Source organism: Ictidomys tridecemlineatus, chromosome 10 (assembly GCF_052094955.1).
Source record: "Ictidomys tridecemlineatus isolate mIctTri1 chromosome 10, mIctTri1.hap1, whole genome shotgun sequence".
Lineage (NCBI taxonomy): Eukaryota > Metazoa > Chordata > Mammalia > Rodentia > Sciuridae > Ictidomys > Ictidomys tridecemlineatus.
In genome coordinates, this window is record NC_135486.1 from 118,238,924 (window position 1) to 118,377,782 (window position 138,859).

The 138,859-nt window shown below is 52.4% G+C and overlaps 4 protein-coding genes and 2 long non-coding RNA genes across 13 annotated transcripts; 3 read left to right on the plus strand and 3 right to left on the minus strand.

The window, feature by feature from the left end:
• Positions 1–6,480: 6,480 nt before the first annotated feature.
• On the minus strand, positions 6,481–18,030 carry LOC106144976 (uncharacterized). Of its 4 annotated transcripts, none has more exons than XR_002484302.3 (4): positions 17,820–18,030; positions 17,115–17,278; positions 11,307–11,368; positions 6,481–10,254 (listed from the first exon to the last, which is right to left on the minus strand). It is a non-coding gene; the product is annotated as an uncharacterized LOC106144976 (long non-coding RNA). The 4 variants fall into 4 exon arrangements; XR_005730987.2 differs by having other exon boundaries at positions 17,115–17,404; XR_005730988.2 differs by lacking the exon at positions 17,820–18,030 and having other exon boundaries at positions 6,481–7,454; positions 9,778–10,254; positions 17,115–17,711.
• A 146-nt stretch (positions 18,031–18,176) lies between these two features.
• Limk1 (LIM domain kinase 1) lies at positions 18,177–42,535 on the plus strand. Of its 2 annotated transcripts, XM_078023914.1 has the most exons (16): positions 18,177–18,410; positions 20,023–20,119; positions 28,133–28,271; positions 28,567–28,676; positions 29,741–29,947; positions 33,050–33,155; positions 33,254–33,420; positions 34,237–34,420; positions 35,015–35,101; positions 35,346–35,477; positions 37,489–37,548; positions 37,738–37,803; positions 38,570–38,726; positions 40,690–40,745; positions 40,987–41,144; positions 41,235–42,535. In XM_078023914.1, the coding sequence occupies exons 1-16, from the start codon at positions 18,356–18,358 to the stop codon at positions 41,395–41,397; spliced, it is 1,944 nt and encodes a 647-aa protein (XP_077880040.1). In that variant the 5' UTR covers positions 18,177–18,355; the 3' UTR covers positions 41,398–42,535. The 2 variants fall into 2 exon arrangements, with proteins under 2 accessions (XP_077880040.1, XP_077880041.1); XM_078023915.1 differs by lacking the exons at positions 18,177–18,410; positions 20,023–20,119 and adding an exon at positions 25,087–25,496.
• Positions 42,536–53,512: 10,977 nt separating this feature from the next.
• Positions 53,513–59,396, minus strand: LOC120887670 (uncharacterized). The gene is made up of 2 exons (XR_005730996.2): positions 58,780–59,396; positions 53,513–58,679 (listed from the first exon to the last, which is right to left on the minus strand). It is a non-coding gene; the product is annotated as an uncharacterized LOC120887670 (long non-coding RNA).
• A 71-nt stretch (positions 59,397–59,467) lies between these two features.
• On the plus strand, positions 59,468–83,177 carry Eif4h (eukaryotic translation initiation factor 4H). Of its 2 annotated transcripts, XM_078023916.1 has the most exons (7): positions 59,468–59,626; positions 75,066–75,253; positions 76,776–76,840; positions 76,927–77,023; positions 77,320–77,379; positions 80,938–81,075; positions 81,318–83,177. In XM_078023916.1, exons 1-7 carry the CDS (start codon positions 59,568–59,570, stop codon positions 81,455–81,457), a joined length of 747 nt encoding a protein of 248 aa, XP_077880042.1. In that variant the 5' UTR covers positions 59,468–59,567; the 3' UTR covers positions 81,458–83,177. The 2 variants fall into 2 exon arrangements, with proteins under 2 accessions (XP_077880042.1, XP_077880044.1); XM_078023918.1 differs by lacking the exon at positions 77,320–77,379.
• Positions 83,178–85,587: 2,410 nt separating this feature from the next.
• On the plus strand, positions 85,588–96,787 carry Lat2 (linker for activation of T cells family member 2). Of its 3 annotated transcripts, XM_021728591.3 has the most exons (13): positions 85,592–85,751; positions 88,758–88,876; positions 89,208–89,247; positions 91,321–91,364; positions 91,459–91,519; positions 91,739–91,776; positions 92,015–92,050; positions 92,120–92,150; positions 92,560–92,615; positions 93,302–93,364; positions 93,631–93,723; positions 94,099–94,222; positions 95,920–96,787. In XM_021728591.3, the coding sequence occupies exons 2-12, from the start codon at positions 88,783–88,785 to the stop codon at positions 94,203–94,205; spliced, it is 663 nt and encodes a 220-aa protein (XP_021584266.2). In that variant the 5' UTR covers positions 85,592–85,751; positions 88,758–88,782; the 3' UTR covers positions 94,206–94,222; positions 95,920–96,787. The 3 variants fall into 3 exon arrangements, with proteins under 3 accessions (XP_077880046.1, XP_021584266.2, XP_021584267.2); XM_078023920.1 differs by having other exon boundaries at positions 85,588–85,751; positions 92,015–92,150; XM_021728592.3 differs by lacking the exon at positions 92,015–92,050.
• Positions 96,788–98,340: 1,553 nt separating this feature from the next.
• Positions 98,341–115,108, minus strand: Rfc2 (replication factor C subunit 2). The gene is made up of 11 exons (XM_078023919.1): positions 114,941–115,108; positions 112,695–112,764; positions 110,417–110,458; positions 110,075–110,181; positions 107,545–107,646; positions 105,603–105,703; positions 101,804–101,961; positions 101,647–101,712; positions 101,233–101,313; positions 100,136–100,249; positions 98,341–98,667 (listed from the first exon to the last, which is right to left on the minus strand). The coding sequence occupies exons 1-11, from the start codon at positions 115,045–115,047 to the stop codon at positions 98,557–98,559; spliced, it is 1,059 nt and encodes a 352-aa protein (XP_077880045.1). The 5' UTR covers positions 115,048–115,108; the 3' UTR covers positions 98,341–98,556.
• Between the last annotated feature and the right edge of the window lie 23,751 nt (positions 115,109–138,859).

Consider the following 138,859-nt stretch of genomic DNA (forward strand, 5'->3'; position numbering starts at 1 on the left):
CCGGTGGGGAACCTGGAACTGCCCCTGGTGTGTGGGGAGGCTTCTGGGCCCTCCATCCCTCTTCAAGGTGGGCTTGTCCTTTGGCAATGGAAGCCTCTCTGCAGGGAGGCAGGGCCTGGACAGCCTCTTCCACAGAGGTGGGTTCACCCACTGGCCACATCTTCCCCTGCACTTGTCCCAGAGGCACAAGTCCCCAAGGACAGGTCTTGGTGGGTGGCCTCTGGAGCCTGCAGATGGAGGGTGGATGAAACAAAGCTGACCCCTCTGACTAGACCCAAGCCTTGAACTTCGCAAACAGCCACAGAGAGAGAGGAATGGCCGACCTGAGCACACTCAGAAAGGGGCTGAGGATCCCCTGCCTTCCATCTCCCCAGGGAAGACCCCCCCCCACTCCTGAGGGCCCACGGAGGCACCACTTCTCTTCATTTTGCAGCGTGAGAACTGACGCCCTGAAGCTGGATGGTCCCAGCAGCTCGGGGGCTGAGGCAGGAGGCTCCCAGGGCCCAGGCCAGCTCTGCAACTCAGCAAGACTCTGTCTCAAAATTTTTTAAAAAAGGACTGAGAATGTAGCTTAGTGGTAAAGCACCCCTGGGTTCAATCCCCAGTTCAAAGGAGAGAGAAAGGAGGGAGAAAGAAAGAAGAAGAAAAGAAGAAATGACACCCACAGGTGGCAGGAGGACACGCAGCACCATCCTTAGGTGACCCACTTCCACACTCCATCCTGCTCCCCTAGGAGCTCTGAATCCCCGGGGCCCAGGAATGTGCTCCCCTGGAGGCCACATACGCCCTGCTCTGGGGGTCAGATTCTAGAATTCTCTCCCCAAACCACTGAGCCCACTTCCGGGACCCACATGGCCTCCTGCAGCCTGTGCTGTGGGCAGACCCTTGTCAATGAGAAGAGTGACCCAGGAGCTCCTTCGGGGATGGAGATGGCACTCTCCCTGCAGCAGGAAGGCTGTGCCTCTGCAAGCAAGGACCCTCACGGGGTGGAAAGAGTGGCCTTGCTCAGGACAGTAAAGGGCAAAAGAATACAGTGGGAGGCTGAGACAGGAGGATCGCAAGTTCAAGGCCAGCCTTAGCAATGGTGAGGGGCTAAGCAATTCAGTGAAGCCCTATCTCTAAATAAAATACAAAATAGGGCTGGGGATGGGGCTCTGTGGTTGTCTGCCCCTGAGTTCAATCCCCAGTAACCCCCAAAAGAAAAAAGAATAGAGTGGGGAGGAGTTGGGGGGCCAGACAGCCAGAGAACCTGGAGGGAGAGGCAGAGCTGAGGACATCTGGAGGATGGGTCAGGAGGCTGGGACGGTTGTGGTACTTATTGTGGTCCAGGGTAACTGTCCAGTGACAGGGACTCAGCCTTCCCAAGAGTCTGGCAAAGTTGACCGGACACCGCTCATTCATTTCCCCATTCAAGGAGAAAGACCTTCTCCGGGTGCCTCCACAGCCCGCTGGCTTGGGAAAGTTGGCAAGACTCGGTCCCCACCTCTGGGGCCCCTGGCTTGGGCTCTCATCACTCATGGTTTTAGATGTCACCTGTGCACTGGCAACCCCAAACTGACGTCTCCTGCACGGGCTTCTCCCCCGAGCCCAGGACTTGCACACCCGAGGTCAATTCCAACCTCGCCATCTGGAAGTATTAGAGATAGAGATGTGACCTAGCAGGGCTCTTCCTGTCCACCAAAGCTGTCCCCTCCTCGCCTTCTCTACCTCAGGGAATGACTGCAGCTCAGGTGGACCCGGGAGCCACCTCTCTCAGGTTTTCCTGCCTCGCTCTCTGCAGCAGTTCCACCAATGAATTCTTTTTTTTTTAATATTTTATTTTATTTTATTAGTTCTCGGCAGACACAACATCTTCGTTGGTATGTGGTGCTGAGGCTCGAACCCAGGCCGCACGCATGCCAGGCGAGCGCGCTACCGCCTGAGCCATATTCCCAGCCCCCACCAATGAATTCTGAAGCATGACTTCCAGAATAGACCCAGGGTGGTCCACCTCTCCCCACCTGCAGGGTGAGGCCCTGGCCCACCAGCCTCTCAGCCTGGGTTCCGGAAACAGCCTCCGGGTCCTTCCCAGTTCTCCTTCAGCCTTCTCTCTCCTGCAGCCCAAACGACCCTTTAAAACGCAAGTTGGTGAAGGCCATGACCCTGCGCAAGCTACTTCAGTGGCTCCCACCTCCCCCAGAGCACAAGCCAGAGGCTGTTCAATGGCCAGGGAACCCCTCCCTTGGTTGCAATGGCTCCCTCTCCTGCTCCAGAACTTAAATGACACCTTATCAGAAGGTCCCTCCCTGGCCCCTCTCCCCCACCCCCAGGGATTGAACCCAGGGGCACTTAACCACTGAGCCCCAGCCCCAGCCCTTTTTATTTTCTACATAGATGCAGGGTCTTGCTGAGTTGCTTAGGACCTCAGTAATTTGCTGAGGCTGGCTTTGAACTTTCGATCCTCCTGCCTCAGCCTCCTGAGCTGCTAGGATTACAGGCATGCGCCACCATACCTGACAGGATGGATGGGTACTGTTTTAAGAACAAAATAGATGAAATTCCTGCCTTTATTAGTTAGAAGTTCTGGCAGGAAGATATGAAGGACTGCTCCAGGCTGGTAATGACCCCAAAGACATTCAGGTCCTATCCTCAGAACTCATGAACGCCTCTGTTTCCTAGAGCTGCCCGTAACCGGACAGCGAGGGACTTAACTAACAGGACTGCAACTTCTCTCCATTCTGGAGGCCGGGGCTCTGGGATCCACTGCTGGGAAAGACCTGTTCTATGAACTCTCCTCTTGTGGACTTCACACGGCCATCTTCTCCCTGCACCGTTGCCTGCCTTCCTTCTGTGCCTAACTGTGTTCTAATCTTTTCCCCGAAGGACTGTGAGTTCAAAGGATTCAAGGATTTTGAGGACTGCGAATTTCCAGGATTTCGATTGAGAATTCGAGGATTTCGAGGATTATATAATCACACTCTGAGCCACCGGAGCACAGATTTCAACATACGGGTTCTGGGGAAACAATTGAGCTAGTAACTGTTGCCATATATGGGGAAAGGGTCTTCGCAAATGAACTTGAGTTAAAGATCCTGGTGTGTCCCAAATGCCATGCGAGTGTCCCTATAAGAAGCTGGAAGGACTGCAGGCCAACAAATGGGAAAAATCTTAATATAATAAGTAAATTCCTGCAAACACACAACCCACCAAGACTGAATCATGAGGAAATAGGCCATCTGAACAGATCAATAATGAGTAAGAAGTTGAATCTGTAACAAGAATTCCAACAAAGAAAAGCCTAAGACCAGATGGCTTCCCTGGAGAATTTTGCCAGACATTTAGAGAATTAACACCAGCCCTCCCAAAAGCCTTCCAAACAATTAAAGAGGAGGGAACACTTCCAATTTCATCCTATGAGGCCAGCAGGACTCTAATATCAAAACCAGACAAAAGACACAAGAAAAGAACTACAGACCAACATCCTGGATGAATACTGATGCAAAAACCCTCAACAAAACTCTGGCAAACTAGATACAATAGTATATTAAAAGATCATAGGCACCTAGACACAGTGGCACACACCAGCAACTCAGGAGGCTAAAGCAGGAGATGGCAAGTTGGAGGCCAGCCTCAGCAACTTAACAAGGCCCTAAGCAACTTAGCAAGATCCTGTCTCAAAATTTTTTAAAAAAGGGGAGAGTTGGGGGCCGGGCACAGGGGTGCACGCCTGTAATCCCAGCAGCTTGGGAGACTGAGACAGGAGAATCGTGAGTTCAGAGCCAGCCTCAGCAAAAGTGAGGTATTAAGCAACTTGGTGAGACCCTGTCTCTAAATAAAATAAAAAACAGGGCTGGGGGGTGTGGCTCAGTGGTAAAGTACCCCTGGGTTGAATCCCTCGTACAAAAAAAGTAGAGGTTTTCCTGTTCACAAGACAACATACTCATGGGCTGGGGATGTGGCTCAAGCGGTAGCGCGCTCGCCTGGCATGCGTGCGGCCTGGGTTCGATCCTCAGCACCACATACAAACAAAGATGTTGTGTCCTCCGATAATTAAAAAATAAATATTAAAAAATTCAAAAAAAAAAAGACAACATACTCCTACATGTAGAAAACCCTAAAGATTAAACACACACACACACACACACTCACACACACACACACACACTCACACACACACACAAAAAGTTGTTTCTATGTACCAACAAGTGACAATATGCAAAAGAAATTGAGAAAATAATTCCATTTATAACACATTTGCATCAAAAAGGAATAAACCTAATCAAGGAGGTGGAAGACTTGTCCACTGGCCCCTACAAAACATTGCAGAAGAAATTAAAGATGACACAAAGAAATAAAAAGACATCCCATGCTCATTGAGTGGAAGACTTAATATGAAGACGTCCATAGACCCAAAGTGATCCACGTCTTCCACCCAATCCCTAGCAAAAGCTCAAGAACAGTTTGTGCAGAAACAGAAAATTTTATCCTCACATTCACATGGACTCTCAAGGTGCCCCAGAGGACCCACACATTCAGAAAAAGAAGAAAGTTGGAAGACTCACACTTCCCGATATCAAACAGAAATTACAGAGTTACAATGATCAAAACAGTTTGGGGGCATAAAGTCAGACACATCATCTCATGGGCTAGAACAGAAAGCCCCAAAGTAAGCCCTTGAATATACAGTTACTCGATCTTCGACCATTTAACAAATGGGGCAGAATCTTCAAGAAAATTATGTGGGGAAACCAGATACCCACCTGCAAAAGAATGATGTTAGAGCCTTATCTCGAGCAATATAGATGAACTCAAGACTAAAGACCTAAATGTAAGACCTCAAACTATGAAAATTCTATACAAAACAGTAGGAAAGCTTTACATCATCAGATTTGGTCATGATTTCTTCAATGTGACACTAAAAGCCCAGGCAAAGAGAGAAAAAATAAACAAAGGGGAATAATCAAACTCTTGTGTATCAAGAACACAGTCATCAAAGTGATAACCTACAGAATGGGAGAAAATATTTGCAAATGATGCACCTGAGAAGGGAGAAATATGCAGCATTCATAAAGAACTCCAACAGGCAAGAGTGGTGACACTCTCCTGTGATCTCAGCTCCTCAGGAGGCTGAGACAAGAAGATTGCAAGTCTGAGGCCAGACTGGGTAACTTTGTAACACCTTGTCTCCAAGTATTTTTTTAAAGGGGTTGAGGGCATAATTAAATGGAGTATTTCCCTAGCATGTGTGAAGCCCTGGATTCAATCTACAGTGCAGAAAGAAAAAAGAAAAAAAAAACTCTGACAACAACAAGAGCAAAAAATCAAATAACCCAATTTACAAATGAGAACAGACTTGAAGAGTTATTTCTCCAAAGATGACCTGCAAGTGGCCAGCAAGCATATGAAAAGATGCTCACCTCAGGAGCATGTCTTACACTCATGAGGATAGCTGTTATCCAGGAAGGAGGAGGAACAGAAGGAAATTCACGAAGGAGTGCCCATGAGGACATGGAGAAATCGAAACCTTCTGCACTGGTGGTAGGAATGGGAAGTGGAGCGACTGCCAAGAACAATAGCGTGGCACTTCTTTAAAAAATAAAATGGAGTCCAAGCATGGTGGTGCACGCCTGTAATCCCAGTGGCTCGGGAGGCTGAGGCAGGAGGATCACGAGTTCAATGCCAGCCTCAGCAACTTAGTGAGTCCCTAGACGGCTTAGTGAGACCTAGACAGCTTAGTGTCTTAAAGTAAAAATTGTAAAGCGCTGGGCTGGGGTTGTGCTCAGAGGTAGACCGATGGCCAAGCACATGTGAGGCACTGTGTTCGATCCTCAGCACCATATAAAAATAAAACATATTGTGTCCACCTATAACTAAAAAAAATAATAATAAATATTTTTTTAAAAAAGTAAAGGGCTGGGGATATGGCTCAGTGGTTAAGGGCCCCTGGGTTCAATCCCCAGTACCAATAAAATAAAATGAATGGAAAATATAAAATGAAGCTAACTATGTCATCCAGCAAGTCCTCCTCTGGGTCTATAGCCAAAGGTGTGAATTCAGGGTCTCAAAGAGATATGTGCATAACTACGTTCCTAGCAGCACTGTTCACAATAGCCAAGAGGCAGAAGCAACCCAAGGGTTCGTGGAGGAATAAATGGATAGACGACACAAACTGCACGCATGTGCACACGCACACAGAACGGTATTCAGCTTTGAAAAGGAAAGAAGCCGTGTCACCTACTGCAACACAAAGGAACCCTAAGGACCTGACGGTAAGTTAGATAAGCCAGTCACCCACAAAAACAAGTACTGTGTGACCCTACCATTGTGAGGTTTCTCAAATCAAATTCACAGAGTCAGAGAGTCAGACAGTGGTCACTGGGGCTGGGAAGGGCAGGGGCAATGGGAGTTTCATGGGTAAAGTTTCAGGTTTACAAGATGATACAATCCTGGAGATTGGCTTCACAGCAGTGTGATACGGCGAGTGCAACTCCAGGGCAGATGTAGGAAAGGTCAAGATGGTAAATTTTATTCAGTGTGTTTTTCTATTGGTTTGTTGGGGATTTGGTTTGGTTTGGTTTTTTACTCAATTGAAAAAAGAAAAAAAAAATAAAAACAGCAACAGCTAGAACAGACCAGAACAGTTTCTCCTCTGGAGACTCCAGAAAAGTGTGGACTTCAGGGCCTCCAGAACCGTAATGAAATAGCGGTGGCTGTCAGTCTCCCAGTTTGGGTGATTTGCCACAAGAGCCACCAGAAACTAATATGTGAATAAATGATCAGCTCTAAGGCCAGGTGAATCAGCAGCAGGAGGACAAAAACCCAGGGAAGGAAGGTGTCCTGAGGTCCCAGGCTCAGGACAATGGAGGAGCTGAGAGGTGCCCTGTGGTGTTAATGAAAGTGACCAAGAGGAGGAGAAATTAGGATGAAGTAGCCAGGGCGTAGGTCCCATAAAAGCCAAAGTAAGGACTCTGGGTTTAGAGAGACAAAAAGGGTCACCTCAGACCAGCATGCTCAGAGGCTGTGCTGGTAACAGGGAGCAGGGATGTGACTTAGGGGCTCGTGGCCCTAAACGCCCAGCTGGTATCCTGGATAGATGTTGTACGTGGAGGCAAAGGACATGCTGAGGGACTAGATAGAGGGGGTGGGGACAAGATGGGAGGCCTCAAAAACAGGTGCCTGCTTTCAAAGTTGGCCTGCATGACTGGGTGACCTTGGCACCCTTTCCTGAGATGAGAAGCACCTGGGGAGGAGATGATCTGGGGGCAAATTAAGAGCTCTGACTTGGGCATGCTAAGGTGCCCACTTAGCATCCAAGCTGAGATGCCAGGTGGACACATGGGCCCCTGGGACTGCAGTTCAAGAAGAGGTCTGGAGCCAGCTGCAGTGGTGCACACCTGTAAGCCCAGCTACTAGGGAGGCTGAGGCAAGAGGATCCATCACATGTTGGAGGCCAGCCTGGACAACTCAGTGAGACCCTGTCTCAAAATAAAAAATAAAAAAGGACGGGAGATGGCTCAGTGGTAGAGCATCTCTGGGTTCAATCCCTAGTACCAATTAAAAAGAAAAAAGGCCAAGACAGTCACTGAGTCTCCCATCTGGACAAGGTCACCCAGCAAAAGTAAGGAGGGGGCAGACTGGGATGGGCAGCAGGGATCCCACAATGCCATCTGTCTTGGCTAAGACAGCTCAGGCTTTGTCCCCTGCTCTCAGCAACAGTCTTGGGCTCATTTTGTGGCTGTGGCCGTGTCCCCAAGGAGGCTCTTGCTTGTCACCAACTTTTGTTCAGCCAGGCACCAATTTGGCAAGCTTAGACCCATCCTAAATGCTGACCTGGAATAGGCAAACTTTTTCCATGGGACTCTCAACCCCTCATCTAGAAAACATTGATCATGAAGCCATAAGTAAAATATCTTTGAGTAAACACCAAGTACATATTTGCCACTTGGATAGCTTAAAATAAGCCCCCAGTTCCCTTATGTTGACTGCATCCCTGTCATGAGCCCTCTCCTCCAGGTGTCCTCTCCAAGCCCCTTCACCCCCGCCTGGTACCTGCTGCCACCCACTACAGCTGTGCCAGCCCTCGTTGGTCTCCCTCAACCCTGCCCGGTCCATTGTAAACATCCCCTTTATTAAACAAGGTCCCCACAGAGCTCCAGGGAGCCTGCAGTTCCAGCTACTACTGGAGAGACTGAGGCAGGAGGATCACTTGAGCCCAGGAGTTCAGGGCCAGCCTGGGGAACATAGTGAGACCTTGTCTCTAAACTCAACCAATCAATGCCAGGCACAGTGGCACACACCTGTAATCCCAGTGACTTGGAAACCTAAGGCACGAGGATCGCAAGCTCAAGGACAGCCCCAGCAGTTTAGAAGGACCCTAAGCAACTTAGCAAGACCTGGTCTCAAAATGAAAAATCAAAAGGGCTAGGGAGGGGCTGGGGTTGTGGCTCAGTGGTAGAGCACTTGCCTAGCATGTGTGAGGCCCTGGGCTCGATCCTCAGCACTACATAAAAATAAATAAATAAAATGAAGGTATTGTGTCCATCCACAATGAAAAAAAAAATTAAAAAGAAACAAAGGGCTAGGGATATGGCTCAGTGTTAAGCTCCCCCTGGGTTCAATCCCCAGTTCCAAAATTTTTTTAAATACATAAATAAAATAAACAAGGTCCCACTAAGTGTGCTCTCTGTTTCCTGCTAGGGCCTGAGATAAATACCACAGGAAAGCAATGAGCAAGCCAAAGGTTGCAGGGCAGCCTCTGAGGTCCTTCATGTTTCCTTGTGACATTTCACTGTGAGTGTCCAGGGACCATCTGACCAAAAGATACGGTGAAGGCATCAGCATCCACCTAAATGTTAATTACTAGAAAACAAGAATCTAATCTTCTTCCCTGTCCATACGATTGTTTACACCCAGAGGGGAGCATCTCCTACTTTGCTGGCCACTGGCCCAAGAGCTGCCTAGATCTGTCTGCACAAATGTGACAGAAGCTAGCTCCGCCTCTATCCTCACTTGGCCCAGTTTACAGCTTCCTGCGCAGCGGGCTTAAGCAAGCGGGTGTGTCTAGGGGAGACAGGGTTGCCCCCATGAAGGTCAACATTCTAGAACTGTCCGACTCTGGGCAGCGTACAACACCCTTCCAGTGCTGGACTAGACAGCGGAATTTCTTTGGTCACTTGACTCAACCAAAACCTTATTCAACTGGGCCTCCTCCTGGACCCTGAGCAGAGCCTCTCCAGGTCCCCCCTGAAAGACCCCTGAAGACCCCGACTGCTCGAAGTATGAAAGTGAGGGAGCACTGGGTGGTCCACAGATGGGTTTACTCAGTGCATGCTACAGGAGAGGCGGAGGCGTCTGCAGCAGCGGTGTGTTCTGGGGACTTCCATAGCTCCTAAGGGAACTGTGTAAGGTCACAATTGTCAGTCCCCTAATGGGCTCCTGGGCTGGTGATAGTCCTTTGGCAGGCTCTTTTGGTGGGCTCTTCCTCCTAATCAGGAAGAACCCCAAAACCTAGAGCCCTAGGTGCAACTGCCATTGTTGGGCGGTTCAATCCCCTGTTGTACGCTGCCCTGACCTGACTCCATGCCTAACATTCCTCCCTTTTTGGTTTATTAAAAGGAAATGGGCACCAAGTCCTCTGGCTACTTCTTGCTGAGTCAGGGGCATCCTGGGGTAGGAGGAAGGGTGTTGGGGACAGAGGGCTGGACAGGAAAGTTCATAAGGCAGTGGGTGATAATTAGCAAAATCAGCAGATACCTGCCTAAGCTGGCAATTTCAGGGTGTCGGGGGTCTATAAAGTACCTTGTCACCGTAGTTCTTTGAGGGCCTGTTCCCAGCCAGACGCGATGAGGGGGTCAGGGAGCAGCCATGCATCTTCGTGCATCGCCTGCCTGGCTGGGGATCCCAGTGTCATTCCTCTCCTCCATAGATGACACAGGCCACAATTACAAAGAGAAGGGTGTAGATAAGCACTTTGCAAGATCATGAGGATAGACTGAGAACCATGGGAGATATCTATCAACCCCGTTACAAGCAGTAGGATCCAGAGGCCGTGGCCGCTGATGAATCCCGGGTGGCACAGCAGAGGCCGCGGACTGGAGGTGCCGTAGGTTGAAGTGAAGAGCCTCGGGGCAGCGAGAAGTTGGAGGGTGCATGATAATTTACAGCATTGAGAAGTCCCTGGGATAGGTCAGCCTCTCTTGGGAGTAGTTGGTAATGCCTAAGAAGGAGCTGGTTGAAATCTGGCTAGAGATTGTTGAGATCTGAGAGATGATACACCTGAGGATGCAAGGAATGACAGGTAAGATGGCAAAAAAGGCAGCGAGGGACCCCAGCAAGGGTAACGGCCAAGGAAGCCGACTCTCCATGGGCTCCATGCCTTCCGGACAAAGAACTGTCCTCGCTTTTCCCTGAGGTCTTTGATGACTTGCTTTAGCTTGTGCAGGCTGTGGTCTGTCTCCCCAGCCTGGCTGACATAATCACAGCCCTCCTCACCCTGGAACACACCTGTGCCTCCCTTTCCAGCTGTTATAAGGTCTAAGACCCTTCTATTTTGGAGGACGACCTCTGCCAAGGAGGAGCGTTGGGCCTGGAGGGAGTGGGTGGCGCTGAGGGAGGCCTCTGCTGTTTGTGTGAGTTTGTCCCCAAGGTCTTCCAGCTCCTGAGAGAAGGATTGAGTAATGACCAATGCCCCCCATGGCTACCCCTGAAGCACTGTGGAAGCCACAAGGCTGACTCCCGCCAGGACAGCTGCTCTCCTGTGGTGATGACTCGCAGGAGATGTAAGGATGTCCTCAGCCTCTGCCCAGGTGCATAGGGTGAGGCTGGGGATAAGGATGATGGGTAACAGGCCCTGGCGTGGTCGGGGAGACGCAGGAGAACAGGTAGGATCTGCAGAGGAAAAGCGCAGGAGGAGGCAGAGGGACGTTGGCGTTGAGGGTGTTGTGGGTTCCCGGGGGCAGGATGAGGAAGTAGTTGCCCAACAGGTGGTGATGTTAATGAACAGGAGAAGAGGGGTGTAGGGTGGGAGACATGGGGCTGTTGGTGGCTGGGCAGGACCAAGCGGAGGGGGTGGCATTAATAGCAATAGGAGCCAGTAGGGGTCGCCAGAGAGGCACACTGAAAGCAGGAAGAGAAATTGGAAGTAGAATAGTTGAGCAGGAGCTGGAGGGAGAGTGTTCATATCCTATTCCATGAGAAGGTAGGGAGTGGTTTAAGGATTTGTGCTGTGACTTGGTGTGGATTTGGTGGCATTGAGACGTTGTAGGCCCCCTTGTGAGGAGGAGTCAGTAATAATCTTTTTTATGATGATTTTCCCTCTGCCACTGTACCTGTTGGGGTTGTAGAAGCCTGCGGCTGCTATCCTGGATTGCCAAGAGGAGGGATCGGGAAACTGAAACATAACATGGAAAGGACCATGTTACTGGTTGACTGTAGGCACCCGGCCTGATTCCCCAGTGGGATTTCCCCATGGTGGGATGGGACCAATGATACCCAGAGTTCCAGGAAGGGCAGCCCTCCCAGCCCAAGCGACCCTTGCAGCCGTCATTGTGCTGGTCCTCCTCAAAGCATAAGAACTTAGCATAGCTGGCCAAACCATGGCCACATTGATGGGCACAAGTGAGACTGCATCGAAGGAGAGGGTGATGGAGGGGTAGCTAGCTAATGGGCAGGAGGACTGATTGAGTAGACGGGTTTCCTGACCGTGGTTAAACTATCAAACTTGAAAAGTATACATGCCTGGTGGGGTACTGCAAGAGTCGGGGGCAAGCCCCGGAAGAGGGAGGAGGAAAATGTGTAAGAGGTTCATGAGTGAGGCTAGCGTGATGTCTGGGAGATGTGGAGCTTAAGAGGCCTATCAGGGTGGAGGTGAGAGGTATAAGGAGGTAGTGCAAGCGAGGTGTTTGAGTGTTGTTCCTCCTTGGCGGGGCCGGGAGTCAGCTTTAGTTGGGAGATGTGAGTTCAAGGGGACAGCGTAGCTGATCCTTCCAAGAGTCTGACCACTGTGGGGGTAGATAGGACAACTTATAAGGGTCCTTTCCATTTTGGGGAAAGGTCTGTTCTTGGGAAAGGGGGCATAATAGACCAAGTGCCTGAGGTTAAAGGGAAGGTCGGGGAAGGATCGGATGCATCAGGCAACAGGAGGTCTTGGTGTTTCCAACTCTCAGAGCTGATGAAGGAGAAAAGGGGAAAGGGAAAAGTTTTCAGCCAGGTGCAGGGAGAGGGGGTGAGGCCAGGAGGCAGAACCGGGCATCCATAGAGGACCTAGAAGGGTGAGAGTTGTGGGGGTTTCTTTGAAAGGACTCTAATGCGGAATAAGGCCATGGGAAGGAGCTTGACCCATTCACAGTGAACTTCAAGGGAAAGTTTGGCTAGAATCTCTTAAGAGTCCTATTGGAACGTTCAACCTTACCGGACGATCGTGGATGGTAAGGGAGGTGGAAGATCCAGGGTACACTTAGGGCTGCTGTGATTTGTTGTGTGATCCAAGACATAAATTCGGGGTCCATTGTCCGATTGAAAGGACATGGGTACCCCGAATCTTGGTATAATCTCAGTTAATAGGAGGTGGGCCAGAGTGGAGGCTAGTTTGTGGGGAATGCCTCGACCTAGCCTGAGAAGGTGTCAACAAAGACCAGAAGGTACTTATAACACCTCACCACAGGCATGTGCATAAAGTCAACCTTCCAGTCAGCTCTGGGGATGTGGCCTCGAGCTTGATGAGTAGGAAAGGTTCCTGGTTTTAGGGGGAGTTGTGGGTTGACTTGATGGCAGACTTGACAAGCAGTGGTGGTGTCTTTAATGACCTATTAGTTGAAGACAGGGTAAAAAAAGTGGAGAGAAAAGTCTGTAGGGTCAGGGGTTGGGGTGGAAGATTGAGCGTAGGTAGTGGATTGTTTCTGTCTCTAGCAGAGAAGTATGAACAGTGTGTGGCTGGGATACCAGGAGGCAAGTGGCCGAGGTATCCGAAGAGAGCGCAGCTTGCCTGGCCGCTGCATCTGCTCGATTATTTCCCATGGTCATGAAGCTGGCATCAGACTGGTGTGACCGACAGTGGACGATGCCAATCTTGGTAGGGAGCAAGAATGCCTCTAGTAACTGAGAGATCAATTATGAATTGACTATTGAAGACCCTTTGGTGGTGAGGAGTCTCCTTTCCTTCCATGTGGCTGCATGTGATAGGAGGTTATGGAAAACATACTTGGAATCAGTGTATAGGGTCAGGATGCATCTGCAGCCAGCTGAAAGGCGCGGGTGACCGTGATTGATTCCGCCTGCTGATTGGTGGTATTTGGGGGAAGGGGTTTGACCTCTATGGTTCGGTCTAAGGATACTATTACATATCTGGCCAGTTGGCGTCCATCCACAAGGAAGGAACCGCCATCTGAGAACCAGGTGTGGGTAGAGTTCTCGAGGGGGCCCTCAGAGAGATGAGTAGGGCATGAAGGATCTGTTCCAAGACCTGTCTGCAGTTGTGTAAGGGAGGGGCAGCTGAAATGGGGAGCAAGGAGGCAAGGTTTAGAGGCGCGCAAGCCTGGAAGGAGGTAGAGGTGTCCTGTATGAAAGTCACCAAGAGGGGAAGGATGCGGCAAGGCAGGAGAGTCTGGAGTCCCTTGTATGTTAGGAGTTCTTTGAGATGATGGGGACTGGCAATCCTTACAGGTGCTCCAGAGGTTAACTTTGTAGCTTCCAGGAGCAAGATATAGGCCGCTGCCAGGACGTGGAGACATGGCGCCCACCCCCACACAGTAGGGTCTGTTTAGACAGATAAGTCACAGGGGCAAACCAGGGGCCTACGTTTGACCCAACACCCCCAGGGCTAGACCCCGGTTCTCATGGCAGTACAGAAGGAATGGTCTTTGAAGCTCAGGCAGTTGCAGCGCTGGGGCTTGCAAAAACTTGCTGGAGTTTTTGGAAAGGCTGGACGAGGTCTCCTGTAGGGACCAGGGAGGAGAAAGACTTGACAAGGTCATATAGGGGTTTCGCTAGAAGAGAAAAGTTGGGAATCCACACTCTAAAGTATCCTGCCAGCCCCAGGAATGAAGGGGTTTCCTCTGTGGTGCTGGGAGTCTGTAATTGCTTGATATAAGCCTTGTGGTTGTTGGTGGTAGCCTTGGAGCGGTGGACAGGAGCACGCCCAAGTAGGTAACCTGGGCCTTTGAAAGTTGGACTTTAGCAGGAGAGACCTGGTAGCCCCTTTCAGCTAGGAAATTGAGAAGTGAGGTGTCATTCTGTGATTATTCCAGGGAGGGACTGCAGAGGAGTAGGTCATCTACATATTGCAGTAATCGGGATTGTGAGAGGGACAGGTCATCTAGATCAGTGGCCAAAATATACGGGGGCTGTCCCAAAATCCCTGGGTTAAGTCCGTCCAGGTCAGTTTACGAGACCGGCGTAACTCAGGATCTGTCCAGGTGAAAGCAAAGAGGTCCTGAGATGTGGGGCCAAGGGAATAGAGAAGTGAGTTGATATCTATCACTGAGAAGTGAGTTGAGGAAGGAGGTATAGAGGACAGGATGGTATATGGGTTTGGAACCAAGGAGTATACGGGTTGGACAGCCTCATTGATCAGCCGGAGATCTTGAACTAAACGAAAGGTGCCATTAGGTTTTTTAACTGCCAGGATGGGAGTGTTGAAAGGCGAGTGGGTGGGTCTGAGGAAGCCCTTGGTTAAGAGATCTTGAATGATGGGCTGTAGGCCTATCAGGCTGGCAGAGGGAAACGGGTATTGGGGTTGACATGGATAGGCATCTGGATGTTTTAAAGTAATAACAACGGGGAGCAGTATGCAAGTGATGGGGTTGTGGTGTCCATACCCTGGGGTTGACTTTGTCTGGGGGAAAGGGAAGGAGGGGAGTTCCTCTGTTGGAGGCAACATGAGTAGTGAGAGAATGTAGGAGACTGACTTGTCAAGATTGAAGGTGATAGATGTCTCAAATTTGGAGAGGATGTCTCGCTCTAGCAGGAGAACTGGGCATTGGGCCATAACCAAGAATTGGTGGGAGAATATGACTCTGAGGAATGAGCAGGAGATTAGGGCAGTGATCCTAGGCAACAACAGAGGTGGGGCCACCCAAACTCCATCAGAACAACAACAGAGGTGGGGCCACCCAAACTCCATCAGAACAGAGAATGAGGCTCCAGTGTCAAGGAGGAATGAAATGGGCCCCCCTACTAACAACAGAGGTGGGGCCACCCAAACTCCATCAGAACAGAGAATGAGGCTCCAGTGTCTAGGAGGAATGAAATGGGGCATCTGTCTATGGTAAGTGTGACCCTGGGCTCCTGTGTGGTGATGGCCATCGGGGAAGGAAACCTAGAGCCCATCAGTCTTCCACCACCAGTCCCAGAAGGTCATGCCCAGGGCTGTGGGCATGTCTACGGCCCAATGACCAGGACACTGGAACTTTGGGCAGGGTTTGGTAGGAACCCTTGGGTTAGGACAAGCCCTGGCCCAGTGGCCATCCCTTCCACATTTGAAGCATGGCCCTGGTGGGCTGCATGGAGGTCCTTTAGAGGATGAAGTTGGGGGGAAGATGCCCAAATGGCCTGAGCCAGCATCTGGGATTTGTGGGGTTTGGCCTTTTCCTCCTTATTATGGCAGACCTTGAAGGCCAGGGGTGAGAGGCCCCCTTTCCAACCTCTTTAGTTTGGCCTTTATGTTGGGGTAGCTTTGGGGGAAGAAATGGGTCATTAGGAGCTGTCTCCCATCAGGGGTTTCGGGGTCTAAATTAGCATATTGTTGGAGGGCCTTAGCCAGCCTACCTAAGAAAGTGGAGGGGTTCTCATTTTTGTCTTGAATGATCTCTTGGAGCTTTTCAAAGTTAACTACCTTCTGAGTTGCCCATCTGAGTCCGGCAACTAGGCAGGTGGAAAATTGGTCCCTCAGGGCTAATCCTGCGGCAGTATTGTAGTCCCAATTAGGGTCCTGGTCAGGGACTGCCTGAGCACCTAGTGGGTGAGCCTGGGTGGTTTGATGAACCTCATCAGCTTAATTACGGGCTTCCTCCCAGACCCGTCTGTGCTCCTCTGGGAGAAGAGCATTGGCCAGGATGGTGGAAATGTCGTGAAAAGTGAGGTTAAAGCCTGAAGAAGGTATTCAAATTCCTCAATGTATGAGGAGGGGTTGGAAGTGTATGAGCCCAGGCACTTCTCAATTTGGGAGAGGTCTGCCATAGAGAAGGGAACATGAGCCCTCACAATGCCTTCAGCACCCGCCACTTCTGGGGGGGGGGCGTGGCGATAGTACACGAAGAAAGGTGAATTTTAGAACAGGTTTTAGGGGGACTAAAAGGGGGCTGGGAAGCTCTGGGGGTGATGCCAGGGGAGCTGAGGGCTGTGGGGTAGGAGGATTGGGCATGGTTGGGAAGCAAGGCAGAGGCAGGGGTTGGGAGGCCTGCCGGTGAGGAGGTGGCTCATCTGCAGGGTCAAAGTTGGAAGGACAGGAGGAGAGATCCTTGCATGGCTTAATGGTGAGAAGAAGGTAGTGTGGTTTGCAGGGGGTGCATAGGTTAGGGTTTTGGTAGAGAAGAGTGAAAGCTTCAACATAAGGGATCTCTGTCCATTTCCTTATGTGCTCACGGTGATTGAAGAGGTCACATAAAGGAGGATCCAGCGACCCTGATGGGGCCACTTATTTTGGTTATCTAGTTGGTACTTTGGGTAATCTTGTATGCAATATTTGATAAGGCACTTATGTTTAATAGGCTACGAGTGGACCGATTATTCAATAGACACCTAACTGGGGGAGTCCACCGGCAGGGAGCTGAAATTCCCCATGACAGGCAGATGATTCAGACAAAGCGTCCCTTAACGAACAATTGCCTGGAGAGAGAAATCAGTTTTTGATGTGGTCGTCACCAGATCACAATACCGATTGGACTCCAAGGAGCCGAGGGACCGCAGGTCACCCAATATCAGAGTTTATGGGAAAGTCAGACCTGGGCCGAGGCATAAGGGGAGATCCTAACCCGTACTAGTAGAATCCGGAGGATTGCTCCAGGGTCGCTGTGACCATAAAGGCCTAGGCAGAGTGAATTCTCCTCCCACAGGTGGTCAGAGGAGCCGAGAGATGATCAATGGTCAGTTTCCCCTGAGGGTACACCTGCTGGTGAGCAACGGAGAAGGGGAAAACTTACCAATGGATGACCGATGTTGGATATGGGTCCGGCGACCAAGGAAATGGACTGGGGATGACCTGGGACGAGTGGGGGGTGAATCCAGATTGGGGTCCTCACCTAGTGAAGGTGAGGGAATCCCAATCCTAGTCACGGCACCAACGAGAGACCTCTGAAGACTCCCACTGCTCGAAATATGAAAGTGAGGGAGCACACCGGGTAGTTCAGAGATGGGCTTACTCAGTGCAGGCTACAGGAGAGGCGGAGGAGTCTGCAGCAGCAGGGGTATGTTCTAGGGACTTCCATAGCCCCTAAGGGAAATGTGCGATGTCACAATTGTCAGTCCCCTATTGGGCTCCTGGGCCGGGGACTGTCCTTTGGTGGGCTCTTCCTCCTAATCAGGAAGAAGTACCCCAAAGCCTAGAGCCCTAGGGGCGACCGCCATTGTTGGGCGGTGGCCCGACCCTGACCTGACCTGACTCGGTGCCCAACACCCCCAGCCCTGGGAAAGGACGACAGTGAGCCTGGCAGAGAGGCGTTCTTTTCCCAGATCCTGCGCGTTCGTTCGCACTCTGGGACGCCTGGGACAGCCGTGAGTCTTCGCCTTCCCGCCCCCCACCCCCGGCCTGCCCCCACTGCAGGGCTCAGGGGAGAGGGAGAGGACCCAGCTGGCGCCCCTCCCCAAGGTGACCTCCGCGTCCTCAAGGTCCACTAGGCCTCCATCACCTTCGGCCTGGCCTCTAGGTGGCTTGGGTCAGAAGGGCTCCCAGTGGCGAAGCAGAGGCGTCTACACGTCCCTGGTCACCGCACTAGAGCGCGCTGCACAGCTAGCCGCGCCCAGCAGCGAGCTGTCGCCCTCCTGGGGAAAGATGAATGGAAGGAAGAACGGCGGAGGCGGCCGAGCGGGCGGGGCGCGGCGGCGGGGCGGGGCGCGCAGGCTGCGGCCGCAGGGGGCGGGGCCGGAGCGGGGCGGGACCAGCTTGGGGGCGGGGCCGCGCAGGGCATATCCAGCCGCGGCGCGCGCCCCGCCCTGCCGCAGCCCGCAGGCCCCGCCCCGCCCCGCCCCTCCGCGCGCTCCCCCGGCCGCCGCTGCGCGGAGCCGGTGCTCCAGCCGGTGTCCGAGAGGCGGCGGCGGCGCCGCTAGCCCCGAGCTCCAGGCCCGGCCCGCGCTCCCCGCCTCCGCCTCCCCGGGCCGGCGGCGGGCGAGCTCGCGGGCCCGGCCGCCCCGTCCCGGCCCGCCGGCCCCGCCCCCCGCCGAGTGCATGAGGTTGACGCTACTTTGTTGCACCTGGAGGGAAGAACGTATGGGAGAGGAAGGTGCGCGGGGCGCGGGCGCGGGCGGGCGCGGGCCTGGCTGCTGGCTGAGCCGCGGGCGCGGGAGGGGGCGGCCGGGCCGCCGCGGGGGCCGGGTCTGCCGCGAGGCCGCGCCCCTGCCTCCCGGGGATGAGCTCGCCCTTCCCCAGCCCGCAGGCCCCTCCCTGCCGCCTCCCACCCGCTTCCCCGCTCGCCCGGGTGGGCTGCTCTCCCGCCGGCGCTGGCGGAGCGCCCCTCCTCCCTTTCATCCCGGCGGTGCCCCTTCCCGGCGGCCCGCCATCCCGGCACTGCCCACCCGGCGCCGGCCTCCGTCCGCGTGCTCCGTTCACCCTGAGCCACCGCTTATCCGGAGTCGAACCCGGCCTAGGGAATAAAGAGCGGCTGGAGGAGCCGCAGCCCCGGGTTCCAGTCGCCACCCCGCGCGGCCGGGTTCCGTGACCTTGAGCCAGGCGCCAATACCCTGGACCTCAGTTTCCCAGTGTGTCCAGTTGGGGACCAGGCGGTCAGTCCCCGGTACTTGTGATTGGGAGCTGGACGGGCAGAGAGGGAATTTGCTTCTTGAGAACCGGTGGCTGTATACTGCCACTGCGGGACCCCTCCCCCTCCCCCTGCACCAAACCAGGTGCCTACCATTATCTTGGCTGGGGGAGTGACTGCCTTCTAGCTTCTCTTTAGCCCTTTCCCCTTTGCTGAACCCAAGGGCTAGGGCTGCACAACAATTAGGGTTCAAAGACCCCCAAGAATCCCAGTCCCACGGAGTCGGGGGTCTCCTTCTCTGGGTTTCCTTTGCTGACTCCTCACATAGATCCATTCAGTTGCAAGCTGGGTCCTAATGGGCCAGCTCCATTCTCCCCTGGGGTTTCCACCAGTCTTTATCCAGGCCAGTGAGCACCTGCCTGGAGCACAGGGACACCTCACTATTGCACCTTCCTTAGGTCCCTGGGTACTCAAAAGAAGTAAGTCATTGCTTTGGAGCCTGATTGTAAGATAGGGCAAGCCTTGCCCTCTCCAGAGCTCAGTCTCCCCATCTGTACAATGGGAAGAGGCAAACCTGGATGTCTTATAGGGTCTGCTAGCTCCAGGGCCCTGGGATGACTAAGCATACCAAGTGGCTGGCTCTGCAGCCCCAGCCCCTTGTCAAGTCAGGGCATGGCTAAGCTTCAGTTAGAGCCAGCACCTCTGGGCTTCCTGCTTGTCCCCTCCCAGCGTAGGATGCGCCAATCCAGTCCTGTCCAGTTGCTGCCCTTTGAAGGGCCTCTAAGCAATTTTTCCTGGGCTGTCAAGGGAGGAAAGGGACAAGATTGTCACCCTCCACCTTATTTCCAAACCCCACTGCTTTCTCCTGAACCTGAGTTAAAGAATGTTGTTGCTGGACAGTGGACATCCGATCCTCCTCCTCAGTTTACAGATAGGGGTGCTAAGACCCAGAGAGGCTTAGTAGCTCAGCAAGACTCAGACCACTGTCCTTTCTCTTCTCGCTTGTCACAAGGACTGCTTAGCCTGGGTGCTGTGCCCTGGGATTTGTGCACATTCGCATGAGGTCAGCAGGGCAGGCTGGGCCTGTGCCAAGCTGCACCTCTGGAGAATGGTTCCTGACTCCCTTTCCTCCCTGCAGGAAGTGAGTTGCCCGTGTGTGCGAGCTGCGGCCAGAGGATCTATGACGGCCAGTACCTCCAGGCCCTGAACGCTGACTGGCACGCAGACTGCTTCAGGTAGGGTGGGGTTCTTGCCCTGGACAAGGCCTGCAGACACCTGGTACTCTTCCTGTGCTGTCCTAGGTGCCACATAGTGAGTCCTTGGCCTCAGTGTCCTTCTGTAAAATGAAGCGTTTTGACTAGAAGATCTCTAAAGAACTTCCAGTTTTGTCATTTCAGACCCCTAAGGAGAGGGTGGGAAGACCTGCTAGTGCAGTTGTGTCCCCCCCATCTACAGGGTGTAGGTTCCAGGACCCCCACAGATACAAATCCTTTTTATAAAATGGCAGAGTATTTGCAGTCTAACCTATGCATATGTGTGCATTGGTGTGTGTTGTTGATGGGGTCTTGCTGTGCTGCCCATGCTCGCCTCTAGTTCATGGACCTAAATGATCCTCCTACCTCAGCCCCCCAAGTAGCTGGAACTCCAGCCAGGCATGCGCCACCATGCCTGACTTCAACAGTATACTTTAAATCATCTTTAGATGACTTCTGATACCTAATAGAGCATAAATGCTGTGTAATTAATTGTTATACCATGTTGTTTAAGGATTAAAGACAAGAAGGAAATCTCTACATGTGCAGTACAGATGCAATTTTATTTTCCTGAAGATTTTCAATCCAACGCTGTTTGAATCCACAGTGTGGAACCCGTGGGGTACAGAGAGCTGATAGTATCACCAGGCCTGCTGGTCCCTGGGTGGGGGAGGAGGGGAGGGCAGTGTGTCCTGCCACTGCTTCAGGGGAGGGAGAGGACAGGACAGGCCTTAAGGGGAGTTGAGCCACCGTCACTGTGCCCCAGCTGGTTGTCAAGATGCATAGCCCAGTGAGACCAGCCCTGGCCTCCAGACAGATGGGCGGTGGGGGCAGGGCTGTGTCAGAGGACAAAGCAGCACATGGCAGCCCAAAGGTGCCCTAGTGACCCAGTAGGATCATCCTGAGCAGCCAGGTGCAGAGGACTGCTGAGATTTAGCTATGGAGCCACAGCAGAAGTCTCTAAGGATGTGCGAATCCTGGGTGGAAAAGCATCATGCAGAGGGACTCTAGGCGGGGATCTGGCACCAACTGCAAATCAGAGATCAGGAGAAGCACTGTCAAGGGAGGGAGGTGCAGCCACATCAGAGCATCATGGCCAGGGGCTTATTTTAGGTTTCTTTTAATTTTGAAGAATAGGTCATAGGACATGGTGACGCATACCTGTACCCCTGTAATCCCAGTGACTCAGGACGCTCAGGCAGGAGGATAGAAAGTTAAAGGTCAGACTCAACAACTTAGCAAGGCCCTAAGCAAAAATGGTGATACCCTGTCTCAAAATAAAAAGTCAGAAGAGCTGGGGATGTGTTTCAGTGGTTAAACGCTCCTGGGTTCAATTTCTGGTACCCCACCCACCCTCAAAAAAGAATAAGCCTAGACTAGTATAGGCGTAGGTGGCCTTTAATCCCATAATCCCAGCTATTCAGGAGGCTGAGGCAGGAGGATCCCAAGTTCAAGGCCAGCCTGGGCAATTTAGTGAGACCATATCTCAAAATAAAATAAAAAGGGCTGTGGCTGCAGGTCAGTGGTAGAACACTTTCCTAGCACTCATGAAGCCCCAGGCTCAATCCCCAGTACCACCAAAAAAAGAAGTAGTCATCTTAACATTTTCTTGCATTGAGCAAGGACCACGTGCTGTTCTTAGTACTACGCATTGTTAGACATTGTGTCGTTTCCATTCTGCCAGAAGAAAATTGGGACACAGAGAAGTTAATTCTCTTGCCTAAAGTCACACAGCCAGTGAAGAGAACATCCAGTGTCCACTCTGGTGGTAAGGCCAAGAGAAAGGCAGGCGGTATCCCCTGGGTTCCCTATCAGGTCTCAGAAGGAGGCCCTACACGGGGAGTGGGGCAGTGCGGAGAGCAGGAACAGCCATTTTGGTAGCAACACTCTGAGTCCAGGGATGGCTTGAGGAGACTGAATTGAGTGATTTGGGAAGGGTACCGAGTACTGTGACTGGGACCTTTGAAGGGGACCAGCAGACCACTGGGGAGGGGCATGGGCAGACATGCTGCTGAAGAATGCCGACCTACTGGACAGATGGTAGCAACTTGGCAGGGAAGGAACCGTAACTAAAGTTCGAGCTCTGTGCTCATACACCTGGCCTAGGATAAGGACAGATAGTAGAGAAGAGTTCAGATACAATATTTGCAAGTACAGATCGAGTGTCCTTAATCAAAAAAGCTCCAAAATCGGAAATGTGAGCACTGACATGGTGTGGAAAGTTCCATCACGGCTGACCTCGCAGGTCAGGTCGGAGTCAGAGCATATTCCCGCTATACATTGTGCGGTGACCTTTAGGCTCTGCGTGAGGGGATGGGAAACACAAGTGAAGGCTGTGTTTAGACTTGGGTCCTATCCCCAAGAGGCCTCATTAGGTATATGCAAGTATCCAAAATCCAAACAAATTCAAAACCTGAAACAATTCTGGTCCCCCTCATTTCAGATCAGGGAGACTCCACCTGGACTTGTGGTATTAGCCACCCTTTATCAAGCACGCTTTAATTTTCCTCCCTCACTGTTGACCACATGAAGTACCAGATCTGCCCCGTTTGTGTGGAGGGTTAGCGGGAGCTAGCACCTTGCTCCCGTGAGCTGCCAGAGCTGGAGCGCACCTGTGCCAGCTCCCTCCGCGTCCCTAGAGCTGGAGCAGGGATGGCCGGTGGGGTGGGGGAGGGCTGATGAGTGGCAGGTCTGTGGTTTTCTAACCTGTGTCCTGGGAGTGGGTGGTCCCAGGATGCTCATGATAGTTCCTGACCATGCTGAGTTGGAGATAGGAAGGCCAGAAGGAATGGGCCCCTCGGAGCCGGTGCCGAGACGTGGATGGCTTTGCAGGGGCCAAGAGGTATCAAGGGAAGACCTTGGGGGCCCCTGAGCCTGGGATGGGAGGGAAGGTGGAGTCCTGGAGATGTGAGGGAGGCCAGGTGCAGCCCCAGTGCCGCAGGAGGGAAGCAGAGAGGCGAGGCACGTGGTGCCTGGCTTTGGAGCAATCTCCCTGCATCACCAGGAGAGGTGTGAGACCCGGCCAGGGACCATGGGGAGGGGCATATTCAGGTTGTCCCTGATGTGGAGGGACACAGGGTCCCACAGTGGGGGAGGGTCCACAGAAAGAGCCACGGTGTAGAAGCATTCCTGGCCCAGTGGTGGGTTTCTCCCAACCGCCAAAGTGAAGGGGTGAGGCCAGGTGTGTCCTCACCCATGATGGAAAGTAGCTCAGGAGTCACTGCTTGCCCAGGCACATGACTGACAGGCAGCCAGAACAGCTCTGAGCAGGATCCCTAAGGCTCTGGACCCTGCTAGGTTTCCCTCTGGAAGTGTCACAGTGCTGTGATCCCATAAGTGACATTGAGACCTTTGTTCCAGGGCCCCTGTCCCCTAAGCTGCTCAGTCAATAAGCTGTGACAGCCCTGCAGCCCCCAGCCAGCTCCTCTGTGACTGTGATTGCCATACCCCACCTTCCAGGACTCCTCTGCAGTGCCTTTCCAAGTGGTACCCCTGGGTCCAAGCCAGTCACTCACCAATGGTGACAGAGCCCCTGCTCTTTAATGGCCCCCCCAGCAGCCTGTGAAGTGCGTGCTGTCTGTTGAAGCAGCTTGACAGATGAGGAGCAGGCCCAGAGCTCAGCTGTGTGCTCAGGGACTCCCTGGGAGCAGGCCAGAGTCCAGACTCAACCCGGGTGGCCTGGCTGCAGAGCCTGCCCTGTCCCTCCCAGAGCACAGGTCCCTGCCTTAGTAGGTGAGCCAGGCCCTAGACAGATGATGTCAGGTGCTGCGGAGTGGTTTAGGTGGAGCGTCAAAGGAAGCAAGGGAGCAGCCTTGGGGATCCCGGAACCCACAGAGGACTGCATGCAGAAGTCTGTGGTGGGTGCCGTGTGCTTGGCACATCGGGCATCAGCCGAGATCCTGTATGCTGGAGTGCAGTCAGCGATGCCTAGGGGATGTTTTGGGGGAAGCCTGTCAAAGGGGCCATTGGCCCTGCATCTTATTTGAACCCCATGGCCTGTGCCCTTGAGTGCACTGAAGTCCCAGGTCCCCTCAGGTGGGACAGCAGGGCTACATGAGAAGAGTGTCACACCCTCTGAGCAGTGGGAGGCTTGCTGCAGACCTGGCACTAGGACTGGGCTGTGTGGCACCTGTGCTTGCCCCTTTGTCTCTTCTGATGGGCCCACCCCAGGAGATGTATGGCCAGGCCTAGTAGTCCAGGCTTCCCTTTGGCCCAGCTATTGCTTCTGTGCACAGCCAGCAGCCAGCGGAAGCCTCCAGTGCGGGAGCCCTCAGGCTACTGTGGCTCAAGATCTCCCTGGAGGCTAGGTTGGCTGGCGAGGAGGGGTGAGTGCATCTGGCCATGGGTTGGCTGGGGTGCAGACTCTCCTTCAGGGAACCTTCTGTGCAGGGACAAACTGTCCATGGGAAGTTGACTTCTGCTCCCTTGGGGGCAGCACCGGAAGAGACAGCTGCTTTTGAGCTTGTCCCTGTCACCAGAGAGGCGCAAGCCCTCAGTACCTTTGTCTAGACAGAGGCCAAGGAGGATACAAGCTACCTTTCTCCAGATGTGCAGGAATAAAGGCAGAATGGTCAGGTCAGAGCCTAGATCCCTCCCTCTTCAACCACTGCCTAGACTCAGAGCCTATATCCCTCCCCCTTTTCCCCACTGCCTGGGGTCAGCCTAGATCCCTCCCTCTTCACCCCACTATCTGGGGTCAGAGCCTAGATCCCTCCCCCTTCACCCCCACTTCCGGGGGTCAGAGCATAGATCCCTCCTCTTCACCCCACTGCCTAGTCTCAGAACCTAGATCCCTCCCTCTTTGCCCCACTGCTTGGGGTCAGAGCCTAGATCCCTCCCCCTTCACCCCCACTTCCTGGGGTCAGAGCCTAGATCCCTCCCCCTTCACCCCCACTTCCTGGGGTCAGAGCCTAGATCCCTCCCCCTTCACCCCCATTGCTTGGGGTCAGAGCCTAGATCCCTCCCTTTTCACCTCACTGCCTGGGGTCAGAGCCTAGATCCCTCCCCTTTAACCCCCACTTCCTGGGGTCAGAGCCTAGATCATCCGTCTTCACCCTACTTCCTGGGGTCAAAACCTAGAACCCTCCTTCTTCACCTATACCAAAGCTTAAGCAGAAGGCACTTCAGCTGCTTCCTGTTGCAGTCTCAGACCAAGACCTTCACACCACACTGTGGTATCCTCCCCATGTGGTGTGGCCACGCTGGCCCCTCCCTCTGCAGCCTCCAATCCTGAGCCCCTGGAGCAGGATAGGGAAGCTCTGGGCTGGCTGCCCTGCACTCCTGCAGGCCTCCAGAGCCCCTGCCAAAGGATGCTGTTGGCCTCGGTCCTGAGAAGACGCCGCTTCCTCAGAGGGGCTAAGTAAGTGGAAAGACCCTTCCCACCTAGTTCTGTCCCAGGCTCCTGGCAGAGGTAACCGTGGGCAGACCCACCTGGGCCAGCGTGGGGCAGAACTGAAACTCCCTGGTCATGGCTGGCCGCCATGTGGGGAACAGGCAGCTCCCAGAGCTTTTGGCCCTTTGGGTACAGTCTCCCCAGGAGGCTGGCCTCCAGCCATCCTTCTGCCCTGGTGTCCGTCCCCTGGAGGAACACCCTCAATACCTGTCCCTGCAGTTTTTTGCTGTCTCCTAGTCCAGCCTCTTCACTGCAGGGCACCTCCCATGTCCCTGCCTCTCCTCTCCTGCCCTAGCCTGGCACTGCTCCCGATGTCAGGGAAGGAACTCCACAGTGGGGCCAAGGCACAAGTCTCTGCAGGAGTTCTCTCACTGGCCCTGCCCCAGCTCCATAAGCCATCAGTACCTGCCCTGCTTCACTTGACACTTGAGGTCTCCTGTGAGGACAGGTAGCCTGTGCCCCCTCTGCCTGCCTTTTCTGGCTCCTGGCTGGATGTGGGCCTGAGGGGCAAGGGGCTGGACAGGAGCTGGGCTCTCCGGTACCTTCCACCCACAGAGGTCTTCGGGGCGCAGAGTGCTGCTGCTGAGCTAGCACATGAGCCGTGGTCTGGCCCAGGAAGCAGGCAGAGGGGGCTCTGGATGTTAGGGGGTAGGGACCCCAGAAGGGCTGGTGTCCTCTTGGACAGCTTGCGGCTGCCCAGCCTGGGACCCTAGAGAACTAGCTGGTGCAGGCGGAGGGGTGGGCCCAAGAGGGCTGCTGGTGCCTGGTGCGGCTGCTTGGGGACCACCCGGGAGGGGAGCCCTGGTGCACTCGCAGAGCCCTTGGGAAGGTGATGAGCAAGCCACCAGTCATCAGCAGAGGAGCTTCCAGGCAGGCGGGCGGAGGAGAGCAGCCACTCTCGGGAGGCGGGCAGCTCAGAGTCCCCACCCACGGAGAGGCCCTGCTTCCTACAGCCAGCCCCAGGGAGCCGGGGGAGGCTCCTGTGACGGTCCTGTGACCAAAGTCTGGAGTGGTCAGTGGAAAGGCAGGAAGCGAGTCACGGATGACCGGCGGGGGCTTTCCCTTGGGGACAGGAACTGCCACCCCTGCACAGACCACTAGTTAGGTTGGACCGTGGGAGGCGCGGCTCTGCCCCCATCTCCAGACTCCGCCCCTGCCTCTGGTGTCCTGGTTGTGGTCCTGGAGGGTGGGCAGTGGCCTTCCGTCATGGCTTCTATCCTGCACCCTTCTGCCGTCACCCCCAGAGCTAATGCGTCAGGTCCCCTTTCTGGGAGCATCCCCACCCACGTGCTTCTGAACCCTGACATTTTGTGCTTCCCCCACCCCTCCCTGCAGACTGCCAGACAGTGGGGAACTAGCTGGGTCCTCTTAAAGGGACAGTGTTTCACTGGCTATCTCAGGGCTCACCTCCTGGGATCACTGGCCACGTGGGGAAAGGACTGTCCCTCCCAGGCCCAAGCCCTCCACTCTCCTGGATTATTACCCTGCAGAGCATGGGTCCCCCTGTCCATATGTGACCCAGCAGCAGAGCTGGCCGGATCCCCTGGCCTGTTCCCTTTTGGGTGGGCACTCTGGCCACACATACCCATGCACAGCAGGAGTCTGGACGCACTCTCCTGGAGCCAGTGGGACTGTGCTCTGCAGGTCCCTGGGGGAGCTTGCTGCTGGCTCAGCGGGGCCACTGGTCCCCCCCCAACCCGGGTGCTTGGGCAGGAAGAAGCCAAGTGTGTAGATCTAGCTCCCGCACCGTGGCCAGCACCCAGAGACAGGAGCTCCCCTTCTCTCCACCTACCCCTCACCCACCCACCCTCAGGGTTTCCATGCTAGTCCTGGTGACCAGGCAGGGGACTCTGGCCCTGACCACCCAGTGTACCTGGGCATCCCACTGTAGTGTGACCACTTTTCTGAGGAAAGGCAGGGAGACTGGCGCTGAGGTACTGAACTGGCCCGAGCACCCTTCTGACCAGCAGCACCTGTGGGGCACTGGGCTCTGGGAAGCCAGGAGATCCTTTGTCTGGAGTGGCAGGTCCCAGCTGGTCTACATGAGCCAGGTCCCTGCCTGGATCTTGGTGAGACCCCAGGCAGCATGGCCCCCTGCACTCCGCCTCTTCTCTAAGTTGAGGTGACACCCCTGCCTCATGGTGCCTGGAAGGGTAAGAGGAGTTGAACCAAAGGAGCCGAGATGCTAGTGCTCTGCAAGCCTCCGGCGCTGAGGGCCAGGTAGGGCAGGGAGGAGCCCACTGGTCCATCCCCACGTCCTCCACCTGGCTGGCGACCAAGAACAAGTCACCTTCCTTGTGGACCCTCCTCTTTGCATGACAAAGCCTAGATGAGAAGTGTCCCTTACCCCTCCAGCCAGCTGCCAGGCCTGGCCCTGTGTGCAAGACTGTGTGGCTGTGCAGGCTGTGCACTGCGTGAGGTGTGGAGGAGGAGCTCAAGGGGGACCACATCATGTCTGCCAAGCCCTGTGTCAAGCATGGGCTGCTTCTGTCCAGAGGACACATATTTTGCTATTCTTCCAGAAGCTCCTGCCACTGGCTAGGCCCAGGTGTGTGGGAAGCAGGGCGCCGGCGCTGGTGACTCAACCCACCCTCTCCCCACAGGTGTTGTGAATGCGGCGCCTCCCTCTCGCACCAGTACTACGAGAAGGATGGGCAGCTCTTCTGCAAGAAGGACTACTGGGCCCGCTACGGCGAGTCCTGCCACGGGTGCTCGGAGCACATCACCAAAGGGCTGGTCATGGTGAGCACCCTGCGCACGCCCCCCGCCCCTCTGTGCCACCCGCTGCGCCTGGAGCCTCGCTGCTCCAGCTCTCCCATCATCTCCTTTTTTTCCTCTCGCTGCTTCTCTGAGCCCCTCGTGCTTGCTAAGCCTGACTGCTGTGTCCCTCAGCCCCTATCTGTGTGGCCCACACTGTGCTCGAGTCCCTGCGATGTGCTCAGGGCTGCCCTTCTGAGAAGAGGCCACATGGAGAGAGCGGAGGGGGCCGGAGGCTGGGTCCAGCGGCTCAGCTGGGTTGTCCCCACCCTTCCGCCAGGTGGCTGGGGAGCTGAAGTACCACCCTGAGTGCTTCATCTGCCTCACGTGTGGGACCTTCATCGGCGACGGGGACACCTACACGTTGGTGGAGCACTCCAAGCTGTACTGGTGAGTGTCCCGGCCCCTCTCTGCACCCGGGGCCCCGCATCACGGGCTGCCAGGACGCTGGCTTTCCACACCTGGGCCTGTCTTTCTATGTGGCCAGGTTTGAGGGGGCAAGTCCCCCCAGAAATGCCTGAGACAGCAGCCACAGGAGAGAGGTCCCACCCTCTCGTGGTCTGCAGTCACCAGGAGTGGCCCAGACCTCAAAAGCTAAGGACAGTCCCTAGCGAGACTGCCCTCCCCTCAGGCACCATCTGAACATCCAGGGGTCCCTGGGCACTTGCGCCTCTGTCCATCTGGCTCCAAATGCAGGACCCCGCAACCCCGTCAAGCTGGATGGTTTGATGAAAGACGTGGTGCCCTGGAAGGCGCGAGGCGCAGGGCTCCAGTTTTATCACGAGGGCTGTAACTGGGACCTTAGCACACAAGGCACCTCCCCGAAACCTGGTGCTCGCTGCCAAGGCTTCACAGGGCATCAGCATCCAGGGATCTTACTGGGCTTCATTCCTCCCTCGTGATTGGTTGGCCACATCATTAAGCTCAGTCTCCAGCCCCTCCTTGAAAGCAGGCTGGCTGGAAGCCCCAGCCCTTCTGTCCCCCAGTTGGTAGGCCCTTCCAGTGACCAGCCCCAGCTCTGAGTCTTCTCATTAGCATAAACTCCAGCATAAAGTGTGAGGGGCCATAGATAACAGTTCACTCCTGTTCAGGGAGTGAGAGTCTCTCCCAGGAAGCAGGGACAAAGACCAGACAGATTCCTTCTCAGCAACAGCGATAAAGCTGCATTAGAGAACAGCAGGCCTTCCCCCAGACCTCCTGCTGCACAGGATGCACCCCAGCCTTTGTCCTGGACATCTGGCAGCATTGCTGGGACTAGACAGCCCAGATGACTAAGCCGCAGAGAGGGCCAGGGCACTGGGCATGCTCAGTTCTGGTTCCTGGTCCCACCAGTCAGCTGGAAGGGGAAGAGCACAGAGCCCAGGGCGGGGACCACGGTGGGTGGTGATGCTAATGAGGACATTGACATTCTTTTCTTTCTCCTCTTTGGGTCCCACCGCGGGCATATTTTGCAGTGGGCACTGCTACTACCAGACTGTGGTGACCCCCGTCATCGAGCAGATCCTGCCCGACTCCCCTGGCTCCCACCTGCCCCACACAGTCACCCTGGTGTCCATCCCAGCCTCTGCTCATGGCAAACGTGGTCTCTCCGTCTCCATCGACCCACCCCACGGCCCTCCAGGCTGTGGTGCAGAGCACTCCCACACTGTCCGTGTCCAGGGGTGAGTGGCTAGCTACTCTGGCTGCAGGGGGTACAGCTTGGCCATTGATGTGGTGGGTGGCAGACTTTGGACTGGAGATTGCATGAATGTTGGTGGCCTGGCTCTGACTGCCTGGCACAGCAGGCACCTGGTGTGGTTATGCCTGGAAACCATTGCAGATGGAACATAACAGAAAACATTTTCACCAGGCGCGGTGGCTCATGCCTAGGACCACAAGTTCAAAGCCAGCCTTAGTGAGGCCATAAGCAACTTAGTGAGACACTGTATCTAAATAAAATATAAAAAGAGCTGGGGATGTGGCTCAGTGGTTAAGCACCCCTGGGTTTAATCCCCGGTACCAAAAAAAAAAAAAAAAAAAAATCCTGGATTTAATCCCCATCATCCCTCCACTCCCCAAAAAAGGTCAAGGCAAAATTGTAAAAGTTTAGCTTCAAATGACCCTCATTGGTGGTGTACTCAGGAACTGACAATCAGGTCTCCTTCCAGAGGACCCATCTCCAGGCTTCAGTGAAGTCCCCTAGATGGGAAATCTAAGGGTGACAGGCAGAGCTCAGGAGCGGGGCCCTTGCCTGGCATGCACAGCGAGAAGCCACCAAGCACATGAGGAAGCAAAGCTTCCTGTGCAGAAGGCAGCAGGGATACCAGGAGGCTGGCAGCTAGAGCCCCAGAGCCCCAGATACTGGGTTAGCAGGGATGGTGCAGAACAAACAGGCTCCATATGTTCTCAGAATCCTGTACGTGGAGCACATATACTTGGAAGAGAACCAAATGGAATCCCTAGAAATGAGATGTGTGATTATCAGATGAAAGTCTCCTGGCCAGGGTTTAATAGCACAGCAGGGCTTAGAGTCTCTGAGGAAAGAATAGATAAAACAGTGAGCACTGTGTGAGAGAGGTGCAGATACTCAGGACCGGGTGAGGGCGTCCTGTGACCATCAGCTTGAAGTCCAGAAGGGGAGAGTGGGAGACAGGAAATATTTGAAGATATAATGGCTAAAAACTTCCCAGAACTGGTTAAAAAGGTCAACCCACAGATTTGAGCCCAATAAATCCCAAACAGCAGAAGAAATCCACCCCTAAGCCCCTTGAGTGAAACTGTACTTCAGAGGCAGAAGACAAGACCTGAGTGGACCCGGAAAGAACAATTACTTTCAAAGAAAGACAGTGAGATCAATAGCTTATTTCTCGACAGAGACCATAGAAGCCCAAAATCAGTGAAATGATGTTGTTGGTTTTTGTGTGTGTGTGTGTGCACTAAGCACAAGTAACCATCAACTTAGGGTTTTTCTGTCTACTTTATGAAAGTATCTGGCAAGGGCCGGGTACAGTGGCGCATGCCTATGATCACATCAACTTGGGAGCTGAGTCCAGCCTCTGCAGTTTAGCAAGGCCCTAAGCAACTTAGTGAGACCCTGTCTCAAAATAAAAATAAAAAGCTGGAGGTGTGGCTCAGTGGCAAACCTGGGTTCAGACCCCAGTACCAAAAAAAAAAAAAAAAAAAACCCTGGATAAAATAAAAGGTATGTGATAGCCAGTTTTCAGTCACTATAATGAAATACTTGAGATGATTATAAAGAGAAAAAGGTTATTTTGGCTCATGTGGTTGGAGGTCTAGATCCAAGATCAGTTGGACACATTGTTTTGGGCCTCTGATGAGCATGCCCCACGGCCGTGGTGGGAACCATGTGGCAGAACCACCTGTTCACCTCATGGCTAGGAAGCCAAAGAGTGCCATCACATGGGGGACCACGCTTCCAGCACCACATCCAAACTGGGGCAGGGTCCACCTAAATGGTGCAGGAGCTGGACACCATGGTGCCCTCAGAGCCTTCACTGGCACATTGAGCAGGATTTTGAACATCCCCATCCCCAGGCATGGGAACTAAGAGCAGCATCCACCTGGTTCAGTGCAGGAGTCTCCCGTACCCACCAGGCACCGCAGCTGGGCACGGGGAGCAGCGAGAGAGGTGCTGGGGAAGGTGATCCTGGGGAGATGGCGTCTTCTCCCTACACAGCTGGCCCAGACACGGGCCTCTGAGGAGAGGGCCCCAGAGGCCGCCCTCCCTGCCTGCCCCCTGGGCGATGAAACCCCAGTTTCCCAGCCTTCTCTGCAGAGAGCTTCCTCCTGAAGCTTCCCAGTTGCCCGAGGGCCAGGCGCTGGCCACACTGTGGGATTTTTGGTTTCCTTATTTTGCATTTTACAGTACTGGGGGTTGAAGTCAGGTGCTGAGCTACAATCTCCAGCCCTAAGGAGCATTTTTTTAAGGAACATTTTTAAGATTATCTTCATTCGAAGCGACGCTGGTTCGGTGGCGCACACCTATAATCCCAGTGACTCTGGAGGCTGAGGCAGCAGGATCACAAGTTCCAGGCCAGCCTCAGCAATTTAGCGAGACCTTACCTCAAAAATAAAAAAGTAAAAAGGTTTGGAAATGTAGCTCAGTAGTAGGGCACCTCTGGATTCAGTTCCCTGTACCTTACATACATAAGTACGCATCCATAAAGGGCTAGGAGAGAAACAGAACATTTTTTAAAAACTTATGAGATGAAATGAAAACCAAAACCAGTTAAAACCTGAGTTTAAAAAAAGCGAGGAAATGCTGCAAGTTGGCCGTCCCCTAAGTTAGCTGGTGGTCCTCTGCATGCCTCATGCCCATAACCCTGCACCCGAGGCTCAGGGTGGGCTCTTAGCCCCTCTGCCAATTCAGGAGAAAGGGAGCTTCCTCTTGCTGGATGAGTCCCGGGCTTTAGGTAGAAAGCCAGTGGATCCAGACCCTAGGACCCAGCTCAGGACCCTGGTCAGCCCCAGGCATGCCAGGCATCTGGAGGAGAGCTCTGTCTGAGGTGGAGGAGTCATTCACCTGAAACAGGGGGGCAGACATCTGCAGCGGGCCACCCTTCCCCACTGCCACACCCGTGGCAGACACCCATCATCCATTTCGGAACTCTTCCCACCCTCCAGTGACATCCTGGAGAATTGCCGCCTTCCTGTCCACGAGATAGAACCTTTTGCCCCCAACCTCTGAGGGTCTCCCTGGCCATGGTTTCCTGCTGGGGTTCCAGGGGCAGGTGGGAACTGATGGGGCCATTGCTGTGTCGCAGAGTGGACCCAGGCTGCATGAGCCCAGATGTGAAGAATTCCATCCACGTGGGAGACAGGATCCTGGAGATCAACGGCACACCCATCCGGAACGTGCCCCTGGACGAGGTAGGTCCTGAGACCAGGGCCGAGTTGGGGCAGAGCCTTGGGCCCGAGCCCCTCCACCGCCACCACAGCGGCCTCAGCTGTCCACGTCCCCTCCCCAGATCGACCTGCTGATACAGGAAACCAGTCGCCTGCTGCAGCTGACCCTTGAGCACGACCCCCACGACCCGCTAGGCCATGGGCCAGGGCCAGAGCCCAGCCCCCTGGGCTCCCCGATGCACGTGCCCAGCGGAGAGGTGGGCAGCTCTGCCCGGCAGAAACCTGTCCTGTAAGTCAGTCTGGTTGGCTTGGGCGGGTACTGGCGCTGGCACCAAGCCTTGGGACACTGGGACCTCGTGCCTGCCTCCACTGGCTCCGTCTGACGGAGAAGTCAGCTCAGCCTGGGGGTGTGGGGACGAGGAGAAGGGAGCAGGCGCTGCTTCCCGGCTCATGGGGTGACTGGGTGGTGGGCTCCATCGGTGTGAGGCATGGCGGGGTCTTTGGACCTTGTCCCTATGTGGTAGGGCTCCCACTGAAGGATGTGGCAGCAGTGTGATGTGTTTCATGAAGACCACTTTGGCCCACCACGCAGGAGGGACTGGGGTGGGGACACTCGAGACCAGTGACAGCTGGTGGGCCCTTGAGTGGTCCAGGCAGCAGGTGCCAAGGGTCAGTATCTTGACCTGGGCAGGTGGGAGGAGGCAGCCTGGCCTCCCCCGCTCACTGCTCAGGACGCTGATGGAGACCTTCAGGGAGGCCGCCGTGGGCAGCCTTGCCCTAGGAAGTCACACTGCTGAAGGCACACACTCCCCTGTCGCCTGCACCCTCCAGAGCCTGGGCCACCTGTGGGCGGCTTGTTCCAGGGTCATGGGCACCCTAGACAGGTGTCAAGGCCAAGGATAGACATTCATCTAAGGCACCTGTGAGACAGTGGACCTCAGACAGGAGAGCAGAAGTGGGGGCTGGGTATTGCCCTGCGAAGGCCAAGCTGTGCCACCCGTAGCGTGGAGCACCACATGACCCCGCCAGGATGGGGCCTAGCAGGCAGGGGCAGGGTCCCAGCCAGGGCCCTTCCTGTGACACTGGGCACCGTGTGCCTCCATAGGAGAAGCTGCAGCATCGACACGTCCCCAGGTGCTGGCTCGCTGGCCTCGCCGGCCTCCCAGCGCAAGGACCTGGGTCGCTCCGAATCCCTCCGGGTGGTCTGCCGGCCACATCGCATCTTCCGGCCATCAGACCTCATCCATGGGGAGGTGCTGGGCAAGGGCTGCTTTGGCCAGGCCATCAAGGTACGGGGGGAGGGGACAGCCCTCTCGTTTCCCACCAGTGCCTCGGGGAGGCCACCACGTCTGGCCTCTAGGCTCTTGGGCCAGGGCTCTCTCCTTGGCCTCGGCCTCTTTGGGCTGGAGAGGGACAGGGACCTTCTAAGGTAGACCCAGGCGGGGTAGGAGGGCAGGCCAGCCCAGACTGATCTAAGTCCCCTCTCGAGTCTCCATGCTGAGCTTGGTGCCACCCCATCATGACCTCAGGGACCCCTTTACAGTCTCCCTGAGCAAGGACTGAGCCTGGCTCTGGTGTCACCTGGCTATGACCTGACTGGAAGGATCAGGACTATACAAAAGATGTAGGCTGGGCTTCTCAGGACCTACCCTGTCCCCGTCCCCTGGCCAGGCAGGAGTTCCTGACCAAGCTACCACTGACCTCACCCAGGCTCAGCGCCCTCCTTTCCTGCCAGCCAGGAGCCTTGGGCCCTTGGGTGTCTGGGAGCTTCCCCTGGGCTGTGCAAAGAATGTGACGCCATCTGTACATCTGCCTGGCATTACTGGGTGCCTGTGGCGCCTCCTTCAAGGCGGGTCCTGCAGTCCTGTCTGGTGTCCCCACAGGTGACGCACCGGGAGACGGGTGAGGTGATGGTGATGAAGGAGCTGATTCGGTTTGACGAGGAGACCCAGAGGACGTTTCTCAAGGAGGTCTCTCGGGGGCTGACACATGCCTCAGGGCCAGACTTCGGGTCCCTGCCCCTTCACCACCCAGATGGGGCAGCATAGGGTTCCCTGTGGACAGGGCTCAGTCCACACGTTGAGAAGGGAGACGCGTCCTCCCGGGGCCGGCGGCCTCCTGGGGGAGCAGCCCCACAGACAGTGGGCAGCCAGGGCCAGGGCCTCGGGGTGTTGGGGGCAGGAGGGGAGGGCCCAGCCTGTTTATACCCTGCAGGTGAAGGTCATGAGGTGCCTAGAGCACCCCAACGTGCTCAAGTTCATCGGGGTGCTGTACAAGGACAAGAGGCTGAACTTCATCACCGAGTATATCAAGGGCGGCACCCTGCGGGGCATCATCAAGAGCATGGTGAGTAACGGTGTGGTGGCCTGGAACCGCCACAGCTCTGGAGGCTGAGGCAGGAGGATCTTGAGTTCAAGGCCAGCCTCAGCAACTTAGCAAGGCCCTGTCTCAAAGTCAGAATGGAGTAGGGATGTAGCCCAGTGGTGAGGCTCCCCTGGGTTTGGTTCAGTCTTCAGTACCGAAAAAAAAAAGTGTGTGTGTGTGTGTGTGTGTGTGTATGTGTGTGTTTGGGGATACGGTGCCGGGCAGAGCCCCACCTGCCACCCCTCCTGTGGCCAAGGCAGCTCCCTCTGGGCCTCAGCCTCATCTATTCAGGGGGTGATGGCTGTGGGGGCCTCAAGACCCTTTAAGCCCTGATTCCAAACCAAGCAAGGGAGCAACCAGTTCCAACTAAAGCTGGAGCCCCAGGAGGGTGGCACCTTCCCCAGAGGTCACCCAGGCTGTCCTGGAACAGCTGGCCGCAGGCCTCAGGAGCCACCCAGGGAGCGGCAGCCTCCATTACCAGTCCTGGGGCCTTTGCTCTGCTTCTCATCACTTAACCGTTTCACACAATTCAGACCTTTCTTTAAGGATTCGGATAGTTTCCAATTCATCTTCAGAAATGAGGTGTTGGGCCGGGTGCAGTGGCAAAGCCTGTGATCCCTGCAACTTGGGAGGCCAAGGAGGCAGATGAAGGGTTCAGAGCCAGCCTCAGCAACCTAGAGAGGCCCTAAGCAACTCCGTGAGACCCTGTCTCTAAATAAAATATAAAGAGGGCCGGGAGGTGGCTCAGTGGTTAAGTGCCCCTGGGTTCAATCCCTGGGACCAAAAAATGAAATGAAGCGCTGGAGGGAAGCCATCTGGCACTCTTGGTTTCTTGTTGGCCGGCACCTGACCCGTCCTGCCTTCTAGGCCCTTTCAGCAGTACCCCGAGACCACGAGATCTTGTCCCTTCTCCAGCTTCTGCCGTCTCATTACCTCAGTTTACCTGGCGTTTCCCAAAGTGTGGCCCCAGGAGCCTGCTATGTGGGAGTCCCCCGGGATGTGCTGTAGTCAGGTGGGCTTTAGAGATACCAGGGAGGTTTCCCAGCCTCGCCGTTCACGCTGACGCACCCAGGTACTCCTCCTCTGGAGCCCTCCTAGGGGATGGCCAGGGGTGAGTGGTCTGTGTGTGTGATCCAAGACCTGGATTAGCCATTTTTCCATGAATGTAACAAAGTCCCTGAGATCATCACTTTATAAAGGAGAAAAGGTTTATCTGGGCTTTGCAGATTTGGAGCTACCACTTCATGACTGGCTGTCCCCACTGCTTTGGGTGGTGGCAAGGTGGCACATCTTGGTGGGAGCTCTTGGTAGAGCAAAGCCACTTGCCTCATGGCCAGAAATCAAAAGAGAAAGTGGCAGAGGCCGAGGGCCCGCAGACCCCCCCCAAGGACATGGCTCAGTGACCTAAGGACCTGTCACGAGGCCCAGCCTCTCTGAAGTTCCACCACCACCCAGTGCCAGGCCTTTCACCTGTGGGCCTACGGGGTACAGTCCAGATCTGGGCCCTGCCCACAGCAGGGCCAAGCCCTGGTCTCCCAGAGTGGCTCAATGCTGATCGAGGGTGACCATCACAGGCCCTTCTAGCTCCATCTACAAAACAGGTTCAAATTCTTTAAAACTTGGAAGGATTGGGTTTACTGTGTAGAACAACTCCTCGTGTGGCATTTAGGGGTGATTAGTGTTAGGAGTCATCTAGGATGGTGGGACGGGGTGGGGGGAAACCATGCGGCTTCTGCGAAGCCACCGTGTCATCTTAAGGACTTGCCAGAACCAGCAGCCAGGGGCCGAGGTCAGCCCACTGCTGATGCGGGGGAGGGGGCTCGAGGTCTTCCTCCTCAGAGGAGCAGCCCCCCAAGGGTTTGAAGTCACTTCTGTAAAGGAAATGTCCCCTTTCAAAAGAGACAGTTGTGGGTGCAGGAGAGATGGGGCTGTCAGTCTCCAGGACACTGGCCCCCGTGACTCTCACATCCCAGCTGTTCTCCCCGATCCCCAGGACAGCCAGTACCCATGGACTCAGAGGGTGAGCTTTGCCAAGGACATCGCGTCGGGGATGGTAAGTGGCTGGTGACCTCCATGCTGGAAACTGACCCTGAGGAATCTGGAAACAGGCCCCACGGGGAGGCTTTGGAAGGGGGCAAAGCAGACCAAACAGAGTGGGAAGACCCCTGGATGGCCCGATTGGGGTGGGGTGGGGTGGGAGCCCGGGGCCCTGCACGCCCCTCCTGACACCTGTGTCCCCCAGGCCTACCTCCACTCCATGAACATCATCCACCGAGACCTCAACTCTCACAACTGCCTGGTCCGTGAGGTAAGCAGCTGCAGCCAGTGGCTGGGCTTGTAGGGACACACTCTGGGCTCCAGCCTCAGGGCTTTCCCTCAGCAGAGGTCCTTGGGTCACCTGTGCTACCCTTTGAAGTGGGAGGTGGGGAAGCAGCCCAAGGGCAGGAGGCGGGCAGCCTGGCTCAGTAGTCAGCATAATGGCTTCTTGGGAGAGTCTAGTAACAGAGGTGGAGATCTTGGCCTCCTGAGCTGTTAGTGACCAGGACAGGTGATCACCAAGTGCAGCCCACAGCAGGGTGGCCACAGGCTGCAGCAGGCCGCATGTGTGGGGGCTGGGAGGTCAGCAGGGTGGCCACAGGCTGCAGCAGGCCACATGTGTGGGGGCTGGGAGGTCAGCAGGGTGGCCACAGGCTGCAGCAGGCCGCATGTGTGGGGGTTGGGAGGTCAGCAGAGTGGCCACAGGCTGCAGCAGGCCACATGTGTGGGGGCTGGGAGGTCAGCAGCTTCCCTGAGGAGGAGGGTGCTTGTAAGTGGGGGTAGAGGCAGGGTGCCCAGGGTCCACAGGCTGGTGGTCAGGGGACAGAGAGGGAGTGAGGGTGTCCAGGAGGAGGCATATTCGCTTCCCAGGCTGACACACAGGGCCCCAGAGGGATGGCTTAAGGCAGCAGACGCTCACTCAGAGTTCAGGAAGCCGCACCCAAACCCAGGCTCCCTCTGCAAGCTTCAGAGAGGCACGGGCTGGGCCAGCAGGGCCAGAAGGTGTCCAGCACTGGTGACCCTGCTTGTCTCCCCAGAACAACAATGTGGTGGTGGCCGACTTCGGGCTGGCACGGCTCATGGTGGACGAGAAGACCCAGCCTGAGGACCTGCGGAGCCTCAAGAAGCCCGACCGCAAGAAGCGCTACACTGTGGTGGGCAACCCCTACTGGATGGCGCCCGAGATGATCAACGGTGAGTGGCCCGCCCGTCACGCCACCTCCTGGGTCCTGGGTGCGTTTCCTGTTGCTGCCACTCTTGGTAGCTCAGGTAACACATCACCCAGCAGCCCGCAGGTCAGAAGTCCAGCCAGGGCCTCTCTGGACCAGCAGGCCGGTCCTCCTGCGAGCTCTGCCAGAGGCCCTGTTGCCTACCGTTTCTGTCCTCAGCTCAGGGCCCTGTCTCCACCTCGGGCCAGTGGCCTCTTGTGTTCACCTCCCTGTCCCTGACTCCAACCCTCCCCCTCCCTCTGATGAGGACCCTGGTGACTACTCTGAGCCACCCGCTAATCCAGGATCATCACTCCATCTCGACCCTAATCCCGGGGCTGGGGACAGTCTCAGTGGTAGAGCGCTTGCCTAGGTCGCACAGGCCCTGCTCCATCCCTGGCACTACATAAAACAAACAAACAAACAAAAAAAGGGGGACCCTGATGCCACCCGCAGAGCCCCAGGGATTGAGACGGGGCCATCTTCTGCAGCTGTGCATCAGCCCAGGGTGCTGGCCCCCTCACTCCCCAGCTCTGCTGTTCCTGCCGCGTGGTCCCTGTGTATGCCCAGACGACAAGGTCCCTCCTGGGTATGTCCAGGTCATAAGGCCCTTCCCCAAACAGGTGACACACAGGTTCAGGACAGGCAGACCCAGAGTCAGCCAGCACCAGCACTGACCAGATGGATGCAATTAGTGTCGCCCCCAGGTGACAGCTAGTCTAAACAGCCCTTGTCTTCAGGGGCAGAGTGAGGATTCCACGCGGTTTGTAAACCACTGCCAACTGGTTGGCGTTCACTGAGTAGCCGCCCTAAAGGTTTTGACAAGTGGCCAATGATATTCCCATTTGACAAACAAGGAAACTGAAGCTCAGCAAGTCTATGTCCATTTCATGAGGTCACCATAACAAAAGTATTACAGACTTGGTGACTTAACACAGTTGGTCAGGCATGGTGGCGCCCACTTGTGGTCCCAGCAAGTCAAGGGGCAGAGACAGGAGGGTGTCACACTTGAGGCCAGTCTGTGTGATTTAGTGAGACCCTGTTTCAAAATTGAATAAAAAGGGCTGGTGGGTGGTCAGTGGTTGCCACCGTACCAGGGAAAATACTATCCACACAGTGGAGGCGAGTCCCAGACCTGGCACCACAGGCCCCTCTAGGGGGCATCCTGGCCTCACCTTCTCCCCCTGCTGCTCTCTTCCGATGGTCACCACCTCCTCTGCAAGTGTTCTGTGTCCTGTCTCTCTTAAAGGCACTTGTGATGGCACTTAGGACCCCATAGATGATCCAGGCTTACCTGCCCTTCCCCTGCCACTGACTTTCACCACATCCGCAGAGAACGCAGGGCCTCGTGTGCTGACCACATGGCCCATTGGGTTGGGCGGAGGCTCAGAGTCAGAGTGCTTGCTTGGCACATGTGAGGGCCTGGGTTCGAGCCTCAACACTGCATATAAATAAATAAATAATCCATTGACAACTAAAAAAATATTTTTTTAAATATTCATTTTTTAGTTTTAGGTGGACACAGTATCTTTATTTTATTTTTATGGGTGCTGAGGATCGAACCCACTGCCTCAGGCATGCCAAACAAGCATGCTACCTCTGAGCCACATCCCCAGCCCTAAAAAAAAATTGTATTAAAAAAAAAACAAAACACTTTGTCCAGCACTGAGTGACAGCCCAGCCCAAGACCCTTTTCCCAACAAAGTAGCCTCTGGGGCCTCAGGAGTCTGCTTTGCCCAGAGTCCTGCAGCAGGTCAGGTGACCCAGCAGAGCATGGAACATGGTGTCCCGGGCCCTCATCCTCACCTCTCAATGCACAGGAGGGTCACTCGGACGTGGGGGGCTGGGACATAGGATCTAAGCCCCGTGCCATGCAGGCTATCAGCATTGGCCTGTGGCCCACGTGGCTGCTGCCCCTGGCCCTGCTCTCACTCAGTGTCTCTGTTCAGGCCGCAGCTATGATGAGAAGGTGGACGTGTTTTCCTTCGGAATCGTCCTGTGTGAGGTAGGTCCAGCGGCGGGCAATGGCGGCACTGAGACCTGGTGGCTCCTCCCCATCCCACCCTCCTGGGCTGCAGGCTGGCAGCCTCCTGAGCACAGGGCTGCCCAGAGCAGAGGGACGGCCTGACCCATGGGCTCAGTGTTCAGTCCAGGCCTTGGCCTGAGTGACCTGCCTGCAGACCCCTGGACAACATCCATCCAGGCTAAGGGGCCCCACATTAACTGAGGGGCCTTGTGCTGGACAGATCATCGGGCGAGTGAACGCAGACCCTGACTACCTGCCCCGCACCATGGACTTTGGCCTCAACGTGCGTGGCTTCCTGGACCGCTACTGCCCCCCAAACTGCCCCCCAAGCTTCTTCCCTATTACTGTGCGCTGCTGCGATTTGGACCCTGAGAAGAGGTGAGTTGGGGGCCTTGGCCTGGGGCATCCTTGCAGGTGAGGCTGATCCCAGGAGAGCCAGACCCGCCACCCACCCACCTGTCACCCCAGGCCCTGCTTCGTAAAGCTGGAACATTGGCTGGAGACCCTCCGCATGCACCTGGCTGGCCACCTGCCCTTGGGCCCACAGCTGGAGCAGCTGGATAGGGGCTTCTGGGAGACCTACCGGCGTGGTGAGAGCGGACTGCCCGCCCACCCTGAGGTCCCCGACTGAGCCCTGCCCCCCAGCTGCCCCGCCCCACCTCCAGAGAATCCGCCCTCACCAGGTTCCTCTGCAGGAGGTGGCCAAGGCATGGAGCCCTCCGCCAGGGCCGCGGGTGCCCAGACCCCTCCCCAGAGCCAGGCCCCGACTTGCCTTCTCCCCCGCGGACTGCCCCAGTGCTGCCCAGCTGCCCACACGCGGTCACACCACCCTGCCTTACCTCTTGTCTTGGTGGGGCCGCCCCCACACACTCCTGCATGAGCTGGGGGCCCCAGGAGGGCTGTGCCCACCCCACGCACCGCCCAAGACGTCTGCACCCTGCATCTGCCCGCAGCTCCTGAGCCAGGCTGGGCTGGGGGCAGCTTCTGAAGATGCCCCATAATGGCCAGGCAAGGAGGAGGGAATGGGTCAAGGGGGAGACCACGTTCCTAGGAGCCAGATGGGAGTCTGGGGCCCGTTATCCCCCGGGGGTGTCTAGGTAGCAGCAGGTGTTGATAATTATCCAGACCCCCAAACAGAGCGAGGCCTGACCCAGGGCCCGCCAATGGCCAGGCAGCAGCAGGCCTTGCTCTTGGTTTGGGTCTCTTTCCTTTCTTTATCGAAGCCACTTTAGTGAGAAGCAGGTACCAGGCCTCAGGGTGAAGAGGGGTCCCTTGAGGGAGAGGGCACCATGCTGCCTGGGTCAGGGCTGATGGGGGGAGCTGGCCCTGGGCAGGAGTGGCGATCGAGAGGCAGGTGTCCACCAGCAGCCCCGCCCCCAGGATCATCTCAGCGCCCCCTCCCGTGCTCCCTGCCAGTAGCTGGAGGAGTCCCTGCCCCTCCTCGTGCCCCTCTGTCCTCTGGGTTCTTTCTGTGTAATCTATTTTTTAAGAAGAGTTTGTATTATTTTTTCATACGGCTGCAGCAGCAGCTGCTGGGGGCTTGGGATTTATTTTTTTGGCGGGCGGGGTGGGAGGGCCATTTTGTCACTTTGCCTCAGTTGAGCATCTAGGAAGTGTTAAAACTGTGAAGCGCTCTCAGTGCACTTTGAACCTGGAAAATGGTCGCTCGGCCCATGGGCGACTGAGGGAGGCGGATGCTCGCCTCCCCGGGGAACCAGGACATGGAAGCAACGAAACCCAGACTCGAACAATAAAATCTGTGCTCCCCACCGGGGCCTCCTTGCCGTGTGCTGGGGCCAGGGGCAGAGCCGCTCTGATTGGAGTGAGGGGGCCCCTGGGAGAGGAAGGCTGGGGGGGCCAGGCAGGGCGGAGGTGCCCCTGGAGCAGGGGCAGTGGCAGTGGCTCAGCCAGGGTGGGAGGACTTCGGGGTGGGGGTGGGGATGGGGGTAGGTTCAGGAATCTCTAGAGGACTGTCTGCAGGTGTCAAAGACGGGGAGGCAAAACAGGGATCCGGGATCAGGGTACAGCCCGGTACCATGAGTGAGGCCCTGGTCCATCCCCAGCCTGCAAAAGAAAAAGGATCAAGGGAAGAAGCAGGTGCTGGGTAAGCCCAGGTGATGCCCTGCCCTGCTGGAAGTGGCTACCTGCGTGGGTCAGGGGGTTAGGGAAAGACTGGTCTCTTGAGAGACCTTGTATGGCATAACCCATGGCCCCTGGTCTTGGTGGATTAAGATAACAGTGACCACTGTGCTCACGGTGTATGTCTGTCCAGAACTTAGGAGTGGGGCTCCCTTTTCTGGCCCAGATGGGGCCCTGGGTTCCATCCCCAGCATCACACACACACACACACTTCACCTGTTTTTTTTAAATTGGTTTATTTTTAACTTTCAGTTGGGAGAGTTCTTGATTCTAGACACAATCTGTCATCAAATAGATGATTTACAAATATGTAAATACATTCTTGCACTCTGTGAGCTGTCCTCACATTTTTTTCCCCCTTTGGTACCAGGGATTGAACCTAGGGATGCTTTACCAATGAGACACATCGCTGGCCCTTTTTATTTTTATTTTCAAGATGGGCTCTCGCTGTGTTGCTTAGGGCCTCGCCAAATTGCCCAGACTGGTCTCAAACTTGCGATCCTCCTGCCTCTGCCTCCCAAGCAGCTAGGATCACAGGTGTGCGTGAGCTCTTCATTTCTGATGGTGTATTGGGATGCCCAGAGATTTTTAGTTTTAAGTTTTCTTTCTGCTCAGGCCTTTCACGTTCTAAGCTTCTAGAAGTGGGAAGCAAATTTCTGCAAGTGGGTTATTAGGTGCCATGGAGGCCCCACTCCCAGCTCTGCCTCTCAGTCCCCAGCCCTGTGGAGTGTGGCTGAGAGAGAGAAGGCGCCGTCTGTTGGCCAGACTGCAGCCTGCTGCACACTCCGCCTTTCACTACGGTCTGTTTCGTGGAAGGTCCTACCTCAGGAAAAGTAGCTGTAATTGGAGTCACTACCAAATCAAGGTTAGGATCCTGTCTTCTCCAAGAGGCATGACCTTGCCAAACAGCAGCTAAATGCAGAAAGGACAAGACACTTGCCACTCCTGCATGTTTCAAATCTCTGTTGGCCCTTGTCTCTCACCTTCTCCCAAAGATAAGAACTGCTTTTTTTTTTAATAGTTCTGGGGATTGAATTCAGGTGCTTAACTAACCCATTATTATTATTATATTATTATTTTATGTTGAGACTGGCCTTGAATTTAGAGTCCTTCCAAATTGCTGGGATTATAAGTCTGCACCACCAAACCCAGCAGAATTGCTTTTTATTTGCCATCCTGAGAAGAAACTCAAAGGCCTTACACTTGGTCCTTCCTACCCCATGGGTCAGGAACACCAGTAGCTCAAGAGAACCATTCCACCCTTACATGAAGAGCTGGAAAATTGCAGGGTGTGATGGCACATGCCTGTAATCTCAGCAGTTTGGAAGGCTAAGGCAGGAGGATCACAAGTTAGAGGCCAGCCTCAGCAAATTAGCGAGGCTTTAAGCAATTTAGCTTTTAAGCAACTCGGTGAGACCCCGCCTCTAAATAAAAAGGGCTGGGGATATGACTCAGGGGTTGAATGCCCCCTGGGTTTAGTTCCTGGTACCAAAAAAAAGAGGATAGAAAAGAAAAAGGGAGGAGGGGGAAGAAAGAAGCAGCAGCCAGTCCCCACCTTCTGCCCCCAGGCAGCCAGCAGGGCCCTGTCTACTGCCAGCTATCTTGTCCACCTCACTCCACAGGGAGCCTCTCCAAGCCTGGACCTCCCCACCCACAGGTGATCTCTGTGGTGACCCCTGGTAGGGAAAGGAACATGCTTTCTGTGCTGCTGTGATCCTGTTCAATGTCAAAGGACACTTTATTTCCTTATATCAAAGAAAATGTGACAGTACCTGCAGACACACACTGTGGGGCAGAGGGGTGCGTAGGACGTCCACCTTCTGAGGGCACAGGTTCTTGGAAGATGGAGCTCCAGAAGAAGGGAGGGTGAAGGGGTCCCCTGATCTGCGGGGCGTGGAGAGGGCAGAAGCTCCTCTGGGTGTCTCCATGGTCATGTCCATCCCAAGACAGGACACGGGGAGAGGGAGAGTCCTGGGGAGGTGGCAAATAGCACCACGTGCCCCACCAACAGCGCCCTGTTCTGGACACATGTTCGGGGCAGATGTGCATGGGGAGTGGGAGGGAGACCCGTGATGCAGGCCCAGTGGACCAGGGGGAAGCTTGCTTCGGCCCCCTGGTCCTTCAGCAAAGGACACCTGCCTTGCTCAGCGCCGAGGAGGGTGACCAAACTCTCCGCTGAGCTGTCTCCCTCTGTCCAGTTTTATTCTAATGGTAAAGTAACCAGTGCATAGGGACGTATGCAGGTACACAGAGGGGTGTGCTCGTTAATTTTTACCAACACAAGTGAAAAAAAAAAAAGTCCTCAGTTCGAAGACAAGATTTGTGGAGGGGAAGAAGGACCAGGGATTGATCCTGGGCGCTTTACCACTGAGCCCCAGCCCTCTTTTTATTTTTTTGAGACAGGGTCTTGCTAAATTGCTGAGACTGACCTTGGATTTGCAATCCTCCTGCCTTAGTTTCCCAAGCCGCTGGGATTACAAGTATGTCCCACTGTTCTGGCTATAATCGTTTTTTTTGTTTTGTTTTGTTTTGTTTTTTTGGTTGTTGTTGTTGTTGTTTGGTTTTTGTTTGTTTTTGGTACTGGGGATTGAATTCAGGGGCACTTGACCATTGAGCTCCATCCCCAGCCCTATTTTGTATTTTATTTAGAGGCAGGGTCTTACTGAGTTGCTTAGAGCCTCGCCGTTGCCGGGGCTGGCTTTGAACTTGAGATTCTCCTGTCTCAGCCTCCCAAACTGCTGGGATTACAGGCGCATGCACCATCATGCCAGCTATATATATTTTTTAATTAACAATCATACATTAAAGAACTCAAGAGAAATGCTGGGTGTGGTGACCACACCTGTAATCCCAGTGTGTTTGGAGGCTAAGGCAGGAGGATCTCCAAGTTCAAAGCCAGCCCTTGCAACTTAGCGATGTCTCAAATTTTTTAACAAAGGGCTGGGGATGTGGCTCAATGATAGAGCACCCCTGGGTTCGATCCCCAGTACCCCCTACCCCCCCAAAAAACTAATTCTGGCAATCTCTCTTAATTACTGTGCACAAATCATTTGATGTAAGTTCTGAATGGGTTAATATAGTCTGACGTTCTATTATTTATTTTTTACTTTTTCCATCTTTTGTTTCTCTGCTTGTACTTTCCTGTTTCTGGTTATTTAAATATTTGTAGTATTGTTTTATCTTTTGCCATTTATTTGTTTGTCTTGTTGTTGTTTTGGTACTGAGGATTGCACACACAAACGCTTTACCACTGAGCCACATCCCCAGCCCTATTTATTAGTTAGTTAATTAGTACTGGGGATTGAACTCAGGGGCACTCGACCACTGAGCCACGACGTCCCCAGCCCCATTTTGTATTTATTAGAGACAGGGTCTCACTGAGTTGCTTAACACCTCACTTTTGCTGAGGCTGGCTTTGAACTTGTCATCCTCCAGCCTCAGTCTCCTGAGCTGCTGGGATTACAGGCGTGCAACTTTGTGCGCGGCTCCCAGCCCTATTCATTTTTTTATTTCAAGACAGGACCTTGCTATATTGCTTAGGGACCTGCAGAATTGCCCTGGCTGGTCTTGAATTTTCCTTCCTTCTGTCTCAACCTCCTGAGCTGCTGGGATTTCAGACTTGCAGCAACACACCTTGCTACTTTTTTTTTTTCTTTTTAGTTGTTGATGGACCTTTATTTTATTTTTATGGTGCTGAGATTGAACCTAGTATTTCATACATGCCAGGCAAGTTCTCTACTGCTGAGCCACAACCCCAGCCCAGCCCTGCTACTTTTTATCAAATTTAAAAGAATTGAAATTATGAAATGTCTTCAGATATTAAGGGAATTAAACAAGAAACCAATAACAGAAAGATACCTGAAAAATCTCCAAACTAATACACTTCTAAATAATCCATGGATCCACAGAAAATTTTAAAATATTTTCAACTAAATGAAAATTAAAATCCAACATCAAAATGTGTGGGATACAGCTAAAGCAATACTTAGAAATTAGTTGCATATTTAAAAAAAATAAACATATTACATAAATACACATTTTGGTAAAAATCTATTTGTTTGTTTATTTATTTATTTATTTATTGGTGCATGGGATTGAACCCAGGGACACAGCCACTGAGCCACATCCTCAGTCCTTTTTTGTATTTTTTTATTTAGACACATGGTCCCACTGAGTTGCTTAGGACCTCACTAAGTTGCTGAAGCTGGTTTTGAACTTAGGATCCTCCTACTTCAGCCTCCTGACCCACTGGGAATGTAGGCAGGCGCCACCATGCTCATTGAGAAAAAATCTGAAATCAAAAATTTCAGTTTTTATCTTAAGAAGATGAAAAAATACCCCGGCATGGTGGCACCCGCCTATAATCCCAACTCTCTGGAGGCTAAGGCAGCAGAATAGCAGGTTCAAAGCCAACCTCAGCACCTTTTTCTTTTTTTGTGGTGCTGGGGATTGAACCCAGGGCCTCGTGCATGCAAGGCAGGCACTCTACCAACTGAGCTATAGTCCCAGCCCAGCCTCAACAACTTGTTGAGACCCTCTCTCCAAATAAAAAATTAAAAAAAAAAAAAAAAAAAGAGCTTGGGACGTGACTTAATGGTGAAGCGCCCCGGGGTTCAATCCCTGGTATCCAAAAACTAAGTAAATAACCAGGTGCAGTGGTGCCTTCCTGCAGCTCAAGAAGCAGAGGCAAGAGGATCACAAGTTCAAGCCCAGCCCAGGCAATTTAGCAAGACCCTGTCTCAAAAAATAAAAAAGGCTGGGTTTGTGGCTCAGTGGTTAAGTGCCCCAGTATTCCCACACACACACACAAATTTACATCTATGTTTTCTCTCAAGAGTTGTATAGTTTCAAGACACATCTAGATCTGTGAGCCACTTTAATTGGTTTTGTTTCCTTTTTTTTTTTTTCCTGACAGTGTCTCACTCTGCACAGACTATTCTCAAACTCAAGTTCAAGCTGTCCTCCCACTCAGCCTCCCCATACCTGAACTCCTGAGCTACAGACAGGCTCCCCTAAACCTGGTGGAGCTCATTTTTTTAATTTGGTGTGAGGTACGGGTCCAACTTCATTCTTTTGTATATGGACATTGAAGTTGTCCCAGCAACATTTGTTGACAAGACTGTTCTTAGTCAGGTGTGGTGGTGCAGGTTTGTAATCCTGGCCATTCTGGAAGCTGAGGTACAAGAATGACAATTGGAGTCGAGAGTCTGGGCAACTTTGCAAGACCCTTCTCAAAATAAAAGAGATGCCAGAGGTGTAGCTCAGTGGTGGAATGCTTGCCTAGCAAGAACTAGGCTCTGAGTTAGGTTCCTAGCAAAACACACACATACCCCTAAGTATTTTATTCTTTTTTAAATGGAACTATTTTCTCAATTTTATTTTTGGATTGTTCAATGCTAGTGAATGCTAGAAATACAATTGATTTTTGCATATTGATTCAATACTGCAAACTACTAAGCTTTTATTTATTTTATTTTATTATTTGTGATACTAGGGATTGATCCCAGGGCCTTAAACATGTTAAGCAAATGCTCTGCCATTGACTTGTACCCCCTTTCTATTTTTATTTATCTGTTGGTACTGGGGATTGAACCCAGGGGTGCTTTATCACTAAGCCACATCCCCAGCCTCTTTTATTATTTTTAATTTGGAGACAAGGTCTAGCTGGGTGCAGTTGTGCACACCTGTAATCCTAGCAGCTCGGGAGGCTGAGGCTGGACTTAGCAACTTAGCAAGACCCTGTCTTAAGATAAAAAATAAAAAGGGCTGGGGGTATGGCTCAGTGGTTGAGGTTCCCTGGGTTCAAGCCTTGGTACCAATAAAATAAAATAAAGGCAAGAGATAATTGGTCTTTTGCAAAATACTCTGAATGAAACAACTTTCAGTCTCAGAAATACCATTTAATGGCTAACAAGACCTTGCCCTGAAATGTGAAACAAAATCCATCTATTCTTCATATTGTTTTTGCTTTAAACAAAATCCATTTATTATATAGTTTTATTGTTTTCAGTGGATTTAAATAATCAGAAATGAGAATTTCCCCAAAATAAAAATCACTTCGGTATATTTAGCTGTTAGTAAAAGTCAATTTTTCCCCCAGCTGTGGCACCATATTATTGAAAGTATTAAGTACCTGAGATTTATGCTGCAGCTGACTTATAAGTCAAATAATATACAGATCTCCCTCCCTCCCACCTCCCCCACCCTTTCCCAGGGCTGGGGACCAAACCCAGAGTCATGTGCATGCCAGGCAAGCATCTACCACTGAGCCACACCCCAGCGCATGGGTCTTCTTTGGAAAGAATGCTTTGTGGTCACAATGACTTCAAAATGCAATTATATTCATCTAATCTAACATCTCATAGCAATTACAGAAGTGTGCTGTTGACAGGGCAATCTCATGAGGCACACAGATGTCAAACGCTAAAGCATACAAGTCACTCCTCTGTTTGAGTCTAAAGTGCTGCAAATTTTAGGTCATATTTTCCAGTTAATATAATAAGCCTATAATACAGCATTCTAACTCATAGAGACTTCTGGAACTATTAATCAAAAGAAGGCAATACCTTTTCCAAATCATGAGCTTCTGTAAACCAGTGCGGTACTTGATAATACAACGAAACTATGTTTTTGTTGGAGTCAAATATTATTTCAATAATCGTTTCCATGGTGAAAAAAAAAATACCATGTTAAGTACTAAATCAAATGACAAAGGCTTTTCACGATAAGTGACAGCAGAGCCAGTTGTTTTATACAAGTTTATACAGCTTTTTAAATTATATAATCTTCTTCACTCAGAGAGTGAATTAACACCACAGAACCATCACTGCACATTAAATGTGTCCTGTCTCCTTCTGGGGCTGGTCCAAAAAGGCTCAGGAAAAGCTTTAAAACTCGTGGCACACACCTGTAATCCCAGGGGCCCTGGAGACTGAGGCAGGAGGATTGCAAGTTCAAGGCCAACTTCAGCAATTTAGCAAGGCCCAAAGCAACTTAGTCTCATTTTTGAGACTCCTGTCTCAAAAATGTAAAAAATCAATATTGTGGTGAGCATAGCTCAGTGATAGAGCTGCCTTGATTTCAGCCTCCAGTCCAGTACTAAAGGAGGAAAATATGCTCCGAACCATGGAAATAGCTCACCTGGCACCAGAATGTCCTAGCAAGGTCCAGAAGATCCGCAGTGTGGTATGCACCCTGGTGCGCTATATCCAGCCTGGGGCCCATCAGCCCCCTGAAAGATGAAAGACTGTTTCCTTCCACCAACAAAGTGTTCACAGTCAGCTGAGGCTGTGGGCAGAAAAGATGGGAGAATCCTCAAGACAAAAAAAAAATTGCTACAGCTGCCAGGATGGCCCTACAGTCTCCAGTGTGGGCTCAGTCAGCCTGCAGCAGGCGGTCACCCTGTCAGGAGAAATCATTGCTCCTTACTGTGGGAACCCAGAGCTCCTGGGAGGACACCTCTCTCCTGCCTGGCTTGCCAAAATTGTCACCAGAATCAAACGTGCTGGCCACTAGCCACTCGAGTGTCAGGAAATGATGTTGGGAGGAAGGAATGGGGTTTATTAAAAGCTGGCCCAGAAGAAGTCAGAGGGGCAGCTCCTCAGAGATCTGCCTTCTAGGCTCAGGGCCACTAAAGGGTCTTATGGGGAAGGGGAGAGGAGGAAGTGAGGCTGGGCAGGGTCTGCCTCAGTGAGGCCTGGGTCTTCTCCAGGCCCCAGGGGATTCCCACCTCCTGTGGCTAGTCACCAAGGAAGGCTGCTGCAAGCCACCTGGGTTCTGGGATCCTAGAGGAAGGGTTAGCAGTTGACACGCAGGTGAGGCTCTCTTCAGATTAGGGAGGGATGGAGGGGACGGCAGGGGTGGAGCTCTGCAGTGGGGCACTTGCCTAGCGCACACCAGGTTCAAGCCCAAGCCCAGCCCCACAAACAAAAAAAAAAGGAGGGGCGAGAAACTGAGGCAGGGGATCACAAGCTCAAGAACCCCCCACCCCAGGCAACTTAGGCAGACTCCGTCTCAAAATAAAGACTAGAGGAGTTGGGAGTGTGTCTCATGGCCAAGTGTTTGCCTAGCAGGCCCAAGGATCTGGGCTCCATCCCCAGCACCGCCAAAATAAAAGAAATTCAAAAAAATCAAAGGACTGTGGATCTAGCTGGATGGTTAAGTACACCTGGCTTCAATCCCGGGTACTAAAAATATTAAAAAACGGTGTGGTGCTATTAGCCTAGTGGTTCAGCATCCTTTGATTAAATCCCTAGTATAGGGCCCCCAAAATATGTGTGTATAAAACAAAACCAAGTGTAAATGGAAATAGACTTGAATATGTGCGTAATATGTGGGAAAGACGTCAAGGGAAGGTGGCCTTTTTAAGGTCGGGCACCTGTCACCAAAAGGAGGCAGCTGAAGGAGGGCTGGGCTGTGGCTCAGGGTATCGGACTCGCCAGGAATGTGTGAGGCACTGGGTTTGATCCTCATCACCACGTATAAGTAAATTAAAAAAAAATAAAGGTCCATTGACAACTAAAAAAATATTAAAAAAAAAAAAGCTGAACAAGGCTTTGTTGAGACTCGCTCTGGGGCGAGACCCTCTGGTCCAACAGAGAAGGTCAGGGAGTCACACCCAGGCTCGGCTGGATTGGAGTTTTAATTGGGTTTAGGGCAGGAAGGGAGGGCTTGGGACTGGAAAGGGAGGCTTTTAGAGTCCCTCGTCCTCCTGGGGTTGGCAGGGGGATCTTGCTGAGACCCTTGTCCTTCCAGGTTTGGTAGCAGACCCTGCTGATTGACAGGTGGTCAGGAGGCACCATCACTGCTGGTCTGTCAGCGCCTGATTGGTCAGACTTTCACAGGCCTGTGGCCTGGTGCTTTGTTCCCTTAGCACCTCAAACCCACCTAACAGCTTTTGAGATTAGTTTTTGTTGTTGTTTTGTTATTTTGATGTGTGTTTGTGTGTGTGTGTGTGTGTGTGTGTGTGAAACAAGAATTGAACCCAGGGGCACTCAACCACTAGGCCATATTCCTAGCCGGTTATTTTTTTGTTTGTTTCTTTTTAGTTGTAGGTAGGCACAATACCTTTATTTTATTTATTTTTATGTGGTGTTGAGGATCGAACCCAGGGCCTCACACATGCTAAGCAAGTGCTCTGCCACTGAACTACAAGCCCAGCCCCAGTCTTATTATTTTTATTTATTTACAGTTTTGCAGTGCTGGGAATCCACTCTACCACTGAGCTACATCCCCAGCCTCCGTTTTTGTTTTTTTTTTTTTACACTGGAATGGGACCTCGTTAAATTGCCAAGACTGGCTTCGAACTTTGGATCCTCCTGCCTCAGCCTTCAGAGACACTGGGGATTACAGGCACAAGTCACTGTGTGGTGCCAGGCTGAGATTAGTCTTGAAAGAGAAGGGCAAAGTTGTCCCTAAGCAAAGTGTGCAGGAGGCCACTGTAGGGGACTTGCTAGGAGAGAGAGGCTGCTTGGAGGAGAGGTGGTGGTATCTGAGAACCCCTGAGGCTGTGAGATTAAGCAAGGGAGTTGACATCCCATGGTTTAGAGGATGGGATCTCCCCGGGGCATTTGCAGATCAGGAAGTGGCTGAGAGCAGAAAGAGATGGGGAGGGTAGAAACAAACAAAAAAAGGTCCTCAGGAATCCCCTCAATCAGTGTTTATGGGCCTAAAATAGAGTTCTAAATTCCCCTAAGGCGGGTCTCCCAGGCTGGTTGACCCAAGTACCAGTCAAAGGAATCTAGAGCACCCAGTATCCTTCCACCCAGACCTCCACCAAGCACCTAGGAGAGCAGGGCGAGGGAGGGGCTGGAATGCAGGTAGTCCCCGCCCTGAGATTAGTGGGTGACTAGCCTGGGTGAGCCTCCCAGGGGGTGAGCTCCTTCTTCATCTTTAGGGCAAAATGGAAGCCACTGGCCACACATGGCTACTGAAGTTGAAGTGCAAATTAAGTTAAAATCAGTTCCACGTCACTTCACATTAGCTACACATCATCAAATAGCTCCTGAGAAGTTTCTGATTTGGGGTACAAAATAACCTGAATGTTTTCCCATCACAAATGTCTTAAAATGGAGCCAGGCTTGGTGGTGCTTCTCTGTAATCCCAGGGCCGAGGGAGACTAAGGCAGGAGGACCCCAAGTTCAAGGTCAGTCTCAGCAATTTAGAGAGACCCTGGTCTCAAAATTTTAAAAATTAAAAGGGCTGGGGGGCTGGGGATGTGGCTCAAGCGGTAGCGCGCTCGCCTGGCATGCGTGCGGCCCGGGTTCGATCCTCAGCACCACATACCAACAAAGATGTTGTGTCCGCTGAGAACTGAAAAATAAATGTTGGAAATTCTCTCTCTCTCTCTCTCTCTCCTCTCTCCTCTCACTCTCTTTAAAAAAAAAAAAAAAAAGGGCTGGGGATGTAGCTCAGTGGCAGAGCACTTGTTTAGGATGTGAACCCAAGGCTCCATTCCCAGCACTGCAAAAAAAAAAAAAAAAAAGAAAACTGCAAAAGTAAAAAGGACTAAGGGATCTTAAGAATTGCAATTCAAAATAAAGAAAATATGATATGGGCTGGGGCTATAGTGTTAGACCAGGACGCAAGAAAAGACCACTGACTCCAAATAAAATCAAATTAAAGCAAGCTTATTATTTCGACCAGCTGGGCTGCCTCTCCCTCCCAAAACAGCGGGAACAAGACAGCCCCCCAGCTTTGCAGCCCAGCTTTATAGCCCAGAAAATTACACAAAGGGGGGTTACAGATAACAGAACTCTTGACAAGCATCACACTAATGGTAGTTTACATTTTTTTGCTGGCCCCAACATCAGAATTTATGAGGACCATTAGAGCCTCAGAGAGGGTCGTTGTCTGGCCAGGGAAGGCCAATATTTATGAGGTGTCACTAAAGTTTCAGAGAGGGCTGCTATCTGGTCAGAGAGCCAGGCATGGGTGAGTTCAAGGCATGGGCAGGCATTCCAAGCAGGTTCAGAATTTGCAGTAATTTATAGTAAAGCCGAAATTATCTTTTCATGGCTTTGTGGCGAAATGGCTCCCAATTTTAAGAAAAGATCAGGTTGGGTTTATCAATAGCTCAGAGACAGAGGGCTTGCCTAGCATGCATGAGCCACTTGGTCTGATCCTCAGCACCACATAAACAAAATAAAGGAATTCTGTCCATCTATAACTGCAAAAAATAAATTTTTTAAAAATGTGGTATATATACTCATTGGAATACCACAAAGCCATAAAGAAGAATGAAATTATGACCATTGCTGGTAAATGGATGGAACTGGGGGTAGGGACGGGGGCGGGTGTGCCAGAGGATATAAGTTCACTGGATTAGACAAAGGGGCCCAAGGGAAAGCAGGCTGGGTGGGAATGGGAAAGAGAGTAGAATGAATCCACATCACTTTCCTGTGTTCCTATATGAATATATAACCAGTGTTACTCCACATCATGTACAACCACAAGAATGGAGAGTTATACTCCATGTATGTGTGATATGTCAAAATACACTCTACTGTCATGTATAACTAAAAAGAACAAAAAAAATTCATTCCAAAAAAATAAAAACATAAGAATTGCCAGGCATGGTGGCACATAACTGTAATCCCAGGGGCTGGGGAGGCTGAGGCAGGAGGATCACAAGTTCGAAGCCAGGCTCAGCAAGTGAGGTGCTAAGCAACTCAGTGAGACCCTGTCTCTAAGTAAAATACAAAACAGGGCTGGGGATGGGGCTCAGTGGTCAGTGCCCCTGCATTCAATCCCCCACCAAAAAAAAATTCAATTGATAGCATGAAGCCAGAATGCAAGAAGGCAGGAACAGTGGTGGCTCCTGTGGGGTGGCGAATGTTAAGAAGGAACAGGGCTAGATGCCTGAGGATAAGGAATAGATAAACTGAAGGCAAAGTCCAGGAAACAAGAGCCCTACAACCTCTCCTTTGGGGGGAGCACCAGGGATTGAACCCAAGGTGCTTTCACTGAGCCACGTCCCCAGCCCCCCCCCCCCCCCCGCTTTTTTTTTTTAAATTTGGGACAGGGTCTTGGCAAGTTGCTTATGGAGTCTAAGTTGCTTAGGCTGGCCTTGAACTTGTGATCCTCCTGCTGGGATCACAGGTCTGCGTCCCCAAACCCAGCAGGGTCCTATAATCTCTTGACATGCATCTTGAGCCTCTAGTCATTCTAGATGCCTTGGGTCAAGGGTGGTAGTAGCCAAAGCTCCCATTCTTAGGTAGTGGCTAAGTGCACAGGTCCTGTCACCTCCTTTGGAGAAGCTCCATTGACAGTGCTTTCATCCTTATTTTCCCACTGCTGTACAGGACACAGATGGGGACACAGTGGAAGCATCCTTCTTCAAATACTTCTATCTCTGGGGCTGGGAATGTGGCTCAGTGGTAGAGTGTGAACTTGGCATGTGCCCGGCCCCAGGTCCATTTTCAGGCACACACACAACAGACAAATCCCCCCACCCTTTTTCTTTGTATCGGGGATTGAACTCAGGCCTCTCGGCCACTGAGCCACATCCCAGCCCTATTTTGTAGATTATTTACAGACAGGGTCTCACTGAGTTGCTTACCACCTCATCACTGCTGAGGCTGGCTTTGAACTCATGATCCTCCTGCCTCAGCCTCCAAGCCACTAGGATCACAGGCGTGGGCTACCATGTCTGGCTTAGAAATCCCATTTCTTATTTGAAGTACTTGAGATCTTCAGAACAACTGGAGTTATTCTGTAACAAACATGCACACATTTTTATTTTACATTTTCTGCACAGTTTTCGAGCTAATGAACTGCATATTGTTTTGTCCTCCAAGAAAGTATATCAAAACTTTTTCTCTTCTTTATGTTCACCAAGTACAGATGCAGTTTCCATGGGTCAATTTCCATTTTTCTCATATCCATACTCATTGGTTTCAAAAGCCCTTGGCCTAGAATAACACTCATGCTTTAACAGAAGCTTTGCAGTAGCTCACTATGGATGTTTTCCACAGGGGCGGATCTGAATAGATTTGTGGAGTAACACTGAGTATTTTCACATAAATTGAATCCAAATTGTTGATCTTAATCTGAACATAAATGTAAAACATATTCCAGGTTATTTTTAGGTAATAAATTAGCAATATTATATCAACAAAATACCAACATTTCAGAACTTTTAAAACAGCAGGAGTCCCCAAAACCAGTATTGCAATGACTATTACTTATGGAGTATTATTTATAGACAAAGAATGGGGAGATTAAGCAACTTGCTTGAGGTCACCCAGATGGTAGTCATGTATCATTTAATGATGGGGACACATTCTGAGAAACACCTGTGAGCTGATTTTGTCACTGAACAAACAACATAAAGTGCATCTGCACAAACCTAGCCGGTGCTGTCAGTCACTCCACCCCAGGGAAGGGTTAAAGAGTGCATTAAATAAACCAGTGACACAATGGCTCATTGTCATCTGGGAGCTGCTATATAGTCTACATAACTGTGTGTGCTCTACTTTTGTAACCACCCAGGTCTGCTTACACCAGCATCACCACAAACATGTGAGCGATGAGTTTCGTCACAACGTGGCAACTACGGCAGGGTCACCAGCTGACAGGAGTCTTTCAGCTCTAATCTGATGGGATCATCATGACATATGCATGTGGCCCAGGTTGACAGGAACATCATTACATAGCACGTCTACAGTAGGTGGCTTGGAGAGCATGAGAAACATCAACCCACAGGCTTGGACACACCAAAGGTTGTTCAGATACAGAGCTCTGAGCTGGTCCTTCCAGAGGCTCAAGGGCACAGAGAAGGGTAGAATATGTCCAGGGAGGGGTTAGGGAACAAATCAGGACCCACCCCGCTGAGGATAACCTCAGGAGGGGTTGGACATTCAACTTGGCCACGGGCTCAGGTGCAATTATTGCTGAAAGCCCAGTCTTTGTCCCCAAAGCCAATCCAATAATGAGGACATAGTTTTGAGAAAAAGGAAAAAGAAGGTTTATTGCTTTGCTAGCAAAGAAAAAACATAGGGGACACTCCTGTCCCAAAGGCTGTGATTCTGCCCATCCAAGGAACAGGGGGCTTTTAGAGAGGTCATTCAGAGAAAATGAGATTTGGGAGGAGAGATCAGGAAAAAGATCAGGGAGGAGGTCAGGAAGAAGATAAGGGAAAAAAGATCAGGAAAGAGAAGTTTAGGGAAAAGAAGATTGGGAAAAAGAAAAAAACATGTCAGTTTCAAAGCCACAAGGGACACAAAGTACCAAGTGATCCCCTGTCACACAATGTTTTGGAACTTTCTGGAGTTGCTATCAATCCTCTGGATCCTGGGTAGGAGATGGGTTGTATGCAGGAGACCAAAGAGGGGAGTTCCACAGACAGGATGATCCAGGACTGTGCCTTGGGTGCTGGCTAGGTGGGAAGGGGGATAAGCCAAGAGGGGAAAGTGACCCATGGAAGGTCCCAACTCTGAGAAAACCCCAGCCTTCCTAGAAGCCTTCCCTTCTTTTCCATTATTAAGGACAAATGACCCCGTTCCCCCTCGGGAGGGAGGACAGCATGACTCCATCAACCTGGTTCCTGTCCTCCAAGGATGTCACCTTGGGCTGGGAAACTGGAATAAAAGAATTTTAAGGCCACGGGGCTGGGCTGTGGCTCAGTGGTAGAGCACACCTGAGAGGCCCTGGGTTCAATCCTCAGCACCACATAAAAATAAATAAATAAAGGGCTGGGGTTGTGGCTCAAGCGGTAATGCGCTCGCCTGGCCTGCGTGCGGCCCAGGTTCGATCCTCAGCACCACATACAAACAAAGATGTTGTATCTGCTGAAAACAAAAAAGTAAATATTAAAAAATTCAAAATAAATAAATAAATAAACATTAAAGTTTGGGGGTGTGTCTCAGTGGCACAGCACCTACCCAGCATGTGTGAGACCCTGGGTTGGATCCCCAGCAAAAAATTGCAAGGAGAGGGAAAAAAAATAAACACTGGCTCTTGTCTGAGCACTGTGCTAAGAGGTCTATGCTGCATGATCTTGGGCCAGTCACTTTCCCTTCACGGGTGGCTGCACAGCTGTGGAACATATTTGGAAATAACAGACATAAAACACTCATAATGGTGCCAGACACAGTTTGTACTTAATATATATTACTATGTGCTGAGAATCTTATAAATATATTTATCCACTTAACCTTTACAACTCTGAAGAGGTAGAAGACATGGTCCCTTTATATAGATGAGGAAATTGAGATGAGGTTGTTTCAAGTCATCTAGACAGGAAGAGGTGGAGTTCAGGTCAAGGGGTTCCAGGTTTAATTTGGGTATACTACATAGCAAAGTGTTTATTACTTGGAAAGTCAGAGAGGTAGACAAACAAACAAAAAATGAGTTAACAGCAGTCTGTCCATTCCTGTGGTGGCATAAAGGAGTTTTTTAAAAGATACTTAAATGCATAAGGCCCTGGGTTCAATCCCAGCACCCCCCTAAAAAAAGTAGGGTCTGGGGTTGTGGCTCAGCAGTCGAGCACATGCCAAGCACATGTGAGGCACTGGGTTTGGTCCTCAACACCATATAAAATAAATAGAAGAAAAATTCTGTGGATACACACACACACACACACACACACACACACACACACACACATCCGAGATTGAACCCAGGGGCGCTTTATCACCCATCTTCATCTCCAGTCTTTACTTTTTTGTTTGGGGACAGGTCCTTGCTGGGTCGCCCAGGCTGGCCTCTGACTTGCAGAAGGGTCTGCGTCTGCCTCCAGAGTTGCTGGGATTGCTCGCGCGTGCCACAGGCTCCCTGCGCTTGCAATGAAGGCTCTGTTAGGCTGTGCTCAGGACACATCAGGGTCGGCCAAAGCTGGGGCAGCAGTACCGCATGTTACCACCATCTCACTCACAGGCAGAAAGGCTGTCGGTTCTCACCACGTACCCCCTCTCTCGCTACAGCTGGAGGATGCACATCTGCATTCCGTTGTGCTCCAGCGCGGTGACTTCTGCAAAAGCGAGATGCACCGACTCCCTCGCTAGTTAACCACAACCTGCGCTCTCAGCCAAACCCCCGTCCCACACCCGGGCAGCGAGTAGAGCCCGGAGGGCAGAACCTGTGGCCTCGCACCACCTTCCAGGCCCTCGGCCCCAGGGCACCCATAGCGTGGGACCAGCTCCGAGGGTCTCCGCCTAGAGGAGGTGGCCTCTACTTGGGAGTTACCCGACGACCACTTGGCCGGAAGAGGTGTGCCTGAGTGTGGGGCGCGGAGGAGCAGGGCTCGGGGTCCCTGCCGGGCACGGGGTACCGAGGCCGAGCCGCAGTAGAAAGAGCCGCGCGTCAGAGGGGGCCCGGCCGGGCGGGGTTGTGTCGCCGCGCGCGGGCGCGCGGGCGGGCGTGGCGGGGGCAGGAGGCGGCCGCGCGTGCAGCGGCGGGGCCAGCACACAATGGGCGGCAGCAGCCGTCCGGGCACGCGGCCCCCGCGTCGCCGCACCACGTGGGCCGTAGAGCGCGCTGGGTCAGCAGCGGCCCGTCGGCCCAGGCCGGGCGCGGCGCGGCGTACGTGCGCGCGCGCGCGCGTGCGTGCGTGCGATTTGCGATCAGGCGGTGCAGCGGACAGCCCCGGCGGCGGGGCGGGGGGAGTTATATTGCGGGGTCCTTCCTCGCTCACCCTGGTTCCTCTCGGAGCGGAGACGGCAAATGGCGGACTTCGATACCTACGACGATCGGGCCTACAGCAGCTTCGGCGGCGGCAGAGGGTAAGGCGGGCGTGCGCTGGTGTTGCCGGGCGCGGGGGCCGGGCCGCGTCGGGGGTCCCGGGGCAGTGGTCTCGCTGCGCTCGCCTGGGCCGGCGGGAGGCCGCGGCCGAGCGGGCCCGCGGAGGCCTGGAGCAGCGCCCGGAGGGCCGGGGCCTGGAAATGGCGCGCTCGGGGTCGGGGCGCGGCGGTTGGCGCCGGGGTCTTGCTCGCGGGGCAGCGCCCTCCTGCTGCCCCGGCGCTGGTGCGGTCGGTGCTCAGGCCCCACTGCCGGCCGCAGCGACGCTGAGCCCGGGCCCGAGTACCGCTCGCAGCCCCATCCCCCGCCGGAGGACGGGCGCGGGGCTCGGCTGCAGCGCGGGTGCGGGCCGCGGCCTGCCCGGTTCGGCCGCCCTCCCGGGCTCGTTCCGCCCGCCGGCGGGGCCCCGGCCCTTGCAGAGGAGGCCAGCAGGCTCGGGGAGGTCGGAGGCCGCGAGAGGGGCGATGCCCCCAGGGGCAGCACGGGGGTCGCTTCGCGGCGGGCGGCCCGAGGAGGGAGACCAACGAAAACAAGTGCATCACAGCGGTGTCTGTGTCGGCGATTTTCGGACCGGAGCGCCGTATTGACAGCTGCCACGTGCTTGCTGGTGGAAATTTTTATTTCTCCCTAGTTTTCTCGTTCTGACCTGGAGACAGAATCGCATGTACCCTCGTTACGATTCTGGTCCAATGCAGAAGGCTACATTTAATTGAGGCGCCGTCGTTGAAAGGAAAATGTTTGGTGAATAGAAAGCTCATGGTGTTTAATTCAAGGAAATCACCCTGTTTTGTTTTTTTTTTTAATTTCAAATTACCGCATACAGAATTTAGAAGATAGGCTGTAAACACCTTGCTGTTGGTCAAGGACACACTTGGTCTTTGTGTCCTTTTACAGAAAGGATTACTTTCCCAGAATAGCACCACAATAGTACCTACTGAGGTGTCTGGTCTCCCAGGTTGCTGTCCAGAAAGTATCTTTGTTTGGTGAAGAATGATCACTTTTAATACCTTGGTTTGGGAATGGCTCAAACAAAGGCTTGTTTGGGTGCGGGAGTGAACCCAGTGTGGTGACACTCAAGCATGGAAGCTGGGATAGGTGTGGAGCCACCTGCATTTCAAAGAATATTTTATTTGCTAATAAAAATGAAATAAATGTTGGATGACGTGTAAAATTAGCGCCTTTGGGGTAGTTTTCTAGACATTAAATTTGGACTTTGGTCGTCTTGAAATTTTAATAGCGAGGTCTTTTTTCTAGTTTCAAAAGACATCCAGAAGTTCCAAGAAAAAAGAGTAGTTCAATTTAAGGCAGGTCCAAGGAAGTTTTAGATGAATTGGGACCACATTAGCTGGTCATATTATACTGAGCCTAGAGATTTATTTATTTAAAATATGCCTTTGTTAGATATGCTAGCTCTTTGGTGACAGTGAGGTGTTCAAGATGAAGGCATGTCACACTTTGACAGTTGGAGGAGACTTGAACAACCCAAATTAGAAAGTGATCAAAATGAATTTTATTAAGAAGCGTTTAATTTCCAATACCAGCAGCCATGTGAAAATGGCAGCTATTTACCCACCTGTGCTCCTAAAGCTGAAATGAGCCACTCTAGAAAGTGCCATGCATCTTGTAAGCTTTCTACTGGAAAGTCTTTTACTACATCTGTGTCTGCTGTGTCTGACCTTGGAATTGTTCACTTGACTTCATAGTGATGTAAAAGTCCATTGGAAGTTTTGCTTAGTTTCTTTTGTGGGTAGGGTGGTACTGGGGTTGAACCCAGAGGTGCTCAACCATTGAGCCATTTTTTATTTTTTATTTTGAAACGGGATTTTGTTAAGTTGGCTTGGGGCCTCAATGAGTTGCCCAGGCTGGCCTGGAACTTTGGATCTTCCTCCCTCAGCCTCATGATTGCTGGGATTACAGGCATACACCACCATGCCTGGCCTTGGCTGAGTTTCTTAAAAGTAGTTTTTAAAACCTGTTGTTGGGTTTGTGTGCCCATTTTATGCATGAGCAGACTTCTAGTTATTCTCTGAAATTTAGCAGCATACTTGACCACATATTCTTCAATGGTCCTCTGAGTTGTTATTTGAGTTATATTCATACCAACAAACATCCCGTGTTGGTACAGTGCTAGGCATGATAGAAGTTTATCACCTACTGGAAAACCAGTCATGTATTGGTCCTTATGTAAGCTATCCTATACCTTAGCTCAAAAACACCTTAGATTGAATAATAATACATCTCTGCTCTAAATCGCTTAGATCACAGGTAAAAGGAATAGCAGGCTTGCAATGAATAGTTATGATCTGAAATCCTGGTTTTGAGTTAGGTGGTCCATATAAGCTTGGTGTTTGTTTGTTGTAGATGGACACAACGCCTTTATTTTGTTTTATTTTTGTCTGATGCTGGGGATTGACCAGTACCTCATCCATGCCAGGAAGTGCTCTACCACTGAGCCACAACCCCAGCCCTCACGTAAGCTTGCTTTGCATTGTGTTTGATAGCCAGTGCAGTTGTAGGGAGGTGATATTGAGGACTGCTTTTTACCCCAAGCCTCAACAGACATGTCTTCAGCAGCCAAAGAGAGAACCAGAGACAGCATTGTTGTTCAACGAGCAAATCAAAAAAACAAAATGCCAAGTTATCAAGAGTGAATTGTACCAGATCTTGAATGGACGTTGTTTTGCACTTTGCTAAATTATCTTTGTGAGGTTCCAGTTTTCACTTGCCATTGATAAAAGTACAGAGAAATACTGATTTTTACATTCCAAATGTCAACAAAGTCTTATGAGCACTTAACTGAACACCATCAATCCTGAAGCAAAGGTTGAAACCCAGAGGTAGCAAGAAATGAGGATGTACCTGCTAAAATGTGGTAAAGATACAAATTCAAGTTTTCTTGAAGTTGAATGTGGTAGCACATACCCTTAGTCCCAGATACTCATACTGAGGTAGGAGGATTGCTGGAACCTAGGAGTTCAAAACCAATGTGGTGAACATAGTAAAACCTTGCCTCTGTCTCCAAAAAAATATTTATTTGAGGTTTCAGTTAGGCAGCTAGAATTCTAGCCTTTTAGTACTGGGGATTGAACTCAGGGGCACCACTGAGCCATACCCCAGCCCGATTTTGTATTTTATTTAGAGACAGTCTCACTGAGTTGCTTAGCGCCTCCTGAGACGCTGGGATTTCAGGCATGCCCTACCATGCCCGCTGAATTCTAGCCTTTTAAGTTGAGGGACTATCAGGACAACTTACCTAGAGGTCCTGGTGAAGAAGGGTATTTTTAGAAATCATGTCGGTGGAGAAAATTAAAAAAAAAAAAAAACAAGTACAGCTAACTTAATGGAAGTATTGGACATTATGGGTCATTAAGCCCTTTCTTTTTTTTTTTTTTTTTTAAGAGAGAGAGAGAGAGAATTTTTAATATTTATTTTTTAGTTGGCGGACACAACATCTTTGTTGGTATGTGGTGCTGAGGATCGAACCCGGGCCGCACACCAGGCGAGCGCGCTACCACTTGAGCCATATCCCCAGCCCCTCATTAAGCCCTTTCAAAAATCAAGCAAGGGTGCCTAGCACATGTGAGGCAGTGGGTTCAATCTTCAGCACCGCATAAAAATAAATAAATAAAGGTATTGTTCCCATCTGCAACTAAAAAAAAAAATTTTTTTTTAAATCAAGCAAGCACTCACTCTGAGGCCACAGCGTGCAAAGGCAGGGAGCGCTGCCCCCAAACCCTAGGTGAGCTGGGTGCTGGAGCCTGATCTTGGCCATCTGACACCTCTCCCCCAAAATGGGCACTGAACCCAGGGCCTTGTACATGCTCCTTGTTCTGTAAACACTTTACCACTGAGCGTGTCCCCAGCCCTCTAACCATTAAGTAAATTTTTTGTGGTGGGGGGAGCCCGGGAGAGATTGCGCATGCTAGGCAAGCACTCTACCACTGAGCTTCATCCCCAGTTCTAAGTTTTTTTTATTGTGGTAAAATATACATAGCATAAAATTAACATTTCAAACATTTTAGGTGTACAGTTCAGTAGTATTAAATTGATTCACAATGCAGTGTGCCTGCCCCGCCCTCCATCTTCCTGACTTCACCTGGTAAAGCTAAAACCCTGTACCCATAAACAGTAATTCCCCACTTCCCCTTCCCTAAGGCTCTCACAGCCACTATTCTACTTTCTGTCTCTAAGTATATTTTAAGACTTAAAATGGGAAGGAAAGCAGCATGTAAAAACTATTGTTATTTCCACTGATGCTGCCTGTTTGAGGGGTGGGGCCCAAACACAGGATCTTTAAGCAGGCATTTTGCCACTGAGCTTTACCTCCAGCTGGGTGGGTTTGTTTTTTTTTTTTTTTTTTAATAATTTGTTTACTGTTTGACCTACTAGACACTATTGTATACCATGCATATAGAAACTTGGCTTGTCCCCTATTCTGTCCTCTGCCTGAAACATAGGAGATGTTTATCAAGTGTTTGAATGAGTGATTGGCATTTTTTTTTTTTAATCAAAAATCAAAAGTGGGGCTGGGGCTCGGGCTTGGGCTCAGTGGCAGAGCACTTGCCTAGCATAGATGAAGCACTAGGTTCGATTCGTAGTACCACATACACACACAAAGAAATAAAGTAAAGGCCCATCAACAACTAATTTTTAAAAAAAAACTTTCTCTTCCCCTACTCTTATAATAATTTTTAAAATTTGATATATTTTAAAAAAATTGTTCTTTTTAGATATACATGACAGTAGAGTGTATCATGACATTAAACATATATGGAGCATACCTTATTCTAATTAGGATTTCATTCTTGTGGTCTGTTGGGTTTTGTTGGCAGTAGGGACTGAACCTGGGATGTTCTACCACTGACCCAGACCCCCCCCCCCTTTTTTTTTTTTGAAGGCATGGTCTCGCTGAGTGGCTGAGGCTGGACATGAACTTGATCCTCCTGGTTCAGCCTCCTGAGTGGCTGCATCACAGGCATGCACCGCTGTGGCACCTGGCACAGCTGTTTTGTTTGTTTAGTGTATTGTGTGTCTGTGTTGTCATCCCCTCCTCCTGGATGTCCCTTCCATGAACACTTGAATTCCACCCATTTTGTTCACTACCAAGTCCCTGAGCTGTGTGCAGGCCTGTGACAGAGCCAAGCACAAAGCCATATTAGAGGAAGGAGAGTGCGTTAAACTGACTGAGAGTGATACAGGAGACCTCAGATGACACGGGACTGGAAGGAAGGGAACTAAAAAGATCAAGAAGGAAGAGTGGAAAGGCTCATTCTTAATTCCTGTTTACTGTCATGTCAAGTTGTTAGGTTTGCTGTCATCCTTCACCCATTGCTCCATGGTGCCTCCAATGGGACATGTCCCGTTGCTCCATTGCAAACCCTTATCCTCTCTGAAAAGTGCCACCAGAAATAGGGGTTTCATCAGGAGCACTCTGTAAGTCTACTCTGGCAAAGCCCTGGTGTAGCATGTGCAGGCCGCATGTGCAGGAGCTCGCTCCTGCCCTGATCCCAGCCTTGTTTTCCCCCATGAGGTGGAGACTTGGTGCGGGGCTGTGGGGTCTGGTGCATTGAAGGTGCTACACAGTTGGTAGCCTTGGTTTTCTCACTTTGTTTTGTGGTACTGGTGACTAAACCTGGAGCCTTGCTGATTTCTCGGTTTTTTAATGGTGTTTCTCTGCTCTTTGGGTAAGTAGGAGTGAGAAAAGTTATCTTGACTGAAAGGAGCTTTTATTTTCCTGGCAATATTTCTAAAGCCAGGTAAGAGAAGCTCTTTTTAAAGGCATAAAACATTTTCTTTATGACCAGAGTAACTCAGTATTTTAAATGAGTACTTAGTGGTTATAAATAATTGTCATATAAATGCTTCTGTGGTTTCTAGAAACTTTGTATGTTATGAAATTATTCACCTTACTGTTCTGGGAAGATTTCACAATTTCAAGGAGTGTTCCCAGGAGCTTGGAACATACAAAGCAGAGTGTTTGAATGAGTGTCAGATGGCCAAGATCAGGCTCCAGCACCCAGCTCACTTAGGGTCTGGGGGCAGCGCTCCCTGCCTTTGCACTCTGTGGCCTCAGAGTGAGTACTTGCTTGATTTTTTTTTTTTAAATTATATATATATTTTTTTTAATTGCAGATGGACACATTACCTCTGTTTATTCCATTAAGTTGCCTGTACTTGGTTTTTAGAAATTTTCTCCATGTCATGATTTTTAAAAATATCCATCTTCATCAGGACCTCTAGGTGAGTTGTCCTGATAGTCCCTTGACAACATGGTGCCTCTGGTTGAGGAGGACCAGCGTAGATGGAGACTAAAAGTCTCCCTTTGCAAACTGTTCTGTGATTCATGTGGAGCTGATCACATCTAGGGGCCTTTTAATGATCCCACTTAGTCTAGAGGAGACAGCTGGCTTCTCACATCTGCTTTTGTCTCCATCCTTGTGTTACCTGGGTTGATACAAGAAGGATGAATAGCTTACCTCAAACAGATGGAGTTGGGAAAGGTGGGAGTATTGTAATACCTTTTGATATTCCTATTTGATACTACACCAAAACTCAAGTGCTGGTTTTTGTGAAGGTTGTTGCAGTGTGAAATCTGAAACCTCAATAAACTTTTCATACTGTTACACGAAAATCTATCCTTCTGTCTTGTGCTTTGAATAGAGAGGCAATGTGTGTGTGCTTTTGTAACATCCATTTAAGATTTGGAAACTGTAGTTTGGCTGAGTTCTGCAGATCTTCCAAATGTTGACACATTTCATTATACAGTATCAAAAAACACGCTTATTAATTAGCATCACTCTTCAGTTCCTCAGGAAAGCCTTTGAACAGGGAAGGCTATGGAGCCAATTACAGGAAGTATAAAATTATATTTTTTGCTTGAAAGCTTGAATTTTGACTTCAACCAATAGTGTTGTTTTTTTCCTGAAGGTTACAGACTATTTTCAAGAAGTCTGCCCAAATTCTAATGGCCATGCATGCCCAGTGTGGGAAGCATCTTAAGACATTAGAAAACCAGAGCCTGTAGCATGGCATGGGTCTGGAAAGGTCATCCAACAAGGAAAGGCTCAGCAGCTCAGTAGAAAACAACCTTTTAACTGAGAAGTCTTCTTAAACTGGCTCCATGGCACAAAGCTATAATCCCAGCGGCTTGGGAGACTGAGGCAGGAGGATGGTAAGTTAAAAGCCAGCCTCAACGACTTAGCAAGGTGCTAAGCAACTCGGTGAGACCCTGTCTCTAATACAGAAAAGGGCTGGGGATGTGACTCAGTGGTTAAGCACCCTGGGGTTCAATCCCCCCATCCAAAAAAAAAAACTGAAGTCTTAGCAGCTTTTAACATCTAGCAAATTTAACATTTAGCAAAAGTCTGGCTGTAAGTATAAGAAAACTAGGGCTGTGGTTGTGGCTAGGTGGCAGAGCGCTTGCCTTGCATGTATGAGGCACTGGGATCCATTCTCAGCACCACATAAAAATAAACAAAGATATTAATGTGTTCATGTATAACATAAAATATTTTTTTAAGTATTTAAAAAGAAAACCATTGCTATGGAGGCAGATTTTAGAGCAAAAGAATTACATCTCAATGCTTTTTTAGAGACTGCAAATAGAATTGCTAGTTGGCTTGGAGGTGATGCTCAGCAGTTGAATGCATGGTTAGCCTGTGCAAGTCCCTGGGTTCAATTGCCAGCACTGCCAAAATAGAGCGAGCGAGAGAGAATTGTTACTTGCATTAAATAGAGGGACATTAGTGAGATCTGGATTAGGCTGAAAGTTTTTAGTTGATTATTTCCCCAACATGTAAAATAACTGAACATTTTCATATATAAACAAAGGTAGAAACTACTAGCATATGGAAAACTCCCTCCCACCCATGGCCATTACCTAATGTGTTTTTTCTCCAGTACTGAGGATTGAACCTAGAGTCACTCTACCATGATACATTTCCAGCCCTTATTTTTTACATTGAGACAGGCCTTTTGCTAAGTTGCTCAGACTGGCCTTGAATTTGTGGTCCTCCTGCTTCAGCCTCTTGAACTGCTGGGATTACAAGTATGCACCACTGTACCTAGCTACACTTGCCTTTTGAGGGGGTACTTGGGATTGAACCTAGGGGCTCTTAGCCATTAGCCACATCCCCAGCCCTTTCTTTTTACTTTTTATTTTGAGACAGGGTCTTGCTAAGTTGCTTAGGACCTCCGCCTCTCAAATCAGAAGTCTCCTGTGTTCACTGTCCATCCAGATCAAGGCCTTCAAACTGCTTTGTGTCCTGTACATAAGGTGATTGAGTGGGTCATTTGGTTTTGTTTGTTAAAGAAATAGATTAGAAAATATAGTGCTTTATAATAAAAGTTAGGATTATTAGACATTACCATTACTTTTTTGGTTTAGTTAACATACATACATTTATATACACATGCATTTGTTAAGTCATGATGTTGGTGTCAAAATTTTTTGAGAAACATGGATTTAAATTACCAATTGGCAATGTGGTGTAAGTGCACGTAACCCTCTTCTGGGTTTTATTTTTTTCTTCCAAATGAGAATACCCGTGAGGGACCCAAGTAATTTTCAATCCTGAAGTAGCTTGTAGTTCTCTGACCTTTTGTTCCTTCCTTTCCTGGAAAGTACTCATCATGGTAAGGCACTGGAGGCAGCAGTGAGCAGTGGGGAGCGGCAACGTTCCGCTGGTTAGAACTGCTTGGTTTCCCCCACAGCTTTGTGCATCTTATAGATGTGGTTGGGTTATTGAGATCACATTCACTGAGTTCCAAAGAGCAAAGTTCTGGAGTATAAGGACCATGGAGAAATTCACTGTGGGCACTACCTGGCCCTTTGTGCTTTCCAGAATCCTTCAGAGGCTCCAGCCTGTAGTTAATCCCAGTTATCAAGATAACAGGATTTAATTTTGAAGGCTGATGGAAGGCCTTGGAGAATGCTTATTCTTAGCCAGGGGCCATCTACTAGGGGAGAAATTACTATCTAGATTTTTTTTGTTTGTTTATACCTTTATTTTATTCGTTTTTATGTGTGGTGCCAGGGAACAAACCCAGTGTCAAGTGCCCCACGCATGCCAGGCAAACAAACAAAAATCAAAACAAGGGGCCAGGATTGTGGTACCACTGAGCCACAATCCCGGCCCCTTGTTTTGATTTTTTGTTTGTTTGTTTTGAGACAAGGTCTTGCTAAGCTGCCCAGACCAGCCATGAACTTGGCAATCCTCCTATGTCAGCCTCCCAAGTCTCTGGTATTAGACATTTGCCACTGTGCCTGGCTGAAAAAATATACCTTTTTTTTTTAAACCCAGGGGTGTTTGTTTTTTTTTTTTTTTTAAGAGCCAGGGTCTCACTAAGTTGCTTCAGGCCTGAGGCTGACTTTGAACCTGTAATCCTCCCGCCTCAGCCTCCCAGCCGCTGGGATTACAGGCATGCATTGTGCCACTACACCCAGCCAAAAATCTACCTTTAAATGGCATTAGGCAGTTTAAAGACCATTCTGGATGAAATTGGAAAAGGGGGGGGGAAATTAGGTAAAAATTAAGGATATCTGAATGAATTAAATTTTAGTTAATAATAATTATCACTATTATTTTGATGGTGTGACCAGTGTGCCATACTAAGGTAAATGGTAATAGTATGTAGAATAAGTTGTTTGCTGTATAATGGGGGTTTAACTGGTAGGAGTTTGGCCTTGTTTTTTAATTGTCCAAAATCCTGTAGTCGCACGTTTTGACTGTCCTCTGCTTTTCTTCTTCCTTCCTCCTTCCCTCTCTCTCACCTTTTTAAAGCCTATATTGAGATTTGTTGCTTGCTTGAGTTTTGCTCTTACAAAGGCAGTCTTGCCCCTGGGCTCGGTGGTGCACTGTTATCCCAGTGACTTTTGAGGCTGAGGTAGGAGGCCAGCCTGGGAAACTTAGTAAGACTGAAATAAAAATTAAAATCAATGCAGCTCAGAGGCCCAGCACCCCTGGTTCAGTTCCCAGCATCACCAATAATGAGTGCAGTCTGACCGAGTACATGTCGGCTCCAGCATCGTGCCCCCTGCCAGACTTCCACTCTGAGCGCTGGCCATGGAAGACCAGAGGGTAAGCCCTAGTGAAGCTCTCACTGACCACTTGTAGGTGTAGCGGGCGAGCTGTCCTTTTCCAGATACACAGAGGTGGTGACTCTTCTCCCATCTGGTCTCTTGGCATTTTCATTTTAGTGTTTGAGAGTGACAGCAGGGTATGGTGGTACACACCTGTCATCTCAGTGACTCAGGCTGAGGCAGGAGGTTACAAGTTCAAGGCCAGCCTCAGCAATTTAGTGAGACTGTCTCAAAATAGAAAGGTCTGGGGATATAACTCAGGGATAGAGTGCCCCAGAGTCCAGTCCCCAGCACAGGGGCGGCGGGGGGGGACAGCAGGGCTGAAATTCTTGCGGTTTACAGGGCACCTAGAAAGCTTTATAAAGTGCTTTCCCAGAAGTAACTTGGCGAGACCCTTCTGTTCTCACTGTGTTGCGGTGTGGAAGTTGGCGCACCTGATTTTCCACTTCCTCTGCTTGCTGGGCCCAGCGGTGGCCCACAGCCTCCGCTTCTCTCTCACTGGTCTCCTGTAGCTGCCTCCCTCTGATCTCCTTTTCCCTTTACATCTGGTACCCTCCACTCTGTTGTGGATGTGCGTCCAGGTGCCTGCTGCTGTTTGGTGGCCGTGTGTTCCAACTCCATCTCCTCCACTCTGGAGCGCCTGTGCCCACTGCTGTCACCTGCACTCTGCAGTCCTTTGTGGGAGTGTGGTTTCTTCTGTGCAGATGCCTGGCCCATGCATTCGGCTCCCTCAGGAACTGCACTTGGGTGTGGGCTGGCGGTACCCTCTACTCTCCCCTTCGTAGCCATTTTGGTCAATGTGAGTTTGGATAAATGAAGGTTGGATTTCCTGAGTTACTGAGGGTATAACTTGCTACTAACATTGTATCATTGATCAACAAACTGTCCCCAAGGGGCATAAGAAACAGCAGTGAGCAGGGCACCTTGTCGCATACTATAATCCGAGCAGCCAAGGTGACTGACGTAGGAGGATGGCAAGTTTGAAGCCAACTCAAGCAAAAAAAAAGTGGGAGAAGGGCTAGGAATGTGGCTCATTGGTTAAGTGCCCCAAGGTTCAGTCCCCAGTACCAAAAACAAAGGGAAAGGGAAAAAAGAAAGAAATAGCAATGATCACAGTGCCTGTGGCAGCAGGTAGAGCCTGGGCATGGGTTTTGAACGGGGCAGTGTGGGTTTGGCTGGGATCTGTACCTTACTGGTGTTTTCTATTTGCCCTGCCCCTCCACGGGCCTCTGCTCAGACTGGAGCTTCAAGCATGTTCAGGCTGCCTGTGAACGCTTTAGAATTGTTATTGGCTTTTATATAGCACACAATATTTATGATGTAATTTTTGGTCAATTAAACTTTATAAAATTAAGATTTGAATGGGGCTGGGGATGTGGCTCAAGCGGTAGCGCGCTCGCCTAGTATGCGTGCGGCCCGGGTTCGATCCCCAGCAGCACCACATACCAACAATGATGTTGTGTCCGCCGAGAATTAAGAAAAAATGAATGAATGTTAAAATTCTCTCTCTCTCTCTGTGCCCCCCTCTCTCTCAATCTCTCTTTTAAAAAAAAAAAAGAAAAGAAAAAAAAAAGATTTGAAGTATTCATAAAATAACAGACAAGAAAACTGAGGCATAGAAGTGATTTGGTGGAGACCCTACCCAGAGCCCACAGTGTGCCAAGTGAGGCTGTTCCTCCTTTGGGCTGTGTACCCTAAGGACTTGCTGGGCACCTAGGTCACATCCCCTCCCTGCCAACTTGAGTCTTGGGTCTGAGGCAGCTCTGAGTTTCCTGGCCTTCCATCGTGCTCACCTTGCTCTGTGGGGTCTGCTGGCCTCGTCTGTCTGGAGTGCTGGCACAGGGCAGGTGCTTCATAGTCAGCAAGGGTAAACCCTGCCCAGGCAGTGCCAACCCCGAGGCCCTGGCTTCTCACAGATGAGAGCTGGGCCTGACTGATGCCCTGGGGAGCTGGCTGTATCAAGCAGGTGACAATTGGGACTACTTTGGGACTTAGAGAAAAACTGCCACTGGCAGTTTGATGAGGCTAGGGTGACTTGATTGTGGTGGTGGTGGCTTGGTTGATGTGTTCCAGAGACTCACGTCACCATTTAGGAGCTTCAAGATGTCCCCCTGATGTTCGGATAGCTCTTCAACACTGCCTGCCTCTACTCGGCCCGCAGCCTCCTGCTGTCTGTGTGTGGGTGCTGCATTTGTTCTGGTGGCATTCTTCACCCAGGCAGTGGTCAAGTCTGACCTGGCCTTCCTGGCCTATGTCCACCCTCCGAGGGGGTCTCACTGCGAACGTTTCATGTGCCCTCCAGCAGTCCTCCCTGCGCCAGGTTTCCATCTCCCCCAGACATAGGCACTGCTGAGATGTCTCTGGAGTGGCTCCTGTGGGCCCCAGCCCCTCTGCCCCGTAGCAATTTTATCATCTCTATAGACCTTAAACCTTTGTAGCCTTTTGCATATCTATATCCAGGAGCACCCCTTCACCTGCAATTTTGTTTCCCACGATTTGTTATAGTCTGAAAATATTAAATCAGAAATTTCAGAAATACATGGTGCTTTAAATTGCGGGCTGTTCTGAGATGCTGCCCTGGACATGAGTCATCCCCCGCCCAGCACAGTTGCTGCACATGCCGCCCACACCACAGCATCATGGTTATACCATCCTCCTGACATGTCGTCACAAGGTCAGCAGTCCACCGCTGTTTCTTGGTGCCTGTGTCACCTCCCCACATAGACAATGTACCAGCTCACATCCCCAGGAAAAACAAGGGGCAGTGCCGGAAGACAGTGGAGAAAAAGACCACATTGACGTGGCTTTATTGTGGTATGTTGTTACAGTTGGCCTAGTGGTGGGGGATAATTTCGGGGTGCCTCACCTACAAGTTGAGCTGTGTCACAGGGGTGTGTGGGAGGAAGGTGTGTGTATTGGGTTTTGTTCTAACTTTTTTCAGGCATTCACAGGCACTCCTGGAACATAACCCCCACAGTTAAGGGGTGACTCCTGCATACACACATGCCTGTGTGAGTACCTGTGTGGTTATAAATGTTTTTTATGTGCTAATCAGTTGTGAACTGCTTAAGTCCAAGAGAATATTTTCTTTTTGGATATTTAATAAGTGTTGAATAAATAAACTCAAAAGTGTTTTTATTAGTACTCATCCTCCACTGGGACCATATTTCAGATGTTTGTGCCTTGTCTTATAGTCATTGTCCAGTTCTGTTTTGTTCTTTGGTAGCATTGGGAATTAAACTTTGGATTTTTGCTTAGGACCTTGCTAAGTTGCTGAAGCTGGCCTTGAACTTGCGCTCCTCCTGCCTCAGCCTCCTGAGTTGCTTGGCTTATAAGTGTGCACCACCAGGATAGGCCGGAGATATCTTGACTTTATCTTATTAAAGATGTAGAATTTCCTTCCTGGTATTTCTAGTAGCATGTGGATAAAAGATAAAGTTGCTTTCCAAGACTGGTATTGATCTTCTGTTGGGAAGGAACTCCTTCTTGTTTTAAATGTTTCTTGAAAAAAATTTTTTTTTTTAAATTTTAAGATGTTCTGTGAAACATTCCCGAGTCTCACCCGTGCTAGGCAAGCACTCTACCACTGAGTCCCAACCCCTGCCCAAAAAAAAACTTTTAATTTCCCCCTCTGGAGTTTCCCAAGTTTTGAATGCTTTTGAGTCTGTAGTAAGGCTGAGAAAGTGATAGAGCGGACATTGGCAGGGGTCATCAGCTGGCATCTCACCACTCGAGCCTCATTAGTGCACGTGAGGCATACACACTTGTGAAAGTGGATTCTGGCTGTCTTGACACTTGCCTGCTGGCCACTGAGCCTCTCTCAAGCAGGGTCACTGGCCGGAGGCAGCGCCATTATCACTCCTAAGGAGCAGACCTCCTGCAAGTTTCTCTGCCTGCTTTCATTCATGGCTCTGTGTATCAGGACCCAAAGCCCACACATAGCAGTAGCTGTCATGTGTCATTCAGCCCTCTGCCTTTTTTGTCCTTTGTTACTGACACATTTGAAGATCCGTGCCAGAATACGGAGCAAGTGATGTTTATCCCACCAGTGATGATACTCAATTGTGGTGATGACTGATGCGACTGATGCTTCCATTTGTGAAGGACCCCCTATCCCCGCCTCAAATTAGTAGCACTGTATGGGCTAGTGGCTGGAGGTCATGTGAGTGTCTTGTTTTCCCCAAGCCATTTTACTGTTTGGTGTCCCCAAGGAGCCCTCCCCGGTTGGTTGCTGTGTTGGTGGTTAGGGTCAGGGTTTCTAATTGTGGTTTCTTAGCGTTTACTACCTGATGTTCTTCAATGTGAAAAGCTTCTGTTTATTCAAATAGACTTTATCTCTAGAGCACTTTTTGGTTCACAGAAAATGGAGTTCCTGTGTGCCCCTGCCCCTAGAGTACAGCTCCCCACTGCCACCACATCTTGCCATGGTGGGAGCATTTTCTGTGAGTGTGTGTCCTTATCACTAAAGTCCCACAGTCGACACGAGGGCTCACTTTGGCTTTGTACCTTCTGTGGATTTGGACAATGTATAATGACCTCATTTTTTAATTACACATAACAAGCAGGGTCGCAGTCAGTAGTGATAATGGTGATCGCTGCAGTACACCTGTGCACTGCCAGGGAGCATGTAAAGCATCATGTATTTGTCATTGACCACTCAAGGTCTGTGTTAATCTTAAGAAACAAACTTTGCAAATAAGCTGAGAAGTTGAAGGACCAACTCCTCAGGTGGTAAGACTAGTGTCAGGAATTGGGGTTTCAACCAGCACACTGCAGAATCGGCGACTTGCTGAGGGCCAGCCGGGGTTCACTGGGTTGGCAGGACACCGTTATTTGAGGACCTGGAGAAGTAGGCGATAGCCCTGGCCACTCAGCACCTGGCTGTGGAGGGAAATAGTGTGTCCTCAGTGTTGTCCCTCAGCTTCAGTAGTCCCTCCTCCAGATACACAGTGTTCGCTCTGGACAGTTGGCTTCTGTATTTCCTAGTGCTGTCACAGGAAGAAGGGCATTGGTGCAGATGTTAGGATGTGAACATTTTGTAGATGCAGATTGCAAGGGACTGGGGGAAAGCTCCTTGTTTTGTGAAGATGCACTGTTTGGATCTGCTTATCCAGAAGTGCACATTTATTTATATTCCATGTTTCTGTCCTCAAAATCAGGCACCTTTTTGATAAGTCCTATTTATAATATTCTCTAAAATGTTCAATTCTGATTGCATGTTAGAGTGGAGTATTGGTCTAGGCTGCTGGCACGTGGCTTAGCTGAGTGGAAGGCGGCCTGGCCTGGCCTGCTCCTTGGGGACAGGCCCGTGGCAGACTCATCCTGTCTGTTTCTCCTCCTAGGTCCCGCGGCAGTTCTGGTGGCCATGGTTCCCGTAGCCAGAAGGAGCTGCCCACAGAGCCCCCCTACACAGCCTATGTAGGAAATCTACCTTTTAATACAGTTCAGGGCGACATAGATGCTATCTTCAAGGATCTCAGCATAAGGAGTGTACGGCTAGTCAGAGACAAAGACACAGACAAATTTAAAGGTGAGTTTGGGAGGTCTTTATTATTTACAATGGGGGTGGTCAGTGAAGATGTGTTAGTGAACCAGAACACCCCACTCGCCTGGTCCAGGGAGCTGAAGGGAGCATCCCTCTTGAATTCACAGTTCCTCAGTTGCACTGTGGAAAACCTGTTTTCCACTTGATCCAGTTTGTAGAAGTATGTGGCTCACTCCCAGATGGGTCTGTCTGACAGGAGAGCAGGCCCATCTCTGCCCAGGAAAGAACTGGGGAGCTGAATCTGAGGATTTTGAACACATTTTCCATGGAGACTAACTCTCAGTTTCTTGGCCGTTTTCCTATAATCCAGTTATAAAACCCTCAAGGTAATGTGGTGCTGGCAGTGTATGCAGGTAGTCCAAGCACATGTCTGGGGAGGGCTGCTGGTTTTAGATGAAGTCGATGTCTACAGACCAGCTCCCTAAGGTGTTTGTGTAGAGATGTGTCCTGCCTCTCCAGGTTTCCTGGAGGGAAGTGTGCCTAGCCTAAGTGCATAGTGCCAGGTATGAGGACATTGGGCCCACACTGTGCATCATGGAAAGTGCAGTGTGACTTATGATCAGGAGCAGGATAGGAAGAGCAAAGGGCTCATCGGTCAGAGTGGTCTTGGGAAGCCACGAGTAGCATATGATCAAACTGTCAGTTGAGCTTGGAAAAGTAAGTCCCACCCAGCTTACCCACTGAGACATGCTAGTTATTCAGACTGGGGTAAAAACTGTGTGTGGACCCAGCCGCACTCTGCGTGGCATGAGTCTTGGAGTTTGTCTCGAAATATTGTCATGGCCTCTGTGAGCCGGGTGTGGTTTCCTCCATTGCTTTCTGTATTGGATCCACTCGGGGGAGAGAAATGGGGGGAGCCTTTGAGTGTGGGCAGGATGCTCTTGACACAGGCCACAAAGGGGAGAAACCTGGGCTCGGCCTTCAAAGTTCTGCCCTCCTGTGGAAGTGTCGTCCCTTCCCGGTGTGAGGGTTCTCTGGGGAGGTGTGCAGGTGCAGTGTGAGCGGGTGGCCCAGGGGTGCTGAGCCCAGATTTACACTCCAGACATCAGGGAGGGGCAGTATTAGAGTTATGTCAGTCACCTGTGCTTGGGCTTAAACAGCAGGTAGCTTTGTTGCCAGGGATGCATTATTAATTTGAATCTATGAAATCTGATCCCAATTACAGTATATTAAATGAAGTCTTCCAGAAGTTGAATGGCTCTGCGGTGACCCGAGGATGGTTTGCCGTTGTAATTAGAACATTCCGGGAATCTCTGCACAGACACGGCTGCCATTTCAGTGCCCGTTAGGTTGGCATTTTCTAACTGACAGGATATAATGGAGAGGGAGGAATGTCCAGGTTCCATTTCTTGGAAATGAAATACCCTCATTCAGAGTCTGCCTAGCTGCTGTTACCTTGATGCCACAAAACTGGTTATTGTGATGGAGGGAAATGGTACCGGTGGGGGGATAGCAGATCCCTAGTCCAGAATTCCCTGAAGAAGGCAGGGCTTCTTTTCTCTTCCAGGATTCTGCTATGTAGAATTCGATGAAGTGGACTCTCTGAAGGAAGCCCTCACGTACGACGGCGCAGTGAGTGCCCTGGGTCCCCTGGGTCGCGCGAGCAGCGGGGACTTGTCTTCTTGCTGATACTTACACTATTTTCCCCTTATCATTAGCTGTTGGGTGATCGGTCACTTCGTGTGGACATTGCAGAAGGCAGAAAACAAGATAAAGGTGGCTTTGGATTCAGGAAAGGTGGACCAGATGACAGAGGTGATTGGTTCTTCTGAGACTGAACGTGATGCTTGCTGTGTGCCCAGCAGTTGCAGCTCCTGACCGCAGGACGCTGTCTCCTAGGCTGATAGGTCCTCGTGAGCTTTAAGACCGAGCGCCAAGTCTCAGGAGTAGCGGCTCCTGCGAGCCTGGGGTTCTCTGTTGGCAGCAGGACTCTTAAGTGGTTCCATTGCACCTCCCAGCTCAGGGGTTGTACGTCTTCCAGATAAGTTTTCCATGTTTGTGCAGCAAGGTAATGAAACGACCTCAACTTTATCTTTTTTGTGTATCCTCAGGAATGGGTGGCTCTCGAGAATCTAGAGGTGGCTGGGATTCCCGGGATGACTTCAATTCCGGTATCAGTATTTAAAGCCTCACGCTTCCCCTTCCCAGCAGCCTCTGCTGCTGTGCTCCCCACAGTGGCTGGGCCTAGCTCCCTTCACAGACAGGACCTTCCTGAAAGGCACACAGGCAGCAGTGAGCCGCCCTGTCCCTAGGAGCAGAGCTGAGAGCCCAAGTGGAGGGCAGGCCAGGCCCGTGCCCCTGCCACTTGCCCACCTGTGCCTGGTCGGCACGGCCCTGGGTCTCTGCCATTGGCAGTCTTCATCTGCTCAGGCACTGACCCGGAGAAGCTCCTCGCTGGGTTTGTGCATGGCACGAAGAGGAGTACAGTTGCTTCTAGAAATAACATAGTTAGAGGTTCTGGAAATGGCAGAAAGCCTCAGAACTGTGGTTCCTGGTGGCTCTTCAGATGGCGGAAGGGAGTCTAGAGGTCTATGTTTTCCTCACAGGGCGTGGGGCTGCCGTCCCTTGTGCAGACATCTGCCCTAAGCATGCCCACCTGCCTAGGGAGCCAGTGGTGGCTGAGCTCAGGAGGGCGTTGCCTGGTGGAAGGGTGACCTCCCTCCCTGGGACTTGACTTCAAGTTGACCTCTGGTTCTATAACACAGATGTGGTGAGAACATTCGCAGTGGCGGAGGGTGGACAGGAGAGCAGGCCTGTTTTCTTTCCCACAAACTTGAGGTGCACTCTGCACAACCCGCTGTGCAGCATGGGAATCCCAGCCCCTACCCCAGCCTCCCTTCACCTACATAGAGCTTAATAGTCGAAAGCAGGGGAGGGACTGTGGGCAGCTGTCGTCTGAGTCTGGGAAGTTTTGAAACTCACTTCCAGCACTGCTTGAGCTAAACAGATAACGACATGTTTGTTGAGTAACTTAGTTCTTGAAAATCCTGTATAGCCAGTCAGAAATGAGCTTATTCATAAAAGTACAGTATCATCCAGTAAGTCTGTAATTTTATGTATAAGCTGGTCTCTGACTGAAGCACGCAACAGAAGTCTCCTCAGAGCCAGCCCAGCGCAGGGTCAGTGGCCCCGAGACCTGCTAAAACAGCACCATGGGCCCAGCACTCTCGGGGGACTAGCTCTTCCCTGCGAGCTTGGTGTGGCCCTGATGCCCAGGCAGGGACACAGTCTGAGCCACTGCTTCACCACTGGCACTGTGACATCTAAAACCCGGTGGGAGTGCTAAAGAGAGTCGTGGCTAATTTGATGCTTTATACTTTACTTGCAAAATAGATCTTTTTTACTCTAATAGAATTATGTTTTTTTAAAAAATGACATATGCTCTTGTACTTTTCTAAAAGCCACGTGAAAATTAGCAATACAGAAAAATACAAAAAAGAACAGCAAAGATAGGTGTAGGGCTTGGAGTGCAGAGCACAGGCGTCCCGTGTACCCAGCCCTGCATCTCCTCACTGGCACACAACCGCTGGGACCAAGCACGGGCCAGTGTGCTCAGCTAGGGACACCACTCCAGGTTTTCATGGATGGTGTTTTTCCTAGAAATCCATCAGCATACTTGATTAAAGATGCTTCCTGGGGCCAAGCCTTGCCTTCCTTCCTGTGTAATTTTCATAAGGGATTTTGAAGTGAGGCCTGGTATTAGTAGATGCTGATTTTGTTACGCTGCTGTGCTTTGTCACACCCCTGGACAGAGTAGCTGTTGATTTGCCTCATTGAGGTAGGTATGAACCCATCACTGGAAGCAACACTTTTGGGGGGGGGTACTGGGGATTGAACTCGGGCACCCAACCACTGAGCCCCATCCCTAGACCTATTTTGTATTTTATTTAGAGACAGGGTCTCACTGAATTGCTTGGCACCTCGTTTTTTGCTGAGGCTGACTTTGAAATGGCTATCCTCCTGCCTCAGCCTCCCAGCCACTGGGATTACAGGTGTGCGCCACCATGCCCAGCAGAGCAACACATTTTCAAATTTCATATTAAAAGGGTTTAACTTGCACACACACATGGAAAAGTTGGGTTAATTGAGGGAGGGTGGGGTTAAGCATGTGATATTGATTAGGCTTGGATTGGGGGTTTTGGTTTGGTTTAGTTTTTCTGCAGTGCTGGGGATCCGAACCCAGTGCCTTGTGCATGCTGGACAACTGCTCTGCCACTGTGCCACCTCCAGGCCTCCGAGGAAGCTTAATCAGATAATATGGTCCTAAGAACTTCATAAAGACCTGAACGCTTGACTATAAGCATCCAAGTGTGTTTTTTCCACAGCCCTGTTCCTGATCCTGTTGTTTCAAATCTATTTAGAATTGTCTTCATCACACATTTCGTTAAAATTCACGTTGTGCAACTCAGTCTCTGAACTGGATTTTAGATAACTCAAACTGTTTCTAAAATCCATGCCACCCTTAAAGAACAGAAAGACTGGACTGTGCAGATGGATGGGTCTTATTGGTTAAGATGGCTGTGTTCTGTAAGCCACCGGGTCACTGAAACAACCAGGACTCCTTCCATAAGTGCAGGGTTGGGTCCCCTGAGCCTGGGTCCCTGCGTCCTAGGCAATGCCTAGCCTTGTCTCTGTGTGCTCTGTTCAGAGCACTCGACCATGTAGCATTGCTGCACTCTTCGCACCAGAGCTCTGTCACACCTGTGGTACCCAAACCTGAATGGCCTGTCTGAAGCCCGTCATGGCCTCCCTGTCCCTGGGACACTAGGCAGTGCTGCACTGCTTGGGGCTGTTTTAAACCTTAAGATCACCACTTCCACTTTATTCTTTATTTTGAAACAGGGTCTCACCAAATTGCTGAGGCTGGTTTTAAACTTGTGGTTCTCCTGCCTCAACCTCCCTGGTCGATGGGATCACAGGCGTGTATCACCATGCCCTCCAAGTGCTGCCAGTTTGATTTGGGGATAGACATAAATTCTAGCAAATTAATCTGGATAGCAAGAATTGTTCGTATGTAGACTATGCCTGGGTCCCCAGGGGCCTTAAAAATGAGTTCCTTAGAACACTGTGAACTGCAGCCCATCTGAGGGTGAGTGGAAGCCCCTACTCACTCAGGCAGGTATGAAGGGAGGGTACTGACAAGCGCCAGGGGAGAGGCTCCAATGCCCCTCGGAGTGAGGAGCCTCCTCGGATGGCCTTTCCTTACTACCACACAGGTGCTTTCCTTCTAGAACAGTACACACTAAATTGTAGCAGAAATAGGGAAATGGGACGGATCACCCAGAGACTTGGTATTTTTGTCTTCGTGTAGCTTTTCCCTATGATTTTTGTGTCCTAAAGCATTTAGCTTTTAAATTTTGGGTTTGTCTTATTTAAATAACTAGAAACCAGACCAAGACCTGCTGTAGTCTCATGCTATTTTTCTACTTTTCTTTCAGACTGAGAATTTAAAGAGCTCATTTTATTCTCCTCTGTGAGTCTGGGTCTTGTTTTATTTTAAGTCTCTTAACTTGTCATTTGTACTTGTTTTCAGTATTCTTTATTTTGGAAAATCTTCAAATACTGGACAAACCAGTGAATCAGACATTAACTCAGAGTCTATTCGCGCACACTCTACACCTGCCCTCGAGGCAGCTGTGTGACGTCACTCATGTCCTGTCTCTCCTCAGGCTTCAGGGATGACTTCTTAGGAAGCAGGGGAGGCAGTCGCCCCGGTGACCGGCGAGCTGGTCCTCCGATGGGAAGCCGCTTCAGAGATGGCCCTCCCCTCCGTGGATCCAACATGGACTTCAGAGAACCAACAGAAGGTACGACGAGCTGTCTGCATGCACACCAGCTGTCCGGCATAAATTTGTCCTCCAGCTTCACAGTTGTTGCCTGGGTCACCCTTTTGTCCTAAAATGTGTGTTTGCCTCCGGTAGACTGTCTGGCGACAGTATTCAGTTCTATACAGAGGCTGTCAATTTTGGGAGACGGGCTGGGTGGCTGAGCATGCACCCAGATGTGGGATGGAGCCCATTCTGCATAAACCACCTCTTCTCTCCCCCAGAGGAAAGAGCACAGAGACCGAGACTCCAGCTCAAACCTCGGACAGTGGCAACGCCCCTCAATCAAGTAGCCAATCCCAACTCCGCCATCTTCGGGGGAGCCAGGCCCAGAGAGGAAGTCGTTCACAAGGAGCAAGAATGAGCTCACGGTTGGGAGGGAATGGGGGTGTGGGGGAGTTAGAGCAAGACCACAGCCTGGTGGCCCTGGACCGGCCGCCCTGCAGTCACCATTCCTGCGCCTGACATTGTCCTCCTTTCTTACAACGGAAACACAGAGCTTGTGACTGCATGTCAGCTGTTAACAAGTGGTTTTTAGTACATTCTTGGCTTTGCTCTGTCTCTAGTGCCTGTTAGGTGCTTCTTCTCCCCGTCCTTTCCTCCTTGTCCTCCTCTGTCCTCCCCCCTTGCTCCTTGTTCTCCCTACAGCACGCGGGGTCCGCGGGGTGACGCAGCGCCGTGTGGGAGCCTCGGCCAAGGGGCTGCTCCGCTGTCCCCTCACTTCCTCGTTTTACTTTGGCACTGGCCAGACTCCAGGCGTTCCCTTCGTTTTTCTCAGTGCTTCTCCTGCCCTGCATGCTGAGTTCTGTTGCTATGGCTTCCAGAAGCAGCCGAGGTGCGGCAGCTCCACCAGTCGCATCTCAGTTTGTATCGATCTGTGATCAGCAGACAAAATTGACCCTTGTTTTAAAACAAGGAAAAACACCTGTCGATCCCTGCAGGTTGCTTCCTGCTGCTGTTTAGAGGGGTCCCTGACAGCGCCCCCCTGGGGGACTGTCCGGGCCAAATGGGCTCATCTCCGGAAGCCTTGGAGGGAGGAATAGTGAGCGTCGGGCAGGCACACGGTGACCGTGACCGGCAGTGCTGTGCTCCCGGGTTCTGCTGCAGCTCTTCCAGGTGTGTCCAGAGTCCTCCCTCCACCCCCAGGTGCTCGAGGCTCTGGGCTCTACTGGGTGTAGCGCTGACAGCTCAGCTGCACTGCTCCCTCCAGGCGGGGGCGCCATGGGGCTGAAGGGTGGTGCTGGCCAGCACGGCCAGGCCAACGCAGCTCCTCCTGTCCCCCTGTTGTCTGTGCTGTGCATCCCCTCGTGTCTCTGTTCCCCAGCACAAGCAACACAGAGGCTGCTTCCCACTCCCCCATGAATTCGCCGTGAAAGTGGGCCTAGAGCCCGGCCGGCACTTGACTGTTTCATTTGATGAATTGAAAGTCTTACATGCAGAGCTGTCAAGAGCCACCGCGCCTTTGGTTGGCTGTACATGTCTGGGTGTGTTCTCATCTGTGAGACAGTCTGTTGCTCCTGGGTACAGTGTTCAGCCCTCCTCTGGGGGTGTGGCATTAGGCAGTGGCATTTATGCTTGAACACCACTGTGTGAGCAGGTGGGACACTGGTTAGCTCCTTGAGCCCTAGGGAAGAGAGGCCAGGACTGCTGGGGGCCGAGGGGCAGCCGGGCCTGCGCACGTGGTGTGCTTTGGTGGCCGTTCCTGGCTAGCTGTCATCCTGGCTCCTTGTACCCATGACCAGGTCTCAGCAATTTACAGAACTCTCTCTTACCTTCCGCCTGTCATCCTCTCCGCTTCTGAGATAAGAACCATTTGTGTAACACAGTACTTACCTTAAGAAAGACATGCATTGTGCGGTTGTACCAACCTGATGCTCTCAGATGACCTACTTACATCCTCAGTGTGGAAAAGATAAAAAACAAAGCAAACTCATTAACCCTCCGGGCAATCCAGTTGACTTTTAAATGTAAGAAAAGAGTGGAATTCCAAACACTTAACACATTCAGCTATATGACAGAAAGTAAATCTATGGATATGGTATTTTGTGAATGATCTTTTAAATAAAAGAAAACCTTACGTAATATTTAATGCTTGTCTTTACTTTTTTGAGTTTTTTGGCTTTTTTTTTTTAAAGCTGCTTGTGAAATTAGCAATTTTAGATTTGGGAGGCACTATCCAGGTTTAGGAGAGCGCACTGTCATGTAAGGTACAGAGCTAGTGAAGTTATTTTTAAAAGCTAGAAATGATGCCAGTCTCCCCCACCCCACCCCCATGCTTAGGGTGTGTGTGTGTGTGTTTTAATAGTAGCTGCTTGTAAAAGAAATCCTAGGTCCTCCCACAACAGCGCGGGGCACCAGGACTCTGGGGGTGGAAGCTGTGGACATGGTACTCAGCATAGACTGCCCTGGGCTGGTGTTTCTGGTCTTCTTCCAAAGAGGGGCGGATGAGCCAGGGGGTGGGCAGGCAAGCACGCATTCCAGGTGGGTTGGGGAGGGGCTGGAGGACCTGACCCACCCCTGAGTCACTCCTCTGGAGTCCAATCCCTTTGTGGGTTGGGAGTGGGGGAGCGCAGCTCAGGCCTCCTCAGGCCCTGGGTCCCTCCCCAGGGCCACAAACCAGCAACTCAGTGGGACCCTATCTGAAACTAGGTCTGAGGGGTATAGCTTGGCAGTAAAACGCTCCAAGGGTCAGACTCCAGACCCACAAAGAAGAAAGCCTCCATTGCTGGCCTCTTGGAGGTGGGTACAAACTGGTAACAGCTACGCCAGGGCCAGGGGTTGGCTGGAATTTGGCTTTTGACTTGCAAATTGGACTGTCCCATACTCTCACCCAGGCTGCCTCCCCAGCTGGGCCCACAGCAGCTAAAGCCTGCAGCCAACTTCCTGTGGAATCGTTTTGCTTGGCTTTGTGCAGTGCTGGAGTTAAGCCCAGTACCACTGTGCTGCAGCCCTGCCATGAGACCAGTCATCACTGAGTTGCCCAGGCTGGCCTCACCCTGGGGTGCTCCTGCCTCAACCTCCTGAACAGCTTGGGTGACAGGCACACACCCCACACCTAACTTTGTTGTCCATTTGAGACAGAAGCTATTCAGATATTGGATAGTTGTGCCGCAGTTAGGGGACTGACCTGGAGCTACGTGACTCTGGGTGGCCGGTGGCAGTGCCGCAGGAGGGGAAATTCCAAATGCCTAAGCACAACATGTTCGTCTGTGTATAAGTTTAAGTACACCCAAAGAATAAGATCAAAAAGAGAAGAGAATGCATCTGGAACATAAGGGAATGTTATAGATTCAGTTCACAGTGGGCATGAAGTACGTTTTCCTCAAGAAAACTGACAGTTTCCAGCAGCCTTTGTGGAAGTTCTGACTCTGGGAGATTCCTGGCTGATGGATTTCTAGGAAAAACACCATCCATGAAAACCTGGAGTGGTGTCCCTAGCTGAGCACACCGGCCCGTGCTTGGTCCCAGCGGTTGTGTGCCAGTGAGGAGATGCAGGGCCGGGCACACGGGACGCCTGTGCTCTGCACTCCCAGCCCTACACCTATCTCAGGGCAACTCCTGAGCCAGCGCCCAAAGGTCTCCCTGAGCCAGGGCCTGGACTTGTGCTACCCTTTTCCCCCACACGGTGGCAGCAGAGGCAGGTCTGGCTGCCCATCAGCGCTGTCCTGGACAAAATGACTGGCAAAACCCAGGCTGAGAGACCCTAGTGGTGTCCCAGGGCTGGGGGCCTAGATTCTGAGACGCCAAACTTGCTGTGGGTTGGGACCCCCTGTCCCGTGCCCTGGTGTCTGGCACACGGGGGTGCTGCGCACGAGTGAATCCCACCAATGAGAGGCCGTCCCTGGGGAATGCGCCGCTGAACCCATCTGGGGGGGCACGCAGGCATCCACCCTCCTTCAGGCCCTGCGTCCCCACGGGGCCCTGCGGGGAAGCTGAGGTCCTGTTCCCTGGAGGTGGCCAGGTGGGCAGGCTGGGCCAAGTTGCCCACAGTGTTGGCTGCAAGCCACCGCCAGCTCTGGCTCAGTCCCCTCCAGGCACAGGGGCTTGGGTGGTTGGATGGCCGGGGCAACTCCAGAGGATGTGCTCTCGTGGCCCCCACCAGGGCCGCTGGGCACAGAGGTCGGTCACCTCTTTCAGGGCAGCTGCAGGTCCTTGCCAACCGCCTGCGCCAGGCCTGGCCTTCCTCTGCCACCCATGGCTCTCTGTCCTCTGCACACATGTCCTCATCTGCTCCATCCTGGTATGCATGTGCCACACGTCTCTCCACCCGGTCCCCAGCATCCCGTGTCCCTGTGTGTGGTGGTGTCTGAGCCTGCTCTCTGCCTCATTGTCTCCACCGTCACCTAGCTTTCCTTCTTTGTTCCCGTCCCGTGGTGCGTCTCCTCTTTGGGTGTGACTGTGGGTCTTTGCGTGTTTGCCTGTGTGTGTCCGGGTCTTTATCTTCCCTGTGCTGTGCCCTCTGTCCCTCCCTTTCTGTCTGTCAATAGCTGAGCCTGTCCGGCGAGCAGCGGATGTGAGCATGACTCAGTGGCTGACAGGAAGCCCGTCACCTCGCCTGCTGCCCCCAGTCTGTGGCGTTGGCGGCAGTTCGGGCAGGTGTGCGGGTGCGTGTGTGGGCACAGGATGGGGTGGCTGCAGTGAGGCGTCCTGACTCTCAGGTAAGCATTTCCCAGGGTGCCTGGAGCCTGGCTGAGGCAGAGGCCCCTAGGCTGTCCCCAACCCCAAAGGGGCAGTTGGTGGCCATTGGGTGGATTGGAGCAGGCAGGGACACCTGGCGCCTCCTATGCTGGCACTTGTGGCCAAGGCCCTCAGCAGCTGTCCCTGTGGCTCCGGCCCCTTTCCTGCCCCGTCCCAGCCCAGCATGGCCCTGAGAGCCCCCAGGGTGGCTCCGTCACTGTCCAGAAGTGGGACTATCTCTGCTGTGGGACTCCAGGCAAGTGTGCCAGGCCCACCCTCCTGCAGCTCAGCCAGGGGCTGGAGGGGACAGCCATGGTGGGGCTGGAGGCCTCTTTGTTCCAGCCTTGTTGACAGGAGGCTGTGGCTGGCCAGCCTCTCAGCCACCCTGCCGTCACCACCATCACAGCCCCTGGGACAAGGGCTGCCGGGCCCATCCACCCCTCCTCCCCCTGCCCCTACCTGGGCGGACTCCCCTGCAGAGGACTCTCCCCAGCCTCATTGGAGACCCAGGCTTATTTGGACCAAGAGACAGACCCCAGGGCAGCGCCAGTGATCAAGCCAGCCCAGGGCCTGGAGTTCGGGTGCCACCTCTCATACTGCCCTGGCCTTGGGCCCGAGTTCCTGTCCCCAGCATGTGTAGCAGGCTGAGCGACTGGACGGATGGTGTGCGAGGCCCTTCCGGGTTGGGGGCCTTGGTGCCGCCGCCCAGCGCTTTCCCACAGCCGCTCTCGGCACACCCTGCTCATATGAAAACTGCCCACTTCCCTCTGCGCTATTTTGGCCTCCAGAGCCAAGGCCGGCCCCGCCCAGCCCCACCTGGCCCCTTGGGGCTTTCAGGGCTGTCAGGGGTGCCCCAGGGGCCCAGCCTGCTGCCTGCCACCACCTGCTCTGGAACCTGGACGGCAGTGGGAGGCAGAGGGACAGGGCAGAATGTCAGCCTGGGGCACAGGGGACCAGGAGGGAGGGGCATGCAGAGCCCCCGGCCCTGGGCTTGCACCCAGCCTCTGCCTCCTTGGACACAGCACCCTCTGGCCCTGCTGCTCCCCTAAGGAGGAGCCTTCCTGGGGAACAGCTTCAGATCAGGCGGGTGCCCCAAGCATTGGCCCTGCCCCTCCCCAGGCCCCTGGCCCTTCACCCTCAGGAGGGAAAGCTCCGACCTCCGCGTCTGCAGGCAGCCAGGCGGGCAGGCTCCAGCACAGCTGCCCACAGCGTTTGCTGCAGGCCACCCTCAGCTTTGTGGCATCTCACACCACAGTCCTTGGGAACCACAGTGGTGACAAGAGTCCCAGTGGTCACAGCCGCCAAGGCCCAGCCCTGCACCACATGCATTGTCACAAGTCCAAGCTGGGCCTTGGGACAGACCTGAGGGACAAGTGTAGTTATCTCCCCTGTCCAATAGGTGAGAGAACATAGACCAGGCCTGACCTGTCCCTTGCCCAGGGCTGAGGGCACTCCACAGTTGTGCCCACCCAGGACAGTCAGCTCTGGTGGCGGAAGGCCATCTTTCCTGGGAAGACCTGAGGTACCCCGGAGAGCAACAGCAGAGGTCAGGTCAGCTCCTGGGGTCTTAAGCAGACTGTTCCCTGTGCTGTGCCCTCTGTCCCTCTGGTGCGGGGCCCCCAGCCCACCAACGTGCCTGTGTCCAAGTCCTAGGAGGCAGAAAGAGTCACTGTCCTAACAAAAGGACAAAGATGACTGGGGTCAGCAGAGGAGGGCAAGCCAGGCAGCCAGAAGTAAGAGGGACCCGAGCTGGTGTCCCCTGGGAGAGCGGGCCTGGCCAGCAGCAACGTGGGAGGCCTGGGGCTGATCCCCATTTTGTAGATAGGAAACAGAGGCCCGGAGGCTCTGGGCACAGGTGGGATTTGGTCCCAGGAATCCTCCCCAAGGCCAGGTGCTCCCTCTTCACACAGCTGGAGAAGAGGTGGCCCCGGCTGCCCAGGTGGAAGGGTGCCAAGGGACAGCAGGCCAGGGCAGGGGAGCCGAGCTCCCCTGGGCACCGCCCCGGGTGACGCGGCTTGTGCTGGTCACAGGTCTGCGCGTCCACTTGTGCTCATTGACTCACGTGGCCTTGGGGCAGGCGAGGAGGCCATCGTGACGGCCCCCTGTGGTTCAGGGCTGCATGGAGATTCCTCATCTTTGCCACCATCACCCCGGAAGCCCAGAGAGTGAGCGAGGGGACAGCCCTAGTCCCCAGCCCCAGCCTGGGGCAGCAGGCGGGTGGCACAGAGTGGCCGTCACAGGGCTTAGCCCCCTCAACTGTGTCCCTGCCAGTGCCAAGTGCCATTATAGTTCATTCCCCGTGTGGCCTGCACACCAAGGCCCAGAGGCAGGGAGGGTCACGGACTGTGTGGCAGCCCTCTGCCAGCTCCTCACCCCGACTCCTCCCTCCGCCTCTGTCACCCCTGCACAGCCCACTGCCAGCTACTGTGGGCAGCTGTTCCCTCCCTGGGGGCCCCTTCCTGACCTCCCTCCCGGCTCAGGGGGCGGACTCAGGAGGAAGGGGGAGGAAGTGCCATTCCCAGGTCCTGGGAGGCAGAGGAGCCAGGGGCGCCAGTGTGAGGGTGTCGGGTGGGTACCTGGGCTCTGAGAGGTGGGAGGAGGGGCCTCAGACCCCGGGTCCCATGGAGCCCAGGACAGTGGCAGGTCGTGGCCAGCTGAGCCCAGGTTGGGGCCGGGGCAGCCATGAGTGGGCACTCCAGCCTGGGTTTCTCCATCTGTGAATCGGGGTGACCTGTCCCTCGGGGCTGGCTGGGCAGGGGCTTTGGGCTGCACGCAGGTGTGCATGCCTCAGTTAGTGGGCTTGGTCCCCAGCTCACGCCGTGGTAACAGTGGCAGGACCTGGGGGCTGGTCCCATGGGGAACAGCAGCCCATCAGTCCTGGGAGCAGGGAGGGAAGACACTGTGGCCTGGCCTCCGATGAGGGCTGTCCAGGCCCAGGGGGGCCAGGAGCCTGAGCGGGGACCGGCCTGGCTCATGGCCTGTTGCAGGCGCAGGTGGGTCACCAGGGTGGACATGAGCGCCGGGACCGAGCTGCTGTGGCCAGGGGCCGCGCTGCTGCTGCTGCTGGGGACCGCGGCCGGGCTGTGTGTGCGTTGCTCGCGCCCAGGTAAGGGGATGGGTACAGTGACGATGTCCCAGAGACCTCCCAGGCCAAGACCTGGCTTGGCCCCAAAGCTGCCCTCTGAGGACCACAGGTCTGCTTCACGGGGGCTTTGGATTTGAGGGGTCAAGGGTGGTCTCTGGGCGGGCGAGTCACTCTGCACCAGTAAGGTAGCTGGGGTGCCTGGCACTGCGCCCTCCTCTCCTGACATATGGTGTCCCATAGCATGGCTGGCTGGGCCCCAGAGTCCTGCCTGAGTCCTGCAGAGGGCACGGGAGACATGAGAGGAGGGGCCGCAGACCTGTCCCTGGGGCTCAGCACCCCACCTCTCCCACAGGGCTGAAGAAGGCCGAGAAGATCTACCAGCAGAGGAGCCTGTGAGTGGCCTCCCTGTGGGCACCCACCCGCCCCGCTCCTCCCTGCCCCTCCACCCCGGGGCGGGCTCCAGAGGGTCCCCAGCAGTCAGGGCAGGGGAAGAAAGGGCCCAGGGGCTGTCCAGGCCCCACCTCAGCCTGGATCAGGTAAGGCTTGGGGCAGGACCAGCCACCTCCAGCTTCAGAGGCCCAGGCCACCTGTCCTCGCCTCACTCTCATCCCAACCCAGGAGCTCCCACTGGGCTGGGCAGAGGGGAGCCCAGCCTCACAGGCCATGGCCCCCTGGGAGAGCTGGGCACAGGATGTGAGCAAAGTCCCAGGCCCCCTGGAAATGCTCAAGGGGCTCAGGAAGGGGTATGGCTATGACCCTTGGGGGACCAAGGAAGGCCAAGGGGGTGGGGGGCAGGATTGGGAGAAAAGGCCCCATAGGGCTGCCTGCTGGATGCGGCAGAACCAGAGTGGGACTGAGACCCAAGAACAACCCTGGGCAGTAGCCTTCAGTGTCCTGTGATTGAGTAAGGGTGACCACAGACCACTCTCAGGGACAGGCACAGCCTGACACAGCATCACGACACTCATGGGCACACCCGGAAGAAACGCACACACAAACGCACACACACTTCCTCATTTCCCTTTGCAACTGAAAAACCACAGTGAGGTATGGAAATAGAATCTCCCCCTCCTGCCCACCCAGAGCAGGGCCAGGCCTGTCTGGGCTCTTGTGGACACCTGACTTCTGAGCCATGTGTTTGCAGATTCCGCTGTGGCTCCCAAGTGCCTTCCTTCTTCCACCCTGCCCCCTCAGCCCCTGATGGTCTCCATCCCCAGTGGATCCCAGAGCTGTAGATGGCCAGGGCCAGAGGCTAAATGTTCTCGTGGTGGTGGGGGGGGGACTCCTGGACTGTCCCCTTCCTGGAGCACCTTCCCCTGCCCTCCTCTCTCACCTCAGTCCTGCAGGTCTGCCCAAAGCAACTGTCACCAGGCCCAGCTCCCCAGTCACTTTCTCTAGGAAACTATGCCCGATTGTCATGTGGCTTTAGGACATCCCTCCTAAATCAGGCCTCCCTGATTTGGCTCTGGGTAGTCTGGACCAGGTAGCCATTCTGGTTCAGGGAAGGAGCCCTAAACCTGCTTGAATAGATAACTGGCTCATCTATAAGGGCAGCAACCATTTTCAAGGGTGCTTTATGACCCAAGGTGGCAGCTGGAGCTCGGTCCCTCATCTCTGCATTCTAAGCAGTAGGAATAAAGAAGGGATAAAGATAAAAAGGGTGGACCCCAGCTGGAAGTTCTCTGTGTAAGGATACTTCTGGGAACCATCAACAACCTAGGCATGCATCTTGTTGCCCGCAGATTAATCATGGCTACACCTAGGTGTGGGAAAGGCTGGCAAACAGTCTTCTAGATGGGCTCATGGCCCCCTAAACAAAATCAGCGTTCTGCAAAGGAAACGGGGAGCCCTGTGGTGGTGGGGTACCTGGCTGTCAGCTGAGCGTTGATGTGGCTCACCAGTTATTGAGGAGTAAATGGCAGCTTTGAACATGCCCAGGGGGACATCGTCTTGGGGAGGACAAACATTCCTAGGGCATCAGGCAGGGGGCAGGCTCTTGGTCACTGTGGCTGAAATCACTTCCCCTGGTCACTGACGAGTCCCTGAGCAGCCCAACCCTGAGGCCCTAGAAGCCTAGGGTGGGCTCCATAGCCCTGCCAGACACCCCTCCCCATCTCTGGGCCCTGGGGCCCAGCAGGATGTGGCCAGGTGGAGGCCCTGTTGGGGGACTGGTCTGGCTGGTGGTGGGCCCTGGGGCCCAGCAGGATGTGGCCAGGTGGAGGCCCTGTTGGGGGACTGGTCTGGCTGGTGGCTGGTTTCCATCCAAGGCCGTGGGAAGGGGGCCCAGTGGGAGGGGCGTGGCCTGCTGGTGGAGGCAGGAGGACCCTGGTCAGAGACCTGGGGGGCAGCAGCCCCCGCCCATTGTGGAGCTCCCAACCCTGCGCTCTGTGTCCCCTCCCGATCTGTCCCTGTGTCCCGGGGCTGTGGGAGGCCAAGCCCGCTCAGCCAGCTCGCCACCTTTCCAGGCAGGAGAACCGGCAGAGCTTTGCAGTGGCGCGGACGTATTCCTGTGAGTCCCGGGGCGGAGGAGTCCTGGGGTGGAGGCTGGGCGTGGCCTGGACACACACCCCGGGGCCTGGCCAACACCTCTTTGCCTTTTGCAGTGGTCAGGCAGCCCTGGCCAGGGCCACCGACGGGCGTGAACCCTGACATGGCACCCGCAAGGTAGGGCAAGCTTCCTGTCACAGGCCCTGGGTTCCTGCAGCCCTGGGGGTCCCCACTTGGCTGTGGCTGGGCCCAGACCTCACTCCCTTCCCAGGCCCCAGAGCCCCAGGGATGGACTCAGGGCTCCACCCAGGGCTGTAGGGCTGTGGCCTCCAGACCCCCGGAAGGCCCAGCCTCCCCCAGTGCCTCCCCCAGCCCCCTCCTGTCCCATCCCTGCAGGAATGACAAGCTGCTGCACTTCTCCAGCCCCCTGGACGGTGAGTGACAGCAGAGGGGGGGAGAGGGGAGCCCAGCAAGGGGCTTGGGCCAGGTGGTCCCTCCTGGGACCCTCCTGTGCAGGAGTCCTGCTGACCAGGGCCGCCTTCCCAGGAGGCACTGGAGCTGGGGCTGGGGCTGATGGCACAGGGGACAGAGCAGTGCCAGGTGTGAGCACAGGGATGACCAGTTGGGCAGGGGCAAGGTCAGCAGGGGAGGACAGCCTGGCCTTTCTTCCAGATCCCGTGTCCCCCAGGTACCAGAACTTCAGCAAAGGTGGGTGGCTGGCTGGGGGCGGGGGGTGCCCAGCCTGGGGCTCAGGCCTGACTCTCTGCTCCTCTCCAGGGGACGGTCAGGACTCCGATGCAGCCTACATGTGAGTGGCCTCCCCTGCCCTGGACATGCCTCCCCTGTCCCCCTGCCACTGACCCCCCCCCCTTCCTTGCCTGTGAACCGTGAACTGCTGCTACCATGGAGGAAGCTCTGGGCAGGGCTGGAGGGCACTGTCTCTGTTCAGGTGACCATGGGAGAGGAGGGCCCTCAGATGCCTCTTCATGTCACCAATGTGCAAACTGTGGCCCGGGCAGGTGGGGACTTGCCAAGGGCCTAGCAAGGTGCCTGGAGCCTGGCTGCCACCCCTCAGGCCCTAGGGTGACGCAGGTGCTCAGGAAAAGGGGAGGGAGGGATCCGGGGTTCCTAGGGGAGTGATGGCCAGAGCTGCCCCAGCCCCGCTGTCCCCCGTGGGGTCACCCTACAACCTGTGCTGCGTCTGTTTTCTTGGCCAGAGACCCCATCGCCGCAGACTACTACAATTGGGGGTGCTCTACGAAGTCCCCGGAAGGTTAGGTGAAGGGCGGAGGGTGCAGTGGGGTGGGCACTTGACCTCAGAGGCCACGGTCCAGGGCAGGGCAGGGGGAGGGAAGGATAGGGAGGAGGCTGGAGTGGGTCTGGAGATGTGCAGAGGCTGCTGGGGAGATGGGGCAGCCACAGAGGGTGGGGATGTGGGCAGAGCGGAGGCAGAGGAGAGCCACGGTGGGGAGCAGCAGGGAGCCAGGGAGGGGGCGGGCAACCTGGCTTCCCAACTCCCAGGGCCGGGGGCACCTGGTGAGCACCGAGGGCCCCCAACAGGACGCTCACCCATGCCAATGTGGGGTCCCCTGCACACTTCTGAGGTTGGGGGGCTTGTTTCTCGGTGTCCATTCATCACAGATGGACGCTGGGAGAGGCAGAGGCCACAGGCCTCCCGGTGCAGGCTGGGTCACCACACCAGCCTTGGTCCCCAAGCCCAATGACCTTGGCCTGTCCCACCCTATCAGAAGGGTCCAGCCCCTCCAGCAGCCAGGCCCTGCTGCCCCCCTCCCGCCCCCTGGCCCCCTCCAGCTTCAGTCCTCCTCTCAGCCCTCCCCATGCATCTGGCTGTGCCCTCGGGAGACAGGGAGGACGCCTGATGTCCTGGGGCCCCAGCAGACACTGGCACAGGGGGGAGGAGACCCGCCTGACAGGCCACGCGCCTGCTCTCTCTGGCAGATGACGACGATGCCACCTCCTACGAGAACGTCCTCATCTGCAAGCCCAGAGTCCTGGAGTCAGGTGAGGCTGCCCCACCCCGAGGGCTGGGCCAGGGCAGGGTGAGTCCTTGGCCAGGCCCCGCCTGGCCCGGGCTGAGGTCCCTGCTGCTGGGGGACTGCCATCTCTCCATCTCTGGTGCCTTGGGTGCCCCTGTGTCCTTCGAGGCGGCCCATGAGCTCCTGTGCCTCTAGGGAGGGAGCAGGGGGATCCCTCCCTGGGTGGGCTCCCAGCACAGGCACAGGAGGCCTCTGTGAAGGGAGGCCTGCCCCTCACTGGCCCTTCTGCAGGTTGTCCCTGTGTCCCTGTGGGCGTCGAGGAGACTGAGGATTATCAGAACTCGGCATCCATCCATCAGTGGCGGGAGTCCAGGAGGGCCGTGGGTATGTGGCCTGGGACAGAGGCCCAGGGTGCATCTCGAGCAGGCTGGGGACTGGCCTGCGAGGGTGGATGGGGTGGACCTCCCTCTGGCCACACCCCTCGTTCCACAGCAGAGCCTCCAGCACACAGCAGCCCCGGAGGCCTTGGTCCCGCCTGGACTCCCCTCCTGGGCCGGCTGCCCATCCAGCAGCATGCCTGGGCTCCAAGGGACTCTAGAGAGCCTTGGTGACAGACAGATGCATGCTGCGAGTCCCCTCCAGTGTGACGTCTCCTGCAAGCCACTTTGTGGGGTCTGGGGTCTGAGACTGGGCACCCAGCTGGGGACAGTGGTAATGTGTGGTGTGAACCCTCCCACAGCCACCTGTCCCCATCCACAGAGCAAGGCCCGATAGCAGGACATCCCTGTCCAGCAGGAAGCCCAGAGGAGGATGCTGGGGAGCCCGACTATGTGAATGGGGACGTGACCATGGCCGGGGAGGCCTAGGGGAGACGGGAAGGAAGGTATGGCACCCCCAAGCTTTCTGGGGCCCGCCTGGCTCAGAGGGGAGGGCCCACAGCTTGGAGGAGCCCTGCAGGGCCATGGTCCATGTCTGTGGGTGCTCAGGAGGGTTGGGGACCCTGCTCCCCCACTGGCTTCTGTCCAGCCCACCCAGTGCCCTGCCCTCTCCTGTGGGCCCAGGGAACCTCTCAGCCGCAAGCCCAGGTGACAGGTTGGTGGCACAGGGTCTACGGCCAGGGGCACTGCAGCCTGAGAGGCCTTGCCCGCTCTCCAGAGGATAGCAGGGACAGCAGAGCCAACCCCAGGTGCCCCAAGTCTGGGGGCAGGTGCAGGAAGGTGGAGGAGCTGGGCAGGGAGGTGCCTGGGAGATGGAGTGCTGGGCAGGGCCAGCGGGTTGGGCTGCGAGTCCAGCTGAGGCCTGGTAGACGCAGGGACAGCAGCAGGTGGAGCCTGAAAGAACCCGACAGGGCTGTCCTGGGCCTGGCATGGATGTGTCCTGAAGGATGGATGGACTGTGGCCTGGGGCCTGAGGGTCGGAGCTGCAGGGTCGGCCTGAGCGGGAGGGAGGCCACTGCCGGCCCCCTGGGCGCCAGGGAGCGGGTCTGTGGGGAAGGCCAGGAGCCTCTGCACCCAAGTCCAAGGTGCCCGTCAAGGCAACATGGAATGGGCAGGCCAGGAGCTGGGCCTAGACAGCCTTGGGGACTGTCACTGCATAGGTGGCTCTGAAAGCCAGATGACTGGCAGAGAGTCACCAAGGGAAGGAGGGCAGATGGGGACCTAGGAAGAAGGTGATGGTTAAATCAGCTGCAGAGGCAGCTTCCCAGGGCCCTGAGGGTGACAGTGCTCAGGGAGGGGGCGGCCAGGCACAGGGGAGGTGAGAAGATGACAGAGCTGAGTGCCGCATGTTGGTGACAAGGGCTGTTTTGATGACATGGGGGGATACCTGTTTTAAGAGACCGCGAATGGCAATCATTCCAGAAGTTTCACTTGAAAGGCAGAGAAAGGGAACAGGGCTGGAGGTTCTCAGGGGGCGTCTGGGTGTCCCCTCCAGGGGTATCCCTAACAGGGACCCAAAAAAGATGACATGACTGCATGTCCTTTGACGACAGATGCCACCTCTGGGAGGTGTGGCTTGGGGTCAGGCGGAGGCTGGTGGAGGCTCTGCATCCTGATACAGCTGGCAGAGAGCAGGGACAGCAGAGCCAACCCAGGGTGCCCAAGTCCAGGCAGGAGAGTTCCACTGGCCCAGGGCAGCTGGGGGAGGTCCTTCCTGTGCAGAGGAAAGCACAGGATGGTCATGTGCACGTGAAGGCCACGTGCCCCATCCACCACCAGCACAGGCAGGACTCGAACTTAAAGCCCAGGTGCCAGCCAGCTGCAGGGGCACATGCCTGTAATCCCAGCGGCTTGGGAGGCTGAGGCAGGAGGTTCGCAAGTTCAAAGCCAGCCTCAGCAACTTAGTGAGGCCCTGTCTCCAAATTAAATAGAAAAAGGGCAGAGGATGGGGCCCAGTGGCTAAGCGCCCCTAGATTCAGTCCCCAGTACCCCCCCCCTACCCCCAGAAAAAAAAATCCTGGCAGGACCCAGGGAAGGCCAGGCTGCAGCTGAAAGCTGAGCTGGACCTGCTGTGGTTCCAGAGGAACAGGCACCAGCTGAGCCACGTCCTTCCTGTTTGACACTCTCTCCCTGTGCACTGCAGGAGACCAGGGAGCCCCAGACCACGGACGTGTCTGCTGTCCTTTGAGGGCCACTTTCCAGTGCTGCTCCACTTTTGGGTCCCTGCCAGGGCTACCCCTGGAGAGGACACCCACAGACGCCCCTGAGGACCTGCTGTCCGTGGGGAACAGTTGTATGTAAATGGCCAGAGCTGCAGCCCCAGCCCCGTGCCCTCTCCCAACTGGGACCTCCTTGGGGCAGGCCTGCTGCCACCTGGCTCCTGCGTGACAGCACCGTATCTAACACCATGCAACACTGGCCTCCGCGTCCTTTCTGCTATGGATTTGGATCCTAAGTTGCTTATTCATGTGGCTTCTGTGACTTGCTGACTGTGACCACAGGTCTGCAGTTAACTCATCCAGAGGGGACATACTGACATTCTGACTGCAGGCGGCTTCTCTCCAGTGGGGGCGCCCCCTCCCCTCTGCCCTTCAGTGGGGCTTCTCTTCCCTCTGGGCTTCTGTTCACTCAGAGATGAAGCCAGCATGGCGTCCCAGCGTGGCGTTGCTCTCCGCTGGGACACAGTGCCTGTGGTGGGGCACAGGGCTAGCACACCCAGGATCAGAGCTGGGGGGGGGGGTGGGGCAGGCAGGAAGCTCTCAAGTTCAAGGCCAGCCTCTGCAACTGTCTCATTTAAAAAGGGGAGGGCGTGCATGGGAGCTGGGAGCCTGGTGGTCAGAATGGCCGCCCAAGGCTCCCCTCCTGGGCTCTGGAACCCTCCGGAGCCCTCTGCTCCTTGGCTGAGCTGAAGAGCTGAAAAGGGACCTTCTCACGGGCCACAAATGCCACCTGTGGAACAAAGTGTGTACCTCCAAAGTGTATCCCCCCGAATAAACCTCTGTGGCTCAGGAGCAGTTCTCTGACACCTGCCTCTCTCTCTGGGAAAAACCTGAATGAAAGTTGCATCTGACTCAGAAGAAATGACCCTGAGGCCCAGAGAGGAGGGGCCATGGACAGGCACCTGGACCCCAAGACCAGCCCTCTTCCTAGGTGCCACCTTCAGTTGTTCCCAAGAAGAAATTAATGCCACAAGTTGGGAAGTCAGAGGAAACATCTAGAACCCAACTGTTGGCCTCTTGTCTCCTCAGTCCTGAGACAGGAGTCCCCTGTATGAGCTCAGGCCTAAGCAGAAGCAGGGGAGGGGAGGGTCCTGCAGTGGCCTCCAGCACTGGAGAGAACGTCCAGGAGGCCAGCCTCTGCTGCCACCAGCTTTGGGAACCCAGGTGCCTCTCCTCACCTACAAAATGAGGGCAACTTTACTCCACCTCCCAGGGATGAGGTCCCAATAAAACCCAAGACTAGGTGTGCAAAAGTATTTTAAGGGACTGGGAGTGTTGGTGCCCGCCGACAAACCCAACAACTTGGGAGGCTGAGGCAGGAGGATCCCAAGCTGGAGGCCAGCCTGGGCATCTTAGTGAAACCCTTTCTCAAATACAAAGGGCTTGGCTGTAGCTCACAGGTTGAGCACCCCCAGGTTCAATCCCAGGACCAACCAAACCAGCGCATAAACAATGCCTGGGATTTGCTCCAAAATCACCTGGGAGAGGGCAGGGGACACAAGGAGCCTGGCATGTGTCAACAGCAGTGCTCAGGCAGGACAATGAACATGACATGGCAAAGGTCACAAGGCAGTCTCTTTTATTCTTCTTTGATACCAGGGAGCCATGTCCCCAGCCCTTTTTATTTCTGCAGACAGGGTCTTGCTGAGTTGCTTTGCACCTTGCTGAGCTGCTGGGGCTGGCTTTGAACTCGCATGCATCTTGCCTCAGCCTCCTAAGTTGCTGGGATCACACCGGGGTGTGCAGCCCTGTGCCCAGCTCTCTTTACTTCTATATACAACTGAAAATTTCCATAATTAAGCACATGGAAGGCCCTGGGTTCAACCACAGCACCACGTGCACCCCACACACACACAAAGGGGAAAACAGTGCCTGTTCAGACACAGTGGCAGCCTACAGTACCCTGAAGCCCACAGGAGAGCACACATCACCACACAGGAAAGGCCACAGGGCGAGCTCTCTGGTCTGGGCCTTCCGCTGGATGACCCAGCCCCCCAAGCCCTCTCCCCTTCCCCCCCTCCTCTCCCCTCCCCTCTCCATCTTCTCTTCATCTCATCATTCCCCACCCACTTAGCAGAGCTGAGGTGGAATCAGGCTTTGCAGTGCGGGCAAGCGGGTCCCCCAGCCCACTCCCTGTCTGGAGAGCGCACCCCCGCTGTTCCGAGAAGTCTTAATTTTGCAGGAAACCACAGAAAACCCGCCCTCACCCACTGACCTGGGCCCTTCCAGCTTCTAGAAAATGGAGATTAGCTGGTCCAGCCCATGACCTAAGTGGCCCTTCCACCTGGGGGGTGCTGGGGCACACAGAAGGGGCTGGTTCTCCGGGAGGCCCCGGGAGTCAAACGAAGCAGACACAGGAAGGCTTTATTAGCACCGGTCAGCAGGACAGGGTCAGGGCCCTCCCGCTGCCCACACATCCGGGACCTGGCGCTCCTGCAGAAGTGGTCAGGGAACATGGGAGCAGGTGAGCTCAGTCGGAGGCCCAGCGCCATCGTGGGGCATCTCCCCGTCGGAAGGTGGAGACCCCAGCGTTGCAAGGGCAAGGCCTCTTCAAACTGCAGCTAACTGGCCACAGGGGCTATTGTCTTCTGACACAGCCTGGCCAGGAGCCCCGCCATCTGCAGGAGGGAGTTCACGCCTTCGGTGACTTTCATGTGCGTGTATCCGATTTCCTGAAAAACAAGCCCAATTCCAGTCTGGTTAACAGACAGGGAGGGTTTGCTGTTAGCCTGAGCTTGTAGCCTGCTCCGGCCCGGGAGGGAGGCGAGGGTGTCGTGGGTCATGTGCAACTCAAGCTCAATTTACTTCCAAAAGGATGAAAAATATTTCTTTGAAAAATACTGGTAAGAAAAACATTTTTTTTTACACGATACCTTTATTTATCTATTTTTAGGAGGTGCTGAGGATCAAATCCAGCACCTTGCACATGCTAGGCGAGCGCTCTACCGCTGAGCCACACCAGCCCGTTAAGAAAATTTAAAAAAAAAAGAAGAAAAAGAAAAGCCAAGCTAGGAGATTCATAGGATCTCTATGTGACTCTCTGAGGGAGGAGTCTCACCCAGGACATGCAAAGAACCCTCCAACCCAGCAACGTGCTGGGCCAGCTCAGTGGCAGAGCGCTTGCCTGGCACGTGGGGGCACAGGTTCCAACCTCAGCACCACATAAAAATAAAGTTATTTACAAAAAAACTCAAAAATGGGTAGATGTGCACGATGCTTTATCAGAGACCACAGATGGCCACTAAGCACCTGCGAGTGTGATGGACAATGTGTACCTGAGCCTGGTGAGGTTCCACAGCCCACCCACGGGCGGCCCCGCTGGCAGGAGGATGACACCTCCCCATGCGCATGAGCTGCAGCCCCAGCCTGGCGGTCTCTGACCCACGTCCCACTGGACACGCAGCTGCACCCGGGGTCTACCCATGAGACACGACAACATGGCATCCTCTCTGCAAACCCTCCAGGTGGCTTTGTCCACAGCAACCCAAGCATCCCTTGCCTGGTGACGGACAGTGGGGGCACACTCACGGGGCGGAACACACTCAGAACAGAGAGGGCTGGGCCCCTTGGGCCTCAGCTCAGTGAACCTGCAGGAGACGCTGAGTGCAGAAGCCTGACTTTCGAGAAGGCTCTGCAAGATCCCATTTGCATGACATTCTGGAAGTTTCTGTCTCCAAAACAGAAGACATGGAGGTTTCTAGGCTGTGTGGAAGGAAGTGACTTCAGAGGGGCACATGAATTTTTCTGACGGGAATGACGGTCGTGTTTATGTGCCTGTCCGTCACCATAATACCTAAAGGACTGAACCGTCCTCTACATGAAAGACATCTCCATCCACCCAATCTTAAGAGACTAAGGGCCAGGGACAGCTCAGTGGCAGGGCCTTGCATCATACTCAATGGGTCAACCCTCCCACTGCCACTCACTCAGCGAGACCTGGGATGCAGAGAGCCGCCTGAGGGTGCCCAGGTCGCTGACTGCAAAACCAACGAGATGACCGCCCCACCCCTAGATAGCCGTTCACCCTCCCTCCCACCGTGTCAGGGGACACAATAGACATCTCTGTGACATCAGTCCTGAAACAACAAAGAAACTTGAACGCTGCGCGCATCTTTGAGGCGTTTCTGCCCTCTGACCAACCTTGATAAACTCCAGCTTCAAGTACTCGGCCATTTGGAAAGTTTTACACACTCGAAAGATGTTGCCGATGACATCCTCTGGCGAATAGCCCAGATGCCACAGGTGGGCCAGGATCTAGACGGAACACAGCAAGGTCAGAGCCCCGTCCATGGCCAGGCACCTGGGAGCTGGGCAAACCCACGCCAGTCAGACCAGCACAGGGCTGGGGCAGGCCACGGGCCACACAGCCCACAAGGTTCCGAGAACCACCTGTCCCTACGGGGATGCTAGGAGCCTCACGGGCCTCAGGCTGACCACACTCTGGTCCCAGGAGCCAGTTTAACTCAGTTCCCTGCAGCCGAGAAGGCACTGCAAGACAGTCCACCACCTGGCCACGTCAGAGACACCCAGGGCCTGCGACACTGTACCTGCTGACAGGTGAACCTAGGGCAGAACCAAGCCTGCCGGGCAGCGACCCTGGAATCTTGGCCTCCTGGAATCTTGGCCTCCTGCCTCCTGCACGCAGACCAGGGCCTGGCGAGGGCCGCTGCCTTTGTGCCCCGGGGCAAACCTGGAGTGGGCCGCTCTGCGTCCACAGATCTGGAGGCTCCTCAGGCCCAGCCAGGGCACGCACCTCAGCCCCTGACTGGCGCTCCATCTTACCGCCAAGCTGCCCAAGCCCAGGCGCACTTTGCTGCGTGTGCTGGGCCTAGAAAGGGAAATCCTGTGGCCAGACCAGTGCCCGAGTACCACCATGGCCCGGTGGGCAGCTACAGGTCACCCGGACCCCAAGTGTGCCCACGGGACCAGGCCCTGATAGACAAGGCCCCTCCTGGCTGATGGGGATGGCTCAGCCCCACAGTGCCCATCTTCATGCTCCCCAGAAGGAGGAGGGACACAGGTCCCCCTGTCCCTGGGGAAGGCGCTGGGCTGGTGACTCTGGGTGACAGATTTCCCCACGGGAGGATGTCATTAAAGCCGAAAGACACACTTTCAACCCCAGGCTGACCAGTCAGTGCAGTGTGGGCGAGGGACTGCCCCCGAGGGACCACGGGGCCCTGGTCTATAGAGCGCTCCAGCCCAGGGCCTGGGAGAAGCCAAGCCTCGGGTGGGCGCACCTTGTAGGCCTCGTCGATGTCGCCGTGCACACAGTGCTGGATCATCTCCTTCACCAGCAGCGGGTGTGGCTCGTCGCAGACCTGCCAAACCAGAGAGGCATCAGGAGGCCCTCGCTGTTTACACCAAAGTCTCCAGCAACAGAAAGGGCTCTGGGAACATCCCTGTCGCCACCAAAGAAGTCCCCAAACAGAGCAGTTTCCCTGACCCAGGGCTCACAGATCCCCACCCATGGGACAGGTCCAGCCCCTCCTGCCTCCCAGGATGGGGAGGACTTAGTGACAGGGAGGTTACAGGAGAGCAGGGCGAGCGTGTACCCCGGGGTCCTCCTCAGCAGAGGCCGAGGCCAGCCCTGTGTCCCAGGCCAGGCACCTGTCCCTTCCTGAGTGCGGGTGAGAACTGCCGGGGTCCCGTACCTTGAACACGTTCTCACTGTTGATGAAGCCAAACCCCGAGAAGGTGGACTGCAGGTTGTTCAGAGCCTGTCGGGGACACAAGTGTGGCACAGTGACCTCCCGCCTCCCCTCCTGCAGTCTGAGGCGGCACCCGCCCTCCAGCCTGGCGCCCACACACCTGCCGCATGTCCCCCTGGGCAGTGAAGATGATGGCCTCCAGGCCGTCGTCCGTGTACCGCACCTCCTCCTTCTCCAGGACACTCATGAGCCTGGCCAGCACCTGGGCGTCCGTGAGCTTGGTGTAGCGGAGCACCGCACAGCGCGACTGGATGGGCTCTGGGCGGAGACGGGGAGGATGAGGCCTGGCAAAGGCCAGCACCACCTGCGGCCTGCGGTCACAAGGACAGCTGTGCCTTCCCTGCTGCTGGCCGGCAGGTGCGCAGGAGTGACGGGGAGGCCAGGCAGAGCCGCCAGTGTCCACTGAGCAGCACGACCGTGGCCAGCTCGGCCTCCTACAGGGGCAGCTGGCCTCCGAGACAGTCGACGTGCCACAAGCCCCACGGGCCAGTGCCGGCCACCCAGCAGCCTCCAGAGTCAGGCCCCCAGGCGACCTGCAGCTTGGCCAGGCAGGGGTGGCAGTGGACACCATGCAGCCTCTGTATGACAGGGCTGAGGGCGGGAGATGAGCACTGCCCCCTGCAGCTCTGCCTGTCCTGCGTGTTACGCTGACACAGGGCCGTCCACCTGTCCACACCAGCAAGGTCCCCTGACCCCTGTGCTTCTGCCAAGGACAAGCTTTGCCAGTCCCCAAGGCCAACTCTTGGCCTCTCACCCTGCACCTGACCTCCCGCTGGCCCCTCGCTCTTCGTCCCACCTCCCTCCCTGAGGGCTCTTCCCACTGACGACGTCCTCTTTCCTAGTCTGTCCCATCAAGTCATAACCACCTCACACAGCACCCCCACACCGGCTCCCACGCGTGGTGTAACACGTGGCCAGCCTGAAGCGCCCCTCAAGGTCCTCACACCCCAGGTCATGCACCCTGCTGCTCTGTGGGTGCAGGATGTGAACACGGCTGAGGCCTCCCTCAGCGCGGGCTCTGGAGACATGGGGGATGGAACAGCCTGGAGACGGTGCTTCAGCAGAGCTGTGCCCCGGGCTGAGAGCCCCAGGCTAGACGAGGGACCTGCACAGCCCAGGGCAGGGGACAGGAGCTGGGGAGGGGCCAAGGCTGGGGCAGACACACCTCATGCCAGGCCACTGCTGAGCAGCAATGGGAAGGTGAGCGGGACAGGGGGTCCCAGCAGCTCCAGGGCCACCCTGGCAGCCACCGGGGGAGAAGCCTAGGCCACGGCACCAGGTCGAAAGCAGGGAGGGAGCCCCGGCCTGGGCTGAGGGTAACAGGGGCTGGGGAGGCCACTGCGCTGGGAGACCCTCAGATTTGACTTGCACAAAGACAGAGAGGACGTGAGCACTGGAAAGAGAATGTGGGAGGACCTGGCTCGCCCGGCTGGGGTGTGGCCTGTGGGGGCAGAGATGCTGGGGCAGCTCGGCTCCACCACGTCCGTCCACAGCAGGCAGGTGGCCTCCACCAGGGGTCTGTACGTAAAATGCGACCAGCTGCAGACAGGGTGAGACCTTCGAGAAAGCCTAAGGCCAGGTGTGGTGATATGTGCCTGTGACCCCTGAGACAGGGAGGCTGAAGCAGGAGGCTCGCTCGAGGCCAGCCTTGGCAACTTAGCAAACCCGTCTTAAAATAAAATGAGAAGGGCTGGGGCGTGGCTCAGGGGTAGAATGCCCTTGGGTTCGATCCCCACTACCAAACATGTAAAAAAAAAAAAAAAAAGCAATTAATATTCAAGCTTCTCTAGAAGTTTCCTTTGGTAGAGCTCTTTCTCTCTCTTAAGATGAGCCTCTTCGGGGCTGGGGCTGGGGCTCAGCTGTAGAGCGCTCGCCTAGCACATGTGAGACGTTGGGTTCAATCCTCAGCACCACATGAAAATAGATAAAGAAAAAGAAGCCTCTTCTAACTGGGTCTTCCCTCTTTGGGATTTTTCTTTTAAGATGTACCACAAGCTTAATTCGCAGAAATTTTAAAAACACGATCAGTCAAGCAGGCATGGCCTTCCTTAAAGAAAGCACCACGGGTTGAGAGGCTGAGGCAGGAGGATTGGGAGTGCAAAGCCAGCCTCAGCAACAGCGAGGTGCTAAGCAACTCAGTGAGACCCTGACTCTAAATAAAATACAAAATAGGGCTGGGGATGTGGCTCAATGGTTGAGACCCCCTGAATCCAATCCCTGGTGTCCCCCCAGCCCCCCAAGCTCTGCAGCAACTGGACCATGGACCATTTCCTCTGAGGCAAAAAACCAAATGTTTGTTAAGTATTTCCCTTCATGTCTGTATACCCCTCTTGAAAATGAAAATAGTCACGGGGGCAGGGGCTGCAGCCCATTTGCACAGGGAGTGCCTAGCAAGCTCAGGCCCTGGGCTCCATCCCCAGCACCGCCAAAAAAAAAAGAAAAGAAAAGAAACAATGCTCAAACAGTTTGAATGCTGAATGTATCGGAGATCAATTTCCAAGAAGGGGAGGCCAGAGCCTTTCACAACCACCAATGTAGCTGCCCAGCACCCAGCGAGCTCGGCAGCACAAGCCGCTGCAGCTGCACAGAGGGGTGGTCCTGCCCCCAGAGGCCGGTCCCCGCGCCATCAGGGAGACAAGCTACCGACACCTCAACACTCAGACCTGCTCCCGCATCTCTGAGCCCCGTGGGAGGTGGGAGAACAGAGCGTCCCAGCAGCACTGGGCACCGGGGCTGGGAGCCCTGATCCTGGGCTGGGAGCCCTGATCCTGGGCTGGGAGCCCTGATCCCTGGCACTGCCAGCAGGCTTGGCTGCAGCCGCATGCACGGCCTGAGTGGAGAAGGGAGTGCCAGGTGAGCTCCCACGGCTGGGGATCAGCAGGGCAGGACAAGAGAGCCCTGAGGACACCAGCTGAGTGTGAAGCCCGCAGCATAAAGGAGAGGAAGTGAAACCCACCGGAACTGCGAAAGGCCCAGGAGCGAGGGGGCAGGGCAGACGCTGAGGTCACCCACTGGAACTGCGGCACCCAAAAGGCCCTGAGCAAGGGGGCAGGCGGACGCTGAGGTCGGAGACAGGACCGAGTGTAATAATCCAAGGCAAAGTTGGGCGCAGTGCCACATGCCTGCGATCCAGCAGCTGAAAGGCTGAGGCAGGAGGATCTCAAGTTCAAGGCCAGCCTCAGCAATGTAGAGAGGTCCCAAGCAACTTAGTGAGACCCTGTCTCAAAATAAAAAGTGATGGGGATGTGGCCCAGTGCTTGTCCAGCACACGTGGGACCCTGGGTTTGATCCCGTACCTCATACACATGCAGAAGCGGGAGAGGGCAGCAGACAGAGCAGGGGCTCAACCCCAGCTCTCCTCTGTGCTGTGTGACTGGGCAAACTACTCAGCCCCTCTGAGCCTGCTTTCTCCTCTACAAAGAGAAGCTAAGGAGCTGGAGGCACAGCTCCACGACAGAGTGCTCGCCTCCAATGCTGGAGGCCTCAGGTTTAATCTCCAGCTCCACAAAAAATACATAAATCAAGTGAAGCTCAAGGCCGGGTGTGGCTCGGCCAGAGAGCGCTGCCTGGCCTCTGAGGACCCGCATTCAGTCCCCAGCTCGGCCACAGAACAGGAAGTGAAGCTGACAGCATCGCCACAAAGAGTCACCTAAGACCTGACTGCATTTCAAAATGTCACGTGTACCTGATGGATGCTTCACTTCTCAGTTCTGAGGACAACCAGGGGAGCTGGCTGTGCAGATCCCACAGCGGCTGGGCCTGGCGGGCAAGAAGGCCTCTCTGTTGCTCGAAGCTGGCCAGAGCAGGGGTGCGACATGGGGGGCAGAGCTCGCCCCACACCAAGGCCTGAGTCTGCCCAGGGAGCCAGCCGCAGGCCCGGCCACGCAGGCTCAGCTCACCTATGATCTTGTCGGAGGCGTTACAGGCCAGAGCGAAGCGCGTGGTCTTGGAGTAGATCTCCATGGTCCTCCTCAAGGCCTGCTGGGCTCCATCCGTCATGCTGGGAGGGGACACACGAGGAGGAAGTCACACCTGGGCACGGGCCCAGGCCACAGCCTCCCCACAACAGCTCAGTACGCACCACACACCCCAGCCCTGGGCAGGGGTCTCCAGCACCAGGCCACCCCCCAGTGGGAAAGCCCATGAGCCACTCTCGGGGTCAGATGGCACCCGGCGCCTGCAGCACCAGAAACAGCGCCTTGGTGAACGCATGAGGCCACTGTCTCCAGGGCTGCTGCCACGCCTGCCCAGGATCTGTCTGGGCCTCAGGAGGGCAGGCTGCACACAGGACTCAGTGCAGAGGCCCTGCGTCCATCACTTGCTGGACCTGGGACTCAGGCAGATCTTCCTAGCCTCAGTGTTACCACTTACAGGTCAGAGATAATGAGGCTGCCTACTTCAGAGGTCGTCAATTAAATGAGATACTGCTGTGTGCAGTGATTAGCAAGCGTCCAGTGTATCGTAAATTAACACACAAGTGTTAATAGGTGTTAGCTGTCATTAGTACTCTAGACAATGAAATGGTTAGCGTCTATCCACACCATAGAATATGACATGACGATTCAAAACCTTGGCTGGACGCGGTGGCTCATGCCTGAAATCCTAGCTATTCAGGAAGCTGAGGCAGGAGGATCATAAGTTCAAGGCCACCCTGGGCAACTTAGTGAGACTCTGTCTCAAAATAAAATGCAAAGGGCTGGCGGTGTAGTTCAGCAGTAGAGAGCTTGCCTAGCATGTATGAGGCCCTGGGTTCAGCCCCTAGTAGAGCGCTTGCCTTAGCATGTGTGAGGCACTGGGTTCAACTCTCAGCATGACAGTAAAAAAATAAATATTGTGTCCAGCTACAACTAAAAATATTGAAAACAAATTTAAAAGTTAAATAAAAAAAAATAAAAACTCTGTTTGCAGCTGGCACAGTGGTACACATACACAGTACCAGCTACTCAGGAGGCTGAGGCAGGAGGATCACCGAGCCCAGGAAATGAGGCCAGCCTGGACAACACAGAAAGACCTTGTCTCAAAAACAAGAACAACAAGGGCTGGGGTTGTGGCTCAGTAGTAGAGCACTCACCTCGCCCATGCGAGGCACCATGTAAAAGTAAATAGCCAGTCTCTGCAATGGCGAGGCCCTAAACCCACTCAGTGAGACCCTGTCTCTAAATCAAACACAAGCAGAGCTGGGGATGTGGCTCAGTGGTGGAGAGCCACTGAGTTCAATCCCTGGTACTTTAAAAAAAAAAAAAAAAAAAAAAGATTGTAAGGATGTGGATCATGGCTTATAACGTTAAAAGGAAGACATAGGACCCACAAATGAGAGATATTCGACTAGTGAAAATAAAAGTGCAGAAAAAGAAATAATGCATGGTGATGATGACATTTTTTTGGGGGTGGGGGTACCAGGGATTGAACTCAGGGGCACTCCACCACTGAGCCACATCCCCAGCCCCATTTTGTATTTTATTTAGAGACAGGGTCTCACTGAGTTGCTTAGCACCTGGCTTTTTGCTGAGGCTGGCTTTGAACTTACGATTCTCCTGCCTCAGCCTCCTGAGCTGTTGGGATCACAGGTGTGTGTCACCATGCCCGGCTTTTAGACCAATGGCTCTAAGTTAGCTACAAAGCCAAGGTCTGAGCCCCTGGTCAACTGCTGTCTGAAGATGTGGTAAGCAAACCCACCTCAAAGGTGGTTCTTTCTTGTGTGTGTGCTGCTGGGGGTTGAACCCAGAGCCTCATGCATGCGAGGCAGGCACTCTACCAACTGCGGTATGTCCCCAGTCCCCACAAAGGTGATTCTTCTCCTGCTCTAACAAAGCCCAGCAGGAGCCTCGGCCAGGTGCACACCTGTCTGCCTCGTCCAGGATGACGATCTTGTGCCGTCCTTTGGGAAGGGTGACCTTCTGTTGAGCAAACATCTTGATTTTATTCCTCACAACGTCGATGCCCCTGGAACAATAAACCAGAAATGTAAGTCACCTTTTGAGGCAAATTCAGTTCCCTTCACAGGGATTCAACCACCAGGGACTACAGGACTCAATTTTAGTTTTTTAATTTCTTTTTGTATTAATTCTCACGATTCAGGAGGACTGATATTTCAGGGCTTCTCTTCTTCCCTGTAGGGCTTCCAAGGACCAAAGCCACCATGTCCTGACTTCTGGACAGAATAAAACTCATTTTATCCTGAACCACCACGGGGACCCCGGGCCCTTCACAGCCGAGGGTCCCTTTGGGTCTCAGTGCTCACTCCTCCTGTGCCCTGGCGCAGCAGCTGGCCACCCGTCATGCCAGGAACTGCTCCGTCGCTTATTCCCAACGGTGCTGAAGGAGGCCGGGGCGGCCAAGGACACCACGCGGAAGGACGCCAGTGCTGCTCGCCCCGCAGGGCCTGCTCCCAGTGCAGGAGGGGCTGGGCCAGCCTGGACTGTGGTGCTGGAATGGAACCAGGGTTCAAACACGCCAGGCCACCTTGGCCACCGAGCCACACCCAGCCCTGGACTGCCATCTTCGTAGTCCATGAGGTTTCGTGGACCATGGCTGAGAATATACATGGCCACTGCCTGGGCCCGGGCTCAGGGGTGGGGTATGCCGGGTGAGCAAGGCCCTGGCCACCAGAACAGCACACTGAGGCCTTGTTCACCTCAGCAAAGGGAAAAATGGGCAGTTTTCATAACGGTCAGATAATCACCAAAGGCTGCCCAGACGCTGGCTGTAGCACCAGGGATGCCACTGGTGTGACATTGACGGGTGGCCTCACCTCAGGCCATAACTCCAGTAATCCAATCAAGGCTGGACAGCATGTTTCTTTTTTCCTTTTTGTGTGGTGCTGGGGACTGAACCCAGGGCCCTGTGCACACGAGGCAGGCGCTTGACCAACAGTGCTCTGTCCCCAGCCCTGAACAATGTATTTCTAAAGGAAAAAAACAAATCTCTTTCCATCTCTGTGGACACAGGACAGGAAGGACCTGGTCATACCACCCCCTGGACACCGCATCTTGCTCACCCATACGATAGTCCTCCTCCATCCTCAGGATGCCCATGCACCAGCACTCACAGTCTGCTGACCAGTGCTGGCTGTGGGCTAGACCCAAGGTGTCCCCCAGGAGTTCACAGTGACACAGCACTAGAGGGATCAGAGGTGGAGGGAGGGGATGGGAGAGCTGTGACCTGATCCGCTGGGTGGTGACTGTGGGCAGCTGGGGAATGGCTGGAGGAGGTGGCTCACTGGGGACGTGCCTTTGAGACTCATTTTGTACCTGGTGGGTGGAGCTCTCTCTGCTTCCTGGCAGCCATGTCCAGAGCTGCTCTCTTCCCCTGGGTCCTCCCACCATGATGCTCCGCCCCATCTGGGCCCAGAGTGATGGAGTCAGCCGTCTATGGCCCGAGAGCCCCAGGTGGACTTTCCCTCTCCTACGATTCTTGTGGCATCTTTGGTCACAGTAGCATGAAAGCTGACTAAGCCAGTGTTCCCTGTCTTTATGATGCTCCCGCCCAGCACTTGTGTGGTGTGGTGTGTGATGACTGAGAGCTGGCAGCGGGTATATACCTACAGGTGACAGGAAGGGAACAGATGCCCGCCATTGAGAGGACGGAGCAAACCCTAAACAGAAATACCCAGTGTTGGTGAGGACCTGGGGACATGGGGACCCTGAGCACAGCTGGTGGGGGTGTGAACAGCCACCTGATAGAGCAAGGCGGCCACTGAACCACCAAAACAGAACAAGGCAGGTCCACTCTGGGTGTTGACCCTTTCCCCATAGAATCAAAGGCAGGGACTTGAAGAGATGCTGGTCCCCCAGGGTCACAGGGCCGCCACTTGCCATTGCCAAAGGACAGAGGCAGCTCTTGTCCTTTTCAGAGACAATAAACACAACTTGGAAGGACACACGCGGGGCAGGTATTCCCCAGCCAAGTGGAGGGCGGCATTGGTGCTCCGGCCACATGGCCTGACCAAGCAGGGACCAGGGATGGTAGCGTGATTCCTCCATTCCTCAGGCCTGTGGGCTCTAGCAGGCAGCCAGGCAGCAGGGCTTGGCGGGGAGCAGGCTGGTTCTGGCACAGGGCTCCAGCTCTGCCAGACGCCACCTGCAGGGAGTGCAATCCTGGGGACATGCTTGGCCCCGCCTGGTGCACGCCAAGCACGGGGTGACAGTGGCCATTTTTGCGTTATGTCTACTTCACCACAATTTAAAATGATTTTTCAAAACTTTCCACCAAAACACAAAGGAAAACAACAAGACTCTCAGTTGGTGCTTGGACAGGTGGGCACCAGAAGCACAGGGCTGGGCAGCGAGCTGGGGCACAGCCGTTACTGCGAAGGCAGACCCCACCACCGTCCCCCACCGCTGTCCTCACCCCACACCCAGCCCAGGCCCACCTGTCGTTGGAGGCGTTGAGTTCCAGGACAGCGTCCTTCAGCGCGGGGCCCAGCAGGGCGCGGGCCAGACACAGGATGCTGGTAGTTTTGCCAGTTCCCGGGGGACCCTGGGAATGAGGGCTCCTTTCAGAGCTTCAGGCCACCAGAAGGCCCCCAGGGTGCTCCTGGGCCCCTGCCACCCCCAACTCCCACCCTTCCCCACCCCTCGACACACAATCGCACAGTACAGCAAGTGACCCACAGGCCTCCCCATAACAGGACTGAAATGGCCCAGGGCCTCTCTGGGGAGGAAGGACAGAGTGCAGAGGCACTCAGTGGGCAGAACCAGAGCAGGGCACTCACCGCAATGATGATATTGGGCAGGTTCCCTTCTCTCGCAAAGACCTGCGGGAAAGAGGCTGATTAGAATTGACTAAGTCAAGCTGGGCGCAGTGGCACAAGCCTGTAATCCCATCAGCTTGGGAGACTAAGGCAGGAGGACTACAAGTTGGAGGTCAGCCTCAGCAACTTAGCAAGACCATGTCTCAAAATGAAAACTAAAAAGGGCTAGGGCTGGGGCTGGGGCTCAGTGGTAGAGCACCTGCCTTGCACCTGTGAGGTACTGGGCTCGACCCTCAGCACCACAGAAAAATAAAAAAGATATTTAAAAAACAAAACAAAACAAAACAACAACAAAAAAAACACTTAACCCGTAGGCCCAGGGGCCAAGTCTCCCAGCGCACAGACCCATGTGGTGAAACACGCGTGACTCACCTCTCCAGGAGGATGGCTCCTGGGACTTGCACCTCAGCCCATTCAAAACGGAACTCATCAGCCCTACAAACCTGAAGCCCAGCCTGTATTTCTTCTCCCATGGACTCTCCAGCCCTCCCCAGGTGGTCCAGGATGGGACCTAGATGGGCCTGGAGGCGACATTCCCCCTTGGCCTCACGGCACCGGCACCACAGCTCCGCGGCCTGCCTTCCCTCCTGCGCCCCAGCTCCTCTCCCACTGTTGCGCCTGCTGTCCCCCCCTGGAGGAGGGCCACTGTCTCCTGCTTCTCCTTCTGCCCCAGGCCAACTCATTTTTCATACTGTAAGTACAATCATTTTTCTAAACTACACAACCACTGAAAGCTTTGCCAAGCGCGTTGGCTCACACCTGGAATCCCAGCTTCTCCAAAGCTGAGGCAGAAGGATGGCCAATTCGAGACCATCGGGGCAATTTAAGGAGGTCTCATCTCAAACTAAGATAAAAGGAAAATAAAGGCTGGGGAACGCAGCTCAGTGGCAGAGCCCTTGCCTGGCACGGACAAGCTCTGGGTTCAATCTGCAGTACAGCAAAACCCACCCACCAACCCATTCAAACCCCAATTTTACCTAACTAAAACCCTGGGGTGACTCCTTCCTGTCCTCACCTTCTTTTTCAGTGCTGGGGAACAGAATCCAGGGCCTCTACATGCCAAGCAGGTGCTCCCCACTAAGCTCCCTCGGCCTGAAGCCCAAACGTTTTTTATTGTAGCTGCAGTACTGGGGCTTGAACCCAGGGCCTCACACATGCTGAGCAAGCACTCCACCACTGAGCCACATCCCCAGCCTTTTTTAATTTTTCGAGACAGGGTCTTGCTAGGTTGCTTAGGGCCTTTCTAAGTTGCTAAGGCTGGCCTTGAACTTCAGCCTCCAGAGCTGCTGGATTATAGGCACTCACCACTGTGCCTGGCTTCAAGTATTTGTAAAATTAATAAATCAAAATAAACCTGATAGCTAAGCCCCCGATTACTATAGAGATGATCTCTGTCATTTCTCAAGCAACTGGGCTTCTAGATTGCACAGAAAGACCTCCAAGGCTGGGAATTCAAAGCCTGCTCTACTGCCAAGTGGTTCTGCATGTTCTTCCTCGTGTCGTGCCTTGTCACTTAGCCATCTAGCTCCTTCAGGCAGGGGCTGGCAAAGGATAGCCAGTTGGGGGTGAGGGTGGACAAATCCTTCACGAAGTCTGTTTTTGTAAGTCTCCTGGCTAAGAATGGTTTTCACATTTTTTAAAAAATATTTTGTTAGTCAATGGACCTTAATTTATTGGTATGCGGTGCTGAGAATCGAACCCAGTGCCTCACACCTGCTAGGCAAGCACTCTACCACTGAGCCCCAGCCCCAGCCCTGGTTTTCACATGTTTAAAGCATTGTTATTGCGTTTTGTTTTGTTACAAGGGTGCTGGCGACTCAATGCTGAAGATATTATCTGGCATTACAGGAAAAGTTTGGCTCTTCTGCTAGAGATGAATAAGATCAAGTCTGAAACTTCTGAAAAGCCAGTCCTTTAAAACCACTGATGGTTGCCACCAGAGTTTCCACTGTCCCTCAGATTGAATGTCTTCTATCCCTTGATTCTTCTGGATTCCTGGTCTGCCTTGGTTTTTTTTGTTTTGTTTTGTTTTTTAATATTTTATTTACATTTTAGTTTTCAGCAGACACAACATCTTTGTATGTGGTGCTGAGGATCGAACCTGGGCCGCAACCACGCCAGGCGAGCGTTTGAGCCACATCCCCAGCCCCTCCCTCACTGAGTTGACTGTCTTCCTCTAAATGTTTTGAGCTTGTCAAAGAAGGACATCAAAAGACAGCATTTTTTAAAAGCCACTCACCTCTAGCCGGCTCACAGTGTCTTCATTCCCAACAATTTCATTCAGCTTTATTGGCCTGTATTTTTCAACCCTGTTTTTAAGAAAATGCATAAAAATACCGACAAAGTTATCTTCATGCAACCCAAAAGAAATCACTAAAAGGAACAGGCAACATGGTACATGCCTATAATCCCAGCAACTCTGGAGGATGAGGTAGGAAGATCACAAATTCAAGCTCTGCCTCAACAATTTAGCAAGAACCTGTCTCAAAAATGAAAAAGGGCTGAAGATGTAGCTCAGTGGTAGAGCACCATGGGCCAATCACTACTACCAAAGAAATAACCAGAGCAAATGGACACAAGTTTCATTTAATGAGGTGTCCAAGTTCCATTTGAAAAGTGAAGTGCATGAGGATGGTCCACCTACCACAACCCAATGCCCACCACGGCAGAGAAACACGCTGCAGCTGGACAGGGGCCAGCACAGACCACATGGAGCAATGTGACAGTGCAAGGTGACATGGTCTGCACAAGCAGCCCAACATCATCAGGTCTGACAGACGTGGCGCACCTGGAACTCTCTCATCCCTTACCTGCCAGTTTCCACAGGTAGGTGCCATGCACACAGCCATGACGGCTAGATGGAAACCAAGGCCACCCTGTCGTCCCATGAGCCTATGGAGTGAACAGGCAAGTGGCCTATTCACACCGTGGTCTTTTAAATAAGAAGCTATGCCAGGGCTGAACTGCCCACGCTTGTAATCCCAGCGACTCAGGAGGCTGATGCAGGAGGATGGCAAGCTCAAGGCCAGCCTGAGCAACTGTGTGAGACCCCGTCTCAAAATAAAAATAAGAAAGGGCTGGGGCTAGAGCTCTGTGGTAGAGGACCCCTGGGAACCACAAGAAATACACAAGCAAACTATGTGAGGAGAAGAAAGTAAAGGAGCATAGGTGTGGCAGTGTATTTGTAACAATTTAACTATCAGGACCTCCTTTGCCATTGTATATTCTTTATTTGTTTGTTGTTTTTTTTAATGAGGTGCTGGTGATCAAGTGCAGGCCCTTACGCCAGCTGGGGCAAGCACCCTACCACCAAGCTACACCCCAGCCTGCCCATTACTAAACTCCCTGGTTTGTCGTTGCACCCTGTACAGATAAAGAGGGTCCACTCTAGCTCCAGAGACAGCTGTTATCCAAGGCCAGCAGGAGAGCACCTGCTCCCACCCACTCATTCTCTAGACTCTGCCTCTTCCAGGGGCCAAGCACTGTGTAAGGAGTTAGGGGCTCAACAAGAGGAAAGCAGAAGACACGGGGATGAGCAGGACATGTTCCTGCCCGCAAGACTTCACCACCAACAGGGAGACAGAGCTTAGCAGAGCCCACTACAGTGCCAGTCTTATTACATAAACCAAGGGCTGTTGAGTCCCAGAGGAGGGAGAGAATCAGACCTGGGAGCATCAGGAGCAGACCTGGAGCTGGTCCCTGAAGGGCAAATCCACTTCGTCTGCAGGCTGCCCCCTGCCCAAAGCTCCTCCAGCACACAACCTGTTCACCTGTCAGAGCCTCCTTAGAGGCCTTCCTGACCACCAGAGCTACTGATTTCCCCCTCGGAGCACCTGTCTTATCAAACAGTGCATTTACTGGTCTGTTTATTGGTTTATTTATTTATCGGTGCTTGGGACTGAACCCAGGGCCTGACCCAGCCAGTGAAGGTGAGCGGCACCCCCAGCCCGCCCTTGTCTGTCTATTCGCTTTGCCTCTCTGTCAACTGTGAGCTCCTTGACAGCAGCGGATGTGCCCTTCCCGAGTCTCTCGGGCATCTGGACAGCGCTGTGTAAGAGGAACAGAACGTGGGCCTTGTGTGTAAAGTTTTCTGGTGGCCGTATTAACAGGTAGAAAGAAGATGGGTAAAGCTAATTAAATGACCCTAACATGCAGAGTACCCTCGTTGTCAACATGCAACCAATATTTAAAATAATAATTAAAAAAATAACTGTGATTAAGAAAACCCCGGGTAGTCCTGACTGTCCTTAGCCCTGCAGTGTGGTACCGGCCACTGCAGACCCCGGGTGGGCTCGGAGACCCGGGTCCCTCGCCTTCTGCAAACCACAATCCCTTCGCCGCCCCCGGCCCTCCTGCTCCCCAAGGGTCCCCAGGACCATACCGGGTCCCCCATTGGGTCCCCCATCGTGTTCCCCCGGAGCACGGCCCGCTCTTCGCCCATCCTCACGTCCAAATGCGCCCATTATCTACGCCCTGGGCCCTCACCACGGCAGCTCGTAGTGGCCGGAGCCGCCAGAGGCCTTGCTGGGGCCAGGCGCAGAGTCCTCAGCCCCGCGGTCTGCTGCGCCACTGCCGCCAGGTTGCCCCTCCATTCTCGCGCCTCCACTTCGCGCCGCCCGAGGCCCCGGCTCCTGACGTCATCACGCAGCCCCACCTCCTTCCCCAGGGGAAGCGGGCGCCACTGTCTCCGCGCCTGCGCAGACGGCTCAGGTCCGCCAGCGTGCCGACCGCTAGAGGCCGTAGTTGGGCTGGGAGACCCGGCGCTTGCCGGGGAGCCCCGGATGCTAAGCCCCGGATGCCGAGCTCCGCCCGCGCCGCCTTCAGGGAGGGCAGGTCGCTCCGCGACCTGACAACCGCGTGACTAGGCGCGAGACGCCTCGCCGCGGGCCCAGAACGTCTTCCTAGCGCCTGCGAGGCCCTGTGGGCGGCGCTGCCCGATCGCCGCCCGGCACGCGGACCGGAGGGCGCGGGCGTCCGGCGGGGAGGCGGGAGCGCGGCCGCGGGCAGCTCTCGGAGGTGGCGTCTGCGCCGATGCTGCGTCTGCGCCGGACTCTGGTTCTCCGCGGTTCCCGCCCGGCCGCGAGGTGGGAGCCCTCACCGCCTGTCCGCCGCGGGAGACGGCCCCGCAGAGGGCTCGGCGGTCACACCCCAGAAGCGGACGCTTCGCATGCACAGTTCTTTGGGGTTGATTTCTACCGTAGCCCAAATGTCACAGGAACGATGATGAACGATGATGAACTGTCACTGCGCCCTTGCTGTGCCGTAGACGCTGGGTGGGTGCTCGTGTTATGCCCAGCTGGCAGACCAGCCTCCAGATTGGCAGTGATTAAATTGTCCATTGTCATTTGGGCTGTAAGTGTTGGAGCCAGCATTCATTCCCCACCACCGCGCCAGAGCTCTTGGTGTAAAATTCTGTTTTATTGCACTTAGCATGTTGTATGTGATTTTTGTCTTTTATTTTTTTCTTTCTTTTTTTTTTGTTTTGTTTTTGTTTTTGTTTTTGTTTTGCAGAGAGGGAGGCCCTGGGGATTGAATCCCGGGACACCTTTACCCCAGTCCTTTTACTTCGAGAAAGTGTCTCCAAATTTCTGAGGCTCTTGCTAAATTGCTGAGACTGGCCTCGAACTTGGGATCTTCCTGCCACAGCCTCCCAAGTCACCTGGATATCAGGCGTGGGTTACCACACCTGGCCGCATCCTAATTTCCTGGTAAAATTAGTACTAGTTGTCCTGGAAGTGACTCCATGGGAGAGCACTTGCCCAGCATACCTGGGACCCTGGGTTCACACCTGTGAAAATGAGAGAATGAGGCGTGTTAGCATCTGAATTGAAGCAAGGATTGGGACCTGTTGATCCACAGTGCTTAGCACAGGCCTGGAGAGCCCTGAATGTTCATGTCCTTAGTGATCAATGAGAACTATGTTTCCATAAACTGGATCTACAGGGAAGAACTGGGTTGCTTTGACCAGAGAGGACAGATCACATCCCCATCCTCAGGGAGAATCCTCATGTATGGAGGTAGCTGACCTTGTCTCACAGACAGCTGATTAGTCATTCAAATAATGATGGGTTCCAGAATCTGTACTGCAGATCTTTTTCTATTTTTACCCTTTCTTTTGAGTTTTTCCCCCCCTACCCTTGCCAAGAAATGTCCGTCCATTCTAGAGTGTATTGGAGAGAACATGGCTGCTATCATACTTTTTCACGTCTAAATCAGTGCTTCATCTTTCCAGGCTGTGTGGCTCCTGGAAGACGGGCCATGGACCCTGTCTGCTCCTCTATATGCAGCAGGCACAGCCTGGCAAGAGGTGGGCACAGCTTCCCATTGTGTCCTCCCAGGCGTGGGGGAACAATGTGCTTCTTCATTCTGTTCACGTTTTTGCCAGTTGGGCAGACACCTCAAATGACTCACATTCTGGAGCATTTTTTTAATGACAGTAATTATTCAGGTCTCTAGATCCAGGACTCTCAGCTTGTTTCCGGGGACTGAACCCAAGGCCTTGTGCCTGTGAGGCAAGCGCTCTACCAACTGTGCTGTGTCCCCAGCCCCAACTGTTTCTTCTTTTTTATGATTAGAGAATAAGGCTTGAGGCTAGGATTGTGGCTCAGTGGTGGAGCGTTCACCTGGCACAGGCGAGGCACTGGGTTCGATCCTCAGCCCACATATAAGTAAATAAATAAAGGTCACTCAACAACTAAAAAAATATTAAAAAAAAAAAAAAAAGAATAAGGCTTGACGAAGACTTTCTCCCAAATATTCCCCTTTCAACTTAAGGAGCTGTCTTGGATGGCTTTAAAGTCGCCATTCACATGTCTCTTATCCCTTGGGGGGGGAAATATACATTTTTCTTAAATGTAAACATTGCTTAAAATTCCACTTTGTGGCTTGTCCTTGGGATGGTTCCCATGTAGCAATATTCATATTTCCCTTATAAATCAACTGTCACACGTTCTCTTCCCACCACATAACACACTTTCAGTCTGCAGAAAATGGTGTTTAGGGAGGCTGAGGCAGGAGATAGAAAGTCCAGAGCCAGTGTCAGCAGCTTATCAAGGGCACTGTCTCTAAATAAAAGGGAGGAGGGCAGGGATGTGGTTCAGTGGTTAAGCACCCCGGGGATTCAATCCCCAGTACCAAAAAAGAAAAAAAAAAAAGAATGGTATGTACTTCCTTCTCCTTCCATGACTCTTCTCCAAAGCCCCTGCTCCACAAGAGGCCCCCTAGAGCTGAGGGGACTCGGAGCCTGTCCCTGATGTGTTGGAATGCCAGGAGAGCCTGGGGAGGAGATGATCTCTGGGGCAGAACTGCACTTTCAGGACATTCCTCTCTTCCCTAGACAGCCTCCCCACTTCCTGGACTTGGGCCCAGACAGAGCTGGGAGCTGAAGACTTCAGCCATTCCCCCAGGGCCACACGGTAGCAATATTGGGGACCCAGGAGTGTTGGGAGACCATAGCTCTTGTGAAATCACCCCAAAGCTGGGCTCCCAGGCTCTCATCACCAGAGGGCAAAGGAGACAAAAGAGGAAGAGAGTGACAGGAGATGGGGTTGAAAAACAGAGCCCTCAGCCTAAACCAGAACTTCCAATAATTTTTTTGTACTGGGGATTGAACCCAGGGGTGCTCAGCCACTGAGCCACATTCCCAGTCCCTTTTATATTTTATTGAGATACAGAGTCTCACTAAGTTGTTGAGGCTAGCTTTGAACTCGCTTACAATTCTCCTGCCTTAGCCTCCCAAGCCACTGGGATTACAGGTGTGCCTCACGGTGCCTGGCCCAGTAATATTTTCAAACAGGACAGGCAGCAGATCTTGGTTAAAATGACACTTTAACTTTCACCATTAGAGTATCGCCCCCTTCCTGGGTGATGTTGCAGAATTCAGGGCTAAAAATCTGTTGATGTCCCAAACCCAGGGCTACCGGACTCCCCTGCTTCCTGCCTACTGCAGCCTTCTCTGGCCCAGACACCAAGCCAGTTGGCTGCTGGCCTTGTGTACATTGGAGTTTAAAAATTTGTTATCTAGTTTTTTATAATTTTGAGCTACTTTTTCTTTTCAAATGGTGATACTAATTGTGTGCGGTGGTGCATGCCTGAAATCTCAGGGGCTCAGGAGGCCAACGCAGGAGGATAATGAGTTCAAAACCAGCCTCAACAACCTTAGCAAGGCCCTAAGTAATTTAGCAAGACCCTCCCTGTCTCTAAATAACACATAAAAAGGGCTGGGGTGTGGCTCAGCAGTTAAGCACCCCTGGGTTAGATCCCTAGTACCAAAAATAAAATAAAATAAAACGTTTCCCCTAAACAGTGTCTCATGTCCTTAAGTTTTCTAGTATTCTCATTCGCATTTTCAATATTAAAGGTTCATCGTGAAGTGAAAATCATATTTCCTAAATATAACTGCAGTACAAGGACTTCTTATCTGGGTAAACTGCACCTGAGTTTTGCTCTGATCAGGGTTATGGCACTTAGAAGCCGGTTAGAAATCACTTAGCCTGGGTCTTGCTCTCTCCCTTTTAACACATTCTGGCCGAGTGGCCACTGCCACTGTAGGGAGGGACAGCCAATTCAAGCAGCAACCAGATTTTTGTTTAATTCTAATTATCTAAGAGTTAGAAAAGGGACTGGCTGGCTGTTAGGTGTCAGCAATAGTTAACAGCCCTGCTAAGGAGGGTGGGAAGGGCTTTGTGGGGAGGGGCCGCCCACCTGAGATCTGAACTGCACATCTGGGATTTGGTGGCTTGCCTGGAAGTCCTGCTAGCCATGGCCTGCCCTGCTCCTGCCCGTGACCCTGGCTTCTCCTTCACTGTACCTGCCCTAGTCGATAATGATCTAGACCTTGTTTACGGTGGCCTTCTCCCTGGGTTGGCGGTTCTGCAAGAACAGGAACTTTCTTGGTCCTGTGCACCTTTGTGCCCTGGGTCCTTGTCACACCTGGCCCAGTGTCAGGGGGCTGCCTGTCCCCTGAAGGCACCAACAAATCAATGAATGAAGTGATCGTTCATCGAGAGGGTCCTGGAGCACATCATGGCTAGATCACTGGGAAGGGCAGATGGGGGTCGAGAGAGGGGGCCATTGGGGGCCAGCAAGGTCACCATGGCCTGTTAAGAGCAGTCAGATGCTCCTGAGGGTGTCAGGCCAGAGGAACTGACCCAGTTTGTATTTTAGATCACTCTCCTTCCTGTGGCAAGTGGCCTGGGGGAAGCAAGGAGGAACTGTGTATGGACAAGTTTGTGTTTGCTGTGGGATGTTGACTGATTGAAAGGGGGTCTCACTGGGCTGTGGGCTGGCATGGCACTCCTGGGCCCCTGCCATTCTGCCTCAGCCTCCCGGGTGGCTGGGACTACAAGCAAGCACCACCACGCCCTGATAGATCATGTAGTCTCTGAGTTTACAGTTATAAGACTTTTCAGGCCTCCTGAGAGTCACACCTGCACCATGCGACCAGCGCACTGGTTTCATTAAAGAGGTTCGTGGCATAAAAGTTAACTAGTGAGATCAAAATAAACACACAGACTCAATTACCTTTTTCTATGACCAGGTCCAAGACGGCTCTCACCTCTCTGGCTCACACCTCAAACCACCCGGTAGGGCAGCAAGGCTTACTCAGGGCTAGCAGGAGAGAGAGAGAGCACGCCAGGGAGTGGCCTTTTATTGGGGAACAATAAATTTAGGGGAAAATTCCATCCAATGAAGGTCGAGGGGGGCAGCATTCCAAGGTCAGGGTCAGTCACACCCCCACACGGACAGGCTCTCACACCTGGAGAGGGTGGGGAAAGCTCCGACACAGTTTAGCCAGAGCGCCTCACACCCAATCCGGGAGATGCCCAATCACGTGCGAGAATGGCTCCCCACACACACCAACACTCTTGCGCCTTACCAACAAGATCCTGCAAATTTTTGCTTCCTTTTTTTAAAAAAAGAGGTGGCTGGGTACGGTTGTGCACGCCTGTCATCTCTGTGTCTCAGGAGGCTGAGGCAGGAGGATTGCATGTTTGAGGCCAGCCTCGGCAACTTAGTGAGGCCCTGTCTCAAAATAAAATAATAAAAGGGCTAGGATGTGGCTCAGTGGTTAAGCACCCTGGGCTCAATCCCAGGTACCAAACAAAAAAACAAAACCAACAACCAAGAGGTAACGCCTCCTGGATACCACTGAAATTCTCCAGCCAGTTGGCTCCTCTTCCGTTTCCCACCTGCACTTTACAGAAAGTGGAACTGAGCCAGGTGCGGTGGGCACACCTGTAATCCCAGCAGCTTGGGAGGCTGAGGCAGGAGGATGACGAGTTCAAAGCTAGCCTCAGCAATAGCAAAGTGCTAAGCAACTCAGAGCGACCCTATCTCTAAACAAACTACAAAATAGGGCTGGGGAGGGAATCAATGGTCAAGTGCCCCTGAGCTCAATCCTCGGTGCCAAAAGAAAGAGGAAACTGAGCACAAGGAGGTCAAACTCTGGTCCCTGAGGTCTCCTGGGGAGTGTGAGGTGGGGTTTGGATGTCACCAGGAGGTCAAGCCCAGGGTTGCATGTTTCTTTTGTTTCTTTTTTGGTACCAGGGATTGAACCCAGGGCACTTAACCACTGAGCCACATCCCTAGCCCTCTTTATATTTTATTTAGAGACAGGGTCTTGCTGAGTTGCTTAGGGCCTCTCTAAGTTGCTGAGACTGTCCTCGAACTTGTGATCCTCCTATCTCAGCCTCCTGAGTCTCTGTGGAGGGCTAGGGCTGGATGTTTTGTATGTTTTGTACTTTGAGGCAGATGATCCATCCCTATGATGTACTCAGATTTTCTACAAATTGAATCATTTCACTATCACTGTCTCTGACACACGTGTGTAGGTGTATTTCTTCTTCTAGAGTGTAAGTTCTATGAATTGTCACCTCCTTCTCACTTGCTGAATGAATGCATGAGCCTATGTCCTGTGCTGGGGTCCACTGTGCTTCTCAGATAGTATCTGTAGGGCAGATGCCTGGAAATGGAGTTGCTGGACCCCAGGGACAGACACCTTCAACTTAATAAGTGTTGTTAGGATGACGTTTTGCAGAACTGATTTTGATAAATCCTAAAAGAAAAATTCAGGGTCAAGGTAGAGCAAAAGCCCAGGCTCCACGAGGCCCCTAAGGTCTGGCCTCCACACAGCATCTCCCTAACCTCCAGTTCCAGCTCCCCTACCCTCACATTCTCCATTCCAGCCACACGGGCCTGCTCGCTCTAAGCTACCTCAGGGCCTTTGCATGCATTGTCCCCTCAGTCTAGAATGTCCTTTCCTGTGATGTCCACGTGGCTTGTGCCCTGGTCCCACTCAGGACTTGGCTCATTGAGACTCCCCTGTTCCCTGTCAGCCATTGTGTTCCTGTCTACCTTTTCTTTTCTCTATAAGATGCACCCATAGCAGGTAAATATGTTTGTATGTGTGGTGTGTGTCCCCACTAACACAGAAGTTCTGAGACAATAAAGGTTTTATTCATACTGGCCGCTGTTCTTGCTGAGGGTCTTGAACAGTGCTTGGGTCTCAGCAAACATCAGCAGAGGTCTGCTGAGTGGGTGACTAATCGGGGCACTGCAGGAGCACACATGTGATAAAGTAAAGCAAACCCTCTTGCTCTGTGGTTTGGGTTTTGTTTTTTTTTTTAATGTGGTGCTGGGGATGGAACCCAGGGGGGAGGCCTGAAAGGGCAAGTGCCCCACCACTGAGCCGCACCCTACATGACGCTGAGGATGGAACCCGGGGCACTTAACCACTGAACCATGTCCCCAGCCCTTTTTAAAAATATTTTATTTAGAGTAAGGGTCTCACTGAATTGCTTAGGACCTCACTAAATTTCTGAGGCTGGCTTTGAACTTTGGATCCTCTTGCCTCAGCCACCTGAGTGGCTGGGATAACAGGCATGTGCCAACTCCCCTGGCTTGTTTTTCCATAAAAACCAAAAAATATGTATATATTATTAGTTGTAGATGGACACAATTCCTTTATTCTATTTATTTCATTTTATGTGGTGCTGAGGATGGAACCCAGGGTCCCATACGGCAAGGCAAGCCGCTCTGCCGCTGAGCCCTAGCCCCAGCCCCTTGTTGTTCCATTTCAATGGCCTCAGCACCTCTTATCTGCAGGAGTCCTGCATTTTTCAGGACAGGGAAGGGCCAGCTCCATCCTCAGATGCATCTTTTAAAAGACACTTTGCTTCCAAGGTGGCATTTTAAAGCAGTGAAGGCTGAAGATTCCAGAGGGCATCTGTCCTGCTTTCTGTGTAAGCCACAGGAGCGCTACTTAGATCACCTCCTGGAGCAGGGAGCCTGTGGCGGGAAGACATGCCAATGTCTTCCTTCGACTGTAACAATCTGGAAACTCTGAGAAAGGCCTCACTCACACTTCCTGGCCCTCTTTAATAATCCTTTTTAAAAGAACAAATTTTCCAAATGCCTTAGTGTCACACGCTCAGAGGCCACGTGGCAGTGGATGACCGAGCCTGTGGGTGGGTGGGCTGACTGCCCCTGCTCTGCTCCGGCTGGGGGCGGGGTGCAAAGCTGGCAGAATCTTGACTTCTCTTTTTGGTCTGTTGACTCATTCCCTTCTTCCTGTCCTCAGCCAGCCTGCCTGCCCTGGCCCCATGTCCCATTTATTCCCCCACCAGTGCTGGATGAGGGACAGGGATGCATATTTATTTGTTTGCCAACTGCTATACAAACATATGTACTTTGTGTGTGTGATGTAATGTACACAGTACATGCAATATTATCACATGTGTGTACATATAATTGCTATTTACACTTTTTAAAAATTATTTATTTATTTTTTGTAGTTGGACACAATATCTTTATTTTATTTATATTTATGTGGTGCTGAGGATCAAACCCATGGCCTTGGGCATGCTAGGCGAGTGCTCTACCACTGAGCCACAACCCTAGCCCTACACTTTCTTTTTGGTACTGGGAATTGAACCCAGGGGTACTTATAACCACGGAGTCTCACGCCCCCAGCCTCTTTTTACATTTTATTTAGAGACAGGGTCTTGCTGAGTTGCTTAGGACCTTGCTAAGTTGACAAAGCTATCCTTAAACTTGGGATCCTCCTGCCCCTGCCTCCTGAGTCACTGGGATGACAGCAGGCACCACCACGCCCAGCTAATTTTTTTTTCTTGATAAGCACAATTAATTATGTGAGTGGGCCTTTTGTATTTCCTTTTTGTGACCTATCCGTCTATCCATGTTTCCTTTCTATACAAACTATAAACGAAGCGCTGTTGGGGAGCCACCTGTCACACTGGAGTGGGGGGGAGGGGTAGCCAGTGGTAAGGTGCCTGCGCAGCACGGGCAAGATCCCCGGCTCATCCCCAGCACTGCAAAAATGAATAAATAAAAAGTCACAGAAAAAAAAGCATCTAGCCCAGAGCACTGGCCTCGACTTTCCAAAACAAGCCACCACAAACTCTGCGGTGTGTGGACCGGGGCTGACGTGATGCAAGACAGATGCTCCAAAGCAAGGTGGTCTTTCCCAGCTGGCAGAGCCTCCCCAAGCATGAGCCCAGCCTACGAAGGCCTTGTCCAGTCACCTGCCATCTGCCCTTGGGGACCTCTGGACTGATGCTGAATGCCCTTAGCTGTCCACATCCCTCCTGGTGGAAAACAAGGACTTGGGTCACCTCTCCCAAACTCACTCTCTTTCAGCAGGAAGCAGCTTGGAGATGTCGTCGCCCATTTTTCTACATAAATAGAATATAGAGATTGACAGTGGGGAACATGACAGTGGGGAACATGACAGTGTCCTCTTTACGCTCTGAACACAGCCCTTGCTTCTCTGCCACTGCAACTGATTTTTAAAACGGACGCATTTCTTTCTCCTCCTCTCCCTGATCCCCCCTAACCTCTCCCCTCCCCAGTCTCAAGGGAGACAGGTCACCTTCCTCCCCATCCTAGGCAGAGCTCTCTGTCCTGAGCACCACCCACCATGGGAACAAAGCCATCCAGACTTGGAGATGGCACCTGAAGGTCTCAGAAATGACCATCTCCCAAACTAACTAGTGACTTACGACTCCAGACAGAGAACACGTGGAGTGTGGCCTTTGAGTCACCTCTTAAAAGCCCCCTGTTCCTGCTGATGGGCAGAATCCCAGCCTCTGGGGTAAGAGTCCCCTGTGCTGCTCCTTTGCCAGAAAAGCAATAAACCTCCCCTCTCCCCGCCAAAAAAAGCATATAACCCTAATTACATACATTAGAAATTATACATCGGCCTGGAGCAGGCCCTCAGGAGGAGGGGGGCATGGAGGGGCAGGGGCGGGGGAGACCGGAAATCCAATCTGTGGTGGCCCCCTCTGTGCACTTCCTTGAGCAGGAATTACTTGTGAACATTACAGGTAAAGAATAATCTAAGATCTTTGGCACATCACATATGGCAGGCTGGGGATCAGCAGATGGGCAGATGGGCATCACCAGAAGCTCCTTGGAGTACAGAATCCCAGGGAGTGTGTCCAGCCATGGGCTCCCGGCTAAGTGTCACATAGACTAAGACCAAGGTTCTACCCCACAGGTTCTGATTTTTTTTTTTTTTAAAGAGAGAGTGAGAGAGGAGAGAGAGAGAGAGAATTTTTAATATTTATTTCTTAGTTCTCGGCGGACACAACATCTTTGTTGGTATGTGGTGCTGAGGATCGAACCCGGTCCTCACGCATGCCAGACAAGCACACTACTGCCTGAGCCACATTCCTAGCCCTGATTTTTTAAACTTTTATTTATTTGGTGTTGGGGCTTAAACCCAGGGCCTCACATGTGCTAAGTATGAGCTCTAACACTGAGCTACACCTCAGGTTGGTTGGTTGGTTGGTTTTGGGGACTGGGTCTGTGCGGCTCAGGCTGGCCTTGAAGCCCTGGGTCCTCTAAGGGATCATCCCATCCCAGCCTCTCCTGTAGCTGGGACCAGATACACAGGGCTGCACCAAGGTTCTGAGGTAACAGCTCTGGGGGCCCTGGCCTGGGGAACCCTGCTGTGTTTCAGGGCCATGGAAAGGGGATTGGGGAATCCCATCAAGACCCCAAGTGCCAGGGCATGCCCTAAGGCAGCTCTAAGGCAGCTCCGTGGTCAATTTTTGCTTCCTGTTGGGTTCTCTGGGCATGGAGTGGTTCAGTGGCTAGAGAAGAGAGTGCTTTTTTTTTTCTTTTAAAAAATTTTATTATTAAAAAAAAAAATTTAGGGGCTGGGGTTGTGACTCAGCGGTAGAGTGCTCACCTAGCATGTGCGAGGCCCTGGGTTCGATCCTCAGCACCACATAAAAATAAATAAAACAAAGGTATCGTGTCCAACTACAACTAAAAAGTAAATACTTTTTAAAAAATTTAAATTTGTTCTTTTTAGTTATACATGACATAGAATGTATTTGGGCTATTATACATGTATAGAATATGACTTCCCATTCTTGTGGTGTCTATAATGTGACATTACAGTGGTCATGCATTCATATGTGAGCACAGAAGAGAGAACCCATTTTAAGCAAGGAAGCTTGATATTGAAAAGTATATATATATATATATATATATATATATATATATATATACATAAATATTTTATATATAAAACATTTATATATATATATATATATATATATATATTTTTTTTTTTTTTGTACTGGGGATTGAATCCAGGGTGCTAAATCACTTAATCACTGAGCCACATCCCCAACCCTTTTTAATTTTTGAGACAGTATCTCACAAATTGCTTAGGGCCTCACTAAGTTGCTGAGTCTGGCCTCAAACTTGCCATTCTCCTGCCCCAGCTCCCCAAATCATGGAGATTATAGGTGTACTGCACCTGGCTGAGGGACTACACTCTAAAAAGATGACACCTCATCTGAGTTGTGTGACATTCCTTTTCAACAGAGATCTCGTGATTTCTCAAGGTGAGGTCACACTACCCTTCCAGCACCACATCCACCCTATATGGGGTGATGCACATGGGTCCAATCTGGACAGCTGTTGCTCCAATTTGGGAGGGAATAGTTGGTGTTTTCCCTAATCCCAAAACCCCCTTAGTGAGATTACCTAGAAAAGGCATTGTAAGCATCTGATTCCACTTAAATTTATTTATCTGTTTGTATTGGTGTATTAGAATTAAACATAAGAGTGGGATTCATCATGCCATATTGGGAGCGTTTCAAAAGCCCAGTCCTGCGAGTCCACACATGTGCACAAACAGCTCACCACATTCTTCGGAAGCCCTGAGGGTGTCAATTCCAAGGTGCATCTCACAGAAAGGAATGCTCTTCTCATACCTGAGGCTGCTGGGTGCAGGGTGTAATTGTGAAAATCCTAGCTGCCTTCCGGGTCCCAAGCAGACTGCCACTCCCACTCTCCAGGAACTGTCTTGGGCCTGGGAAGAGCACACAGGCCGAGATCTGAGTTCCTAGGCCCAGGTGGAAGCCATCCATACACAATGTGCCTCTAGAGGCGATGGCCAATCACAGTGGGCCAGGGACGCCCAACCAGCCACCCATCCACTTGTTCAACAAGTACTTATTGAGAGAACAGGATAGAAAAGTCTGGATCCCTTGAGGCTGTCTGTACCGCGAAGTGCATGCTAAAACTTGGGGATCTCAGGCTCTGGGGGGCTGTGGGGATGCAGGGGATTCTGAACCTAGGTTTGCAGGGGACAGCTTCTTGGAGGAAGGAAGTGACGCCTGGGCCAGGCTGATGGCTGAGCAGCCAAGGTGCCCAGAGAGAGTGGAGTCCATGTAAAGACCTGGAGGAGTCTTGGCCCAGCCCAGGCCCTGCAGGGTTAGGGTCACACCCTCCTAGCAACCGGGACCCCAGCAACTGGGGGCAGCTGAGACAAAGGGTGCCCCGTGCACAGAGGCAGATGGGGGCTGCAAAAACATAGGGACACTTTTCCAAGTGCCAGGAAGCCAATCCCAAATCCGAGGCTGGGGGAGGGGGCAGGGGAGACCCCTGGGTCAGGGGAAGGAATGCAAGGGGTCCCACAGTACCTCCCTGCTCCCCTCAAGGGCATCAGCATCCCAAATCCCTCTCCAATCAGGGGTGCAGCCTGCAGGGGCCCCCACCCTCACCCTACAGCACGGATGCAGGTGGGCGGGTCCCCAAGTGAGCATTGTCCTGGACGTCCCCACATTGGACGACCTCTGCTCAAATATCATCGCCCCCACACACACACCACCCGCAAATATTTACATCCTGTTTATCCCCAGGCCTCCCAGGGCCTCGATTTCATGAATAAAATATGAGCCTCTAGGCCCAGCCTAGAAGGGAAGAAACCCCCGCCGGCCGGCAGGGACCCCAGGCAGTTTAATGTTTGGGTTGCCGTCGCCTCCCGCGTGGTGTTTGGAGAAAATTGTAATTGGCCAGTCAAGGTGACCAGAGGCGGGATTTTTTTTCTTTTCTTTTCTTTTTTTAAATTTTCCCGATACCGCAGGGGTTTCTTGGAAGGAAACCACTAAGCTTTATTTATACATCTGTTTCCTGAGAAATGCAGGCTTTCTTTCATTTATCCTTCTAAAGTGTTATAATCCAGGCGCAGCATTTCCCAGCCAGGAAGAGGGTCGTGCTCAGTGCCCTCATTTAAAGGTTGGGAAACTGAGGCTCAGAGGGCAAAGGGCTTGCCTAAGGTTGAAGCCAGATTTAAAATTAGGCAGTCAGTATAGTTAGGTAAATCGGGTCTAATATCGAGTGAAATCTAAAATGGAGGCCAGGAGAATGAATTCCCTGAAAAGTTGAGCAACTCTTGAAATGTTAATGAAGTCCCAAGAAAAGCCCTAGGCCCAAAGTCCTTCCCAAATTTAAAGTTAAGGAACCGCCCCAGCATATTTGAAGAGGGCCCATTCCAAAGAAGTGTTCATGAAGTCCTTCCTGCCCAGATTACTTCTTTGGCCCACCTGTGTCCCACCCCTCGGGCCCTTACACCTACATTCCATCACTGAAAGAACTATAAAATGGGGAAACAACTGCACTTCCACGGATTCCACCTCTTGGGTCCCCTTCTTCCTCCGGGAGAAGTCTTTTCTGCTGTCCTTTAATAAACTTCTACTTTCCACTCTGACCTTGCCTCAGCGTGCTTCTCTGGTGTTGTTCTTCAACATTGGGGAAGCAAGGACTCGTCACCGGTCAACAGCGGTCACAGGTGGACACAATACCTTTATTTTATTTATTCATTTTTATGTGGTGCTGGGGATTGAATCCAGTGCCTCAGGCATACTAGGTAAGCACTCTGCCACCGAGCCACAACCCCAGCCCTCATTTTAATTTTAAGCCAAATAAAGTGTTCCAATTTCCCTCCTTCAAAGAGTCTGTAACCCGAGAATCTCATTTTTTTTTCTTTTTATGGGAAATAAAAGTTCTGGTTCAGAATTGCTGATGAAAAACAAAACAGGAAGTCAAACATTCCCGGCTTAGAGGACCATCTGGGAATGTGCTAGAATCAGTCCTGCTGTGGACCAGGCTGTGTTTGTGTGTGTGTGCTTGTGTGTGTGCCCTCCCCCTGGGGGGAGGGGGCGGTGGGCCTGAGGTAGTTATGGAGGGAAGCAAGAAGGCTGGAGGCCAGGGGCCACTGTGCTAATGGGGCAACACCATGGTTGGGGATTGGGAGAGCAGACCTCAGGGCTGCGGGGGAGGCATGAATCACACGCAGATGTATGCATCAAAAGGACGCCTGGCCGTGGTTCATGGAATGCACATGTCATTCTCTCCCAGGGACTCTATCTTGTGGTTCCCTATCCTCATTTCTAGCCTCTGGTATAAAAATGTCCCTGGCCACCCTCCCTCTGTGACAGTGATGATTACTGCTTCCTATAGAATTCCAGTTATTTCCTTTCATCCTCAAGGATGCATTCCAAGACCCCAGTGGATCCCTGGAACTGTAGATAGTTACAGAACCCAACACATGCTGTCTTTTCCCCCACAATACCTATTTATGATAAAGTTTAACTTATAAGTCAGACACAGCAAGAGATCAGCAGTAATAACTAATAATAAAATAGAAGCACTAGGACAGTGGATCTGATAGCTGGGCTGGGTACCATGTGACTAACAAGAGGGTAGCATATACAGTGTGGAAACACTGGACCAACGAGGTGCTTCGCATCCTGGGCCAGGTGGAGGGGAACAGTGTGGGGTTTCATCACGCTACTTAGCACAGCACAAATTGAAAACTTATGAATTATTTATCTCTAGAAATACTCCATTTAATATTTCTGGGCCACAGTTGACTGTGGGTAACTGAAACCTCAAAGTGAAATACAGATGGGGGTGGATGGTACTTGTGGTGTGCAGAACTCTAGAGAAGGGATTATCTAGTTTGTTCCCCCAATGTCCCTAAAAGGTGAGTGCAATCATAGCCCCATTTTATACAAAGGGAAACCAAATTGCACAGGGAAGGCTCTTCTTCTAGGTGGCACAGATGGCAGATGGCACCAGGGCTCCCATGGAGGCTGAGGTTCCCTGAAGGCTCTCACCTCACCCTAAAGCCCTGTCTTTGAAATCACCCCCAGGACCTCCCCAGGGCCTGCTTTCCCAGGAAGTACCCTCACCTGGGTCTCAATTCTCTCCCCATTTCCTTCCTGAGGTAAAAATAGGCGGAGACAGCCGGTGAGGGCTACCCATGTCTGTGGCCTCAGCCTGGCTCAGTGGTGGCTTGCTGGGTACAGGAAGGAGTCCCCCAGAGAGCCAAGTGCAGCCACGGGAGATGCTTCCTGGGGAGACAGGACACATGGCTTCTATCCCAGTCCTGAAGTCCTCTAAGCCATGGGCCCAAGCCCTCTCCATCCTGCCCCACACACAGAGGCGCCAGCCTTGTACCCAGAGCCACCCAGCAGGAAGACAAAGCTGGATTTTAACAGAATGTGAGTCAGATAGAAATGGGCTGAGCTCTGCCTGCAGGGGCCACTGCTGGGAGGCCAGGATGACCAGGCCCCAAGCACGTCCACTGCCAGAGGGCAGTGGTCAGGCGCCCCCCAGGGAGTGAGGAGCTGAGCTGGCCACTGCTGCCCTACAAGAGGGCAGCAGTGGCCAGTCCATTACACCTGGACATGAGCCATGAAGCCCACCTAAGTGGCTGGGCTTCACTTACCATGGGCCCTGGCTTCCAGGAAGCCTCCATCATCCCAGAGTGGTTTCTTCCATTTCAAGGTGGCCACAGGTGGCCCTTAGTCCCCTATGCTGAAAATGAGAAAGCTGACCTGTTGAGAGCCACAGCCAAAGGGGCCCCAGCAAACTTCCAGCTGATTGGCTCACAGCGGCCCCAGCAAACTTCCAGCTGCCAGCTGATTGGCTCCTCTGCGGTGATGCTCATTGGGCTGTTTCCCCGCCCTTTCAGACCACAGAGCTGCTCATTGGGGGACTCTTTTGGCTCCGCCCACATGACCCAGCCAATTGGCCTCAAGAGCGGGAGGGGGGTGGGTTGGGAGGCTTGCTGGAAGAGCCAGTGGTGGCACTTGGGCTCTGAGGGAATTCCTGGTGTGGTGCTGCGTGTGTTCTAAAAATAAAGTTCGTTCCTGCTTGACAAGTGGCTCCTGAATTGTGCCCAGCCAGACTGCAGCATTTGGTGGCCTGCACGGGAACGACTGAGGGTAAGTGATAAAGTAAACTGCTCACCCCTGATGCAGGGCGAGAGGATGGGTAGCCATTTTAAGATTCTTCTTTCGGGGCTGGGGATGTGGTTCAAGCGGTAGCGTGGCGCCTGGCATGCGTGCGGCCCGGGTTCGATCCTCAGCACCACATACCAACAAAGATGTTGTGTCCGCCAAGAACTGAAAAATAAATATTAAAAAAAAAATTCTCTCTCTCACTCTCTCTCTCTCCTCTCTCACTCTCTCTTTAAAAAAAAAAAATTCTTCCTTCATTTTGTTTCGCTTTTGTTTTAAGTTGCCTGTCCCTGGAGATGAGTGAGACAGAAGAAAAACCACTCACATCTGAGGAAAAACTATTTGCGTCTGAGGAACAGATAGGGAGAAAGGACAGATGGACATTTCAGGAGGATAGAAAGGCTGATATAATGATTTTTTGTTGTTCCATTTTTGTTTCATTCTGTTTTGGTTTTGTTTGGCGTTATCTTGTTGGGTTGTATTATAGGTATAGTAGAAATATGGGATCGAAAATTAGTAAAAAACAAACTGAAAGAGTGTTAAGTAAATTGTTAGAGGAAGGAGGCATCCCAGTAAAATCAAGAGCAGTCAGGGCATACGTTGATACAATACAAAAATGTAGCCCATGGCTTTTTAAGGAGGAGTTGTTAAATATATCACAATGGAACCATCATGGTGAAGATTTAAAAAGAATAGAAAAGAAAAGCCCAGGAACTCTGCCAGTTGGCACATTGCCATTGTGGATGTTGGTATCTTGTTTGCTTAGTCCAAAGCCTTCAGTTCAGACAATGGTAGAGGAAGGAGAAGACATATTGATTCAAGTAAAAGAGAAGTTCTGTCTCTCGAGCTAGTCAGACAGAGGAAAAAATTCAAATAAAAGAGAAGGTCTCTCGAGCTAGTCAGACAGAGGAAGAAAATTTAAAGGAGGAAAAACCATCAGGGGAGAAATTACAACAGGAGGCTGTTGCTAACACCTGTCTATCATCAGAGGGCGTAAGTGTCCAACCAACAGCTCCACCTCCATATGCTGGGAGGCCCCCAACCCCCGTAGTTGATAGATGGGATCCTGAGACAGGACCTCAAAGATTAGCATGCCTTGTGTTTGAGCAGGCAGGAGGGTAGCGAATTCACCATGCTTTAGATTTCAAAACAGTGAAGCAGCTAAAAGAGGCTGTAACAACCTATGGTCCTCAAGCACCCTCAAGCATTGTCGAATCCATTAACAACTTGAACATGACGCCAGCAGATTGGACTAGCATGTGTAAAGCTGTGCTAAATGGAGGACAATACCTGTTATGGAAGGTTGCCAATGAGGAATTTTGCACGGAGATGGCTAGGTGAAATGCAGCAGCCAGTTATCCTCAGGGAAATCTAGATATGTTGTTAAGAAAGGGACCTTATGAGAGTCAGCAGCAACAAATTGCATATGATCCTGCCATATACTCACAAATTGCTGTAGAGGTGATTAGGGCATGGAAGACTTTACAAGGACATGGAGATTTACAAGGTCAATTATCTAAGGTAATACAAGGAGCTAATGAACCTTATGCTGAATTTGTAGATAGGCTTATTCAAACAGCTACCAGAGTTTTGGGGGACATAGAACAAGCAATGCCATTAATTAAACAGCTAGCCTTTGAGAAAGCAAATCGATGGTGCAAGGAGGCCATTAGATTTTACAAAAGCGTTTTAAAATAACTAAGGAACAAGCTAGACAAATAATAAAACAATGTCAAAATTGTGTGACCTTTTTACCACAAGTTAATCTTGGAGTCAATCCTAGAGGACTGATACCTAACCATATTTGGCAGATGGACGTCACACACTTGCCAGAATTTGGAAAATTAAAATATTTGCATCTTTCAGTTGATACTTCTTCCGGATTTTTGATGGGCTTCCTTCATGCTGGAGAAAAAACTAAAGATGTTATAGCTCATTGCTTACAAAATTTTGCCACTGTGGGCGTTCCAAAACAGTTAAAAACAGATAATGCCCCTGGTTATACTTCTACCTCTTTTAAACAATTTTGCTCATCATTTGGCATAACTCATATAACAGGAATCCCATACAATCCACAGGGACAAGGCATAGTTGAAAGAGCTCATCAAACTATTAAAATGTACTTATTAAAGCAAAAAGAGGGAATTGGGAAGGGGTATATATTCCCCAAAGATAAACTTAAAATAACCCTTTTTACTCTAAACTTTTTAAATTTGGATTCATCAGGGCTTAGTGCTGCGGAAAGGCATATGTGTCCAAAAAATGTACATAAGCCCAAGGTACTTTGGAAGGATATTCTAACAGGGCAATGCAAAGGTCCTGACCCAATGATTGTCTGGAGTCGGGGGTCTGTTTGTGTGTTTCCACAGGGAGAACAGCAGCCGATTTGGATTCCAGAGAGATTAACTAAAGCAATTTCTACAGATCAAAAAGAGGATGATTTGGCTCAAATCCATAACAGCTAATATCCAGAACTCCAGTTTGGCTATCATTACATCTTCGACAGTGGTTCTCCCACACCTGGAGGCTAATGAAATCAGGATTTTTTTTTTCAATATCTATTTTATTATTGCCCTTTCCCACATCATAAAGTTCTATTTTGTTTTTTGAGCTCATACAGACCTAGGTTAATGTTTTGCTGATCAGTTCTATTTTTTGACTATGGAGTTTTTATTTTTATTTTTATTATTTTTTTTTGAATTTTTAATATTTTTTATTTTTTAGTTCTTGGCGGACACAACATCTTTGTTGGTATGTGGTGCTGAGGATCGAACCCGGGCCGCACGCATGCCAGGCAAGCGCGCTACCTCTTGAGCCACATCCCCAGCCCTTGACTATGGAGTTTTTAAACATTGCAATGGAGATTTCACCTGTAAAAAGTTACAAGGCCTTTACTATTATGTTATGTGTTGTATGTATTATATTATGTGTGCACACTTGTGTTTTGTGTTGTATGTTTGTATGTGTGTATGTCCATATATCATATATGATGATTGATCATGAAAAAATGGATCCAAATATTTTTTTCTTATTCACGTGATTTAAATGGTTTAATTTAAATTGGGTAAACAGCTGTTGAGGATTGTTTTAATATGTGAACAAAAAAGGAGGTTAACAGATCTGTTTGTTTGAGGATTGTTTTAATATGTGAACAAAAAAGGAGGTTAACAGATCTGTTTGTTTACTTTCACCTTTCCTTTTCATTATATTTAATAATTCTATTCAGGATAATGTAAATTGTTCAGAAATTGTTTTCTTTTAGTGCCTTCTGGAATGTTACATAATTTTTTCTTTAGCCATTATTGCCAGAATTCCTATCTTCATCCCAGTGCCGGTGAAGACAAAGATAAAACCAATCTACAGCTTCTGCAATAGCTATCACTGAACTGCTTGCAGAACTTGCCTGGACTATGTATCACTTGTATGCATTGTGAACTATCTGTTGGTGCAGCAACTTGTGGTAGTGCTGAGGTATTTTTGCTGATGGTGTCATCGGTGGTACAAATTTTCCAAAAGGAGCGGTCAATTGGCTTGGTGTATCCTCCTCCCTTCTGCTTGTGATGGTCATTCAGCTAAAATTTGGGGGCCAACAGAGGTGAGACAAAGAACCTCACCCCCTCACTGGTACAAAGGCCTATCCACAGGTGTGGCTGTATGCTGGACCGGTAGTCAATGACGGGTAAGATCCAATTGCAATGGTACCAACCTAAGACAGGAGGCTGACACCTTGAGGTCAGCTCATCCGATGACGAGTAAGGACCATATGTAGTATTGGACAACCTAAGGCAGGCACGGTCCCTAAGCCACATTCTTGTTGTTTAAATAGAGAGGGGGAGATGTTGAGAGCCACAGCCAAAGGGGCCCCAGCAAACTTCCAGCTGCCAGCTGATTGGCTCCTCTGTGGTGATGCTCATTGGGCTGTTTCCCTGCCCTTTCAGACCACGGAGCTGCTCATTGGGGGACTCTTTTGGCTCCGCCCACACGACCCAGCCAATCAGTCTCAAGAGCAGGAGGACTGGGGGGTTGGGAGGCTCTGCGGAAGAGCCAGTGGTGGCAGTTGGGCTCTGAGGGAATTCCTGAAGAGCTCTGGTGGGTGTGTTCTAAAAATAAAGTTCGTTCCTGCTTGACAAGTGGCTCGTGAATTGTGCCCAGCCAGACTTCAGCACTAACCCAAATGTTCCACAGTGCCATGGCATCCCAGGGTCCTAGTTTTATGGCACTTACAGTTTGTTATTTAAAGCAAGTGTCTCCTCTAAATCACTTTCTGTGAGCTTCAATTAAAAATAAACCTAGAATCAACAAATGGGACTTACTTAAACTAAAAAGTTTTTTCTCAGCAAGAGAAACAATAAGAGAGGTAAACAGGGAGCCTACATCATGGGAACAAATTTTTACTCCTCACACTTCAGATACAGCCCTAATATCCAGAGTATACAAAGAACTCAAAAAATTAAACAATAAGAAAACAAATAACCCAATCAACAAATGTGCCAAGGACCTGAACAAACACTTCTCAGAGGAGGACATACAATCAATCAACAAGTACATGAAAAAATGCTCACCATCTCTAGCAGTCAGAGAAATGCAAATCAAAACCACCCTAAGATATCATCTCACTCCAGTAAGATTGGCAGCCATTATGAAGTCAAACAACAACAAGTGCTGGTGATGATGTGGGGAAAAGGGTACACTTGTACATTGCTGGTGGGACTGCAAATTGGTGCAGCCAATTTGGAAAGCAGTATGGAGATTCCTGGGAAAGTTGGGAATGGAACCACCATTTGACCCAGCTATCCCCCTTCTCAGACTATTCCCTAAAGACCTTAAAAGAGCGTACTATAGGGAATTGCTACATCGATGTTCATAGCAGCACAATTCACATAACTAGACTGTGGAACCCAACCTAGATGCCCTTCAATAATAAATGCATAAAAAATGTGGCATTTATACACAATGGAGTATTACTCTGCACTAAAAAATGACAAAATCATGGAATTTGCAGGGAAATGGATGGCATTAGAGCAGATTATGCTAAGTGAAGCTAGCCAATCCCTAAAAAAACAAATGCCAAATGTCTTTTTTTTTTTTAAATTTTTTCTTAGTTCTCGGCGGACACAACATCTTCGTTTGTATGAGGTGCTGAGGATCGAACCCGGGCTGCACGCACGCTAGGCGAGCGCGCTACCGCTTGAGCCACATCCCCAGCCCCCAAATGTCTTCTTTGATACAAGGAGAACAACTAAGAACAGAGCAGGGAGGAAGAGCATGAGAAAAAGATTAACATTAAACAGGGAAGAGAGGTGGGAGGGAAAGGGAGAGAGAAGGGAAATTGCATGGAAATGGAAGAAGACCCTCATTGTTATACAAAATAACATATAAGAGGAAGTGAGGGGAAAGGGAAAAAAATCAAGGGGGAGAAATGAATTACAGTAGATGAGGTAGAGAGAGAAGAGGGGAGGGGAAGGGAGGGGGGAGAGTAGAGGATAGGAAAGGCAGCAGAATACAACAGACACTAGTATGGCAGTATGTAAAACAGTGGATGTGTAACCGATGTGATTCTGCAATCTGTATACGGGGTAAAAATGGGAGTTCATAACCCACTTGAGTCAAATGTATAAAATATGATATGTCACAAACTAGGTAATGTTTTGAACAACTAATAATAAAAAGAAAAAAATAAATAAACTAGGATTCTAGTGCTCCAGGCCTTAGGCACGCAGTACATTGGGTGTTCCTGCTCCTGCTTTAAAAAAAAAAAAGAAAACACAAAAGAGTAACGCACGTGCACGTGTGTGTACACACACATACACACACACACACTATATATATATATATATATGTGTGTGTGTGAGAGTGGAGATTGAATCCAGGGTGCTCTACCACTGAGCCACATCCCCAGTCCTTTTGATTTTTTATTTTGAGACAGAGGCTTGCTAAGTTGCTGAGGCTGGCCACGGATTTGGGATCCTCCTGCCTCAGCCTCCTAAGTCGCTGAGATGATAGGCATGTGCCACTGCGTCTGGTGACAAATCTATATTTTAAAGAGCCTGAGCAGAGCTTATTGACCATTAACTTATTTACCACCAACTCTATGTATCTGTGGGTTCACCCAACCTCAGATTCAACCTACTGCAGGTTTAAAATATTTGGGGGGAAAAAAAGAGAAAGAAAAGCAATGCAAAAAACATGCAGTATAACAACTGCATTTTAGGGGCTGGGATGTGGCTCAAGCGGTAGCGCGCTCGCCTGGCATGCGTGTGGCCCGAGTACCATCCTCAGCACCACATACAAACAAAGATGTTGTGTCCGCCGAGAACTAAAAAATAAATAAATATTAAAATTCTAAAAAAAAAAAAAAAAAATTCTCTCTATAAAAAAAACCCTGCATTTTACATTTCATTAAGGATTTTAGGTTAGAGACTAAAGTACGCAGCAGGAGGTACATCAGTCTATGCAGATAGTACGCCATTAAAAATAGGGCATCTGGGGCTGGGATGTAGCTCAGCTGGTAGAGTGCTCGCGTCGCAGGCACAAGGCCCTGGGTTCAATCCCAGCACCACACACACACACACAAATAGGGGATCTGAGCACCCTCAGATTTCAGATCTGAAGGGGACTTAATCCCCCATGATACCAAAGGACGACTGTGTTCAGAAATCACTCTGCAGCTGGGTTGTGGCTCAGAGGTAGAGTGCTTGCCGCAAGCGTGAGGCACTGGGTTCGACCCTCAGCATGACATAAAAATAAAGGTATTGTGTCCACCTATACTGAAAATTTTTAATTATAAAAAAAAGAAATCACTCGGCAGAGGAAAGGACGATTTTGTAAAATCCACAAACTTAATTTTATCTGGACAAAAGTGGCAGAAGAAGAAACAATCTGCTGGTGGCTAGCCTCTGGGGTGGCCAGGTATGCACTGGGCAACCTCTTTTTTAAAAAAATATTTTTTAGTTTTTAGGTGGACACAATATCTTTTATAATTTTTATGTGGTGCTGAGGATCAAACCCAGTGCCTCATGCATGCTAGGCAAGCGCTCTACCACTGAGCCACAACCCCAGCCCACTGGGCAACCTCTTGTGGCTCTGGCAGGACAGTAATCTCCTTCTTTAGTTAATGTTTGTTTTTTGGGGAGTGATGAGGGCCAGTGGGGGTGCTGTCTCACTGAGCCACACCCCAGCCCTTTTTGAGACAGGGTCTCCTTAAGTGACTGAAGCTGGTCTCCAACTTGTGATCCTCCTGCCTCAGCCTCCTGAGTTGCTGGAATTACAGGCCTGTGCCACAGAGCCTGCAGTAATAGCTTTCTTTTGTTTTTATTCTTCTGAATTTTGTTATTATTGCAATGAAGGTTTAATCACTGGGGCTGGGGATATAGCTCAGTTGGTAGAGTGCCTGCCTTATTGCACAAAGCCCTGGGTTCAATCCCCAGCACCACCAAAACAAACAAGAAAAAAAAAAAAGGTTTAATAATTACTTAAATATTGGGTCTTTGATTTATGATACTTTGCCTAATTTTTTTTCTTTTTTTCCCCCTTTTTAATGGCAAACTGGAAATTGAACTGTGGCTTCATTCAAGCTAAGATTCTCTAGCACTGAGCTTCTTCTCCATCTGTGGCCAAGAAATGTCTCTTGAGGAAGGAATTTCCTGCAGCTGGTGGCATTCTATTGGGATCCATTTGCAGGGGTTTTTTTGAACACAGAGACATGGTGCTAAAAAGTCCATTGGAAACCTCTGATTTCAACAAGGCCCCAGAGACTGTGACGATGAAGGAAAAGATGGTAAATTTAACTACACTTAAAATTAAAAACATCTGTCCATCCAGAGACACAGTAAAC

Excerpts from the sequence above, each read along its gene's own strand:
- Limk1 (XM_078023914.1), top strand. The coding sequence starts at position 18,356 with ATGAGGTTGACGCTACTTTGTTGCACCTGGAGGGAAGAACGTATGGGA. Across the intron at positions 37,804-38,569 it reads ACAACTGCCTGGTCCGTGAG|AACAACAATGTGGTGGTGGC; the intron begins GTAAGCAGCTGC and ends TTGTCTCCCCAG. Across the intron at positions 38,727-40,689 it reads GGCGCCCGAGATGATCAACG|GCCGCAGCTATGATGAGAAG; the intron begins GTGAGTGGCCCG and ends GTCTCTGTTCAG.
- Eif4h (XM_078023916.1), top strand. The coding sequence starts at position 59,568 with ATGGCGGACTTCGATACCTACGACGATCGGGCCTACAGCAGCTTCGGC. Across the intron at positions 59,627-75,065 it reads AGCTTCGGCGGCGGCAGAGG|GTCCCGCGGCAGTTCTGGTG; the intron begins GTAAGGCGGGCG and ends TTCTCCTCCTAG. Across the intron at positions 76,841-76,926 it reads CCCTCACGTACGACGGCGCA|CTGTTGGGTGATCGGTCACT; the intron begins GTGAGTGCCCTG and ends CCTTATCATTAG.
- Lat2 (XM_078023920.1), top strand. The coding sequence starts at position 88,783 with ATGAGCGCCGGGACCGAGCTGCTGTGGCCAGGGGCCGCGCTGCTGCTG. Across the intron at positions 89,248-91,320 it reads ATCTACCAGCAGAGGAGCCT|GCAGGAGAACCGGCAGAGCT; the intron begins GTGAGTGGCCTC and ends CCACCTTTCCAG. Across the intron at positions 91,520-91,738 it reads CCTGACATGGCACCCGCAAG|GAATGACAAGCTGCTGCACT; the intron begins GTAGGGCAAGCT and ends CCATCCCTGCAG.
- Rfc2 (XM_078023919.1), bottom strand. The coding sequence starts at position 115,047 with ATGGAGGGGCAACCTGGCGGCAGTGGCGCAGCAGACCGCGGGGCTGAG. Across the intron at positions 107,647-110,074 it reads CTCAACGCCTCCAACGACAG|GGGCATCGACGTTGTGAGGA; the intron begins GTGGGCCTGGGC and ends TTATTGTTCCAG. Across the intron at positions 98,668-100,135 it reads TGAAGCTGGAGTTTATCAAG|GAAATCGGATACACGCACAT; the intron begins GTTGGTCAGAGG and ends CTTGTTTTTCAG.